The sequence below is a fragment of the Ictalurus punctatus genome, chromosome 28 (assembly GCF_001660625.3).
Source record: "Ictalurus punctatus breed USDA103 chromosome 28, Coco_2.0, whole genome shotgun sequence".
In the NCBI taxonomy this organism is placed as follows: Eukaryota; Metazoa; Chordata; class Actinopteri; order Siluriformes; family Ictaluridae; genus Ictalurus; species Ictalurus punctatus.
This window is the reverse complement of record NC_030443.2, coordinates 13,439,105-13,583,283: the sequence shown is the minus strand read 5'-3', so window position 1 is coordinate 13,583,283 and position 144,179 is coordinate 13,439,105. Positions and strand designations below refer to the sequence as shown.

At 40.5% G+C, this 144,179-nt stretch overlaps 5 protein-coding genes, 1 long non-coding RNA gene and 3 pseudogenes across 10 annotated transcripts; 6 read left to right on the top strand and 3 right to left on the bottom strand.

Annotated features, from left to right (window-relative positions):
* The first annotated feature begins 1,236 nt into the window (after positions 1-1,236).
* Positions 1,237-4,285, top strand: LOC128629314 (dynein axonemal heavy chain 3-like; annotated as a pseudogene).
* A 2,013-nt stretch (positions 4,286-6,298) lies between these two features.
* hspb1 (heat shock protein, alpha-crystallin-related, 1) lies at positions 6,299-12,074 on the top strand. The gene is made up of 3 exons (XM_017460709.2): positions 6,299-6,873; positions 8,741-8,804; positions 11,343-12,074. The coding sequence occupies exons 1-3, from the start codon at positions 6,468-6,470 to the stop codon at positions 11,506-11,508; spliced, it is 636 nt and encodes a 211-aa protein (XP_017316198.1). The 5' UTR covers positions 6,299-6,467; the 3' UTR covers positions 11,509-12,074.
* A 12,874-nt stretch (positions 12,075-24,948) lies between these two features.
* Positions 24,949-35,602, bottom strand: ywhag1 (3-monooxygenase/tryptophan 5-monooxygenase activation protein, gamma polypeptide 1). The gene is made up of 2 exons (NM_001200636.1): positions 35,379-35,602; positions 24,949-25,729 (listed from the first exon to the last, which is right to left on the bottom strand). The coding sequence occupies exons 1-2, from the start codon at positions 35,463-35,465 to the stop codon at positions 25,073-25,075; spliced, it is 744 nt and encodes a 247-aa protein (NP_001187565.1). The 5' UTR covers positions 35,466-35,602; the 3' UTR covers positions 24,949-25,072.
* A 1,508-nt stretch (positions 35,603-37,110) lies between these two features.
* On the bottom strand, positions 37,111-70,406 carry LOC108260064 (scavenger receptor cysteine-rich domain-containing group B protein). Its single transcript, XM_053677056.1, has 12 exons — positions 70,099-70,406; positions 48,996-49,143; positions 48,281-48,310; positions 46,929-46,964; positions 44,850-45,152; positions 44,594-44,665; positions 43,848-44,162; positions 43,427-43,504; positions 42,639-42,707; positions 42,073-42,387; positions 39,077-39,154; positions 37,111-38,585 (listed from the first exon to the last, which is right to left on the bottom strand). The coding sequence occupies exons 1-12, from the start codon at positions 70,156-70,158 to the stop codon at positions 38,269-38,271; spliced, it is 1,821 nt and encodes a 606-aa protein (XP_053533031.1). The 5' UTR covers positions 70,159-70,406; the 3' UTR covers positions 37,111-38,268.
* Positions 57,961-58,967, bottom strand: LOC128629309 (ankyrin repeat domain-containing protein 9-like; annotated as a pseudogene).
* LOC108260065 (GTPase IMAP family member 7) lies at positions 69,769-103,086 on the top strand. 4 transcript variants are annotated; one of them, XM_053677049.1, is made up of 8 exons: positions 69,769-70,001; positions 97,161-97,706; positions 99,052-99,098; positions 100,902-100,960; positions 101,066-101,115; positions 101,210-101,592; positions 102,301-102,438; positions 103,007-103,086. In XM_053677049.1, the coding sequence occupies exons 1-8, from the start codon at positions 69,974-69,976 to the stop codon at positions 103,046-103,048; spliced, it is 1,293 nt and encodes a 430-aa protein (XP_053533024.1). In that variant the 5' UTR covers positions 69,769-69,973; the 3' UTR covers positions 103,049-103,086. The 4 variants fall into 4 exon arrangements, with proteins under 4 accessions (XP_053533024.1, XP_053533027.1, XP_053533025.1 ...); XM_053677052.1 differs by lacking the exon at positions 69,769-70,001 and adding an exon at positions 73,979-74,293; XM_053677050.1 differs by lacking the exon at positions 69,769-70,001 and adding an exon at positions 94,869-94,894.
* On the top strand, positions 78,381-81,132 carry LOC108260067 (ankyrin repeat domain-containing protein 9-like; annotated as a pseudogene).
* Positions 103,087-111,397: 8,311 nt separating the features above from the next.
* LOC108260068 (GTPase IMAP family member 7) lies at positions 111,398-117,688 on the top strand. 2 transcript variants are annotated; one of them, XM_053677054.1, is made up of 6 exons: positions 111,398-111,471; positions 113,738-114,343; positions 115,717-115,763; positions 116,406-116,464; positions 116,685-117,037; positions 117,609-117,688. In XM_053677054.1, the coding sequence occupies exons 1-5, from the start codon at positions 111,456-111,458 to the stop codon at positions 116,731-116,733; spliced, it is 777 nt and encodes a 258-aa protein (XP_053533029.1). In that variant the 5' UTR covers positions 111,398-111,455; the 3' UTR covers positions 116,734-117,037; positions 117,609-117,688. The 2 variants fall into 2 exon arrangements, with proteins under 2 accessions (XP_053533029.1, XP_053533030.1); XM_053677055.1 differs by lacking the exon at positions 111,398-111,471 and adding an exon at positions 111,855-112,040.
* Positions 117,689-121,309: 3,621 nt separating this feature from the next.
* On the top strand, positions 121,310-132,204 carry LOC108260069 (uncharacterized). Its single transcript, XR_001811065.3, has 5 exons — positions 121,310-121,468; positions 121,646-121,775; positions 129,339-129,426; positions 130,673-130,735; positions 131,495-132,204. It is a non-coding gene; the product is annotated as an uncharacterized LOC108260069 (long non-coding RNA).
* The last annotated feature ends 11,975 nt before the right edge of the window (positions 132,205-144,179 follow it).

Genomic DNA, 144,179 nt, shown 5'->3' with positions numbered 1-144,179 from the left:
ATCATAGTGCAGTTTTCACATTAGACCACAGGGTGTGCCCGTGTACATTGTGAGTGTTATTTTGGTTTCTCTCGTGGGTATGACATTTGAGTAGTTTCCAGAATATTCCACAGCCTTCAGGCTCAACACCATTTAAAAGTACCCTGTATGACTACTTTCAACCTGACAGCATAGCCTATATATTGCAGATTATATTCAGTTTGCTTCTTAAACTTAGAAACACATTGTGTTTTCTTCAGTTCTACAGAATAAATGTTTTTTGTTTGTTTGCTTGCTTGCTTTTTCTGGTTATTTCTGAAGGTAACTAGTGTTCAGCTCTCATCGGTACTACCTGAGGCACTAATTTTGAATTCCTAAAAATGTAACCAGTTTGACTGTAATTTTAATTAAATTAGTTTTACAAATGAAAGATCTTAATGTAAAGTGTTTTTCCTAAATTTCCTTAAATTTGAATGGTCCTAGGTTTTAGACTTTTTAGGTGACTCCTACACTGTCTTCACAGAAGCAAACAAAGTAACAGTGATATGCACAAATGATACTAAAAAGTAGGCTAAACAATCCAGCTACTATTATTTATCAGAAACAAAACAGGCCACCCCACAAACAACAACAAAGAATGAGATAAACACAAGAGACAAACTTGAGGTAATATAGGGTTCATGTTACTTCCTAGTGTAAACACAGAGCTACTTTAATTAGTAATTTGCTAGCAGAGATAGAGTCATTTCGATATGATGAAATGTAAACATAATCAAAAGTGACTGAAGAATAGCAAATAAACTATTGCAAATGAATAACTACTCAAAATAAATAACTATATGTCAACATAAATAGTTAACTATTAAGAAATAAATAACTACATATTAAAATACATTTTCCATTTTCTATATATATTAAAGAACAAAACACATAAAAACAAATAAGATGAAGGTTGAGATGTTTGTGGAGGATGTGAACATGCTTCTAAACACTGGAGACGTGCCCAATATGTTCGCACAGGATGAGCGTGCTGAAATCGTGGAGAAGATGCAGAGCATTGCCAAGAACGAGGGGAGAAAAATCTACGCCACACCACTCTCTATGTACAACTTCTTCATTGACAGGGTCAAAGAGAACCTGCATATCATCCTGGTCATGAGCCGCGATACATTTCAGAACCGTCTACGCATGTTTCCATCTCTGATTAACTGCTGCACGATTGACTGGTTCTAGGCGTGGCCTACAGATGCACTTGAGATGGTCCTTGCACAAGCAGTGCCAGCACTGGAAGCAGCTCTTTTGGCTCTCAACACGCTGAAACCTGCTGACATCACAGTGGTAAAGTCCATGCAGAACCCTCCTGGTCCTATTAAACTCATCATGGAGTCCATCTGTGTAATGAAGGGTATCAAACCTGATAGGAAACCTGATCCTCGAAGTTCTGGTAAGATGATCGAGGATTATTGGGGTCCATCCAAGAAGCTGCTGTTCCTAAAGTTCCTAAAGCTAAAGTTCCTGGAAAACCCCAAAGCCTTTGACAAAGACAACATCCCTGCCACCAACATCAAGAAGATCCGTGAGAAGTTTATTGGCAATCCTGATTTTCAACCTGCGCTGATCAAAAACGTCTCGTCTGCCTGTGAGGGTTTGTGCAAGTGGGTCTAGGCTATGGAGGTGAACGTGTTGCCAAAGTAGTGGCCCCAAAGAAAGGGAGGCTCTGCAAGGCAGAGGAAGAGCTGGCAGTTCAAATGAAGACTCTTGCAGTGAAGCATGGCGAGTTGAAAGCTGTGTAGGACTGACGGACTGACTGTGCTCTCTGAATGACACGTTTGCTGCAATGATGCAGAAGAAAAAGGAACTGGAAGATAACATCGAGCTGTCTTCACAGAAACTGATCTGGGCTGAGAAGCTGATTGGTGGACTGGGAGGAGAAAAAGACAGGTGGACAGAAGCAGCACAACTCTTGGGAATCAAATACACAAACCCGACCGGGGATGTGCTTCTTTCTTCAGCCACAGTGTCATACCTGCGGGCTTTCACAGTGGAGTACCGGGTGGAATGTCATAAGATTTGCATGAAAAGGAAAGGACCATGTTCTGAAGACTTCACACTTAGCAACACCCTTGGCAATCAAGTGCTGATCCAGGCATGGTGGATCGCTGGGTTACCCATAGACTCTTTCTCCACAGACAATGGCATCATTGTGTCAAATTCATGCCGCTGGCCACTCATGATAGACCCTCAGGCCAACAAGTGGATCAAGAACACGGAGAAGGCCAACAAGCTGGCCATCATCAAGCTCTCTGACAGCAGCTATGTGCAAACCTTAGAAAACACCATCCAGTTTGCAACCCCTGTCCTCCTGGAGAATCTGGGTGAGGAGCTGGATGCTATTCCAGAGCCAGTTCACCTGAAGCAGACATTCAAGCAGCAAGGTGTAGAATACCTGAAGTTGGGCAAGAACATCATTGAATATTCTCAAGACTTCCAGTTCTACCTGACCACTGGGCTGAGGAACCCACACTACCTGCCTGAAGTGGCCGTGAAGGTGTGTTTGCTGAATTTTATGATCACACCTCTCAGGCTGCAAGACCAGCTTCTCGACATTGTTGCTGCTAAAGAGAAACCAGAACTGGAGGAAAAGAAAAACCAACTCATCCTCGAGAGTGCAGCCAACAGCAAGCAGCTTAAAGACATAGAGGACAAGATACTGGAAGTTCTCTCCTCATTCCAAGGGAACATCCTGGAAGATGAGATGGCTATCAAGGTGCTGCCATCCTCTAAGATCCTGTCTGAGGAGATCTTGGAGATTCAGAAGATTGTGAGTGAAACGGAGCAGGAGATTGACAGGACGATGATGGGATATCGCCTCGTGGCCGAGCATTCATCCATCCTGTTCTTGTGCATCTCTGAGCTGGCCAACATTGAGCCAATGTACCAGTACTCACTCACATGGTTTATCAGTCTCTATCTTCACTCCATTGCTCAAAGTGCACCAAGCGAAGACTTAAGTACTCGAATTGCTAGCATCCTTGAGCACTTCACTGTCAGCATTTACAACAGTGTGTGCTGCTCGCTCTTTGAGAAGGACACAAGGAGTGCTTCCCAGGCAAATGGAACACCCTGGTGGGCATATAGGATGAACCTACATCGAACCACCGACTTTTGACCTTGCAAAAAGCTACAGTGACTCCAACTGCTGTTCACCGCTAATCTTTATACTCTCACCAGAATCGGATCTCACCGCAGTGTTGTTGAAATGTTCAGAAGATGTGAATATGGGGGCAGTAAGACCCAGGCTGTGTCACTTGGTCAGGGACAGGGCCCTGTCGCTGCTAGCATCATCAACTCTGCGCTTAGCAATGGAACGTGGGTTGTCCTATAAAACTGTCATCTACCATTGGATACTAATGCTGGAGATGATCAAGAGGAACTGATCACGCCTGAGAAAACACGCCCTGATTTTAGGCTGTGGTTGACCAGGTACCCTGACTAATGAGATGACTAATGAGCCTCCTAAACATTTAAGAGCCAATCTGCTGCGCTCCTATTGCACTGACCCACTGTGTGACCCCGCCTTCTTTGACAGCTCCACCCAACCTCACGCCTGGAGGAAGCTGCTCTTTGGCCTCTGCTTTTTCATGGACCCCACCAGAGTTGCGTCGACTACATCCGCAGCCTGCCAATCACAGCCGAGCCTGGGGTCTTCGGTCTGCACAGAAACGCTGACATCACCAAGGACAACCAGGAGACCAATCAGCTTTTAAATGGAGTGTTACTCACACTGCCCAGGCAGACAGTGCGCGGAGCCAAATTGCCTCAGGAAGTGGTGGATGAGTTGGCAGAGGACATCATGTCAAAGTTGCCACCAGGTTTCAACACTGAGAAGGTGATGTCTAAGTATCCAGTGATGTACGAGGAGTCCATGAACAACGTACTGCGGCAGGAAATCATCCTCTTTAACAGGTTGACAGAGGTGGTTTGCAGCAGCCTGGTCAATATCCGGAAGGCTCTAAAGGGGCAAGTGGTGATGTCCTCAGAGCTGGAGAACATTTTTAACAGCATGCTAGTGGGGAAAGTTGCAGCCATGCGGGCTGCTAAATCTTATCCTTCACTCAAACCTCTCAGCCGCTACATCTCTGACCTGCTGTCCAGACTGCATTTCTTACAGGAGTGGATAGATAATGGACCTCCAGATGTGTTCTGGCTCTCTAGGTTCTACTTCACACAGTCCTTCCTCACTGGAGTGTCTCAGAATTCAGATTCAGATTCTCCATCGACTACATCGGCTTTGAGTATGAGGTGATGAATCAGGAGAATGTGCTGGAGGTAAAGCCTGTGGACGGTGTGTACATTCGTGGTTTATTCCTGGAGGGAGCTCGGGGGGATCGGGAGTGTACGGTCATCGGAGAATCACTTCCCAAAATTCTCTTCGACTCGCTGCCAATTATCTGGCTGAAGCCTGGAGAGAGCAGCAGATTCCTGCATGAGCGCATGTATGTGAGTCCTGTGTACAAAACGAGTGCGAGGAGAGGCACACTGTCCACCACCAGACACTCCACCAACTACGTCCTGTCCATCGAGCTGCCCTCGGACCATCCACAGAAACACTGGATCAACCATAGGGTGGCTGCTCTCTGCCAGCTGGATGACTGAGTACGCCAGGGATAATAAACATGTATATAAAGTCACCAACTCAAGTCAAGTCATAATTTATTTCTAGAGCACTTTTAAAAGTGCACCAAAGTGTACCAAAGTGCTGAACAATAAAACGTTGAGCATATAAAAGTAAAGCATTAAAAGAAAACATGCAGCATGCAAAATATAAACACATTAAAAAGAATACAGTCAGAAAACTTCAACATAAAACCCGTAAACTATTCTTAATGAAAAGTCAGAGAGAACAAATGAGATTTAAGAGCCAATTTAAAACTGGGTAGTGATGGAGCAGACCTCACATTTAAGGGCAGACTGTTCCAAAGTTTAGGTGCTGCAACAGAGAAGGCCCGACTACCTTTATATTTACAGCGACAACGTGGGACAGTTAAGAGAAGCTGATTACATGACCTAAGAGCTCTTTGGGGAGAGTAAGGAATCAGAAGGTCACTAATCTATTTTGGTGCAACAAAAGATAAAGACTACACAAGCAAATCATTTTAAAATCAATTCGAAAATTTACAGGAAGACAGTGTAAAGTGGCTAGAATGAAGTCTCTCTGCCGCATTTTGGATAATTTGCATGTGATAGACAGCAGTTTGAGGCAGGCCACATATAGGGAATTACAGTAGTCCAGACATGATGTTATGAGAGTGTGGATTACAGTGTCCAAATCTTTCGGGGCCAGAAATTGTTTTAATATCGCAACTGATCTCAGATGAAAGAAACTGTCCTTTACCACTGTACTGATTTGTTTCTCAAAATTTAGTGATGAATCAAATGTAAGTTTGAGTCGAGACCAAGACCTTAACCACTCGAGTCCGAGTCCAAAAGGGGCCAAGTCGGACTTGAGTCCGAGTCCTTAATGGCAGAATCCGAGTCGAATCCTGCCAACTCCAGAAAGTAAACAAATTGAAAAAAGATTTTAAATTGCAGTTGTAAACTTGAGCTGTTGAATTAATATTTAAACCTTCACAAACCAATGTCAACATAAATGTAACAAAAAATACCACTATTACATCTTGCCATTACCATGTCACTATTGCAAATGTGCTTTTAATTTTCATATAAAGTGCTATTAAAAAGGTATTTAAAAAACTCATTACATTTAATACATCTTTTACAAATATTGATTTACTGACTAATTATTGATGTATAAAAGTTTCTCAGGAAAAAAAACAGCTTTATAAAACCTTTTTAAGACCTCTAAGAATATAATTTTTAAAAATGTTTTAATGTCATACTTTAACAAAGTTCACCAGAAATGTGGATATCTATGAGTTTTTAACACTGTCTGCTTGTGGGGTCATTGTTGTGTTTAGACTTTGTTTTATGTGTGTTTTCTTCAGCTGTCTGTACATCCACCTGTCTTTCTATGTGACACTGTCGGGTACTACTCTTTTTAGAAAAAATCCTCATGGATTCCTGTGTTATTTTCATAGATTCTTGTATGACTCTGTAATGCAGGAGAGGAGGGATTATGTGTGGTGTGTGTGTGTGAGTGTATGTCATTACACTCATGAAAAGGTTAAACGATCCCTAGTCAGCTGTACAGCCGACAGGCTTTGCCTCAGATTCCATTCTCCTGCTACGTCTGCCGTGAATAGACCTTCTAGTCAGTTCTATAATTATTTGGGTCGGGGGTGGGGGACATGGCCGGTGCGAGAAAGTTTTAGAGAGTGTGAGAAAGAAATGGGGCGTTCCAACGAGGGTGGGCAGTAACCAGCTTATTATAAAAGCCTGCAGCTCTAAGCCGACAGCACCTTCTGGAAAAGGTTTCTGATAAAAAGCTTTAATCGTCCAGAGAGAGAAGTCCAACTTATTCTTCAGCCATGACTGAGAGGCGCATCCCTTTCACTTTCCTCCGCACTCCATCCTGGGACCCATTCCGTGACTGGTACCAAGGCAGCAGGATCTTTGACCAGGCATTTGGGATGCCAGCAGTACCAGAGGAGATGCATGTCTTTCCCAGCACCCACTGGCCTGGCTATATGCGCCCTTCCATTGGTGCTGATATGGCCTCCCTGATGCACAGTGCTCAGGTACCCCCACTTACCATGCCCACTCCGATAGTGCCTCATCCAGCAGCCTATGCCCGTGCCTTGTCACGCCAACTCAGCACCGGGTTGTCTGAGATCAAGCAGACACAGGATGGCTGGAAGGTAAGCTTGGACGTCAACCATTTTGCTCCTGAGGAGCTCACAGTGAAGACCAAGGATGGTGTGGTGGAGATCACTGGTAAGTTTGAGTGTCATTATATCAATCTGTCAAACAAGCATGAAAAATTGCATTTTGATTGAATTGAGAGATTGCTTTTTTCTATTTAGATGAGATCACTCGTGAGATTTTTTTTTTAAATGTTAAGATTTTTCCACCTGTTGATAGCATTTCTGCTGGATCATGTAGGACTTTGTTAAAATGTCATCCAAACATACTATTAGCTTTTGGCTGATGAGTTGTTTTTCCATTTCGCTGCACGCATTTTGCTGTCCACCAGCAGATGAAGATGTTTAGTGACACATACAAGGGATAGTTTACATCATTTATAAAACTCAAAGTGTAAATGAATAAAAGATACATATTACTCTTTTTTTGAATTCAGGATGAATTAAAGAAGACAGTCCTTGTTAAAGTTTCCTTGCAGGCCAGATGGTGATTTACATCCTGATTGAAACAAACAGACAAGAGAAGGAATTGAGCTGTGGACAAATAACAAGCTGAAACATCTCTAGAGAAAAAAAAAAAAAAACAGACTCTAATGTCAGTCAGAGATGAAGTGTTTTTCAGTTTTGCCAATTTGCATTTATATAGCTCAGGTATTGTGCTATTTATAATAACCCAGAAATCAATCAGCATATCATTTGCAGCCTTTGGGAAGTAAACTGGAATTGGTATAGATCAATCTGGTAAAGATAGAAAGATAATAAAGTCATAAATCGGCTCCCCTTGTGCTATAACTACATTCACTGGGATTAAGGGACATTTCTCACTGACCACTCTCTGTGTCCTTCATGATCGGACGAACTAGAGAGCAGTTAAGAGTTAACACAACAGACTTAGTGCTTCAGGATGTGATCCGCCCAAATGTAGCCTTTGGGAGAGCTGTTTGGAACACAGCCCAGAGCAGGACTCGCACCACTGTAGGATAATTTGTGCTCGAACACTCTGAGGTCATGGAAGTGGTTAGACTTTCCTCTCATTGCTCATTGTTTACAGCATGCCTTACTTGTAGAGCACAGGAACGGTTTTATTTTCAAAAGCCCATACCGATTATGATTGATTTCACGAGAAAGGAAGGAGTGAAGAAATTCTCAACTGCATAGTTTTAAGACATAACTGGGAGTTAACTTAATATATAAGCATAATTTAATATCACATGATTAAACTTAAAATTTTTACTATTAGTTTCAATCAAACTTTTATTTGTGAAAGTGATGATCTGAAAGCCATTTATTCTTGCAGAAAACATGGATAATATTTATTAAGGTTTTTTATGGTTCCTCATATGTTTGCATAATTTTTAATGGTACACATTTTTTTATTAGTTACAGTGATGTTGCACCAATCCAGTAACTGATACACACTTCTGGAAATTTATGGTATTGATTATACAGATGTTGATTAATTCATGGCTTTTATAAGAAGATTTTATGATTAAACACCATAAAGAGTCTGATATACTGTATTCACACCAGCAGTTACTAATGCTGGCTTTTATACAAAGGCTGAAGTAGCTTTCAGGCCTATCAGGACCACGTTGGAGCTTATGTCTTCCTTCTATTATTGGAGTCGTTGTCAAAACAGGCAGGCACGTTGCCACAGCACAGGAACACCAGCTTGTTTTAATGAAGAAAGTCCTAGAAGACTAGTAGACATGTAAAAAGCTGAGACCTTTTATGTATGTCCTGAATGTAAATTAATTAGACTTAAGTAGACAGGAGATGCCTGTAAGTGTTAGGTAAAACCCTTTTAGGAATGCAAGCACACTGAAATGGTATGATCCAGGAAAGATGTACTGCTTGTAGCATTGTGCTCGTATCCAAAAGCAAAGTGAAAGCATATGAAGATTTGGCAAAAAAAAAATAAATGTGCTTTATCTTTACAGGAAAACACGAGGAAAGAAAGGACGAGCATGGTGTCATTTCTAGATCCTTCACTAGGAAGTACACGTGAGTATAGGAACTCATTACTGTCCTTGTATACAACATAATGAGTGTCAAAACAAGGAGTGCCTAATATAAAAGAATATCAGAGTATAGTATGCTTTAAGAACTCTTAGATAAGGCCACTTACTAGTCATGAATATTCAATTATAACACTGAATATTATTATTAGCTTGAATATTACTATTCATACTTAGTTCTGAAATATGTCTGGCATGAATGATGCAGCAAATAAGAAAAAAAACGGGAGCAAAATATTCACTTTTGAGGTTGCAAAAAGCTGTAAAATGGTGAATTCATATTACTGACATATTTATAGCTGTCATTACGTTTTCTGCCATGGGAAAGCCCGAATCAAATTCCAGTTTCTTGGTAACATCGATATGTCAAGGTGCAAGAGGAATATAAGAGAAATATAAGAGAAATAACACACTTTGTGACATGCTGTTATTGGAAAATAATCAGCTTCAAGGTGGTAACAGTAACTCTGCTTTGCATCAGGCTGCATTACACAACCCTGGTGCTGATTATTTTCCTACAATAGCACGCCCTGTTTTATTTTAATAATTACTTACCACTGGTTACATCGAATTTTGCCTTTGGGGAACTCATGGCATAAATGCAATGCACATTTCTCCAGGCAGTTTTCAGTTATCGTTTGCAGTTAGTGTTAAGTGTGCTAACATGTTTACTAGAAAGGTGTGAGTATGTCCACATTTGCATATGAGCATACTTAGTACATCAGCTCTTATCACATATAGTGAAATACAGGGGATATAGCAAATGAAAACTGGTTTTGGGACATAACCTGTGTCTTGCTTGCACCATGGGCTATTCACAGTGAGTTGTTCAAATACATCATTCACATAGTAGTAGTAGATAGATAAATTATTTTGAACAGTGTGGTACAATAGAGTTGAACTGAACATGCATGCTTGTTGCAACAAGGGTATCTTTAAAAAAAAAAAAAAAAAAAAAAAAAAAAAAAACCAACAAATTATAGGGTCTTATTGCAAATTTATTTGAATTTCTATGCGTTCAAAGGGTAATATCAGAACTGGGGTGGAGTTAGTGTTAGCATAGCACATAACACATAGCACTATTTCTCTGTCTTATCTTCATTTGTTTATTTGGTATGTCTTGTTTCCCTAATATGGGACTAAATCCGGCCACTAAGCCTTTATTCAGTACAGAACATTCCAGAAGCTTCCCCATCTGTTCTCCACTGCATACCACAGCTCTGTTTCCCCTTATCTCAGTCTCATGAAATGGATAAATAGAGCAGCTCACAGGCAAGCAAGACAAGTCTATACACTCTATAACAGCTATAGTAGCGTCTCCTGCTTACTGATTATAGCCATTCTGTGCCTCAGCTATTCTCTTTGTCTTGCACCCTGGGTCTTTGTCTTTCCCTCATTCTCTCCCTCACACACACACATACACACACACTGTATGCAGCTTTGTCGCCACCAAGAGGAAGCCTCTGTCTGCCTCTTTTTCAAAGATTTGTCACTGCACTGATGCATTGAAATGGATGCAAAAAAGACATCAGTGGCATTAGATAAGGACATAGTGGTCATTATTATTTTAAGTCGTCTCCAGTGACTGCACAAAGCTATTTCTACTACTTTAAGCGTAATGAGACTCTAGCAGTGTTGATGAAACACCATTCTAAATCAGCATTAGAAAAAAGAGATCGATCTTATCTGCTGGAGTACATTATTACCACATTCAGCATCCTTCCGTCTTCACTCTGGAGACTTAATGCTTCACTAGCTCCTTATTCACTACTAATGCACTCAGACTACAAATTTTAGTTGGCATTTGACCATGACCAAACAAAGCCCTATGTATATGTTTTGTACACTGGAGGTTTGTTGTCGATCTAACCTATCAGCATTGGTTGCTAGCAAACTAGCTAACTTGCAAACCATTAACAGTAAGGGGGAAAAAAACATAACACACAGATGTAAGAAGAAGGAAAAAAAACTGGACATACTGCAAAAAATTACATCTTAGCAAGTGAAAATATCTTGAATATAGTCCAATTTATTTAATATTTCCTGTTATAAGACTACAGCAAAGCTAAATATAAGATTATTAACACTATTTCTACAATTTCTGCTAATTTCAAGCATTCGATTGTGTTATTCTTTTGAAAATAAATGCTTAAAACAAGCAAAATTATCTGTCAATAGAACAAGACTATTTCAAGGTTGAAATTAGTACAAATAAAAATGACTAGATATAGGTTTGCTAATATTATATTTGGCTTGTTATAGTTTAATAACAGGAAATACTCTTTTTTTTGTAGGCATTATCAAGTTTTCAGATATTTCTACACCAAACCTTTAGTAAATCAGGGCCTAAGTGTTTGCTGCTTCACGTGCCATCACACCTTATTTTAACAACATATAAGGAAAATCCTGTGGTCGTGGTTCACTAGCTTCTGATTCAGCTCACGAAGTACACAAATACAGCACCATTCCTTTACACTGACTTCATGTCTTGTAGAAACTCTGTTTGTCCTCTTGTTTTCTCCAGACTGCCCCCTGGTGCCGATGCAGAAAAAATCACATCCTCACTTTCCCCTGAGGGTTTCCTGACTGTGGAGGCACCTCTCCCCAAACCCGCCATCCAGTCCTCTGAGATCACCATCCCTGTCAACACGAGCAGCAGCGTCGTGCAAAAGCAGGATGGAGCAAAGTGATGAAGAGGAGAAGAAATGTTTACAAGCATGACGTTTAAGATAGACAAGACACAAAAGACACTATTTTACATGCTGCATGCTCTAGTCTCAGCCTTTTCAATGCACGCTTTAGTGTAAGACTTGGGGTTGATGCATTTCTTTTTTCCTCTTTGTCTTTCTTTTTTTTGTGTTTGTGTGTCAACATAACCATGTGCACTGCAACTATATGTTAGTTCTACTGTAATTACACACTTCCTTTGAATAATGGACACACACACACACACACCGTTTGCTGGCGAGAACTGAAAGCAGTTTGCACACTTACTAATAGAGGGGTGTTGTTTTCTTTGTCACACAAACACACAAGTAGGCCTACACAGAGGGAGACAGTCTTGACACAACTCACACACCTCTGAGCCCCAACAAAGCAGTTCTTTCCCTCCTTCTGGCACAAGAGAGCAAACAGTATGAAAAGGCTCTACGGAGTGTTAAGGCTGTGTAATGTTCTTATAATGATTTCTATGATCATATGATCATTTAGCAGAACACAGTGCTATGAACTATTCAATAAACCTTTGAACTTTAAATTTCGGTATGTTCTGAGTTGTTGTGATATTCCACACAATACTTTACACTGTTGCATTGCATGAATAAAAAAAAAAAAAACTACACTAACTACATAAAATGGAAATCACAAAGTATATTCTCCTGCAACGTGAAGTGTTTATAAGTGAAACAGGATCTTGAAATATTTTGCCTGATAATAGCTGGGGTTGGGGAAGGGGAGTGGTAAAACAAGACATGATACAGTATATTGGGTTTATATCATTTATTACTATTTAAGGGCAAAAGTCATTGCATTTTGATGGAACAGAAAAAAAAAAAACCCCACAGATTTCTTCTTTTAAATGATTGACACAATGATCCATGAATATAATTTTTTAAAAAACAAAAAAACAAAACAAAAAGCATGATCCAACAAGAAAAAAATGGTCAGTTTTGATTTCAAGCTGTGTTTGAAGAAATGATTTAGGGTTTTTTAAACCTAATCTCTATCCACCACCTTATGACCAAAAGGAAGTTACCATAAACAAGAATTTCTTTTGTCCCATCCAGTGTGCATTCCTGCTCACACCCAGTGTAAAAGGGTAAAAGGGCAGTCCAAATGCAATATTAAGAAACAAGGCAAGAGTCATAGAATTAACAAGGCAGTTAGGAATACTAATGCTCATATGTTACACAATACAGGAGGATTGGAAAGACTTCACTACTGCTGAGTAGAAAACATGAGTTTATATACACATAAAGCAGGTAATAAAATGGTAGAAATTGGAAGAGGAGACTGCATCCTCTGCTGGGATGGAGGGATAGTGTTCAGAGTTGCTATGACAATAAGCCATCTATACTAACACAGCATTGCAGGTTCTGTGGTGTGATCCTGAGCTCGGCTTACTACAGTTTTACAGGTTCTCACCATGTCCAAGTGGATTTCCAAGGTTCTACAGGTTACTTACACCTCCCAAAAACACACTAGTGTGTGGATTGGCTACTCTAGGGTGTGAATGTATGTAAACGGCCAGGCTTCACATCCAGGGTGTATTCCTGTCCCACACACAGAGTTCCTGGTTGAGGCACCGGAACCACCCTGACCAAGACAAATTGGTTAATAAAGATGAAGAAACAAGCACGTATACTACAGCAAGTTTTCCCTGAACACTGGAGCAATACACTATGAAGTACTTGTGGTATACTTTCCGGTATATTTTGTGGTATCCATATGCAGCAACGCCCACATGACACATTATCACAAATAATACAAAATCTGAAATATACAGATTTAGAGTACCATGTACAAATACAAAATTAGCATGCATGTCACCTTCTTTGTTGCCTACTAATGAGGTGTAAAACAATGTATATGAAGGTTAATGCATACAGGATGAACCATGATTGTCACTGAATTATACAAATAAAATAATACAAGTTCACCACACACACACACACACACACACACACACACACACACACACACACACACACACACACACACACACACACACACACACACACACACACACACACACACACACACACACACACACACACACACACACACACACACACACACGTCTAAATAATATTTTACCAAGGGCAAAGTAGTTAGCACGGTTGCCTCACGCCTGCAAGATTGGGGGTTCGAATCCCTGTGTGTGCTAAGTTTGCATGTTCTCCTTGTGCTTTGGTGGTTTCCTCTGGATACTGTGGTTTGCTCCCCTTTAAGCTTATGATCAGATGCAGAAAAGTATCAATGTAATGTATGAAAGAAAACAAGGCTTCTGTTAGAGCACAATCTTTTTAGAGGCTACATCCATTAGCTGTGTTTTATGCCTAGGGGCACATTGAAGGCAACTGCAGCATCTGTGTGCATACATGTGTGTGTGTGTGTGTGTGTGTGTGTTTTTTACTCACTCAGCTACAGCCACAGCACTGATGTATACTCATTCTCTATCTGTCTCTGGCTGCATAATCCTGCTATTTATAGAAAGGGATACGATGTCCTGCATTTCCGGCATGTTCCATGGCAGTAGTGGAAATCTGATGAGCACTCTGAGTGTGTGTGTGTGTGTGTGTGTGTGTGTGTGTGTGTGTGTGTGTGTGTGTGTGCGCGCATATGTTACAGAAGGACAAAGTAATATTCCATTGAAATCTAAATTTTATTGATGCCGGAATCATAAATGTGTTGTGTCAAACCCTTTGTCTGATTTCGTATTATAACGCAGTGTTGAGCAGGTAGTGGCTGAAATATTATATTAAATATTTATAATATCCCTGAATAATTCTCCACTTTGAGCGGTTTGTCACTATGTATCAGAACATCAGAAAAAAATTAAGTTTTCAGGAAAATATGTGGAAATACTTGTGTCTTATTGGCTGACAGGTCTCAACGCTAGCTCAACAAGTTAGTTATTGTGAGGGAAAAATGGATATTTCAGTAAAGGAGTTGAAACTGGAACTCTAACATCCTCTCATGCTGAGCAGGTAAACAAGGTGTGTAACTGTCTATATGCAATACATGAACATGATATGAGCAGAGCATAAGGACAGATAACGTACTCTGCATGGCACTGTAGCAGCTAAACCAATACAATGATCGCTTAGTTGTTTCTCCCCCTCTCTAGAGACACCAAACCAGCCTAGTCTCGTATTAGATTGCCAGAAAGTTTTATATTTTATAGGTCATGGTGGATCTAGAGTCTATCCCGGGTGCAAGGTGGCGATACATTGGGGGTGCAAGGTGGCTTAGTGGTTAGCATGTTTGCCTCACACTTCCAGGGTTGGGGGTTTGAGTGCTGCTGGGGCCGTGTGTGGAGTTTGCATGTTCTCCCTGTGCTGTGAGGGTTTCCTCCCCCAGTCCAAAGACATGCATGGTAGGCTGATTGGCATAATATGGTGGATGTCAGAAAATGGCTTAAAGAGTTTAAATTTGAAGAGTCACATTTCCAAATGAAATATAGACAGTTAAGAAGCAGTATTTTTTACTATGTCAAGTTTGGATTCTGATTTGTGTGCCACTTCCTGAAACCCTAATGCCCCCTATGACATGTGTTCTAGATAGAGAAGGAAATTAGCATAGAACCTGCTGTCAGGTCTCTATAAATAAACATTAAAGGTAAAAAACGAACCTAATACACTCATCATTTGGTGCTGTGTTTTAATACCATTCACAGTGCTATAAACTGCTAAAAGTATTTTTTAGTTTTAGCATTAATTTTTTTGTTGGATAACTTCCTGTTTAGTCTCATTATCTGCAAGATAGAGGTAGTGCAGTCTGAGCACTCCAAGTCCTCCGAGTCCTCCAGGGCCAGAAATCCATAAATCACCATTCACATTTCCCCACTTCTAATGCTTATTTAAATTATTCATCTACACAGGCCTTATTTCACTCATCCATCCATCGCGTCTTTGCCTATTTCACCGGCTGACCAGTGCTGAGCCCTGAACACACTCACCCAGCTGTCAGGCACAAAGTAGGGCAGCTCTGAGAAGGCTCACAGTTGCATGTAAAAAGTGAATTATGGCTCTTATTTCTCTCTCTCACTCCAGCCACAGAATTCAACATAGAGACTTGATAAAATAATAGCTGCATGAAGAACTGTTATGATGTGTTGAAATAAGGATGTCCACATTCTCTCAGTGAAAGACAGGTCACTATACATACAGCAGTAGAGATGATTCCAGTACACATATACTCTAATTAATAGTAATTAATTTCCCTAATCCTTGGCATAGGCTTGTAGGTTATTAGGCTCCAAAACGACAAGCTAACTACACATTTAGGACAACTACTAAAGAAAGGAGTAAAACAGCACCGTAGCTAATGTTTTAGCATGCTGTACTCTAAAATGCTGCATTAAATCTGGCCTACTGCTGGAAAGATAAATTATCAGTATTCAAAATCAAGTAAAGAAAAAAAAAGCATACATTAAATTGCTTTCTGGTTAGCAGTTTCTACAGCCATCATTTATTTAATTGATCTCTGTCACTTCCCACTGTTCTGTTTCCTCCTTTCCTCCTTTTCTCATTCTCATTTCTGTAAGTCTGAGAGTTAATTTCCAAATTTTTGCTGTACATTGCCCATTGGATGTTTCAGGAGGTTCCTACATTTTGACTTCAATATTTAATGTGATTAGAATTTGAAGGGTGATGGGGCAGACCTTATCTGTCCTGCAGCTATGCTTCTGTACAGCAAACACTGGTGATCTTGAACATGACATTATGATTCATGAGATCATTTTTATAACCTTTATTGTAACAGTCATTGAGAGCTGATTGATGAAGTATATACCTGTCATATGGCCATGATAATGATCATCTTTCTAGAACGGGGAAACATTGTGGGAATGTTCCAGGTACTTTTGGTTATTGTTCAAAAGTCAGTAAGGAATAAAACATGACAGGACGTGCTACTGTATTATAGGAACATAATCAATGACGGGGTTGTGTGATGTGGCCCAAATATGATTAACATCCTGAAGTGTTTATTCCTCTTATAATACAGCAATTTTCCAACCATTATAATTTCTAATTTATTAAAGAATGATAAGTCATATTTTTAATTCTTTATAATTGCATATAATGTTGTAGTACATTCTTGATACAAGTTAGTTCCTGTTATCACTTACTGTACGTTTGCCAGCCTCCATATTCTCCAGTTATAAGACAAAAGAGATAAAGAATTAAAAATAATAATACAATGCAGATTGTCATGTTAAAGCATAGGGAGTCCTCTGGCCTGAAAATGATAATGGAGATTCCTTCCATAAATATTAAATAACCATCACCTTAGAGAAAGCTTCAACATATCAACAATTACATATCTTTGTTACACACCATCACTTTTTAGAATCCATTTATTATTTGAATTAGATTATGTAAAGTGTCCTCCAGGGGCATTAGCCAAATTGTTAATCATTCGGGGCTGAGCTCAGATTCTTCTCCATAAAAAAAAAAAAAAAAAGTGTTTAGCTGCTACATTGCCATGCAAAGTACATTATGCTCTGCTCATACTCACAAACTCATATACATTTACACACCTTGTTTTCCTGCTCAGCATGAGAGGATGTTACTGTTTCAGTTTCCACCCCTGTACTGGTTTAAAAAAAAAAGGGATATATCCATTTTTCCTCACACTGACTGTGTGAGCTAGTGTTTGGCAGAGTTGAGAGCTGTCAGCCAATAAGACTTGAGTGTTTCCATGTATTTTCCTGTAAACCCTGTCTGATTTGTCTCAACTCCGTTCCCTAAAGATATAAAATTACAGGCTTTCTTCTTTAACTGATGTGTAGTTACGTAGTGACAAACCGCTCCAAGTGGAGAATTATTCGGGGCTAAAGAAAAAATCTTCGGGCTAAAGCGCCGAATGCCCAGGCCAGGTTACGCCCCAGGTGTCCTCCATATGAATCTCAGTGAATGAATTGCTACTATACAACGATATGACATCAATATAAACCTGTAATATGAGTTATTACCGACATTATTTTCAGAGCTACTGTTAACACCTTAAGTACCAATCAGATTTAAGAATCATTGCAGTATCCATCCATCCATCCATTTTCGGTAATGCTTATCCTTCACAGGGTCACAGGGGAGCCTGGAACCTATCCCAGTTAATTCGGGCACAAGGCGGGGGACATCCTGGATGGGGTGCCAACCCATTACAGGGCACAATTGCACACACATTCACACACTACGGACAATTTGGAAATGCCAATCCGCTTACACAACACATGTCTTTGGACTGGGGAAAGAAAGGTGGGATTCAACCCCCAACCTTGGAGGTGCAAGGCAAACTTGCTAACCACTAAGCCACCATGCTTTAAGACACCGTGCCGTAAGACTTAAATAATAGGGGCAGCTCTGTTTAATTTTTGACTAGTACTTGCATCAGCAGCACTTATTTTTTCAGTGTGTTGTTTAAAGCAACGACAACAAAAAAGAATAAATATTTTCTTATTGAAGTTTACAAAAATCATCCGTCCTTGTCACCATATTGTTGAATACAAGAACAGAGCATGTACTTGTGCATGAATTAAGCTGTGAGTGGTGAGAGAATCCAACTAGTCAGCCTTTGAGCTTGAGTTGTGGCATATGTAGAGCATCTGGTCATGGTACTGGCAGTCAATGTGTGTGTGTGTGTGTGTGGCCCATTGAACAGCTTCTGCATCTCTCCATTGAAGATTTTCAATTCATGCATCACAGAAGCATGACACACTGTACATACACTCAGCTGTCAGTTTTAAAGGTATACCTATCATGTATCTAGCTCAATGATAGTTTTATCAGGTACACCAGCACAGCTATACATTTACAGATAGTTCTCCACATGGTGTTGTGCACATTCCAGCCTCTCATCCATCAGTGGAAAGGGACGAGCAAGGGCCACCATTAATCAGATATTATTTGGATGGTGGACCATTCACAGCACAGCAGTATCACTGCTTTAAATAAATACATGTAAATAAATAAATTCATCCATTCATCTTCAGTAACAGCTTTATCCTGGTCAGGGCCATGGGGTATTTTGGCTAGCCAGTCCATTGCAGGGCACCAGGCACCCGCATATATTAATACATATTATAAAAATGTTTCATTTAATGTTCCTTATTTATTTATTTATTTATTTTCACTGTCTCCTAAAAATATTTTATTTTTCGTGTGAAACAACAGACTCGTTATGTAACGGTTCGTCTGGCTTTCTTCCTCTCTACATATGCATATGTCTCTTGCATCTACCTGAGCACAAGCCCACTGAGTAATGATAAGATATTGAGCATATTAAATCTTCCCCGCAGCCCTAGATACAGAGATTGTATTGGATGGAGCTGCTGCACGTGCGCTGTTCCTATTGGTCAACGCGATTAGACAGAAGCGAACCGGATGGACTTACAAACGGAGTGCTGTGGCACACGGTCTGAAACAGATTTTCTGTTCACGTTGGTGTACGACACACACACACACACACACACGCACACGCACACACACACACACACACACACACACACACATTTGTGGCAGGTAAATGATTCTCCCTAGAGTTCTGGAACAACATTATATTATTTGTGTGGTAATGTTATTTAAGAAATATATTTAGCTATTATATAATGCATGATATAATACAGTACTACTCTAACTTTTTAGAACACGTTATCACCAAAACTCAGTTGTGGATAATAAATGTGATTCAGATATACAATTAAAGGTTTAACGAAACTAATTAAATACCAGACTCACTATATTTATTATCATTATGCAAATGAGGAATTAGCCAGTGTAAATACAAAATATTGTAGCCTTACTGAGCAAAGATTTAAAAAAATTATTTGGCAAAAACTGTGCTAGTCCAGGCTCACATTGTTGTTTTTTTTCTGTGTGCCAGGCTTAACCAAATCTCACTGTTTTTTTGTCCCCTGGCTTGATCTGATTTTCAAGATAGTTGAACACTAGCAATGCAGCTGCAACTATCAACGATATTGTTCATTCATTCATTCATATTCAGTAAACACTTTATACTGGTCAGGGTTATGGTGTATCCTGTCACTATCCCAGGTACATTGATTGCGTGGCAGGAATTAATCCTGGATGGGATCCCAGCCCAATTCAGGGCACCATGCACACAGACATTCACACCAAGGGTGATTTAATTTAGGCAGTCCACTCTCTGGCATGTTTTGGATGGTGGAAGGAAACCAGATAACTCCAATGAGGACATGCAAAGAAACGCCATACAGACAGTAACCTGAGCTCAGGATTGAATGGGGACCGTGAAGCTGTGACAAATCTACACAACCCACTGTGCCATCATGACCCCCCCCCCCCCCCCCACACACACACACACACAGTTCATAAAACTAACAAAATGTCTGAGTACTTAAAATTTTGATTATCACCCAACCAGATTATAAACATAATCTTCACATTTAGTTGCTTGTATAAAACATAACTTTGGGAGGTTTGGCTGTCTAAAATTGTTTTCTAGTCCATCATTGGGTGCATTGGTTTCCTTGCTTAATCTAGGATTTTCTAATACACACATCTCCTTGACTGGTTTAAAATCTGCTACTGCTGTAAGAAAAACCTAATTTACTTACACCTGCCCTACTGACTCGCTTCCTCTTAGGGAAACTGCATGTTTGGCTTCAAATAGCTGTGTACTGGAAGATTCTGCCATTTTTCAAGCCCCGAGGGAACACTTCAGCCTGTGAATCAGCATGATGTTATGGTTTGATCAGTTTTCTTTTTCTTTAAATGAACACCACCCATTGCAACAAGGATAGTCTAAATATCATTGGTGCTTGTTTGTTAATGTACTATAGAAACCAATCACATCTCATCAATCAAGATGGACAATGAAACAGTCATCTGTTTGATTGATGCTTTCCTATGTCACACCTACAAGATAAACATTTAGTGTTGCTATCAAAGTTATTATGAACTGCATAATATTTACCATCTGTCACCAATGTTATCTCATATCAGCTAAGCAAGTGGGACGATAAAAATACATTTCACTGAAGCTTCACTATGTGTAAATGAATATTATTTCTGGTTCAACACTTTGAATTGAAGTTTTAATGACTTACATACCTTAAGCATATTTAGTAATATTCAATTTTTCAATCTTTTAGTCTTTTTAATGAGAACACTACATGATATCTTGGTAAACATGATGGCAGATGGGAAACCTGGCCCCTGAAGCTAAAAAGCAACAAGAACTGCTAGCTTTGTATGAATATTTTTAAGTGTTGGGATGTTAAGTACCTGTGAAGCAATTATGTTTTACTGACACTGAAACACCACAGCCATATTCAGCATGCCTTTAGACTTTTACAAACTCATTCTAATAAGTTATCAGTTATCATTTTTATAGTAGTAGGCCATTCACAGGGACATGTATGGCTGACAATAATCCTAATCTAAGTAGAATAATAATACCTATTTGTAACAGTAGGTTTTTAGCCATGGAAAAATCTTCAGGACAGAAGAGAAATGCATTCTAGGTTCTCTGTGACATGACACACTGTGTTTGTTTAATGTTGCAGAAGATCTTAAAATTAATAAGTCAAAAAAAAAACAAACAAACAAAAAAACAAACAAACCTGCAGCTTGTCTACATCCTCCTCTGTTCTGAAGACTTTCTCATACTGGAAACTCTTTTAAAGCTCTGACACTGGAGACTCCTTCTATAATTGTATAAACAATAAATAAATAAACATCTCACAGGAAACTTATTTGAATTACAGATGGAACGACTGAGAGCTGCTTTTAGAGAAAATTAAATCCGTTGTGGTATAATATGAACTAACTTATTGTGTGTAAGTTTCACACATTAAATCAACTTTAAATGGCTAAAAAAAGGTAGGTACAGTATAGATTTGAATTGTTGGAAATTGCTGAAGTATAAGAGGAATAAAATACTTTGGGATGTGCTGTTATAGGAAAATAGTCCAGTTTGGGATGCTAACTTCACGCTGGGCTGCATCACACCTCCCCATCCTTGATTATTTTCCTGTAACACTACACCCTTAGACTTTTTTTTTCTTCTCCCTTATATATGCAGTTAAAATGATAACATATAATACACTATATGGCCAAAAGGTTGTGGACAGATGACCATCACATCTATATGTGGTTCTTTCTCGAACTGTTGTAAGCACACACTTATATAATAGAATATAGTATAGAATGTCTTTGTATGCTGTAACATTACAATTTTCCTTCACTGGAACTAAGAGGCCCAAACCTTTTCCAGCATGACAATGCCCCCGTGCACAAAGCACGCTCCATGAAGACATGGTTTGCCACGGTTGGAGTGGGAGAACTTAAGTGTCCTGCACAGAGCCCTGAACTCAACCCCATTGAACACCTTTGGAATGAACTGGTACGCTGACTGCACCCCAGGTCTCCTCGTCCAACATCGGCACCTGACCTGACCTCGCTGATATGCTTGTGGCTGAATGAGCAAAAATTCCCACAGCCATGGTCCAAAATCTAATGGAAAGACTCCCCAGAAGAGTGGAGGTTTTTCTAACAGTAAAGGGGGACTAAATCTGGAATGGGATGTTCAACAAGCACATATGGGTTTGATGGTCAGGTGTCAAACTCTTAGCCATATAGTGTACAAGAATGATGTGAATTAAGTAAGTATACATGCACTGAAGAGACATAAGAGTCAGTTTTGACACCTGTAATAGTTTGGTAATTAATTGGTAATCCGTGCTATGGTGTGCATGTATGGATATATGTAACAGGAGGTTTTGATGCTAGACCAGGACGGCCCTTAACTATGATCCTTGACTTGTTTAGCTGTTTTCTAGTTAAATATTCTTAAAATGTTTATCTAATATACTATTTTGTGCAAAAGCATCGAGTGCCCTCTAAAGCAAACCGCAAACCAAAACTATTGGCCAAAACTAAGAGCCAGATGGTAGCATTACATTCAGCTTCAGCAAACGAGGTTCTTAGCAGCCTGGAAGATGGCACAGGATGGCACAGAATGAGACACTGGGAATTGAACAGTGTGCCTCTGTCCAAGTAATTAATTACAGCTGGCCAGCCTGAACACATCTCAAGTTTTCTGTTCATTAGTGGCTTTTATGCCATCTATACTATACTATACTATACATTCATTACATAATATACTATATTATACTATACATTCATTAGTACATTTTCATTTTATCATTTTATCAGTTCATAGCAATTTTTAACATTGTGCCACCATTTTGTAGATTTTTTTTTTTCCAACCTGAAACAGTTATGAATTTTCACAATGCAGCAACACATTCATAGACATGTTCCCATTAATGATCATATGGATGTGACTCGTGTACAATACAACAACTGCAGCCGCACTGAAATGTGGTTAGAAGAATGTTGTGATGTTTTAATTCATTTTTATTATCATCATTATTATTATTGTTATTTTTCTCGTGTGCATCCGCTACATGACTCACATTTACGATATCAGGAGAGACAGCTAAAGTAAAAAAAAAAAAAAAAAAAAAAAGACAGAAAGAGGAAATTATGGTCCGTGAGTGAATTCCTTAAGAAATGCAGTTTTCAGAAGAACTGAGAAACACTGTGGTTTTTTTTTTTTTTTTTAACATCTCACTGTATAATGTGACAGAAAAAGCACAAAAGGAAAGGCCATTGTAAGAACAACAAATAGATTTACAATGTGATCTTTGATTTTTTTTTGCCACGACAAAACACCGGACAGAGAGTGTTAAGCTAACAGTGGTGTTTCTGTCCTTTCTGTATTTCTGTTGAATAAAACCCAAATACAAGAATTGCATGTCACTATAGCATCAGTTTATGGTTCACCATTTTGGCATCGCATACTTCAGCAAGGAAAAAAACAAATATAGATGAAAAAAAAAATCATAATCAATTTAAACAATCCAATATAAAGTAATAAATAGAAAATAATAATCAGATTGAATTCTAATTATTTCTTGTTCCTATGAATACATAACATCTACAGGTTTTTTTTTTAAGTTAATAAAGTCAAGCTACGGTATATAAATACATCACCAGCATGCACAATATTGTATTATCGAGAATATTGGAGCAGTAATCATCTTACACTGAGAAACAGTATAATAGGCAAGTGCATTTTTTTAATTAAAAAAAGTAAACAAACAAACAAAAAAATAAGTAAAGAATACCACAAACCTCAAAGCTGCTTTAAGATCATCTCCCGTTTTTGACATTGCCAGTGCTCTGTCTCTAATTGTACTTTCAGTCCATGGACAAAGGAAAAACAGCCAATGGTTCCAGTTGATTCCATTCAGTGTATCGCGACAGGGATCCAAGTGATTAAGGATTGCTTTAGAGAGTTAAAATCTTCAGGATTAAACCGCAGGGATTCTTTTTTAATTTTTTTTTTTTTTTTTTTTTTTTACTTTTTCTATATTACTTTTCTAGGACAGATTGCATTTTAGGGTAATATCACTACAAGTTAGATTATATATAGTGTATGTTGTGGTTTATGGTACTATATTGTAATGATATTGAATAAAGACCTATGTTTTTATAGTGTGGGTCACCCTTGACACCCTAAATGTCCAAACCATATCAATAATAATAATAATGATAATAAGAACAGTTTTCACTGAAAGGACAACAATTTGTTTTAGCCATCAATGGAAATAGCATTGTATTTAATGGGTGGAAAACTGAACTTGGCTACTGTATACCTAAACTACTGTTTCTTGATCATAGACCTGCAGCATGGAACCACAGTGATGTTTCGATTATTGTGGAGCATTTTGAATCGCTATGTCGGCTGTAAAGAAATGGCTGACTGACTGTTGAGCACACATCAGTATCCACAAATATGTTTAACAGAGACAAAATAACATCCTTTCACACTCTCTGGAGCCTGTTTGCAAACTCTTATTTTTGCGAGGCTATGACATTCAAGTTTTTTACTCCATGTATTATTTTTTGTCTTTTTATGTTTTTTTTCTTGCTCAAGCTTTAACATGTCTTCCCCTGACAGTTCCTACACCCTTACTCCACGCTTACAAGCAAATAAGCAGCTTGACGTCATGTTTCACTACAAGAACAGTACCTACGCCAGTGTTTGGGGTGTATTTCAACCCTAGTCATCTTGTACTTACTGACTTACTGACTTCCTCAAAGTATTGTTTTGGCAAATGTTGCCGAGGCAACTGAAGAAGAAGGGTTTTTTTTTTTACCTTGTGATGATTTTAATCGAAACCACATTTTTAATTGGAGGCATACCTCTTGTTAAACTTAAGGTTTATATTTATCCAATTCATTTTCAGAAAATCAAAGAGAACTGCAGTTGCGGTTGTACCATCAGTGAACATGGCTGCCAGCATTCCACCAGGCCCCCCTTTTCGTAAAATGTTTTCACTTACGCTTTTATTTTTCTTTTTATTTTTCATATTATTTTGTGAGCACGCATGTTTTCTTGTGTGTTACGGCTAGGAAACGGGTAATTCTTGAGGGTCTTCTCCTCTTCTGCCTCTCCATCTCTCTCCCTCTCTCTCTGTTTTTAATTGTTGCCCTCGCCGCCTTCGTCGTCCTGCTGGTCGCTTGTCCAGAGTGTCAAGTTGTCTCGCAGCAGCTGCATGATGAGGGTTGAGTCTTTGTAGGAGTCCTCGTTGAGCGTGTCCAGCTCGGCGATGGCGTCGTCGAAAGCCGTCTTGGCCAGATGGCATGCCTGCTCGGGTGCGTTCTGGATCTCATAGTAGAACACGGAGTAGTTGAGCGCCAGGCCGAGACGGATGGGGTGTGTGGGCTGCATGTGCTCCTTGCTGATCTCATGTGCCTCGCTGTAGGCTTTCTCGGAGGACTCGACCACAGCGGCACGCTTCTCACCGGTAGCTACTTCAGCCAGGTAGCGGTAATAGTCACCCTTCATCTTCAGATAGAAGACCTTACTCTCGTGCTGTGCCTCGCTACAGTTCTTGATCAAGAAGTTGTCGAGCAGGTTGAGCACGTCTTGGCAAACGGCTTCCAGCTCCTTCTCGATCTTCTCACGATAGGCACGCACCATCTCAATTTTCTTCTCGTTGCCATCGGCTGAAGTCTTCTGCTCAATGCTGGAGACGACACGCCATGATGAGCGCCGTGCACCCACCACGTTCTTGTAGGCCACCGAGAGCAGGTTGCGTTCTTCATTGGACAGTGCCTCATTCAGCTCCGTCACCTGTAGAACAGAAGGACGAGAGACAGTGTGTTTCAGATAGCCTATAGATCATCCTAAAACACATGTTTTACACATTTTATGTTTGATATCTATCATTGTTTCTCCAATGATTTTAATAAGAACAGTTTTCATTTCTACCGCCTATTCAACATCAGGTAATTATAACCAATAGTTTTTTAATTACTTCTTAACGGTAATGTTAGAATGTTCCAGAGAACAGAATTCATATGTTTTAATCACCACTAGCAAAGAACTCGAGTAAATAAAAATTTGCATAAATATACAAAAATATGCACAATTTTATATTATATGCAGTGGTTTTTTTCTGCTTTCAGAAATTTTTTTAACCCTCCTTTGACTTTGTCTTCAGTAAACCATTAGGTTAGCCAGCCCTAAATTACATGTATTATTTGCAGCATTAGCATTAAGTATTTCTTTAAACTGATATTCACTGCAAAAAAGAACACACTGCATTTGTTTTTCCTCTAACCCGATATTATTTGCTGAGAGAAATATTTTTTTTCTGTACAGAAATCTTATCTTTAAAGTTACCCTGACTACCCCATGATGCAGTGTCTGAGCTGTGCAGGCAATGCTGAAGCATTAGGGTCATCTCCTGCGTAATCTCCTGTGCCTTTACTCTGACGATTAATGAAAAAACAGTTGCCTGACCTCATACGCTGACCTGAGAACAATTCTGTCCTGACTTGTGTGATGCAAAGTACAAGAATTAAACATAGTGCACAGTGTTCCTGGATCAGAATAAAATCACATGAATGAAGCGAGGGGAAGTAAGGGATAAACTGACTCACTGTGAATGAAGCTGCTGTTTTTTTGTTTTGTTTTTTTCGGGGGAGGGGGGGGGGGGTGGTTAGGGATGAATGCTACTAATAACTTTTGCTGCAAGGATTTGTCCAGTGGATATTTATAGACACAATGGCTTTGTGTTGTTAATACTGCTGGAAACTTGTTCCATGGTTAGGTCACATCTGACTTACTATACTTTCCAAATAGTGTGAATAGTATCCTGTATTAAGATATTGTAGATTAAATACACATTTGATACATGTAATTGCAAATATTAAAAACTACATTTTGACCATATTAGAATAGTAAAGTAGTTTCTATCTAGCTGTTTCCAGAAGGCAAGCTGATAATTTTTTTAAAAATTTGATATATACAACAATAAACTGAGCTAAATGATTATGCCTCTTATTTATCTTAGAAACCCAAATAAATCTCATTATCATTTTTTACTTTCCTACTTAGCCGAAAGGTTCTTCTTATTATTTGTCCATTTAATATAATCTAGTCCATTTATTTTGGGACAAATATTGTTTTATTGGTTTATTCTGGTTGGTTTCTGAAATTAAAGTTGTTGCTGTATGACTAATGACCCCATGACCATCGTTTCAATGTCTGCTTCTGAAATGGCGAGGATAAGGAACTATGTACATGTGAACACTTCATTTAATTTATAACAAAGAATTGGGAAAGACTCAAAAGTGATGCTTGCACACTGGTCAGATTAACTACCACTAGTGTGCCAGTGTGCTGTATTTCAAGCAGGAGGATCAGTCGCTGTGAATATGACCATCCCCTGTCCTGCATTTAGGAAAAGCTTGACAGCTCGATATATGTTATTTCCAAAACTAATATGCAGAATGGCAGGTGATAAGCACTCATCACCAAAAAGAGACAAACGACTTGCTGCTCTTTGCCTTTTAACTGTTTTGTCCTTCTCTCGATGATTATCCACAGCAAGAGAATAACATCTTCAGCTCAATGTTATGGTCTTGAAACTTTCGTCTGTGCTGCACAGACGACATCATAAAAAAGTCAGTCAGAAGACACTAATCAGTATTTTTGCTTTTACCAGAGCCGATAAAGTACAATTAACTCCAGAACTACTCACACTTCATGAATATGAGCAACAAGTAATATATTAAATAAGTGTTGATATTCTGATCTTCAACATATGTGGGGTCATTTGTATTTAAAATATTCTTTAGTGGTGCTAATAATATTATATGCATATGTTTATTGAGAAAATTCTGCTAAGTAAAGACAAATTATTTTAGGTAGAAAATGTCAATTGTTTGAATAGAAAATTTGATTCATTGTGTACAGTGTTTATGCAATCATTTTGCCCATTTTAAGGGTGCCAATAATTCTGGAGTTCACTTCACACCTGCAGTATGTCACACTTCAGAGTATGACATACTGATTGACTATGGTCTGACCTACCAATGGCGGGGGGGGGGGGGGGGGGGGGGGCTGACTCGTAATTCGTTAACGAAGATACATTACAACAATTTTGCTTGTATTTCCTCATTTCTAAGTCGCTTTGGATAAAAGTATCTGCTAAATGGATCAATTTAAATGTACAACAGAGTGAGAAATTTACCAGGAAATGGAACAAATTCTCTAGCAGGACAAAACAAATCTACAAATTGACATGACCTAAGGACAAAGGCCCACAGTGACACGCTGAAGGTCGTTAGTCTGAGATTTAGTCTATTTAGTCTACAATTTACCACAATTACCAATCATGAACACAGTGTCTTAGCAAAACAGGAGGCACACTACGTCACCCTTTGCCGATTCCTTAGACTCACATATGTCTCCTTTCTGATTCAGACTGCAAATGTAAGCATAGAGCACTATATCACACACAATCTTCAGTTTCCATAGAAACAAGGTGATCGTCTTTGTTTGGCTGCAGAGGACTCTCTCTGCTGCAGCCCTGGATACACTGACAGTGCATTTGCAGTGATGCACACTGTATGTGTGGGTGACGGTATATGCATTTGTGTGTGTAACAGTAGTGAAGTGTGTGTGTGTGTGTGTCCATACAATGCATACAGAGTAATAGCAGCAATTATGTGTGGGTATGTGTTAAAATGAGATATGTGCATATGTGATTGTGTGTGTGTGTGTGTGTGTGTGTGTGTGTGTGTGTGTGTGTGTGTGTGTGTGTGTATGAGAGTACAGGGCACAAGTGCAGTAGTGAGTGTGTGGGTGTACAGTGTGGGGGTTGGGCACGAAGCCGAGGCTGCAGCTAGCCTGCTTGCTCACAGCAGCAGCTGTGAGTGTTGGAGATTATCCTTTACTCCATCAACCAGTCTGCACCAGCTATAGCTGCATGACATTTGCTCTACCTCAGCCCTTCCTATATTTTAAACGAATAATTTACTGAAGATCAATCAGCTTTTCCTCGTAGAAACCTCATATTTAGTCTATCAGCCAAGACATGTTTGATGTGAAGTGTCTGTACTGGAGCTCTGAGCATAACATGAGCTAATCTCCCCCCCAAAAAATAATATACTTGCTCCCAGCCTTGCCATCATGGTAGGACATGAGGGGCATTTGATTTCGTCCGCAAGACTATTTGCCCAAATTTTGTGCATAGGACAAATAGGCCGCCCTATCATGTAACAGCATTTAACTACAAAGTTTTGTTTATTTTTATAGGTTACAGTATGTCTTACTGTGCCCTTAACCGAATTGCAGGTCGGTGTGACAAGTGAAGAATGGATGTTGTTATCTAAGGATGTGTTTGGGTAAGAAAGACTAGATTACTTTTATAGCTGGTGCAAAACTAAGAAGCTAAAATCGGACACCAGTCATTCTCATCTGTTTGACTACATCATGTTACTTGATTTAATCACTGAATATTTCTGCTTATTACCCGTTAAATTCATTGCTTCGAATGCAAGAAGCCATGGCGTGTCTTTGGCTTTACTGTGTTTTTAAGATAAATATACCTTATTAATTTTAGCCTATAACCAATCTCTTATTTCATTTAACATATTAAGCAATATCTTGAGAAAGGGACTTTAATATCAAGTAAAGAACCTGGATATTTCAGGTTCTAACCTATTTCAGCATTTCGGCTACAACTGCAAACTGCATCTATGGAGTCCCGACATGTTTGAAGAAAAACATAATTTACCACAATGCTTTTAATCTGCACAGTATCTCACCCCCCAAAAAAAACAGCCTAACATGCTTTGGTCCTCATGTGACCTTTTCAAACCTAAGCCATAAAATGGCTGCAAGTGCACTCTTTTAAAGAAAGGCATAAATGTTGAATTTGAATCGAAACTGGAGGCACAGACTCACATAGTCAGCAGTGTTTCACAACCAGTGTTGCAACATACTGCATGGATAAAGCAGTGCACTGTCTATGAGCTCTTTTGAAGTTGTTCTAAGAATTTTTTGCGCCTAATCTCTAGCCCGTTAAAATGCGCAAGCTTTGGACTTTGGACCTTGATTCTATGTTTTGACATGCTGAGTGGTTGTAAAAGCAACAAGGTGAGAAAGAAGGAAATAGCTGGAGATAAGGGAAGAAACGAGAGTAAAGTATAAAGAATTGTATTGTATATGTGGCACCTTCTTCAGTTGACTTTTTTGTCTGTGCCTCCACCTCTAAGAAAATATCCACCATTCTTCCAAGAACTCAAAGATGGGCTGATCAGTTTAATCCTGCCCAGGGAGATCACTGTGATTTTAGAAGCAGATAATGTCCTTTGTGTTAGAAAATTATTGCTACTAAAAGCACATTAAATTATCTTGGTACGGGTATCCAGAGACATTTTAAACACTTCAGGCAATCATGGAATGATAGATGATTTGGAAGATTATAAAATTCTTGCTATGGGTGCTATCTCTTTGTCTCTATACTATCTTCACTGGAAGCCCATGAGCAAGAAAAAAAAAGAAAGTCAATAAGAAATGCAATCCCACAAGCCATTTAAACTGGCTTTTTAATATCAGCGTTAGGAAGTATCTATAATTCTGCCCAAATATGGCTAGATTGGCACTAAAAACTTCCTTCAGTACTGATTAGCATTAATTAACCCTTACCTATCATCCACTGTCTATAATATGTCTTCATTTTAAAACTGATTCAGTGAGTGTCAGGGCAATAACTCCTGAATGAGGCAAGAGGGCAATTTGGTGCTATTTTTGATCTGTGATTGTTGTTTCACACAGATAACAGAATTAATAAAGTGTTGTTCATAAAGTTCTAACAGTAACGGTAGCATGTATAGTGATGTGATTAGATATTTAGTTAGATTAGGAGTGCAGAAACGTTCACAAGAAAATCATTTTGCCAAAGTCTTAGAGTGGAAATGAATAGGTAGTGGTAGATATATGGGTTTGAAGACAGAATGGACACAGTTAATTCCGATCCTATGAAGCATATGAGTAATACTGCATTTACACCTCGCATTAACATGCATTCTGTATCTGGATATTAAGATTTGACTAGTCATCAATTTGGTGTATATACTGCATATGTCTGTATTTTGTATGCATTGTGGTTGTTTCTTATGTCTTCTGGTAATATACAAATATACTAGCTAGATATGTAGAGTGTGTACAGTCAGTATGACAGAAGCAGGATGAAAGGGATCATCATCAACAGGTACCTGATAGAAGGCAGCACTTTGCAGAAAAAGTGAATTTTACAGGATTGTTTTTGCTATGGCTGTTTCGAATAATTTGATGTTGTATTTTTTTTTTAAAAACCCAAAAACAAAACAAGGACTGCTAGGCTGATGCAGTTACACTGTACAAATTGCATTTACACTGCCAATGTGGTTTTTATCACATTCTGATCACAGTGCATGCTGTGTGAGTGTAAACATATTTTACCCCCGAATGTGATCAAATTATATTTGATTGTGATCTGATAACCCAATACACAGTTGTAAATGGGTACTGTCTGCCTATATATTGATTTATCTGTCTCAATGTCTATATTTGGTCCTTCTCTCTGTGTTCTAATGATCTCTCTCTCGCTCTGTTCTTGAAGGATTCAGCCATCTTTTCTCTAGGGCAGTAGAGGCACAGTGCTATCGTGTTATATACTACGTGCTGTCATATTTTGACAGTGGATGGTGCACAATATGTGACAAGAGAATGGATGGACAAATGAAGGAAAGGAAAATAAATGATTCTTGTATGAAGTAGTATGAAGTGTTATATAACCATAAAGTGACCGTTACAGCAAAAATCAATGCGTAAAGGTGGATAAGATTTGCACTACTCTGCAGTTGTAACGGTAAGAAAACACTTTAGGTACACAGTTTGAATCCCATTGCAGTACTTTTACAATTTGTTATGTAGAATGTAGAATTGCAATATAGAATCATTTTTTTCCAATGGAATCAAAACAAGGTGGTGGGTTGCTATGGGCAACATGACATCATGACAATGAGTCGCCCTGTTGATGGGTCACTGAATGTTGTGAGTGTCGAGATGGTAACTATTCTTTATAAAATTTAGGTTGATTTAGATTGATTGATGGATTGGATCAGTGCAATTTATTTATTTGTACTTTACAGTAAACATAAAGGCGTATCTACATTTCTTAAAAGAACAAATATTCTAAAATAACTGTGTATGAAATAAGCCTTGAGATTTGATTACATTCATAATTTCAATTCAAAACCGTGTCCCTATGCTCGGGAAAGGCAATAAAATCTGTCAGTCTGAAGACACCGGGAAATTTCCAGATTCATTATTCACTATTCATTTCATGCCTAGGAAGTAGGGTCTGCAATTTCCTGTAATCATTAATGCGTTGATTTGTGAGAGAGATAACATTTTTCATTTGCTGGATAAATATAATTGACCTCTAGGTCCACAAAAATAAACTGGTCTGCTACCACAACAAGATGAACATAAGATTCTGTCATCCCTAGACAAATAAAAGTATAAAAACCTGATTTGATCCATTTCATGCTACAGCAATATGATTCATATTCAAAATACTTACACTGAAAATAGATGCAGAAGCATACACTCTCCTGTAACAGTAGTAGTAATTTTGGTCATTACTTGTCATTTTTAAAGCCTGTTCCATCACTCTGATTAATTTATTAAATCGGTGAGATTAGGATTGTGCCGTTTTACTGAGTCACCATGGGAGCAGATTATGAAATGAGGGATTCTCGATGGAAAAGCGGGTGTGGTTTCAGACAAATCCTACTTGCTTGCTGTCACTGATGAACCCTTTTGACGGATCTAAGATTGAAACTCCCACTGAAACCTATATTCTGTATCAAGAGGACATCAGACATCCCCCTCTGTTCAAACAGACATTCTGCTTTTATTGGGTGTTTGAATCTTGAGTCTGGGAAATGTGATATACTCTGAAACAGCTCTGAAAAATGGTGGTACTGACAGCAGGTGAATATCTTAAAACACAGCGTAATACTTATGTGATCAATCATCCAATCTGTAAACCTTCAAAAGGTTAAAATAGGTGGCATGAATCTGTATCTAAATGATCTAATCACATCCCAACATATCAGATGATGCCCCAGAGAGCAGCAAGATTCGTCATGTTCCCTTAGTTCCCTTAGTCATAACCCAAAGATAAGACACACTGGGCAATGCCTCCCGCCCTCCCCTAAGTAAAGACTCAATCGAACCATGACAGAGCATTTTTCATCAGCGGATGGCTTCCTGTCCTATTCGCTTCCTAATGGACCAATGCTCCTTCCGCTCAAGAGCGCCGGCGGTGAGAGATTCATCAGCCTGAGGCAAGACCTCAACATTCTCTGATATAGCCCATAATGTATCGTAAATAGCTGCAATAATCAGGACCTATAGCAGTGTTTCATTAACAAAAGATTTGGGATTTGTATTTATGAAAGGTACAAGTGAAATCTGAAAACAGAATGTTTTTCACTATGCTAAATATTACATTTTTCCCCAACAGAATGTCATTATAATGACAAAAAAATATTGCTAAGACTATTTCTAACATCATGATGTCCAAGTTCTTGCCTTTGGCTAATAGTTAAATATAAGGTTGGCTCTAAAAACCATATACTCCGGTTTTTTTGTTTTTTTTTTAGAGATGAGGCAGCAAAAAAACAGGCGCAAGACCACATTTAGAGGTACCACCTAATTATGCATTTTCAGAATATCTGATTTGTTGCTTGGTGCAAAATAAATGACGACATAATCTGAACTGATCCACTGATAGATTACTGCACTAAATAATAATAGCACATTCTATTGCTGTCCTACGGCTTACTGATTACAGTAAAACTCTACAATTTACTATTATTATTTAAATCGACAAGACCTCCATATAGTTCATTAAGTCTGCACAAGCGCATATGACTAACTGACCTCTCAGAGACGTGATCTGAGATCAGAATTATTGTGGCTTCCACCCTGTGCCACCATTGTGGCCAGCCGGCCCTAGTTCTTATGGGGTGGGTGGTGACATTATAAGGGTGTAGCCTCTAACATGCATAAGTAAATATAACAAATAATAACAATAAATATCAAACGAAATATGTTTTAAATACAACGTATCGTTGTAATGTCTGATCAGACAGTAAAAACGTAGGCATGTTAAGGTATTGCCTCAGTTTGGGGTGGTGGCATTATGAGGACTTCTACATAAATATGGCAAAATCTTATGCACATTTAAAATGTTACATATTTGTGTCCAGCTTGGTTGTAGCCGTTTCCGGGTGAGGGTTGATGGATTACACGAAATGGTGCAGTACGGACTCTGCACCTTGGCACGCGCTGCGACACGCCTAGTGGGAGAAAACCTGCACACGCCTTTTTTTTTTTTTTTTAGATGGGTGGGGGGCTGGTTTCGACATACCGGACTGTGGGGTCGAGTTAATCGTTTTAACCGTTACAACGAGATAATTGTACAATTCAGATCACCCACAGAGATTTATGAATCAGTCATGAAAACGCCTCGCGCGCTGTCTCGTTATGCGCCTTCAGACAGACACAAAGCGAGGCGACGTGGGGCAACGCTGCATCCTTCACTACAATGAATTTGGCTTATAATACGGTTGATAACGGATTCTCCCTGCTGTCACAGAGCAACACCAGAACCGGGACACCCCAGTCTGTCACTGCCTTTCCATTTTGGCACGTGCGTAATCCGGTTTGTCTGAAATAACCCACTAAAAGTGAACGAATTCACACGTTTCTTTGTGCGTCGTTTTCTTCTCGGGTTAGATATATATTTTTTATCTTAGATTATAATAGAGGCACGTTATACGTTAGACGCATGTTATAGAAGCGTTATAGCAGGCTTTCATTTGTGCTATATGGTTTCTGAAGCTCGGTCCTTCTATGGCCATGGTCCGTTGTGCACAGGGATGTGGCAAAAGGCACCGCCCCAAAATCAAACACACCGCACTCGATCACGACAGTCTCATCGCCCCAATCATTCCGTATCGATAAAATGCAGATATTTTATGTCAAGCATAAATCCAGTGTGGAAGACCTTCGGGAAGAGGCAGAGTCGGGTGTTTTTTGTTTTTTTTTAAATTAAAAAAGGCGACGCGACTGCATGTGTGTCATATTCGGACCGGTCATTTTAACTAACTTCAGTCAAAGGGCTAGAAATAAAATAAAATAAAATAAAACAATAATCTACAAATGATTCATGAAATGATGTATCAATAGTGTGGCATTATTGCATATATTGGTTTGGAGAAATCAGCTGCATGCTCAGACACACAGGCGTCTGTTACCCGTCAGTGATTAACCATCAAGACCAAGCGGAATATGATCTCGTGCGTAAAACGCATTGCTCTCGGTCATGTGTCAGTCAAAATGATCAAAGCATTTCGGTTCTCCAACTTACCGATTTCATGGCAGCTGCCATATCGTCATATCTCTCAGCCTGTTCGGCCAACCTGGCTTTTTGAACCAGCTGCTCGCGGTCCACCATTTTGGCTAGAAATGAATGTCTCAGTTAGAAGACGTGACTTGAAGGGTGTCTTTTTGCTTCTTTTTTTTTTAAAGAGTGAATATGATGCGGTTAGGGAAAGCGCCGCGTTCCTTCTCGCCGCTGCAGCTGCTCCGTGCTTTCTGCGCGTGCCGACAGGACGCCCCTCCCCCTCCTTACACTTTCTCCCGATTGCGTCATCATAGAACAAATGGGGCGTGGTCCTGCTTGGTGAGGTAACAATCCTTATATGGGCAAGTGGGCGTGCGCGGTATGGGCATTTGGCGAATCGATGTTAAGTTTAAAATTAGGAGCTGGGAATATAGGGAAATGTAGTTTGAAGCTTTTGACAGTGCTTTAAAACGTACGTGCCTTAAAAACAGCTGAACTCTTGACTGAAGGCAACGTTTAAACATTATAGATGATGGTGTATAAGGTACAGTCTATGGACATGTGCACTGAGTCCTGTTCACCTATTTCCTACAAACTGCAAGGGTACATTCTGGGTGCTTTTCATCCCCTAGGCTACAGCACGTGGACATCACCTAATGCAGGGCATTGTGGGATTTCGGCACAGACTATTCAACACTATGTGTTCAGACATGGTTTATGGAACAGCCAAACTCCCTAGCTAGTGCAGTATATAGGCTAGTACATAGGGTGTGGTTATGGACATACAGATGCTGTCTGCACATGTAAAGGAAATGTCAAGAGCATTCTTTTCTGAATGAAAGTGATGTTGAGTAAACTAGCAAACTAACCTGCTGTCCATTTTGGTTTATTGCATTGCAGTGTGAATGCTGGGAGATCCGGTCTCTCTGCTATCTCCTTCCCTGCCTCTTTCTGTCTAGTCCACACCCTTCTCTCTCTCTCTCTCTCTCTCTCTCTCTCTCTCTCTCTCTCTCTCTCTCTCTCTCTCTCTCCTCTCTGCCCCCCCTCTCTCACAATGCCTCTCACTCCATCTGTCTGTCTCTCCCACACCATCTCTTTGTCCCATCTCACCATACCCTGATGCATCAGTGAGCAGCTGTTTTAGAGGATGAGGTGCTTCATTTTTTGCTGTATTGAAGGGAAAAAAAAGCCAAATGGCTGCAGAATCTCAGTGATCTAGAAGAATCTGGTCTCAGCAGCCTAATGCTTAGCAAGAGTAGGGACTGGGCCAAGAATCGAACAGACCACCAGACACGCACACACACTTGGTTTTGCTACCCTTGCAAGTAGATATGCATTTTCACGTGAAATACAACACATTAATTACAAATCTTTATCCTAACCGCATCTTGTCTTCATCCACTTTTTTCCATTTTTATTACAGTATCAATAATAGAGCTCTGAGTTTTGGCCAATACCCAATATTTATCCACTACTGACATTCTCTTATTAACCAAGCTGACTCTTTGCACCTTTGTTCATGCAACATCACACATTTTGTTCGCATACATCAGTGGATTATTTTAGAGAATACGTCAAATCTAATCCAAAAGCAGCACAGAATTTCATTCCCATATCCACCAACACCAATAATCAGTGTCAATAATGAGGACCACCGTCTTCTTAACCTGACAAAATCATTATTGCCATGAACCTAATGACAGGAAGGAAGGAAGGAAGGACAGGAAACACACACACACAAAGTTAGTGCCGAAAAAGTGATGAAATGTTTAATATTTTTAAGCACCAAGTTTGTAGAATAAACATCTAAAGTCTTATTGTATGTTTTATCAAAAAACTATTTTAGAGATGTCAAGAGATTCTTTATTCCCCCACATTTTGTAAAAAACTGTGCAACAACAAAATGTCCAGTTGCACACATCATATTTCCCATGTTGTTTGAAAACGGTCCAGACACAGGGGTCAAATGTTAAATTAGAATCATTACATCCGGCAATGAATGTGATCACTTCTAAAAACAAAGAAAAACGCCCACACACGCTTTACAGAATAATTTATGCTTCCAGAACAAGTCTTAAGACATTAGCACATTGCAATGTTTATTTTAGACATTTGCACAAAATGTACGTCCTGTCCCACACAAAATCCTGATCAGTCAATATAAACTACTCTCGCAGTTTTGAGTGGCGTTAGGTAATGATAAAGAATGTTCCTGTGAAAACCGAAGCTCTCACTTTGGGAGATCGTGTTTACCTAATGTAATTAGAGATCTTTAAACCTGAGAATATCTTTTTTTTTTATATTCTAGATATCTATAGACATATGTTTTCAGGTTATCTTTTTCTAGATGACCTTGGTGTAATATTTATAGCTTTTTATTTAATAGAATATTAAAAAAAAAAAAACCCTTTCTAATTACCAATTTATTGTTATTTTGAGTATTTTAGGCTTTAGCCAAAACTTTTATAGTGATGTGAATAATGAATGTCCCAGCAGCTCCACAATGCAATGGCAAGCATGCCTAGCATAACATACTTGCATACTAAATATCTTAATATTGTACGTAGGAAAAAAAAATAGGGGATAACAGTTTGTATTTCCACTGTGTATCAATTACTTTTACATAACAAATGTGGAAAAATTAGGTGTGTCATATTTATACATACAGTTTATATGTATTTGGTATTCATACATTCATAAAGTGCATAAATAAAATAAAATCGACCAATTTCTGTATGTAAGCATAATTTGTCATTTCGTTTGGTTTCAGATCATCCAGTAGCTTTTTATATCTTCAGCGTATCAATGGAGTGGATATTTACAAAATGTACATGTCCTGTTGTCTACATACTCCATTCCCTGCCGCTCTATAGACCACGGGGGGAAGGGGAGTGGCTTCTGTGGATGGGCAGAGTCATGTGAGTGAGCACCTCACACCAGCATCTTCTGAGTGGTCACAGTTGTGCACGTCCCATGGTATGTGGGAGCACTGCTGGAGTGACAGCTCTGTGCCTGTGCACTTCACATTGTCCAGGAGAATAGTGCCAACACCTGGTCCAAAGAAGGACTCCACCTGTGCGGCTATCGCATCACCGCAGCCCAGCAGCCTGCACACTACTTGCGCATCAGGGAGGTCCCAGGCATCGTCACACACAGTGCCCCATGCACCGCTTTGATAGAGCTCTACTCGGCCCTCACAGCGGTTTAGACCACCTGATAGCCTCATCGCACCTACAGAGAGAGAGAGAGAGAGAGAGAGAGAGAGGTTGTGGTATAAGCACTAAGTACATGAATTGTATAATGCAAAAATATGAAGAAAAAAAAAAACAGGGGGGAAAATAGTGTACATTAGTGAACTCGAGAGGTATTAGGGCTTAATTTAGAAAGGGTTTTTATTAAAGAACAGGGAAATAACTAATGATCAGGTAATCAGTAAAAGATTTAAAGATTAACTTAAGAGACTCCAGTCCCAGAACGCAACAGGATGAAAGCCTACATCAAAACATCAAATCACTGAGAGAGAAAGGGAGGAGGAAATATAGGAGGCAATGAGTCACATATTAAACTCCAGGTTCTGATTTATGCTTCTCAGTCTTTCTGGGTAACTACACACCTTTCCTACTGGTTTCATTAGTGTTGCTAAATAATTCCTTGTAGTTACTGAACAACATGCTCAAAGATGAATAATTGCCCTAATGTGCATAATGCGTTTCCATCCTTACCCTCTACTGGTGGGGGAGTGGTGATGATCCTATCAGTCACCCCAAAGCTTCTCGATGTTCCCGCCCAGACCGGGGAAGCTGAAATGACAAAATGAAAAGGTTACACTACAATCTTGTGTGCTTTTAGTTTGGTCTGGTTTGAGTGCATGTTTATAGTGCATTCACTAAATGAAATCTGATTTTCCATCTCCAGAACTGAGATAACGTTAGAGTACATTAGCAGGTACATTAGCATAAGTGCACCGTCAGAGTCCCATCAGCGGAAAAAGAAAAAGTAGATTTTAGAAAGAATATTTTACAAATATTTTATAAAAAATATATTTTTTATGTTGTGCCACCTGCCTGTGGGTAGTGCTAAGTAGACTAGGGTTGTATAATACAGACTCCATTAACTAGCCTCAATCTAGTGGAATAAAAAAATTAAATCTCATGGATACCTAAATATATACACTGATCAGACATAACATTGAAACCACCTGCCTAATATCGTGTAGGTCCCCATTATGCTGCCAAAACAGCTCTGACCCATCGATGCATGGACTCATTAAGACCTCTGAAGGTGTGCTGTGGTATCTGGCACCAAGACATTAGCAGCAGATCATTTAAGTCCTGTTAGTTGTGAGGTGGAGCCTCCATGTATCGGATTTGTTTGTCCAGCACGTCCCACAGGTGCTCGATCGGATTGAGATCTGGGGAATTTGGAGTAAACACTCTGTCATGTTCCTCAAGCCATTCCTGAACAATTTTTGCAGTGTGGCAGGATGCATTATCCTGCTCAAAGAGGCCACTGCAATTGAATACCATCAAAGTATCATCCACATGAATGCCAGGACGGAAGGTGTCCCAGCAGAACATTGCTCAGAGCATCACACTGCCTCCACTGGCTTGCCTTTTTCCCATAGTGCATCCTGGTATCATCTCTTCCCCAGGTAAGCGACGCACACTCACCTGTCTGATTCATTAGACCAGACCACTTTCTTCCATTGCTTAATGGCCCGGTTCTGATGCTCACGTGTCCATTGTAGACACTTTCCGTGGCAGACAGGGGTCAGCATGGGCACTCTGACTGGTCCGTGCGACGCAGCCCCATATTCAGCAAGCTGTGATGCACTGTGTTCTGACACCTTTCTATCATAGCCAGCATGAACTTTTTCAGCAATTTGTGCTACAGTAGCTCTTCTGTTGGATTGGACAGGCTAGCTTTCTCTCCCTATGCACATTAATGAGCCTTGGGCACCCATGACCCTATTACTGGCTCACTGGTTGTCCTTCCTTGGACTGCTTTTGGTAGGTGCTATCCGCTGCATACCGGGAACACCCCACAAGACCTGCCATTTTAGAGATGCTCTGACCCAAGATAATAACAAGATAATCAGTGTTATTCTAATGAGATAACTAACAAGATAATCAGTGTTATTCACTTCACCTGTCAGTGGTTTTAATGTTATGGATGATCAGTGTATATCAGTTACATGTAGTTAGAACTGTAAAACTGACTCTAGAACTTTGTAACATGAGTTCAGTGTTTCACTTTTCCATCTAATCCCACGTGGGCTGTGTAAAACTTTATTCTGCTATGCATTTTTTCTTCCTCATCCTTATTTAGCTTGGTTGACTTGCATGTGTGTATATTAAGCACATGCGTGCATATATTTTTGGGGTTTTGCAGCTGCACGTGGCTAAACTGGCTGGAGATTTTTCCGCTGTGGGCCTTAGTTGATGCTAATGTTCCCTGACTGGCTTCTGTAGTTTGCATGTGCTGGAACACTACTTCATTAGTCATCGATTGCAGAAGTGAGACATGTTTCTAATGCTGTTCTGAGTTGTAGGATTAAAATAGAGAATATGTGTCTGTTTGTTTCTGGGTGTATGTACAGTGTATTTGCTTCTTCTTTGCTTCATCAGATTGTATAAAAGAGTAAACCTGCAAGGACGAATGTATGGGTATGTTTATGTTTTGAAAAGAGGAATGGAGAAAGAGTGGAAGGGATCATGAAAGAATCATGAAATTGGCAGAGATTGCAGTGGGGGTGTTCTGTGACAGTACATTAGTCTGAAAATGAAACCGAAACTTAATGGTAAAAGAAAAGTGTGTGTGTGTGTGTGTGTGTGTGTGTGTGTGTGTGTGTGTGTCACTAGTGAATAGTGAGTGAATGACATCCTTCCAGATACAGGAAAATAGCTTCAGTTCACATCAAACAGAATGGAGAACAAAATGTGATCTCGGTGACTTTGACTGTGGCATGGTTGTTTGTGCCAGACAGGCCAGATTGAATATTTCAGAAACTGCTGATCTCCTGGGATTTGCATGTACAGCAGTCTCTATAGTTTACACAAAATGGTGTAGGAAAAAAAAACACATCCACTGAGTGCAGTTCTGCAGGTGGATACATCTTGCTGATGACAGAGGTCAGATGAGAATGGCCAGACTGTTTCAAGTAACTCAAATAACCACTTTTTACAACCATGGTTAGCAGAAAAGCTCACAACATCTTAGAATGCCCAACATATTGAACCTTGAGGTGGAAGGGCTACAACATCAGAGAGTCACATTGGGTTCCAATCCTGTCATCCAAAAACAGGAATCTGTTGCTACAGTGAGCACAGACTCACTGAAACTGGGTATTTAAAGATTTCAAAAACAGTTGAAAAACAAAATGGACAGGGTGCCAATCCATCGCAGGGCACAATCACATACACATTCAGACACCCATTCATACACTACGGACACTTTAGACATGCCAATAAGCCTACCATGCATGTCTGTGGACTGGAGGAGGAAACCGGAGTACCCGGAGGAAACCCCCGCAGCACGGGGAGAACATGCAAATTCCACACACACAGGACCACGGTGGGAATCGAACCCCCGACCCTGGAGGTGTCCTCAATATTTATATTAACCCTTAAATTCAAGTTTGAACTCATAGTCTTGTTTCCTTTCAGATCTTCGTGTTCAATTAGTTATAAGATGCACCTATGTTTAGTCTCTCACTTACTTGAGCAGATGACTCCAGCGTCTTCATGATGTCCACAGTTGTGCTGTCCCCAGCCCAAGTTGAAGCAGTCAACCAGAAGCCTCTCATTGCCGTCACAGTCCACGTTGTCGAGTAGGATTGGACCAGAGCCGTAGCCAAAGTAAGCCAGTGGAATGGCTGCCATGGCAGGTCCACACCCCAGCTGCCTGCACACCACCTGAGCATTGTCCATGTCCCACTCATCATCACACACTGTGCCCCAGATATTTTCGTAGAAGACTTCCACGCGCCCCTGACAGCTGCTGTTCCCATTCACCACACGGACGGTGTGCTGCTCTGGATGCAGGAGTGGAGAGATGTCAAGAGAGAATTTTATTGTTTCTTTTACATAGAAGATACCTCATCTTTATAGTAATAAATGTGTAATGTTTTGGTGATACATCTCAGCAAAACTCAGCATGGAAACGAAATCCGAATGTTGAGTCATTGCTGAAGATGGCCATTTTGATCAGGCCGGACCACTGCTACTCGGTAGCCTTAAAATGAAATATAGAGGACTCTGATATTGTGACAGTGCATTTTGTTACCTCTTGTGGTAAAGGATGTGGTTGGATTAGCTGGTGTTGTCTCTGTAACTGGAACAGTCATTCCTGTCTCTGAAGAAAGAAGATGAAAAAAAGCATATTCCAAAGATAGAAAGCAAAAAAGGCCACAAAGTGGTGTATTAATCACAGTCTCATATCTATTCTGCAAAATATCGCCCACTTGTGAGCTGAGAGGTACTGCAAAAGGGTACTCCCCTTGTTGACTCCTACTAGTGTGTGAATGCATTGTGTACGTGTCTCTGAGCCTTGTACATATTTGTGTGTGTGCGTGTGTGTGTGTGTGTGTGTGTGTGTGTGTGTGTGTGCTAGCAGATGAGTTATTTAATTCAATTCACTGAAAATGCAAGCCGCTTCAGTCACGGTTCTGGCTCTCTGTACACTGATATATGTGCAGTGAAATGTCTTCAAAATATATATATGACATTATAGGAATAGTTATAGGAATAGTTAAATGAATTTCAGAATTTCTTAGGATTTGGTACGTCACCATTTTGCTTTAATGGAGTAAGTTTGTGTAAAACCTGGCAATCAAGTTAGATCAAATCCATCAGAGTGTCATCTAAACATGTGCTTCAGTTGAAGAGGTAAGACTATAGGAAAAGTGATGAAGAATTTTGAATAATGTATATTATGTATATCGAACATTTCCTTTCTTTTTTCTTTCCATTTTTCAAAATCCTAAAACCTTCCCAAATTTTCAGTATGATCTCAGACTTCTGGACCCCACTGTATGCCAGCAGGTAATGATAACACCTCAATGCAATTTATACCTGCTGGGATTTCAGTATGGAAGAATGCATTGTCTATGGTCCCTGTGTTCACAGGAGGAGCAGTGGTGGTGGTCAGTCCTGCAGAGAGAGACAGAGAGAGAGAGAGAGAGAGAGAGAGAGAGAGAGAGAGAGAGAGAGAGAGAGAGAGAGAGAGAGAGAGGAGAAAAATAAGGAGATAGACATAGTGGCAGAAGTTCTGAAGTCACCAGCTGATGCTACAAGAGACTTTTGTGTTTCATTATTACAACTTTTGCATAACTCTTTTGCTATACACTTGTAAAAATCCCCAAACTTTAAGGGTTTGAATATGTGTGCCTCCAGCTTCGCAACTTTCCGTAATAATTCAATCACATTTGCTTTCTATCTAAAGTATGGGAATTTTAGTTAGCCCAGCCCTTGCGGACTGTATACTTAAACCTACTTGTGCAGATGACTCCAGCGTCCTCGTGATGGCCGCAGTTATGAATCCCCCATCCAAGGCTGTAGCATGCGGCCAGTTGGCTCTCTGAGCCACTGCAGTGTACATTGTCCAACAGGATAAGACCTTTACCATAGCCAAAGTAAGCGTTGGTGGTGTAGGTGACGACAGGGCCACATCCAACCTGCTGGCATACCACAGCCGCGTCTCGCATGCCCCAGTCATCGTCACATACTGTTCCCCAGCTGCCCCGGTAGTAGATTTCCACCCGGCCCTGGCAGTGGTCCAAGCCGCCCACCAGCCGGATTGAACCGTCCCCTGCTGTCAGAAAAAGGGTTTGCTATCCAGTGGTTCATTTCTAAAACTTGGTGAGTGTTAAATAGCAGTAATTCAAGGCAATGTGCAAATGTATAGTATAATCTTAAAGACTGGTGGAATGACTTCAATACTTGGCCCTAGAACAGATAATGGATACACTGAATAAGAACAAGAATCATTTTAGTACCAGAATCTCTGAAGTAGCAAACTGGTCAAAGCTTTGTGGTCGAATGCCTTTTCCATTTTTTTTCCATATAAATATTGCAATCTTGCATATAAGACTAATTCTGTATATTGCATTGCCTCAGCAGTTGGACTGCCTTTTGATTCTAGACTGCACAATGCCAGCACAAGAAAATATATGTTCATTCTCATCCTTTCTGGAGCTTTAACATCACAACATGAAGATTCTTTGAGTATCAATGACTTACATAAACCCGAGTTCCTGCGAGCTGGAGTGCTGGGCTCCTCAGACAGTTCTTGAGGCCCTAACACAGTGTTACCTGTAGTGATACATAGATAGATAGATAACACCTTTCACATTTCACATCATGTGACCAACAAAAAGAATACATTGCAAGTCTTTTGTTAGCAAGATAGACAATATTTCACTAGACAGACAATATTTTTTGTTATTTTTTCGATTTGAAATGTAGAAAAGTAAGAGTTCCACTGATTTGGCTTTACCTTTGCAGGTGACAGCCACATCCTCATAATGGTAGCAGTTATGGATGCCCCAGCCTTGATTGCCACACAGGCTCAGGTCCATCTCTCCCCCTTTGCAGTCAACGTTATCAAGCAGGATGGGCCCGGAGCCCTGTCCAAAGCGAGAGCTTGTGCCCACTGCCACAGCCAGACCGCACTCCAGCTGTCGGCACACCACGTTGGCATCCACCATGTCCCAGTCATCATCACACACCGTGCCCCATGTACCATTGTACTGCACCTCGACACGACCCTCACACCGGCTCCTGCCATTTACCAGCCGCACTAAAGGAGCAGGAGGATGGGGAGAATGAAGTGGTGAGCGGTAAGGACAGGTGGGATAAACAATGTGTGCTGAAATATTTTTCTTGAAAGGAAAAGGATAATTTGGGGATTTGAGGAGGAGATGGTCGTGTTTTCTTTTTTAAAGCATTCTTTAGAAAAGAATCACCTTTAGCGACAGAAACATTGTCAGTGTGTTTTGATTTATTATGAAAGTGAAACGTAAAGTACTTGTACTTTCTCCCCAAAAGGTATGGGGCTTTCCTTAACAATTTTCTTTCCCCTGACCAATGGTCATTGCCATTATGCCATTATGTTTGAGTTTTGAGTATTTTTGCTTTACTTTTTAGCAGGTCCTAGTCGGTCATTTGTAGAGGAATGGTGAATGATTTTTTTTTTGTAAGCCACTTTGTCCATTTTGCTTTAATCGCAGCACATCTCATTCATGTTTACATTCTACGCTACAGAAACAAAATCCTTAGTTTCATTACTTAGTGACTTATTGAATCTGTTTAATCAGACTGGAAGGCCTATTCATCCATCCATTTTTTATACTGCTTATCCTACACAGAGTTGCGGGGGAGCCTGGAGCCTATTGGAGGGAATTTGGGGCACAATGCAGGGGACACCCTGGACAGGGTGCCAACCCATCACTGGGCACAATGGCACACACATTCACACAACTCAGGAAGGTGAAGGCTAACATGTACTTCTTCTGAGACATATGAAGCTAGCCAATAGCATCTTTTCAAACTGCTGTTCATGCAGCATCACACACTAAGAGGAAAACCCAGAGAGCACGTTTTGAAGTTTTGCTCTTTTGGACTCCTGGCCATGGATGGCCATGACATTGTTGGGATTTGAACTAGCAATCTTGAGTTCTTCTAGACAGTAGTGCTAATTCCTTTCTGTTGCACTGCTTGAGAGCCTAGAACTTTTTGTCTTATTAATTTAGCTTCAGTCAAGACATTTGTCACTCACATAACTACATATTTGTCATATTTTGTTTCATAGTACTAACTGAATAACACATTCTAAGCTGAATAACTGAATAATAATCAGTGACTTCAACAGGTTAGTCCAGGAGGATATTAGGTTTAAAAAAAAAAAAGAGATACGAAAAAAATTGTTATATTCTGCCAACTTGTTAATCAATAAATTATAACCAGATACAGAATAACTAGTATATTGGTCATATTCCTCTCCAACTCCCACCAGTGCCTGCCTTGACCTGCTTGTATCTATTCCTCTCACTGCCAACCTGGCAGAACCTTGGGATAAACTGCTCAGACTGCTCATCAATCATATAATCCTGGTTGTGTCTTCCATCCATCTGTGTATGAATTCCACCTGCTATAGGCATGAACGCTCTAGTGCCTTACTGTCTGCTACTAATAACACAAGAGGAAAGCTATATATAATAATATAATGATAGTTCATCACAAGAATGCTTCTAATCCTCATTGATTTAAGGCACAAAATAAGTCTAAATATGAAATACGACTCCCAGAAATGAATAAGATGGAAAAGAGAGAGAGAGAGAGAGAGAGAGAGAGAGAGAGAGAGAGGTGGCACAGTGATGGAAAAGAGGATTATGTAAATTGAGAACACGGGGAAGTGACCTGTTTTTTTGTGCCTTGGATCTTTATGTGATCCTTCCTCCCTATCTTTCTCTGCCTCCCTTTCATTTTCGTGTGTGTGTCTTTGTTTTTTAAAAGATGTATCCTTTGTCTGAAGTGTGTTAGAGGAGAGGAAATTAAGGCGTGAGAATAGGCTCACATAGACCCTGGGTGTCGACTGTCCTGTTGTTATTGCCTGAGAGAGAGAGAGAGAGAGAGAGAGAGAGAGAGAGAGAGAGAGAGAGAGAGAGAGAGAGAGAGAGAGAGAGAGAGAGAGAGAGAGAGAGAGAGAGATTTTAGTCAAATTATTTGTTGAAAGGAGGTTCTTGGCCCTCCATAGTTACAGTACTCCCTATCTACTATATCTATTTTCCTGTAATTTTAAACCCAATGAAACAGGAAGCCAATTTAGCTCAGTCTGTGTTAGTAGCTAGACTCAGTACAGAGCATACATAAACATAGCAATGCACATCATGACATCAGCAAAATATGATTATAAAATATACATCTGTAAAGTACATTTAAGAGAAAAACTATTACAAGGACCACAGAACTGCAGATCTACATCAAAACATCAAAATTAGTACTGATTTGTCCCCCACCAATTTTTCTAAATACTTTACCAGATGTATGCATGTATAGTATGTACCTATTAACTACTCTGTGCTTACATGACTGCAAGTCAAGTCTCTGTTCTATGGCCTTTTTATTTATTTATTTATTTATTTATTTATTTATTATAATTGTTGCTGTGTTACAAAGCCAGGTGTTACACCAGGTATGAAGGAAGTAATGCCAAGGAGTCCATAATTTTTTGCATCACATTACAGTGATGGACATCAAAAACGAAAGTTATTATTAGGGTATTATGGTTCTAAGTTATAAGCCAAATCAAGCCACTTATATTGAATAGGTTTAAATCAAATGTCTGTAATTTAAGTATCAATAACATCAAAAATCTAACTGCAGTTTTAATAAAACTAGGAAAAGTGCTTGTCTATATGATATGAAGACATTTCAGATCTTTACATTCAATGTAACTGGTCTGGGTTGTGTGGGTGTAAAGCTTAAATGGTTTATATTAGTTTATATTCATACTATATTCTGTGCTGCAATCATAAAAATCTCTGGCTTTGCCTCAGCTCCCTATATGACCAATTTCTGTTAACACTGGTTGGCTATAATTAAGACTATGTTTTCATGATGTCATGCAAGGACAAGACCTTCACATCTCCCCATACAGATACCCTGTGCACAGTAATTAAATTCCGTGCCATACAACGGCACCATCAGAAAGCTTTTACGTCACAGCCTTAGGCCATTTAGGTCAGTTTATTGGTCAGTTTTACTATTATTCATTCAAATGAAATCCCTTCTGTACAAAGCTATGTATACTGTATGTAGGGAGATTAAACCTAGGTTACTATGAATGAGAATCAATTTCATTAACGATGTGAAATACAAGTTAAGAATTTTTATGTGAATTGAATAGTAATAAGATGGTTTGCTTACTAAGAACTGATCGTCTCATCACTTTGTGATCTGCAAGAGAGAGAAAAAATGCAAGGCAAACTGAGACCCATTATTCACAGCCCATAAACTGTAGAAAGTGTAGAAACTCAAATATACTTTCAAGATCAACATTTGAATTCACACACACACACACACACACACACACACACACACACACACACACACACACACACACACACACACACATACTCTCGAGAGGTCTATTTTCTCAACTTTCCCTTCTGCAAGCATCTAGCACTTTATTTGTGTTCCATCTCATTTGAAGAAAATGCTATGAAAGATATGATACGATCATGATAATGATACGAAAGTACATACACCGACTGTTTTAACTACATCTACTTTTACAGTATTTTACAGCGAGATATACTTGGAGTAGCATCAACATTGAAGATGAAGATGAAGATGACTAAATGTTTAATCTCTTCAGGGTCCACAATGGAAGATATATCTGTGAAAGATACTGAGGTTATCTCCACTCTTCAAGAATCTCCACCTTCAGCCTGCTTCAGGTCAGATTAATGCTGAGCCTTTTTCTGCCTTGATGTTTTTAAAGACTTAATTGTGATGAAATGATCGAGTCCCTTCTCAGTTCTGTTTTGTTAAGGATGACGCAGGTTGCTTTTCGGCTCACATGCAAGCCACACACACACACACACAAACACACATACACACACACATCCTGTGTATTCACCAAGTGGTAGGCGCATATTAAAGGCCAGCAGCAGTAGTGAGGCTAGTAGAGAGATGAGGAGACATGTGGAGGCTTTCCAACGCCTGTACACACTACTGAACACACCCTGGCCTCGCATGGCAGTCTGAGGAAGGAGCCACCCGGATACCTACACACACACACACACACACACACACACACACACATATGTACATACTGTGTATATGTATATCCTGTATACATATGCACTATACATATATGTATAGTACATATGTATTAAATATATACATACACTATATGTATACACCTTATGCATATATACTATATACTGTATATGTATATACTGTGTGTATGGACAGTACCACTTTATCTTTTCATATCTTTTAACATAGATAATTTTTTTGTGTGAACACTCTTTCATATAATGTTCAGTCAGATTTCAAAAGATATAAGTGTTCCTCCAGTGTCTGGAATACTGGTCCTCAGCACTGCTCTCTCTGCTCTGATTGGACAGCTATTATGTCCATAGGGCTATGTGGCTTGAAGTAAATAGATTTTTGTTTTAACAATAACAACTGCAGTCAATACACAGTGCTGTTTAAGCAAAACAATATTGTGAATCCACAAACACATTCGCTGACAGGCAAAACTCCACACAGACAGTAACCCGAGCTATAGGATGGCAACACTACACATTGCACCACCATGCTGTCATCTTAAATGTATGAAAACTAAAAAAGTGATACATTTTAAAGAAGTATTCATATCTCCACATCTAGGGATATTAAATCCTAAGAGCTGTACTGGAGAAACTAAGCTTCTAAGTGGTAATATTGATATATTTGCAACCTGAAAACTCATACACACATAGACAACTGTGTGCACAACTGTTTATTGTATACTTGCCCAAAACACTGGAAATTTTACTATAAAGCATACATTTCTGGAAGCAACTTGACAGTGAAAGCTCTTGCAAGGAACATCTTCTAACCCTGCTCTTACACAACTCATATATGTCTATCGGTCATGCTGAAGATGAGTCCATGTGACCTTTTTTTTTCTTTTCATTTTTCCGTTTTGTTTTTCCCAAATCCCTCCTGACCTTCCATTGGAATGTGAGCAAACAGCAAGCTGGTGCACAGGATCCCAGGACGAGCAGAGAATTTGATATTGGGCCTAGGCAGATAGTGGACATTCCGGGGCCGAGGGCACAAAAAGCTGTTTCTGCTGCCTGTTTCTGGGACCTAAGGGCTGCTTCCTGCGAATCTTTCACTGGGGCTCTCCAGAATGCTTAGGCAGCCGATGACACCAGCCGGGCGCCTCTCGTCTCCCTCTGTCCAGTGATGGAGGTAATCGAGGGGGGAATAATATGGGGGGGGGGGGGGGGGGGGGGGGGGCGGCTCAAAGAAACCAGAAAAGGCTGCACAAGAGTCGGTGTGGGTAAATACACAAATACTGTTCTCTGTACATGCATGCACACTGGAACTCACTACACCTCAGTTGTGTAGTGTTTACAATAATTACTTTAACACTGTTTCGTGATTAATGAATTTGTTTTTATGCTACAGAGGTGCCAAGCCTGCTCTTTTAAGTACCAGGATTCAATAATGCTGGTCCACAGCTGGTTTGTAGATGTTGCTTTTAGACTTTCACTCCAGGACAGTAATCAAAATAATGTTAATAATAATTATAATCATTATTAGACAGAGTTCAAGGCACACAAAGGCTATTTTGCAGTGCAACAAGCGTAAGGTAGCATAACTGATATCTAACCCCCAAAGTACTTCACTCAAATAATCCATGAAAAAAAAACATGGTAGTAAAGCTGCTACTCACTCACCACACTGTTTACATGCTACTGTATATTAAAAGGAATTGGTGGCATGATGGTGCAGCACGTGACTCCAGGGACCCCACTTCGTTTCTGATCTTGGGTTACTGTGTGTGTGGAGCTTTGTGTGTTCTCCCTTAGGTTTCTCTGGGTTCTCTGGTTTCCTTCCACCTCCCAAAAACATTATTTTGGATAGGCGTATTGGTGTCCCTAAATTGTCCCTATTTGTGAATGAATGTGTGAATGGACAGGTATCCTCTCCAGGGTGTATTCCTGCCTCATGCCCAGTGTTCCTGGAGCAGGCTCCGGATCCACCAATACCCAGATACTAAAGATGAATAAATGATTAAAAGGATCAGCAAAGGCTGATCAATTCCGAAACCAACACAGCACAAAAATAATAACACTACCGGAGTTATGAATTTCATTGTGTTTAAATGACATTATTTCACGAGAAAATGTAGTTTTGTGAAATAGCATTCTACTAATTCTGCTTAACCCACAACTGAAGTTTAAATTCACTAATGTTTCTCCTTAGCTACATTTTTTCTCTGACAAGTCCTGTGATTTGAACACTCAACATTTAAGTCATTACCATTAGCTACTGATTGACCAGCCCATGAAGCACTAGATGATTAGCTGACTCAGGTGCCTTCAAAGAGTTCAACAGAAATGTAAAATCCGGATGACCACAATATCAGAAACAGGTAATGATACCGTACTTTTAGTGTTAAGGTGCATGCATCTCTCATTGAAACCCAAATCCCTCTCTTTTCTGCATCGCTACTCGGCTGTGGACATTTTAAGCAGTTCGTAAAATCCCATCACATGGCTTCTTTTCTCTGCAATTAGGGCCCGCTGATTTTTTAACACAGCCATGCACTAATTTTCCCCATTTTTTAAACGCTGCTCTCGCAGAGCACTCTAAGCCAGCAGACAAACACTCTAGTTATGAAGCATGAAAAATAATCTAGTCTCCAGTGTTATGTTTTTCAATACGCCATTCATGGATTCACAGGGGAATAATGTTGCCTTTTGTGTTGCTCATGCTTCCCCTCCCTTTCCTTTCCTCTTCTTCCCAACTCTGAGCTGAAAGATCTCAGGTTCACACAAACATTGCCTATTAAAACAAGTCACAAATAAAATACTGGAAAAAGAGCAATTCTTTGTTTGTGCTTGCTCTTGCTCTTGGTCTCTGTCTCTCTGTCAAGATTTTGTCATTTATAAATGCCTTCCACTTCCTTGCATCTGTCAGCATCAGTCCATTATAATAAAGATTTAATCATTTTAATATGCTATCAATTAAACCCAGACAACAAATAGGATGGCTTATATATTTATATATTTATCCAAAGTGTATGAATACTAGGATAATGCGCAAAAAAAAAAAAAAAAAAAAAAAAAGGTTCCCACAGAACACACAACTTTGCATCTTTTCAAATTTAAAAGTCCACATCAGCCGTGGTTTTAATCAAAAATCGCACATCAGTTTGTTAAATGTCCATTTTTGGTTCATCTCAATAGCTGCTTGCACTTCCCTACAAACATGTAAGGAAAACTTCTAAAAAATAACAATATCTAGGGCGAGATCATTAAGATGAGAAACATACCTTAGATAATTGCAGGCTTTTTCTTGCCCTCACAAGACAAATAATATAATCCCCACAAAATATGAGTTTTATCACCAAAAAGGCAGTAGATTTTGTCCTGTGATTTCAGATAGCTGGTACCTCACGGGACAGTTTTCCACCTGTTGGAGTTACACATAAGAACCTCGTGCAAGAGAAGGAGGGGGGATAAACAGCGTCCGGCTGCAAAGATACAGGGTCGTTCATCTCCAAGGCTATAAGTATTTGGCTTTTCTCCTACAGTTCATATAAGACCTGAGAAAGGCATGACTACTGTATATTAATGTATGCCCTGACACCTGGTCCCTGCCGCTATCAGCACAAAGAATGAAGAGGAGCAAGGAAGCGAGAAAAAGGAGAAAGAGGGAGAGCTGAAAGCCAACCCTTCACTGGTACCTGAGCATCTCTAGTTTCAAGTTCGGCTCTCAGAAAGTGCTGTTCTGTTTATGTGTAAGATGATAAAGGCACATATGTGTACGAATGTGTGAATGGATGGTAAGAAAAAATAGACGGATGTTGAACTTTGTGTCATTTGATATGATATATAATATGTATAATGGATGTAAATAGTCTACACACCCCTGTTAAAATGGCAGGTTTTTGTGAAGTAAAACAATGACACTAAGATAAATCATGTCAGATCTTTTCTGACCTTTAATGTACACTTGCAAAGTATACAAATAAAGTGAAATACAGTCAGCAACTTTTTTTTATGGAAAAAGAAAAAACTTGAAAAACAATATCCTAGTTGCATAAGTGTGCACACCCCTAAATGAATGCTTTGTGAAGCACCCTTTGATTTTATTACACCACTCAGTCTTTTTCTGTAACGATCAACTTGTGAGGACATCTCCTGTGCACAGCCAGCTTCAGGTCCCCCCACTGATTTTTACTTGGGTTCAGGTCTGGGTGCTTGATAGGCCATTCAAAAGCATTGATCTTCTTTTAGTTAAGCCGTTCCTTTGTGGATTTTGATGTATGCTTTGGGTCATTGTCGTACTGAAATTTGAAATTCCTTTTCATCAGGTCTTGCACTAAAAATCAGCTGGTATTTATAGCTATCCATGATTCTCTCCATCTTGATAAAAGCCCCAGTTCTGGCTGAAGAAAAGCAGCCCTAAAGCATGACGCTGCCACCACCACTCACTGTGGGTATGGTGTTCTTTGGGGTGTGTGTGGGTGTGTGTGTGTGTGTGTGTGTGTGTGTGTGTGTGTGTTTGTTGTTTTTACAGCAGACATATCTTTTGGAATTATGGAATTGTTATACTTTTTGGACTTGGTCTCATCAGACCATAACACATTTTGCCATATGATCTGGGGTGTTTTAGTTTGGTTTGGATGCTTTTTTTGTGTGTGAGAAAGGGTTTCCATCTAGCCTCCCTATCCCACTGCCCAGACATATTAAGAATACGAGAGATTGTTTTCACATACAGAGAGTAATCAGTATTTGTCAGATATTCCTGCAACTCATTTAATTTTGCAATTGGTCTCTTGGCAGTCTCTCTGGTAAGTTTTTGTTTGTCCTTTTGTAATTTATGGAGGGACATGCTGTTCGTGCTGATACCACTGTGGTGCTCCATTTTCTCCACTTGCTGTTTGATGGCCTTCATGGTGTTCCATGGTACATTTAATATTTTGGAAATTTTTTTTGTAACCCTTTCCTGATCGATTACTTCCGAAAGTGAGACCCTGTACAGGCTTTTTCAGTTCTTTGCAGACCATGGCTTCAGCAGTCAGATGAAACCAAGAAGATGTCAAGAACATCCTACAGAAACATCTGGTCTTTATTTGGGGTTAGTCTGAATAATTTAATTGATGGTAATTTCACAGATGTGTGATAATGACTTGTCATGCAACAGAGTTGGAGATGGATGCAATTGCAGTTTAGAATTTGTTTTCAAAAACTGGCAGACAAATCCAAAATGAAAAAAAACGGAACAGGCACAAGGTCAGGCGATCAGCAAACAGTAATTCAGAGACATAATCCAAAATACGCAAACCAGGATTCCGCAGTGTGTTCTGGGAAATGGAGTTCTTGGTGGATTCTGGTGTGGGTGTGATACTTTTGAACATGAGATTGAATGTGATTGGTCCACTCTGAGCACACTCACATCCCTGATTATAAAAGGGTGTCCACACTAATGCAACAAGGTTATTATAACTTTTTTCCCTAAAATGTTTCTGATTTTTTTCACTTAATTTGTTAAAATGCATTGTAATTCCACATTGATGGTGGGAAGAGTTCTGACATGACTTATAGTAGTTTAATTTTTCATCACAAAAACTTTGTAGTGTACATTTAAAAACTCACTTATGGACAGACCCTTCATCCATTGGAATGGACATCTCATGGTTTTTGGTTTAAAACTATAAAACTGTACACTTTTGTACACTTGGTCCCTGATCCATCAATCACAATGAAGACATGACTCCTTTAATCTGAGAGAGCTTCAGGCATCACATCAGGCATGGCTCACTGACAGGAGTAAGCACCTTTTTTTACCTGTTTAACCTCATCAACATGCACCTATTATAATCTTAATAGTATCAGGTGATAATATTTAAAGTTAAGTTGAAGATCTTTCAGTGTTGTAGAGCGCAGGGTTGTTTAAAACCTTCCTAAACATTGTACACCCCTTCATATCAACAGTAATCCCTAAAGGCAGTGGATTCTTTCAGTAGGATAATGTGCCCTGCCACAGTGCAATAATTGTTCAGGAATGGTTTGAGAAACATACAGAACTTACAGGACTTAAAGGATCTGCTACTAACATCTTGGTGCCACATACCACAGCACACCTTCAGAGGTCTTGTGGAGATCATGCCTAGACGGGTCAGAGCTGTTTTGGTGTCACAAGGGGGACCTACACAATATTAGGCAGGTGGTTATAATGTTATGGCTGATCAGTGTATGCTGTTTTTTAAAATCTTTAAGACTAATTGACATACAGTATGTGTTTAAACTCTAGTTTACAAGTACAGTATGGTTAAAATATGAGGATTTCTCTCAAAGGTTTCTCGAAATTTTATGTTCCTCCAGTCGTGGCATCCATTTACATTTACATTTACATTTATTCATTTAGCAGACGCTTTTATCCAAAGCGAATTAAAATGAAAAAGCAATATATCAAGCAGAGAACAATACAAGTAGTATATATATATATATATATATATATATATATATATATATATATATATATATATATATATATATATATATATATAATTTATCCATTTTAGCTACTGCCATCTCATGTAAGAACATTTACAAGTGCACAACCACAAGCAACAAGGGTAGCAGTCTCCAAACACCCACGAGAGACAAACCACAAAGCCTTTTAGGACACATTTTCAGGCCTAATTTTCATGGCGCTCAAGGTAGACAGGACAAGTCTCAGCTGATGTGAAACATGTGTTATAGTAAGCGTGCCTAATGATCTCTCCCTCTCTTTACCTCCCTCTCCCTCTCTCCTTGTGTCGAGCCACACATGATTTTATGGAGGTTCCAGTGATCCTGACCCTTTCTGCTCTCCGGACGTACTTGATCCATCCTGATGCCCTACCTCTGGATGGAGCTCTCATCAACTGGAGGCTACAGCCTGGAGATTGCTTAGGATGGTACCGCTTGAAGTACCATGAAATGGTTTTGGACCTCAATTCCACACTGACATTCTCGCTATGGTTGCTGGGACTATGGTTGCTACTATGGCCTTGGGAGTGCATTTACCACATATGATTTTGCACTCAGGTCTCCTATAGTGAACAGTGGACTAGTTCAACAAACAGACTTTATATAAAAACCATAATGAACTTTCCTTTACTTTCACACTATCCGTTGTTACCCAGATGAGGACGGGTTCCCTTCTGAGTCTGGTTCCTCTCAAGGTTTCTTCCTCATATCATCTCAGGGAGATTTTCCTCACCGCTGTCGCCATCGGCTCGCACAATAGGGATAAATTCACACACTTCAAATCTGTAACCTGTCCAACGACATATATGTTTCTATAAAACTGCTTTGAGACAATGTTCACACAATGATTCACACCTCTACCTTTGGTTTCCGTTGCCTGTATCGAGTAAACAATTTGTTTTGTTTATTCCAGTGTCCAGTAAACAATTTTGCCAGTGTCAAGGAAATAATTTTTTTCTGTTATTACCATAAAATTATTCTTTGGTAATCAGTAACGCTACAATACGTAGAGAATAGTTTGATACTCCTTTGAGACCAGATCAGTATCTTAATCTAAACTCTCAGTTATTGTACAACACGACACTGATTAGCATACAGTATATGTGTATGGTAGGCCTGGACAATAATTCAATATCAATATATATCGCAATATAATTTTTTTCAATAACGGTGATATGATTTTTAAACACATTTCCGATATTTCGATATACATTAAAACATTTGTCACTGACTGACGTTCAGGGCGCAGGAGTCAGTTTGTTGTATTCAAGCCGAAGAGAATGAGCAGAACACAATTAGCTACGTGCGTGATGACGTAAACCACAGGCACGCAGCCAGTGCTCGGCAGTGTTAAGCTAAGCTCCAACACGGCAAGTTTTCGCTATATGAGTACCCCTGACCGTGATACAAATGCGATTGAGCGAGCTTCCACAAGTGAAGAGAAAGCAGACGAAGTAGTCGATAAGAGAGGAAAGACTAATTCTGTGGTATGGAAGTGGTTGGGCTATCTAAGCTCTGATAAACTTCAGGTTTCAGTGCGCTGCAAAATGTGTCGGAGAGCGGTGCCGACTAGCAGCGGGAACACGTCAAATCTGTTCCACCATCTGAAGCAGTTCCACCCGAAAGAATATTCTGAGAGTCAGAAGATGAGGCATCATAAAGGTTTACGCCAACCTTTTGTTTATTTGACGGTGATTTCACATTTCTTGTTTGTATGAAAGTTAAATTCAAATAAAAGGTGAACGTTCATTTATTTATGCCATTTTCATTTCTAAATTATTATATAGTTTTATAGGAGAAGAAGTTTACAGAAGTTTGAAGGTACAGACATCTGTTGTGGGCATCCTTGGCAGTTTTTCTGAGGATTTATATTGTTCATATCGATATCGGAATTATATCGTATCGACTGAAATTAAGAAATATATCATGATATACATTTTGGCCATATCGTCCAGCCCTAGTGTATGGATATGCACGTTAGTGTCTTTTAGCCATATTCAAGTCATTTCCAATTATTATTATATATCCACCATCCTTGACAGAATAATATATGGAATAATACAGTGATGCCAAAAGCTGTGGCCTCGAAAAATGTAATTCACACATTTATTGATTCCTTTATTTACTCTTTCAATCTCTCAAGCACTCTCTGTCAACTCTGCAAGCTTACAGACATACTGAGAAGCAAAGAACACTACAGATAACAGATCGAGAAATGGAGATACACACTGACTTCTTTTCGGATGCCTAAAAGATATATTGATATAAATTAGAAACAAAACAAAACGGACTCCAAGCAGTTTCCCGGTATGTTTCAGTGGGACTGTCAGGCCACTGTTAGGACTGCATTAAGGGCTGAGTTAGGGGTTTCACAGAAGCCGGAATGGGTAGTTTGTCCAGACTTTTGGAAAATCTTCTGGTGGCAGCTGAGACAGGATTCTTTGCTATGAGAAAGAGCGTTCCTGGAATCCTCCCGACGAGGTAGTTAAACTGTTCCTCTCCCAGAATTTTAGACCAGCACTGCGGATCCTTTTCTAGTGAGCTCTTCGTTTTGAACCGCACCTCAGGCATGAACATGAGCAGGTTCTCAAGGCACAGCTTCCTGGCACCTGTGTTCACTTTGGAGGTCCAAAGCTGCTCAAGGATGAGATCCAGCGGTGTCATACCCTTGTGGTCCTCAGCTTGCGGTGAAGCCCCATTTCCCAATAACATCATGACGGCGTCTGAGCGTGATAGCTCACATGCTAGATGAAGTGGAGTTTTGCAGTCCTCCATTTGGCCACATCCACCTCGGTTCATGTATGAGCACAGAGTGGGCATTCTATGTGCCACCTGAAGAATGAGAGTCATGATGTCCATCCTGTCATAGCGGACAGCCATGGCCAGGTGTGGAGCAGTTGATGAAGAGCAGCAGAAATACTCCCCTGGCCTGGCTAGAGCGCTGTCTGGGAATTGATTCAGCAGATATCGTGCATAAGCTCTGTGGTCGTGCTCCATGGCATACAGAAGTGCTTCGGAAGGACAGTATGTCCGTAGCTGGGTGTCTTCTTCCCAGTGAAATATCTCCATTTTGCGGATGTCCTCCAACATACACACAGGTTTATGGTCCCGCACAGCTTGGTAAAAAAAAGATAAGAGAGGAGTTTGCCCTCCTTGCACGGGTCATCCATCTCTCCAGCCTGCAGCACGTATTATATGAGAATTTAGAACACGTTCAGTCGTCACACAAACACATGTCATTAATACCTAAAGTTTACATAATGCCTAATGACCGGGTTCTCCTGCTGTAAAACCACTTCATCGTGAACTTTGCGTTCTCGGTATTCAGGAGCAGATATAACGGTCAGATATAACGGTCAGATATAACGGTCAGTGCGCATGCGCAGAGGCGACGCTGGCGCGAGAGCGTTGCGTGTTGCCATGGCGATGCAATGCGCCACATTTCGCCTACTGGCCTGAAACATCAAAATATTCCTTTTATACATCATGTTTTATTTTGTGTACCAGCCATCTAAACTCATCAAGCCCATAGCTTTTTCAAATACCAGCCATCTAAACTCATCAAGCCCATAGCTTTCTCAAATACCAGCCATCTAAACTCATCAAGCCCATAGCTTTCTCAAATACCAGCCATCTAAACTCATCAAGCCCATAGCTTTCTCAAATACCAGCCATCTAAACTCATCAAGCCCATAGCTTTCTCAAATACCAGCCATCTAAACTCATCAAGGCCATAGCTTTCTCTGTCACGGAACGGGACTGGAGGCGGATGCAGGTGCAGGTCACACTCTATTATTTAAACAAGAAACAAATGAACAGATAAACAAACACAGGGAGTGCGGTCTCTACTGACTATACACACTCTGGTCTCCTAGCTACGACCGCTAGCATGCTACACCTTAGCATATACCGTTACACTTCCTTGACGAACCAAACCAACTATAATACTGCGCGATGTGCGCAGTCACACGGGGGGTTTAAATAACAAACCTAATTAAACTAAAACATTAACACCTGGGGGAAGTGAACGAAAACAAGAGTCACGTGACCAGTCAGAGGCCGTACCGCAGTGCCCTCTGCTGGCCGTGGCGTAACAGAACCCCCCTCCAAAGGGTGCTCCTCCCGGAGCACCAAGAACCCCCCTCCAACGGGGGTCCCGGGCCCTTGTGCGAACTGTCTTTCGCTGCGACAGAAAGCGAAGCAGCCTCCGTCGGGCAGCAGAGGAGCAGAGCAGCATCCCCACCGGGATTGAAAGTCAGAGCACCGCCCCTGGCGGCGCTGGAATGCAGGACACCGCCCCTGGGATGCTGGGCACCACCCCCGGCAACTCTGGAACTCTGGGTGCCACCCTCGGCGGCACTGGAGGGCTGGGCAGCCTCCTCGGCCGGGCGGGGCAGCGGGACGGTCTCCTTGGCCGTGCAGGGCAGCCGGACGGCCTCCTCGGCCGGGCTGGACATCGGGACGGCTTCCTCGGCCGTGCAGGGCAGCGGGACGGCCTCCTCAGCTGGACTGGGCAGCAGGACGGCCTCCTCAGCTGGACTGGGCAGCAGGACAGCCTCCTCGGCCGTGCAGGGTAGCGGGACGGCCTCCTCAGCTGGGCTGGACAGCAGGACAGCTTCCTCGGCCGTGCAGGGTAGGAAAACGGCCTCCTCAGCTGGGCTGGACAGCAGGACAGCTTCCTCGGCCGTGCAGGGTAGGAAGACAGCCTCCTCAGCTGGGCTGGGCGGCAGGGTGGCCTCCTCGGCTGTGCAGGGCAGCGGGACGGCCTCCTCGGCTGTGCAGGGCGGCGGGACGGCCTCCTCGGCCGGGCTGGACAGCGGGGCTGCGTCCTCGGCTGTGCAGGGCAGCGGGACAGCCTCCTCAGCCTGTCCCTCTGAGGTCGCCATGCTGACCTCAGGTGAGAGCTCCACAGCTGAGACCTCCCCGTAGGCCTCAGGCTGGAGCTCTGCTGTCCTCATTGCCCCCCCAAAAAAATTTCTGGGCCAGCCTTCACGTCTGGACTGCGCAGCAAGGTGTACCTCCCCTGCAGTGGAAAGCCCCAGATGCTCAGGCTACTTTGCTGGCTGTGCTGCAAGGCGTCGCTCCTTGGCGGCAGGGACGGGGTATATGGCGCGAGGGACGACGCGGCGCGCAGCTCGGCTTTGCACTGAGAAATGTCCTTCGCGAGCTGTTTGCTCAACTCGAGGGACGAACAGAGAAGCGCCCAAATCCTGGCCTCTTCAGCGGCGCTCATAGCGACCTGCTGCTTCCGCATTTTTGGCGCAGTATTCTGTCACGGAACGGGACTGGAGGCGGATGCAGGTGCAGGTCACACTCTTTATTATTTAAACAAGAAACAAATAAACAGATAAACAGATAAACAAACACAGGGAGTGCGGTCTCTACTGACTATACACACTCTGGTCTCCTAGCTACGACTGCTAGCATGCTACACCTTAGCATATACCGTTACACTTCCTTGACGAACCAAACCAACTATAATACTGCGCGATGTGCGCAGTCACACGGGGGGGGGGGGGGGGGGGGGGGGGGGTTAAATAACAAACCTAATTAAACTAAAACATTAACACCTGGGGCAAATCAGAGACATGCTCAAACTTAACTCAGTGTCCAAGTGGGAAGTGAACGAAAACAAAAGAGTCACGTGACTAGTCAGCGGCCGTACCGCAGTGCCCTCTGCTGGCCGTGGCGTAACATTCTCAAATAAGTGCACTTTTTTTTTGGTAATCTCGCGATGTTTATATTTGTTTATTTAATTTTTAAAAAGTGTGACGTGCTGAGCTGCAGTCGATGTGACGTTCGATATTCGCGGAAATTAATGGACCGTCTGTAAAGTTACACACGACATTGTTAAACACGGTTCTAACTTCAACAGCATTTGAAGGGAATGACTTACAGTCACACAACCAAGTGTACAGTGTTCATCTAGATGTCAACTATAACGCACACCTCTTAGATTTCTGATATTTAACCTTACAATGCATGAACCAAAAAAACCCTTCACGAATGCATAAAGGGGGTCAAAATGACCCGTACTGGATTGAATGTTTTGTTTTTTTAAATAGATGTCCTATTAATGAAATTATATATATATATATATATATATATATATATATATATATATATATATATATATATATATATATATACACACACACACACATATATACAGTATCTCACCAAAGTGAGTGCACCCCTCACATTTTAGTAAATATCTGATGATATCTTTTCCTGTCACGACACTGAAGAAATGACACTTTGCTACAGTGTAAAGTAGAGAGTGTACAGCTTGTGTAACAGTGTACATTTGCCGTCCGCTCAAAATAACTCAACACACAGCCATTAATCTCTAAACCGCTGGAAACAAAAGTGAGTACACCCCTAAGTGAAAATGTCCAAATTGGGCCCAATTAGCCAGAGGTTGAAGGGGTGGGGGTCAGCCTGTCAGTCCTCAGACCATACGCCGCACACTGCATCAAACTGGTCTGCATGGCTGTCGTCCCAGAAGGAAGCCTCTTCTAAAGATGATGCACAAGAAAGCCCACAAACAGTTTGCTGAAGACAAGCAGACTAATGACATGGATTACTGGAACCATGTCCTGTGGTCTGAGGAGACCAAGTTAAACTTATTTGGTTCAGATGATGTCAAGCGTGTGTGGCGGCAACCAGGTGAGGAGTACAAAGACGAGTGTGTCTTGCCTACAGTCAAGCATGGTGGTGGTAGTGTCATGGTCTGGGGCTGCATGAATGCTGACGGCACTGGGGAGCTACAGTTCATTGAGGGAACCATGAATGCCAACATGTACTGTGACATACTGAAGCAGAGCATGTTTTTTTGCCAGCACTTTTGTTGCCAGCGGTTTAGACATTAATGTCTGTGTGTTGAGTTATTTTGAGGGGAAGGCAAATTTACACCGTTACACAAGCTGTACACTCACTACTTTACATTGTAGCACAGTGTCATTTCTTCAGTGTGTCACAGGAAAAGATCTCATCACATATTTACACACAAGGTTTCTTCCTCATATCATCTTAGGGAGTTTTTCCTCACCACCGTCGCAACCGGCTCGCTCATTAGGGATAAATTCACACACTTAAAATCTGCATCTGGTGCTTATATATTTCTGTAAAGCTGCTATGAGACAATGTCCATTGTTAAAACTGCTATACAAATAAATAAAATTGAATTGAATTGAATGTGAAACACACTGTTCTTCCCTAGAAATTCATCCCTGCAAGACCTTTTTTAATTGCTAACCAGACTAAGACATGTAGCTTTCTTCTTTACAGCACCAAAGAGGAATTTGGTCTTTTCTCTGGAGGCCACTCAGGGACTTGCCCGTGTCATCTTAAGATTAGACTACTGCAACTCTCCCTTGGCTTCACATGCAAGCCATCAAACACTGAAATAGCTACACACCTTTCTTGAGTCTCTCAATGTTGAACTGAAGCCAAAGCCATGTTTATGAATAACTGTACCTAGAGCATATAAGAAAAGAAAAACCAGTGGCCCTAGAACAAAGCCTTGACCAGAGCCAGGAAAGAACCATTATTTTAAGCCCAACAAAAAAAATGTCTGTTTAAATGATTATTGAAGCAGCACTAAGCCCAAGTAATACAAACAAGTAGACACGACCCTGATCAGAGGCCAGTAATAGGCGATTTACTACCTTAACCAGTACACATTCCGTATCGACTGAAAGTTTTCATGCATATGCTTCCTATGCATGTATCAGCTTAGCTGTTGAGGTACAACATTTTTTAGAATCTTAAAGACTATGAGGAACTTAGATAACGGCATATGGTTTGACAGCTGACAAAGTCAAGATCAGCTCTCCTACATTTGACTGTTATTATAACAACCACAACTGCAAAGTAGATGTCTACTTTTGTGATCAAAAAATTTTACAATTTCTGGATCATCCATGTGCATGCTACAAATTGTGGCACCTTTCTGTCCATCCATCTCAGCCCTTTTCTCCCATAATTCCAGCAGTCTGGAGAGAGAAGGATGACTGGAGCTTTTTCTTTCTCTGTTCCGCTTTCTCTTCTTGCTTCTTTCTCACACTCACTGTTTGTTAGAGGTTCTAGTTGGCTGAAAGTGAGTTACATAAAAAGGACTGATCCAAGAAATGATAGAACGAACAAAAAGAATGAGAAAATTGACATCACATCTAATTGTGTGGTGACACAGAAATTAGGAAGATGATACAGTGCTTTGTCCTGAATAAGAAAGAAAATCATTTTTGGTTGAGATTAGACATACGTTTAGGCACAAACACTTACTGAAGGACAGGGTTTGTTAGGAATGTAGGTTGAGGGACTGGAGAGGACAGGTGCAGTTGCTAAGGACTGGACCAACAGGAAGAAAATCTACTGCCCGTACATAGTATGTACTTTAGCCTGGCAGTCACAGTCTGACCCCACATCATCAGTGTGAGTGAAATCTAACTTAGTAGTCCATTCCGTATCTAGGAGCCCTTGCAGAATTAAGTCTTTGGGTCAAATTTGCCACAGAGAAAGTTAATATATAAATCTTGTATGTTGTTGATATCAGTGTTCCTGTTATTGAAGTATCGAAGTAAGGAAGGAGCATTCATCATATGCTTAGAGTAACATGAGCACTGACAGAAACCCTTTTAAACCCCTGGGCTTCGTAGAATAATTGCTAGCAAAAGGAGGTCATCAGGAACCAGGAAGGAGCAAGAGGGAGCCAGGAAGAAAGAATGGCATATTGATTACCAAGGCAATTTGCAACTCCTATTCACATTAAAAGGCAACACGCTGCCTCTAGTTTATCTTTTGTGAACGTGCACTACGCAGTCTGTACAGGATTTCACTGAGTTTTTTTGTGATTGTTGCAGCCAAAAAACGCTCGATTTCGCTACGTCTTTTTGAAAAATTTGCAGTGCACCTTGCGGCGTTTTGGTGCTTTGCTGCGGAAAACTACTTGAACTGCCGAAATTGCAGGTGCATGAAATTGTTTTGCACGATCTTTCGCAATGAAGTTTGTCGGTAAATGAGACTTTTTGAATGTATTTATGTTTGACACACGTGAATTGAAGAGGGCTTTGGCTGAATGCGCGTTGTGATGATGTCACATGACGTGTCCTGGCCCAAATCTGCAGAAAATCTGCGGTAATTTAGAAAAATCGCAAGTTCCTCTGAATAGTGCGGAATTTGCTTGATTTCGCGTTAATTTCTGCCATCACAAAATCGCATAATCCTGGAGGGACTGAATAGGAGGTGCTAGTCGCCAAATGCACCAGGTACTGCACTATTTATAATTTACTGTTACTTTCGTTTAAAGTCCATCTTCATGTGGTTCCTATTCCCGTTCCTGTGGGCTAAATTCTTTAAAATCTGGATCCAAAAAATCAAATCCAGAATTATTTGTATCCTTCAAGAGAAATTTCCACAAATCTGGGATATACTAACCTTTCCTCTAACAATGTTTGCTGACTTATAAAGGTGTTTTGTTCATTGTAATAAAGAAGTCTAGTAGCTATACAAAGAAATGTGATTCATTACAATTCAGTATTTTAATTATGTGACACACCTACCATCACTATAAAACTAGAAGAGATTCGCTATCATTAAACCTCTATATGTAAGGTACAATTGTTATATACAGTTCTTAAACACACCAGTGTAGTTCAGTTGTACAAAGTAAACAATATGAACTATAAAGAACTATCATGTATTTTCTAGTAACCTCATAGACACTAAGTATTACTCATACTGGTGTCTTCGCTGTTCCTATGTTCTGACCCTCAACCCTGAAACACTCTGTCCTCCTCTGTGTGACAGCAGATGGTGTAATACAGTCAGTGATAACTAATGAGGTAATTACATCATTAGGAACAGAGCACTGAATTGCCCACTGTACTCGAGGGAGTAAATCAGTATGATGGCCTTACAAGTTTTAAACGTCCTACCTCAATCTTTCCAAGACTTCACCCTCATCTCCTTCAAACATGAAAGCTTTCCTCTTCCTTCAAAACTTTCACTCCCCTTCTTATATTCTACTACTGATACTTATAGTAGTTAAGTTCAGCACTAAATGCAGAGTGTTTGCACGCTAGCAGATGACAAAATGGTCGAGGCTTTATGTAACATGCTCTCAGAGAGATCAATATAGCAGTCACCATTGTCCCTGTCCGATATCTATCTCTCCAGAGACACTCTCCTCTACGTCTCTATCAGAAGTGGGTTATGACTTGATTAAATGGGTTTTGGTGGCATCTGCTTGAAAGTGACACAGTTTTTGTTTGTAAAATCCTGCTTTTTTTTTTTTTTAAATAAACTTTTCTGACAGTCCCTTTTTACTCTGAGAGAAAGCCATTCTGCACTGACAAGCGATGCATTTATGTCCAGTTATAAATTACGGAGCTGACCAAAAACAGAATTAGAGACAAAGGTATCTCCATTAAAAACATCTCCCTAGTCAGGATACAGAAGGTGATCCATAGAACTCCTTTTTATGCATAACACAGAAAATACAATATGTTTTAGTTTTACTTTTTCAATATACTTTTATTTTTTATTTCAGACGCAGTACCAGTATATATACCAGACAAACATTCCATCCAGAGGACACCTTTTTTTAATTAGTTAAGATTTAAAAAGGTAAAATTGATAAACGCACCATTGTAGTTCAGTTTAACACAATAAACAATATGAACTATAACGAACGATCCTGTATTTCCTGGTAATCTCATATTTTTACTCGAATTATTTGTTAACAGGAATGTTAAACATTTTTGCTTTTCTTACAAAGACTGTGTTGGGACACCTTTGGGTAACTGCAATCTTTTTCTGAATAAAGGCAGACAAAACACATAATTATATTGTATACTGTAAGTAAGGAATACAATTTTTACCACAGCTATTTACCAACAATTACAATTATTATTTATTATTACAGAACATGTATTAAAATGTACTTTACACTTCATGATTACATTTAAAGTTGCTGAACGTCCATGAAACATGTTAGTTCCTGTTATTTCTTACATGGTAGTAGCTCCAGTCTCTCTTCTTCTCTCTGTCTCAAAGTTAATTTAAAGAATACAGTTTGTTATTAAAAAACCAAAAAAAAACAAAAAAACAGAATAAAGGGCAAGGGACACCCTGGACGGTGTGCCAACCCATCGCAGGGCACAATCACACACTACAGACCATTTGGAAATGCCGATCAACCTACAACGCATGTCTTTGGACAGAAGGAGGAAACCAGAGTACCTGGAGGAAACCCCTGAAGCACAGGGAGTGCATGCAGGCTCCGCACACACAGGGCAGAGGCGGGATTCAAGCCCCCATCCCCGAATGAGTGAGGCAAACATGCTAACCACTTCATTATTAGGCTTAGATTATGTGGAGCATTCACCATACAAGTCTCTATATAGAATGTTGGTTGTTCTTTGCAAAGTTATTCTATTACATTTCGTGTAATGCCAAGCATTAAGTTGAAGTAGGATTTATTATCAGATATTTCTACTTTAATTCATTTATCTTTCTTTTTTTTTTCTTTCATAAGTATTGATTCAAAACTGCACTTTGTGGTACTGCAGCAAGATATAGTGTGAAGTAAATGCATTATAAAACCTGTGAGAAAACATAAATGGGCTGTTGTTTTGCTTTTTCATACATAGATTAATGAATAAACTTTGTTAGAATAAAAAATGTTAGAAGCCCCTGGGTTTTATCTTCTCTCTCTTCCAGGTACAAAAGGTTCCATTTGTTGATGGAATGATCCTATAGACATGGTTACGTTTGGTTAAACCCAAGAAGAAGAAAATATCAGACAACTTTAAACTACTTTTACGTTTGTATTTTTCTTATTAATTACAATGCTTGTATCTTTCTCATTTGTAAGTCGCTTTGGATAAAAGCGTCTGCTAAGTGAATAAATGTAAATGTAAATGTAATGTAGAATGGATCAAAATGGGCAAGCTGCCAGTCTGAATCATTCAGTCAGAAGAATTCTCTCATTCTAAGCATCCTATTATTATGTACATTTCTTCTTCTAGCTTAGCTCAGAATAGGTGCCACATTCTTGAAGCCAGTGTAAATGAAACACCTCAGTCAACTGATTTATGTCTCTCTATGTCTCTTGACAAATCCATCCCAGGAGAATCTGGGGCACTTATGACGCAAAAAGTTTTCCTCATGTGAGACTAGTGTTCCCTACTGAATTCAGTAATATGTGTATTGCCGAGAGGGCAGTTGTATGTAGGACATAATCCACAATGGAGTGCAAAAATGGAATTGCAACATTCAGTTAAAAAGGTCATTGTAGAAAACAGTGAAAATAGTTTGGAAGTAACACTTCAGACATGATTCTTGTGTACTTTTATCCATTTATGTATATAAACAAGGTGTTACTCATCTGTATATATTCATATTTGTATTAATCTGTACATACATTGAGATGTTCATAGTGTACATATGACCATTATTATTATATTTTACTACTATTATTCTTATTTTTCTATTCCTATTGTAAATATATTTTTTAGACATTTTTTTCAATTCTATTCCTATTTAATGTGTATTGTTTCCTAGCTGTTTCTTGTGTAATTGAGCTGCTGTAACGAGGGAATTTCCCCAGTGTGGGATCAATAAAGTTTATCTTATCTTATCTTATAATTTTTTTGCCATCCGTATAGCCTGGGCTATAAGTTATGAAGAAAGAGTGCATTTAAAGTTTATACATTCCTTTATTATTAAACATTCCTTATTCAAACTAATTTAATAGCTGAGAATTCTGTTTTCACACTTACATGCTAAAAGGATTTCACTAGAATTAAGAGTGAAATGATTGTATTCCGAACTCTTCTCAAAGACTGAACTATGAAGTTTAACATTTGACTTGTATCATGTGACATCATGTCATAAATGTGTCATGAGTTACCCTGACTTTTCAAGCTCATGATATGTCATGATTCCATTACCAATAACTGTTGCCATCATAATGTTTGATGTCATGACAGTCACATGGTAATTTTTGATAGCTACAGAAAATAATATATTTGCTTTCGTACTCACTTACTATTTCACCACTAGTTTGTATTTCACCACTAGTTTGTATTTCACCGCTAGTTTGTCAACAATATTGCAGCTCTGCATGTGCTCCGAGAATATGTTTCCTAGTATAATAAACTTACACACGGGATTGCTCATAAAATACGTATGACGTGGTTATGACAGTCTTATGATGACAGATTCAAGCTAAAGTTGTAGGGCATTTCCATTTCAAGCAAGTTAATGAAGTGACTATTACTTAAAATCTCTGTGGTTTGAAACCACAATCTCATTTATTTGTTTGTTTGTTTGATTGTTGCTAGCATAATTAAGTACCTACTTACTTACTTATTTAGCTATCTACGTATTTGCTTACTTATCTACCTAATTACAGTGCTGTGAAAACGTATTTGCCTGATTTCTTTTGTTTTTGTGTATATCTCATAGTATATAGTTTTAGATCTAAAAACGGCAACCTGAGTAAACACACAATACAGTATTAACTTATTTTTTTATTTTATTGAAGCAAAAAAAGTTATCCAACACCTATCAGTGTGTGAAAAATTCAGATGAGCCTTAATGTCGTTCTGGGTTAGCAGCGGTTTTCACCTCACCACTCTTCCATGGATGCCATTTTTGCCCAGTGTCTTTCTGATAGTGGAGTCGAGCAGTCCTTTAATGATGCAAGAGAGGCCTGTAGGGTATTTGCTGTTGTAAACACTTTTTCACAGCACTGTACCTACTCATTTACTTAACTATTTATGTACTTACTTACTTGCTTGCTTACCTTTTTACTTATTTTTCTATCTATCCACCTACTTACCCAACTGCTTACTTACTCAGTTACTTGCCCACCTACTTACTTACCCATTTAATTAGTTACTTACCTACCTACTTATTTACTAATTTACTTACCTACATATAATACCACTTTTGTGAAGTGCTCCCAGAGTCTATTCACTATTTACACAACATATCGCTCTAAAATAAAACTGCTCCCGGATAAATTAATGAAATAATAATGCGGCGCGTGGCTATGCAGTACCTGGCTATCACCACTAGAGGTCACTGTAGTCTCATTAATGCCCCTCTGCTCTCCTCTGCTCGGTAACGAGCCGCTTTCAGGTTGAGGGTTTTTCAGGAGCCGGACGTTTGGCTTGAGCTGGAAGCAACTGGTGCTCTAGTGGATTCAGTCCGGGATTGTGCAAGGAAAACAAAATACACACAAACATGACGCTGCTTCGTCTCTGTACGTCTTATCCGGGTTTGTGTGCATTGATATAAACCCTTAATCTGCGGCCAGTTAAACCCCGGGGAATAATTTATGGAGCTGCTGGACTTTTGTGTCAGAGGTAAGCGTTTGTTCGGTGCTCATCTTTTAGCTGGAAATGCATTAAAACTCAACAAACACCACCTGCGAAAACTACTAACTAAAAAGAAGGCATGTACCTGAATGCTGATAGCTACTAAACTGTACACAGGCTGCGTCTGAACTCTGGCGTTGTACATTTAAAGAGTCGTGGAAACCTCAACGTTGTTTTTGTCCTACCCGTATTCCGACTATATCCTGACAATTCCAACAAATCCCGCTTCGGGTGTAGGTTTGACTCCGAGTTCATCCTCCCAAACAGATCGTCTATTGGACAGTGTGTTAATTCTAGCCAATCATCAAATAGGAGGCGGGGCTTGTATGAATACGGGTAGGAGAAATAAACGTTCGATCTGCCGTATAACGGGCTGAATAGCAGATTAGAGGGAATGACAGAGGCAACTGAATATGAGTTGTTTGCATCTGAAAAGTTCTGCTTTTTATGACTAATTTAATGAAATCTACTTCAGTGATAAGGATCAAGTTCAAATATGATGTAAAATTCACATTTTGGTGATAGAATAGAATAATAATAATGAAAGACACATTTTAAAAGTTTTAACTCATCTCGGATGTATAGTTTCATGTTTTGGTCCAATTTGTTATCACAGAACAAAAATCATTCATATACATAGGTCCTGATGTTATTAATGAGGGTAAAAGTTGTAGTTTAGTAGTTTTGTGGACATTAAAATAACAAGTAATCATTTGAATAAACATTTGAATTCCATGTTCAGGGATGCTGTAAAACGCAGTGATTTGTTGGATAGTTTGTCAGTTTAATAAAAGTACTGATAATCACTGCATGCTGGGTGTTGGTCCCAGTTACAGAGTCTAACTGAGACCATTAGTGTGAACATTACTGCTTGCTAAAGCAGAAAGAATGGAAACAGCTTCCTGGCCTCTTTTCAGTAATGACTTTTTCAGTTACAGGAAGTGTGGTTAGTCACTTTTACTCACTGAGAATACTCTGGCATTCTCTGCATAATAATGATTATGACCCATTAAAGTCAGTGCCTTTGCATCAACACTAGTAATCTGATTATTATTTGTTTTGGGCCATATAATGGGATAAAGTAATATAAAGCAACTGAATTCTACCACAATATTCAGGCTATTCATTGCACATGAAGAAATATCACAGGAGTTTTTTTAAAAAAAAACAAAAAAACCTGAAGCAGTTCACACCACAAAACACACTACAGACTAATGAGGGGCTTTTTAAGCAATTTTGTAGTCAAATAAACAAAAACACATTAAAACGAGTAATTGGGTACTTAGTATATTGAGTTGACTAATGTTAATCAGTACATTAATGTGCATAGTTATTTTTGCTTTACTTAACATAATTAGTTTAATAACAGAAACATCACAGTATTTTTTATTATGCAACATTAAACATCTTCATAATTGTAAAAATCAGTGTATAAACCATGGGAAGTAAAAAATTATATTTTAAAAAGTCTCTTACAAGCAGAAAATCACAAGGAGGCAAAAATCCTCATTTTAAATGATTCACGTTCATTTGTTATTTGTCCTGATCTCTTCAGATTAGGCAACGACCTCATTGACTTCCATATATTTAATATATATGCTCACTTCTACATATGGTATAACTTAAGTGTTGTTGTAGAGTCTATATTCATAGTACACTACAGTATATTCTCAATACGGTATTTTTCAGCCACAGAAAGAAGTGACTGCTTGTATTTTTTGTGTGTGTGTTTTAACATGATCTGAAATACACCGTCTCCGTTTTCACGAAGATGAAAGTATTGGCACCCTTGGATTTACTTGGATATACTGCTACAATGCCGGAAGTGACAGCAGCATGGATTCACAATATAACATAAAATTTGTGTCAGGCTAAAGATGATCAGTTTAAGGCTGGGCGATTTGGTATGATTTGATTTGAAATGTCTGAGTTTTGTTGTAGTATGTTACTAATTTATTACCTAGTTTAAAATATGACTGCTTGATTAATCCATTACTCAAGTTCATATATGAAATATGATTTTTGAGGGTGAACCAGTAATCTCTTATTATTATATTACTGATGGTCATGTAGCAGTAGTCAGTGTATTATTTGTGTGTGTGTGTGTGTGTTAGGTGGCATCTGGTATAGCTGTCAGAATGGGTAATGGAGGCGTCATAGACTTGTGCCGCAGCTGTCCTGTCAGATGGATTTGTCACGTTTGTGTTTTTAAGTTAAGACTTCATTTTTTACACACCTTCAGTGAATGAAGGACGGCTCCAGCTTTTAGTTTATGTGCATGCATCTTTTCACACGGTTTTTAAAATATGTGAACGTTCAGTGATGAAAGTTCTTGTGATGTGCTTGGATGTGGAGCTTGGTGTGGATTGAGTATTAATGTGTTCTCTTTAATCTTGACTGAAATGTGGCCTGCTGCTGAGCTGCGATGTTAAAATGCACCATTCTGATGCTACGATCTCAGGAGGAGATGAAAATACAGTGTGGTATTTTGCCCGTGTTCGAGAAAGAAAGTGAAAAGAAGGAAGAAAGAGCGATCAGTGTTTCAGTTTAGAAAGCCGAAGTGCACAGTTTAGCCCTCATTAGCTCTATTTGAATGTGATTCATTTTACATGGGAATCTGGGCTAATTTAATTTCTTACCGGGGCTACCTGGTCATTTGACATTGTTCTATAAAATCAATAGTTCTGTAGGAGTGTAAAAAATGTAGTTGTTGTTTTAATGGGCTTTACTGGAAGCACATTAGAAGGAACAAGAAAATAAAGGTAATCAGAAGAAAGTACGCAATCCCTCGTGCTGATTAAATCAGCCATCCTAGTAATAGCTACAGAAATTAATATGGAGCCATTTCACATATACTTTAGTTATATGACCCCCCCCCCCCCCCCCCCCCCCAGTTGTGATTGGCTGTGACGCAGAGCCTGCCTGCTTGCAATTGGTGAGCTGAATGCAGCCATCCCACCCCCATTCTCCCTCTTTATCATATAGATACACAAACACACACTGGCATTTTCAGCCAGGTTTCAGCCGAGCTTTCTTCCTCTCGTGATCCTCTCGGATATAATGTAGTCTCGGAGAGCACGGATTAGGCAGCAGTGAAGCAGCAGAGGACTGCTCCGTCTTATTCTCCATTCTTCCTGATGTGGCATGATTCCAGAAGAGGAGCATTTAAGAGAGATAGAGAGAGAGAGAGGAGGAGAGGAAGGATACATAATGTACAAACGTACATGAATATAGAGAAGCTTATTTAGAAAGCATTTGTTTAAATAGGCATTCTGCATGTTTTGACAGATTCTGTGAAGATCCTGTGAAGCAGCAGGGACCATCATCTAATGGGAGCGCACAGAGATGTCGTGGTGTTTCAGACAGCTTTAGAACTGCATCCTTAGGACCGAATTTTTTTTCAGTAACGCACACGTATCCTGACTTGGACTAAATTGTCTCACGCGGACATAAACCCCAGTAAGCAACGTAACACCACCTGAGTTTTTATGTTTCTGAAGGACATTCTGCACAGTTGACTGCTAAGCCCTGTACATTTTACCATTACAGTGTAAGAGAAGAGCTATTGCACTCCAACGTGATACAGTTCTTGCTTTTCTATGAATAAGCACCAGCTTGAGCGCTCGCATACTGTGACTGTGCATTTTTGCTTTTCTACGTGACTCCTGGAGGTTAGTCTTTAACTAATAAGTTGTGCATGTGCATCGCGTACGAGCTGATCCTTTTACGTCAAACTCCAGTCAGCCTATGTTGGATCACTCGTTTTTTTAAAAAGAACCCCTATTGCTTTTCACGTCGTTCTGTTCTGTGTCGTCGACTTACGTTGGAGGCTTAAAATGAGAACGGGTTGACGCTTCTTAAGTCTGTATCTCAGCATCGACCGTCGTAATCATCTCAGCCTTGAATGAAACTCCGACACTGCATTCCTGTTGCCTTGCTGGTTAATGTGCTCCTTCTGTGGCAGTATTGACCCCCCTGCTTTACTCAGCGTGCAGTGAAAGGGAGCGATGCATGACCTATGCACCAGACCGGAACCCCCTGAACCCTTGCAGCACTTCTCCCCTATAACTGCCTCCAGTGTGGGTGAACCTGAACCTCCAGCTGGACCAGAACATCCCGAGCAAGAGAAGCCTGAAAAGGAGAAGGGAACGTCAGACACTGTGAACATGGCAAACCTGGGCCGCAGTACCATAACCAACGGGAATGCCAGCATGCTCGGAAAACGTCACCATTCTCTGTATGGGGATTTTAACAACCATGAGGCGCAAGGGTTCAGAAAGGTAAGCCGATTGCTGAGAAATGAATACTGAACATCTGTACGATGCAACATCAAAATAAAAACAACGGGGGCAGTCTGGCATAATGTGACTCAACACCAGTAACACTCTGAGTAAACTATAGCTGTGTTTCTGCTCTTATACTTATGTAGTTTTCTAGACAATTTTGTGTCTTGTTTACGTCAGAGCAACTTGTACTAATTTTCTAGAATAAGTAAGGAATAACACATAATAGGGCGTGCTGTTGTAGGAAAATAGTCAAAGACTAAAGCCTGATACAAAGCGAACAACAACAGCGGGTCTTGTTGTGTTTTATTCCACTTAAACCACAGCAACTTGCCAGGGATTACACTGTTTATTAATTTACGAATAACACATTGCACATTTATTTTCCTGTTTAATGCTGTCGGGTGTCTGCGAGACGAGGTAGTTCTTGTAAACGCTCATTCTCACACCGCGTCTCTTTTGTTCTCTCACTTGAAGCTTGGCATGTAATGGGAAAAAGAAAATCCCTTCATCCAAAGATGTTTCAGCATCGAAAAACTTGACCTCTGACTGTTACAAATCACTGACACTGGAGACTCCTTCCAAAACCGTTAACTAAACATCACCTTATGTGTTCATTTGCCATACGAATTCTTGTGTAAGTTTTTACTATAGAAACAATAACGCATTCGAACGAGCGCGTTAATATAAATCGTGAAAATTAAGCAACACCTTCATTACGTCACGTTCAGTTACGGAATGTAAAGAGAAGCAGAGTGTGTCCATGTCTGTAGAAGACATCTCCGTGCTGCTCGACAGCGACAAATACGTGTCCTAGAATAGTTTACGTGAAGTCGCTAACATCTTACGTGTTGGCATGGAAACCCGCCAGCCAAAGATGTTATGTTTTGGTTCTGACCTGACTTGTAGTGGACAGAGCATTTAATTTTGTACACACGGACATGTACTTAAATATAACACAGCACTAACTTGCCATGTGGTTCGTCTGTTATGCATTGGAGGTTTTTCCTTGTGTTTTTGGCCCCTGTTTTGGCCATGTTAACACACACATATGTGCAGTCTGAAATAGTGCTGACCAGCCTGTCTGTCTCATAGACGCGCCGAATGTGGGCCAGTTAGCGGTAGCACAGGGGTAATGCATTTAGCAGGAGCTATATTCGGACACAGTGGGTGACCTCAACCCATTTTTTACCGCTTCAGAAAAGAAAAGGGACAGTGGAGGATTCACATCATTCTGTGTCCTTCTAAATCAGTATGGCACTTCAATGATTTCCTGTGACATATATATGAGCATGCTGGAAGTTAGGAGATTTGGCGAGATGTACATGCACACACACACCACACAACACGTGCAACACACCATAAGATATGCATGCTGTGGTCTGATATCAACCCTTTTTAAAGTCTATTACTTGTATCTTGCCATGTTTTAAATTTCCTGTGTGAATTGGAAACACACAAATGAATTAGAAACCATCATCCATAAAGGAGAATTTGCATCCTGATTGATTTGAGCTGTTGTACTCTAGGGTATTGGAGAGTTCAGTGGTAGATTCTAGCATGAGATCATTTATTTATCATTTACCACTGATTAGATAGCATACATCACGTTTGCTTCACACCTCCAGGGTTGGGGGTTCGATTCCCACCATGGCCTTGTGTGTGGAGCTTGCATGTTCTCCCCGTGTTGCAGGGGTTTCCTCCGGGTACTCCGGTTTCCTCCCCCAGTCCAAAGACATGCATGGTAGGCTGATTGGCATGTCCACAGTGTCCGTAGTGTATGAATGTGTGTGTGAATGTGTACGTGATTGTGCCCTGAGATGGATTGGCACCCTGTCCAGGGTGTACCCTGCCTTGTGCCCGATGCTCCCTGGGATAGTCTCCAGGTTTCTCCGTGACCCTGAAAAGGATAAACAGTATAGAAGATGGATGGATAGATAGCGTACATACAAATTGGACATTGGATTGTGAGAATTTAAGGATCTGGGTTTGAGGCTTGGAGGTTGAATAAAGAAGGAAGAGAGAAAAGAAGCAGAACAGAATAGACTTCCCCAGGCACCCATCCTCTGAAAAAGTCTGTGCATGCCGCCCACGTTCTCATGTTTTACTGCCCTTCTTCTAACCGCCTGCATTAAGAATACTCAGCGCAAAGACGTCGTGTGCGAGAGTTCCGCGAAGACGAAACCACTTTCACTTTCAAGCTTATAATTTCTTCACATATAGTTTCGCATTGGCTGTCACAAACGAGTGCTCCTGTACTGCAGGTGGTCCTGTTTAAAATTCATGACTATTTCCATGACTGCAGTAAAAAGGCTGTGTTCGACTCACAAGCTTTACCTCAGTGTGTTGGACCTACAAACACCATTTTTGTGGACAATCCAGCAAGCTAACTGTGATGAGTGATGTGTATTTACCTCCTCAAAACAGCGAACTGTATAGTCAGTGTTAAAGGTTTTATAAGCTAATATATCAGTTGAAGAAAAGAAGAAGAAGCCTTTATTTGTCGCATATACATTAAAGTACAGTTGAATTCTTTTTTCGCATATCCCAGCTTATTAGGAAGTTGGCGTCAGAGCGCAGGGTCAGCCATGATACGGCGTCCCTGGAGCAGACAGGGTGAAGAGCCTTGCTGAAGGGCCCAGCAGTGGCAGTTTGGCGGTGCTGGGGCTTGAACCCCTGACTTTCAGCTCAGCAGCCCAGAGCCTTAACCTTTGAGAACCTTTCCCGACTTTCTGAGTTGATTAATCAAAAAGCAAATGCTAGTATATTATATAGCATTTCAAAGTAAGAAATGCTACTTTGTTTACAGTTGATGCTTTGAGCAGCCATGTTGATTTGACGTCACATGCTGAACTCAGGGCTGAGGAGACCTTCCCGACTTCCTGAGTAGGAATCCCGAGTAGTTGGTGAGTTCCGAGTTGCCAATTTTACTGCTAATTGCATAAACTATGGCAATGCAGGAGCTGAGGATATTATAAGACAAATTAGACACGGATGGTATGGGAGACCATTAAATAAATCCAGGGTTAAGGATGATGAGTTTATGAGTTCATTTATAAGACCGATCAAAGGGTTTGTCACAAAGCATAGGGTTCACCTATCTATCACCTATCTACTATGTGCTCGACAATCCACTCGCTCCGCAATTATTTATCATATTTTCTGTCTAAGCCAGTTGAATGGTGTCTCCCCCTGAAGTACTGTGAGACTTTTAGGCTACTCCAGATTCATGTGACAATCTGAACTCTTCAACTTGGGGCAGCATTATGATTCAACACTGCATTAAGTATTCCGAGACATCCTTTATCCAATTGGTCATATTATAGAGAAGATCTAACCATTGACTATGGTTTACTCTGCTCAAGAACATTGGACCCCATTAATGATTTGATCCACAGACTAGACAGCAACACTAGTTGTTTATTGGGTTATTTATTTGTCTTGTTGTCTTGTTGATGCTAATTTCAATAGCTTGCTCATTCGTGCATTGCTTGGGCTACTCACACTTCCGCTTAGAGGTTAATCATTAGTAGATATTGTTTGACAATATACTCAAGAAACAAGGTCTTAGTGCATGTTAATGACGTAACCCTTTCTCTAACTAAAAAGAAATCAGTGTTAGTTCAAGCATATTAAGGCAGTGAAAGAGGAGCTTTAAATGATGCATTAGGGATTATCATATAGAGCCATGGGTCTCATCAGGAAGCAGAGAGTGTGTGTGTGTGTGTGTGTGTGTGTGTGTGTGTGTGTGTGTGTGTGTGTGTGTGTGTGTGTGTGTGTGTGTGTGCATACCCTCCAAGGAGTAATAAGGAATAATGAGTTTTCGTGAAAATGGAAGCAAAGCACATCCTAATAGAACTGGCATGTGTGTGGTTTTATATGGTTGAGGTTGTTGGGGGTGTTGAGATTTGGGGCTGGGAATGTTATATTTATGGTTGTGGGAGCAGTAATGAGTAGGGTGGCACAATAGAGTAGTTGTTTTTATAGCATGAATACTGTAGATAAATAAACATGAATAACTCATAATGCATCTTACAAGGTTAGGGGGATTGTCAGGGTGCCAATATTATTTCATCTAATGATAAATTGAGGAAATAGTGGTCCTCATTTCATCATTTCCTCAACTCATCAGGGAAGATCACACATTAATGGCATGTTGGCATGATACTGAACCAGTGCCAATATCAGTCCAGTACTGGTGTGCTATAACAGATTGTTGGAGTTTCTATTGACATGTCTATGTGAATGTGTGCTTAAAGGAAAACTTCACCCTGAAACACATTACATATGTTGGTATTAAAGTATTTAGTGCTAATGTGTTGGTTAGTTTCTGTAAAAAAAAAAAAAAAAAAAAGGATCATTGATGTCTTGCTCTCTGACCTCACATTGGGACATTGATAGCTCAGGCACAGAAAAAAAAAAATCAACAATTCCAAACATAAGGCATAACATTCAGGATTTGAAGCAAGAGCTTCTTTTCTCATTCACCATTTTTCAGCTACGTTCAGTGTCATATTAATGAGAAATCCAACGTAGAAGACAAGAAATGGAGACAGCAAAGGTTGGGCTCAAAGTTCCAGAATGCAATGCAGCTCACACACACGCATGCACACCCCTGCCTGTACTATTACTCCAAGACCCCTGTCCTAGAACCGTAAACCTTTTTATATGAAGGAAATCCATTGTGCTTAGATTTAAGCACACATAAAAGATCAATCATTCAAAATAGATATCAGAAAAAAGATAGAGGTAAATGTAAAAGTCTGAAGTTAAATCTTACTAAAGTTTAGGGACATCTGAAGCCGTCTGTTCCAGTTGTGGGTAGCATAGCATCCAGTATCCGAAAATAGTAGCCACACCATAAATTGGGACATTACCAGCTGAACATTCCCTGATCTCAAAAACCAGTAACTAACTGGAAACCAGTGTAAGGATCTAAATTAACTTGTTCTAACGGAGCTGCAGCTTTCTAATAATACGGTAGCTTGGTGATTTTTAAGTTCTCGGTTACACCGTGTCATGGTTTCCCCTTTAAGCAGCACGCTTAAGCAGCACGACCCCCCGTGTGACTGCGCACATCGCGCAGTATTATAGTTGGTTTGGTTCATCAAGGAAGTGTAACGGTATATGCTAAGGTGTAGCATGCTAGCGATCATAGCTAGGAGACCAGAGTGTGTATAGTCAGTAGAGACCGCGCTCCCTGTGTTTGTTTATCTGTTTATTTGTTTCTTGTTTAAATAATAAAGAGTGTGACCTGCACCTGCATCCGCCTCCAGTCCCGTTCCGTGACAGAGAAAGCTATGGGCTTGATGAGTTTAGATGGCTGGTACACAAAATAAAACATGATGTATAAAAGGAATATTTTGATGTTTCAGGCCAGTAGGCGAAATGTGGCGCATTGCATCGCCATGGCAACACGCAACGCTCTCGCGCCAGCGTCGCCTCTGTGCATGCGCACTGACCGTTATATCTGACCCTTATATCTGCTCCTGAATACCGAGAACGCAGAGTTCACGATGAAGTGGTATTACAGCAGGAGAACCCGGTCATTAGGCATTATGTAAACTTTAGGTATTAATGACATGTGTTTGTGTGACGACTGAACGTGTTCTAAATTCTCATATAATACGCGCTGCAGGCTGGAGAGATGGATGACCCGTGCAAGGAGGGCAAACTCCTCTCTTATCTTTTTTACCAAGCTGTGCGGGACCATAAACCTGTGTGTATGTTGGAGGACATCCGCAAAATGAGATATTTCACTGTGAAGAAGACACCCGGCTACGGACATACTGTCCTTCCGAAGCACTTCTGTATGCCATCGAGCACGACCACAGAGCTTATGCACGATATCTGCTGAATCAGTTCCCAGACAGCGCTCTAGCCAGGCCAGGGGAGTATTTCTGCTGCTCTTCATCAACTGCTCCACACCTGGCCATGGCTGTCCGCTATGACAGGATGGACATCATGGCTCTCATTCTTCAGGTGGCACATAGAATGCCCACTCTGCGCTCGTACATGAACCGAGGTGGATGTGGCCAAATGGAGGACTGCAAAACTCCACTTCATCTAGCATGTGAGCTATCACGCTCAGACGCCATCATGATGTTATTGGGAAATGGGGCTTCACCGCAAGCTGAGGACCACAAGGGTATGACACCTCTGGATCTCATCCTTGAGCAGCTTTGGACCTCCAAAGTGAACACAGGTGCCAGGAAGCTGTGCCTTGAGAACCTGCTCATGTTCATGCCTGAGGTGCGGTTCAAAATGAAGAGCTCACTAGAAAAGGATCCGCAGTGCTGGTCTAAAATTCTGGGAGAGGAACAGTTTAACTACCTCGTCGGGAGGATTCCAGGAAGGCTCTTTCTCATAGCAAAGAATCCTGTCTCAGCTGCCACCAGAAAAATTTCCAAAAAGTCTGGACAAACTACCCATTCCGGCTTCTCTGAAACCCCTAACTCAGCCCTTAGTGCAGTCCTAACAGTGGCCGGACAGTCCCACTGAAACATACCGGGAAACTGCTTGGAGTCCGTTTTGTTTTGTTTCTAATTTATATCAATATATCTTTTAGGCATCCGAAAAGAAGTCAGTGTGTATCTCCATTTCTCGATCTGTTATCTGTAGTGTTCTTTGCTTCTCAGTATGTCTGTAAGCTTGCAGAGTTGACAGAGAGTGCTTGAGAGATTGAAAGAGTAAATAAAGGAATCAATAAATGTGTGAATTTGTTACGCCACGGCCAGCAGAGGGCACTGCGGTACGGCCGCTGTCTGGTCACGTGTCTCTTTTGTTTTCGTTCACTTCCCGCTTGGACACTGAATTAAGTTTGAGCATGTCTCTGATTTGCCCCAGGTGCCCATGTTTTGAGTTAATTAGGTTTGTTATTTGATCAAATAAACAAAAGGTTGGCTTAAACCTTTATGATGCCTCATCTTCTGCCTCTCAGAATATTCTATCGGGTGGAACTGCTTCAGATGGTGGAACAGATTTGACGTGTTCCCGCTGCTAGTCGGCACCGCTCTCCGACACATTTTGCAGCGCACTGAAACCTGAAGTTTATCAGAGCTTAGATAGCCCAACCACTTCCATACCACAGAATTAGTCTTTCCTCTCTTATCCACTATTTCGTCTGCTTTCTCTTCACTTGTGGAAGCTCGCTCAATCGCATTTGTATCACGGTCAGGGGTACTCATATAGCGAAAACTTGCCGTGTTGGAGCTTAGCTTAACACTGCCGAGCACTGGCTGCGTGCCTGTGGTTTACGTCATCACGCACGTAGCTAATTGTGTTCTGCTCATTCTCCTCGGCTTGAATACAACAAACTGACTCCTGCGCCCTGAACGTCAGTCAGTGACAAATGTTTTAATGTATATCGAAATATCGGAAATGTGTTTAAAAATCATATCACCGTTATTGAAAAAAATTATATTGCGATATATATTGAATTATTGTCCAGGCCTACCATACACATATACTGTATGCTAATCAGTGTCGTGTTGTACAATAACTGAGAGTTTAGATTAAGATACTGATCTGGTCTCAAAGGAGTATCAAACTATTCTCTACGTATTGTAGCGTTACTGATTACCAAAAATAATAATTTTATGGTAATAACAGAAAAAAAAATTATTTCCTGGCGAAATAATTCACTTAAAACAAATAATTCACATAAGACACTGGCGAAATTGTTTACTGGACACTGGCATAAACAAAACAAATTGTTTACTCGATACAGGCAACGGAAACCAAAGGTAGAGGTGAATCATTGTGTGAACATTGTCTCAAAGCAGTTTTATAGAAACATATATGTCGTTGGACAGGTTACAGATTTGAAGTGTGTGAATTTATCCCTATTGTGCGAGCCGATGGCGACGGCGGTGAGAGAAATCTCCCTGAGATGATATGAGGTAGAAACCTTGAGAGGAACCAGACTCAGAAGGGAATCCGTCCTCATCTGGGTAACAACGGATAGTGTGAAAGTAAAGGAAAGCACATATTGTTGCTAATGACAGATTTTTTCTTTTCCTCTAGAGGCATCGCTGCAAACCTTTCACATTTATAAATAAAGTGATTTTGTTGACAGCACACACAATCTATTTGTCTTTTGGTTTGAGTGGCAGGAGAGTTGGTTGTAGAACTTCCTGATGCACTTGAGTCCTTTGAAGTGAAGCTTGATCTTTGAAACACCTTTGTTGGCATTGCTAGAGTGCTGGCTTTGAGACGCTTCTGTTCCTTTCCATTTTTCTCATCTGCTTGTTTTAATGCAAAAAGAGAAGAAACTGGATTGCAAGCAACACGTGCCTCTTTGGCTACAAAGTCTGAGAACTGAGTTTTTGTAACAACTTTTGATTTTCTTGACAATCATCTAAAACCTTTAGACCATGAACGTAAGGTATTGCATTCTTGCAGGAGATGAGGAAATCACTAAATTCCCTTAATTTCAGCGATTCCTTTGGTCCAATCTTGGGCCAGCTACTCAGCTTCCCCCTGAATGCTCTTTGAACTATGAAGGGGTGACCATAACGTTTGTTAAGGGCATCCCAAGCCTGTGTGTAGGCTTCCTCATCACTTCTATAAAATGTTCCTTCTAACACAGAAAGTGCTACTCAACTGATGTATTTTTTCAAGTAATATAGCCTATGAGCTGGGTTTGTGCAACTTGTTTCGATTAAGGCCTTGAAGCAGGTACGCCATTCAGTGAATTTAAGTGGATCTCCTGTAAACATGAACGGCTCTGGTGCAGGAAGTCTAGTCAGTGCCAGGGATTCTTTTAATGCTTGAACTAGCGAGGCTTCATTTGATTTTGGTTCTATTTTGCTTTCAGAACAAAAAGGGATTGAAAGGTCTTTTGGATTCTGGGTGCATGGAGTGCTGTTATGCTGCACTGGAAGCTGACTTGGAGACAAAGTGAAGATTTCTCTAGTTTCTCCTATTTCAGCATTCAACTTTAATTCCTCTTCAGCATATACATTGTATTCAGCTTCCATAGCTTCAAGATTCCTTTGTTCTTCCATCAGTTTTAACTTCTCTTGCTGAGATAGCACCTCTTTTCTTTGTGCAGATATTTCCCTTTCCCTGTTAAGTTCAGCACGTTTCAATGCCAAGCGTGCCGCTGCCTCTGCTTTCTTTACTGACACTTGACTATCTTGCATACTACCCACTCCAGCTCTTGACACAGTTGACCCATAAATTGACCTTGCGTCTTCTCTCTGGAGTAATTTTGAAAGAGTTTCCTTAACAGCTTCTGCATTAAACTCTTTATCAGCATCTGCGTAACGCACTTTCAGAAGTCACTGATGTGCAGATATCCATTCTCCTTCGTATATATCTTGGGCTGGTGTGGTCAGTGCACGTAAGCTCTTATATTCCTGCTTTAATTCTGACTCATACTTTTCCAAGGTTCTTATCATTTCGCCTAAGTCTGATTTACAACATTCTTCCTTTAGTTTAGTTCTAATATACTGAACCTCAGCTTTGAAGGTTACATATGTTAACATGAACTTTCTTTCCTTTTTTGTGCTCTCCTGTTTAATGAGCTCAAGCATCTTTTGTGTTGGGTGTTTTTCTCTTTCTGACCGCCTCACTGCTTGTTCAGTGCCAGGTGTTGGCTCATGGAGCCCTATCCTATGTATTTGGAGATCTTTATTAATTTCAGCCAACCGTTCTTCAATTCTTTGTTTCTCTGAGGTTTCAAGTTCAGTTTCTAATTCCTTCTCTAATTCTGTTTTCTCGTTTTCTATAGCCTGTAGTACTCCTTCTAGTACACAAACATCTGGTGTGCTTTGATCCATTTTAGTAAACTATTTTGAAACAACACTACTGAAATATTAAATGATGAAATCTAGGAGTTGCTGTAACGCTTTACTGTTTAATTATTCTCTTCTTTAGCACCTAACTCTTTGTACAGCGTAGCACCAAAAAACTGCATGCACATTTTTGCACTGCTATTAGTTAGGCTAATCACATGACCACATTAACTTAACTTAAATGCAGCTCACTAGTTTAACCTGTAGGTGTCACTATTTCTGCAACCCTTGTAAAACAAAACTCACAGGCAAATTACTATTAATATTTACATTGCATTATTGTAATAACAACATAACAAATAAATACTTTAAAGGCTTAAAGAAAGATTTATATTAACCATATTCTGAATAAACAATAAATCCTATAATTTTCCTATACATTTAGAAACAAATTTTTGACACTTGGTTTTGAACAGCTTAGTCTGAAAGTTTAATATTTCCTGTTTAATGTTTTAGGATACTAGTCTATGAATTCTGCTCCACTAGCACCACTAATTTTTGAACTGGACGCTCAAGTAAAGAAAGTTGCATTATGCGCTCACCCTTCTTTCCTAAATTACTTTGTCCTATTTGAATTTTGACCTTTCGCACAAGACCATCACCATCTGCCCTTGCCTCAACAACTCTGGCTAGCTTCCACTCATTTCTGGGAATATTGTCATCCTTGACAATAACGACATCCCCAACTTGCACATTTCTTCTGGGCACATGCCACTGTTGTCTGAGGCTTATGCTGGCCAGGTATTCCTTGCGCCACCTGCTCCAGAATTGTTCCGATAAGTACTGCACTCTACGCCACCTCTTTTTGGCATACAAATCTTCCCGGACAAATTTGCCTGGAGGCGCGAGGGGCACAGTGGACTTCATTGTGAGCAAATGTTAGGTGTCAAAGGTTCAACACCTTTAGGATCATTGATTGTGTTTGTTGTGAGTGGACGACTGTTAACAATTGACATGGCTTCATGGAAGAATATCCTCAAAGAGGTGTCATCCAGTCTCCCTTTAGCCTGTGCCAGAACAGAACTCATCACGCTCCTAACCGTCCATATTTGGCGTTCCCAAATGCCTCCCATGTGGCTTGCTTCAGGCACATTCATCAGGAAGTCACATTGCTTTCTTGCAAGGTAAGTTGAAATCCTTTCCTTGTCAAGTTCCATTAGACCTCTCTCCAACTCATTCTTTTAGTAATTAGTACCTTGGTCAGATCGGATTTGTCTTACCGCTCCTCTAATTGCTATGAAGCATCTCAAAGCGTTCAAAAATGCGTCCGTTGTGAGATCCTCCAACATTTCTAAGTGGATGGCCCTGCAGCTTAGACATGTGAACAACAGACCATACCGCTTGAATTCCTTTCGACATTGTTTCGTGTTGAATGGCCCGAAACAGTCAATTCCGGTGTACAAGAATGGAGGAGATGGATCTACTCGGTCAACAGGTAAGTCTGCCATTCGCTGTTCTTCAGTCCGTCCACGCACCTTTCTGCAAGTGACACAACTCTTGATGTGCTTGGCCACTACCTTGCTTGCACCTATTATCCAATATCCGCTGGCTCTGAGCAAATTCAAGGTTTGACCTCGGCCTTGGTGCTGAGTCCTTTTGTGACAATGGTCAAGTATAAGCTGTGTGACAATGCCTTCCTTAGGAAGGATCACTGGATGTTTCAACTCAACTGATGCGGAGGACATTCTCAACCTGCCACCAACCCTGAGCAATCCATTCTGAAAGATAGGGTCAAGTTGATACATCTTGTGAGTTTTTGGTAGCTTTGTGGATTCCTGACTAAACAATTTCAGCTCCTTTTCAAAGGCTTCTCTTTGTGCTGCTCTGATGAGCACAAGAGCGGCTTCTCTTCTTTCCTCTACACTAATGGGTCCAGACCTGTCTTTGTGTGCCAGTCTCTGAATCCGAGCAATAATGTTGAAGGTTGTATTCCAATCTGAGAGTCTTGACAGCCTATGGAGGAAGCTGTCTCTTTCAACAGCATCTGTTTTCAGGACTTTGACCTCTGGGTCACCTACAAGAAGCTCTGGGGATCTTTGGCTGAAAACAATTTCTTGTTCCCATAAGAACTTTGGTCCTCTGAGCCAATTTGATTCTATTAGGTCTGCCACCTTGAGACCCCTAGATGCGTGGTCGGCTGGATTCTGGCTTGTTTCGACGTAGAACCACTGACTAGGATCAGTAGTGTCTCTTATTTTCTGGACGCGATTTGCTACAAAAACATGAAAGCGTCGGGCGTCATTCTTGATGTACCCGAGCACCACCTGTGAATCAGTCCAGAAAAACTCCTGGTCTATTTTCAGCTCCTCTCTAAGGACACTACTCACAGCAGCAGAGACTGTAGCTGCAGTGAGCTCAAGGCGTGGAATGCTGACCACCCTTGTGGGTGCCAGTCTGGCCTTACCCATGACTAATGCACAATGTACTTGTTCATTAGCAACAATCCTGATATAAGAACATTGCCCATAGCCATTGTTGCTGGCATCTGAAAAATGATGCAGCTCAATTTTTTGTATTGTGCTGAGCTGATCAGGAATGAAGCATCTTGGTATTTGAATTTTCTCAAGATTTTTCAGGTCATGGAGCCATGTTTCCCACTTTGGCTTTAGTTCAATGGGAACATGTTCATCCCATCCTACACCTCGCTTGCACATCTCTTGCAGCACTCTTTTCCCAGTCAAGATGTAGGGAGAGAGAAATCCTAATGGGTCGTACACACTAGCTACCGTTGATAGGATTCCTCGCCGGGTGGCTGCCTTTTCATTGAGGACGACATTGAATGAGAACGCATCCGTCTCTATGCTCCATTTCACTCCCAGCAGACTCTGCATTGGAAGCTTGCTGTAGTTCAGGTCCACATCCTTCACTGCACTTGCCCGTTCACTCTCTGGAATTGCATCCAAAACCTTTCTGTTGTTAGAGACAAATGTGTGTAAGGGCAGCTGTCCTTTACTAAAGACTTCCCGTGCTTCATTCAGAAGCTGGTTGGCTCTTTGAACTGAATCGACACTGATAAGCCCATCATCCACATAGAAATTTTTCCGGATGAAGACTGCAGCCAATGGGTAATCATTCTCATATTTGCTGGCGAGGTATTTCATGCCATAGTTAGCACATCCAGGCGATGATGATGCTCCAAATATGTGAACTTGCATCCGGTATTCTTTGGGCTCTCTTGCTGTGTTCCCATTTTCCCACCACAGGAACCTCAAGAAATCCCGATCTTCTGGGGTTACGTGGAAGCGGTGAAACATTTTCTCAACATCGCAATTAATCGCGATCTGATGCTGGCGAAATCTACACAGCACTCCAGTCAGATTATTTGTTAGATCAGGTCCTGTGAGGAGGTGGTCATTCAGAGAGGTGCCTTCACATTTGGCAGAGCAGACAAATACGACCCTAATCTTCTCAGGCTTCCTAGGATGATACACCCCATGGTGCGGAATGTACCATGTGTTGCCTTCCTTTGGGGTGGCATTTGTTTCTTCTGCATCACCATCTCTAAAGACATTGTCCATGAATTTGATATAATCTTCCTTGTACTTTTGACTCTTTTCCATTTTTCCTTTTAAGTGTTTCAATCTGACTGTAGCCAGCTGCTTGTTTTTTGGAAGCTGAGGACGCTTTCTAAATGGTAGAGGCATCTCCATATGTCCCTCTTCGTTATGTTGAATTTTCCCATTCAAGAAATTCAGAAATTGAATGTCATCTTGGGATATTGTCTTTTCTCTTGGATTTGTGTCAATTGAGTTTGTGAACATTCATTACATCTGGATTCCAGGTCAGACTGTACATTTACATTTCTCAGTTTTGTTTAAATTGTTATTTATTGCAATTCCAATTTATTATTTGAAACAAAGGAAAAATCAGAACTGCATCTGAATAGTTTTGTAAGTTGAATAGCAGTGTGTGTATATAACGTACTTGTTTGATCATTTGAAAGTGTGTATTTTCCTGGTCATTCTAGTATTAATCATATTTCGTAATATTTTAGGTCAGAAACATTTCATAGTACTATATTATGTGTAAATAAGTGAAAAATATCATACTGGAGTAGGTCGGGCCATTGATTATATGAGTTTGTTAGAAAAAACACTTTCCTTTGCTCCTAGCCCTTCTGAAACGCTGTATAGCGTTTTGAGCGAATAAAGAGCACAAGTGTGCATGGGGACAGAGGATAATTGGGAACTAGTTTTGTTACTGTACTTTTGATGAAAGTGACATTCTAGACATAAAATGTCACTTTTATCACCTTATCCCACTTTAACATCAACTTTTACATCTTAATGTAAACAATCATATTTTAGTAATATTTTAGGTCAGAAACATTTCATAGTACTATATTATGTGTAAATAAGTGAAAAATATCATATTGGAGTAGGTCAGGCCATTGATTATATGAGTTTGTTAGAAAAAACACTTTCCTTTGCTCCTAGCCCTTCTGAAACGCTGTATAGCGTTTTGAGCGAATAAAGAGCACAAGTGTGCATGGGAACACAGGATTAATGGGAACTAGTTTTGTTATTGTACTTTTGATGAAAAGTGACTTTCTAGACATAAAATGTCACCTTCATCACCTTATCGCACTTTAACATCACCTTTTACATTTTAATGTAAACAATCATGTTTCGTAATATTTTAGGTCAGAAACCTATTGTAAGGACTCTAAACTAATCTACTATATAACTCAATATTCCGCCTTGTGTGCTGGGAGGCACGCGATATACATGCGGACATAATCAACATTGTAATGGCTGACGGCTGAGGGCATTTCAGACACACATGAAACAACAACCAATGACAGAACGGGGAGGAGACATAACAAAAACTTAAACAAATGCACGTGTCGAAATGTCACGATTGTCAACAAGGGAAAAGTGCACGTGCGCTCACATGCTCCACAGCGCACTGCTTAAAGGGGAACTCGTGACACATACCTGTCTGGAGCGTCAAGGGAGCCTGAGTCTGTTGTGTCTTTTTTCAGATAGACTAGTTACACAGCAATGAGCATTTTACATTTATAATATGTTTCACCAAACCTTTTAGATTCAACATTTAAGAGTTTCAATTAAGTTTCATTTTTGCATTTATTGATTCATATATTGCAAAAAATGAACACATTTGCAGGGATCTTTCATGTTACCTGAGAAACAGAGATTTACAACTAGACAGTTGAAGACCATGTAACTGTCCAGTTCAGGTGAGCCTGTGCCCACTGTATCCTCAGAGGGCTGTTCTTGGCTGATAGGAGTAGAAAATATATACATATGCACTGTTGTTTAAAAGAATGGTTATTTGAGCTACCATAGCTTTCTTGCCAACTCCACCTGCAGAACAGACGCTACCAGTGAAATTTGTTTTTCAGGCACCATTATGTGCAAACTCTAATGACTGTTTTGCATGACAATCCCAGGATGTCAGCAACCACGCCACGGTCAAAGACACTGAGATCACACTTTTCCCCATTCTGATGTATGAACCGTAACAGCTCTTGACTTCTCTCAGCAGGATGTTATGTATTTCCTCGCTGCACAGCACATGATGAGAAAGTGTACAGGTGTTCCTATTAAAGTGGTCAGTGAGTGAATATACCAAGGGGAAAAGGGACAAGGCAAGCCCAAAAGGGATTATCAATGTATATCAATGGAGACCTATTTTCTGCTACATTCTAAGATGTTCACTCCCTTTAAAGCAGGGAACTCAAACTCAACTTACCTGGGGGAGTCTGTGTGAGGCTGGGCCGCATCAAGTATTCCACAAAAAGGGTTTCAAGTATTCCAAAAACAGTACAACTGATCCAATCTTCTTAATCTTTAGTAATGACAATTCAGAACATGCAGAACATGAACAGTTCTTCAGAACATAGGCTTCTCTTACTTCCTCCTACTCCTTGCTGCCAGAGACTTGGCAGCACTTCCTCTTACACAGCTCTCAAATGTCCGGCTCTCAAAAGTATCGGCGCCCTTAGCGTCCGGCTCTCGAAATTATTGTCGCCCTATGCATCCAGCTCTCCAAAGTATTGACGCCCTACTCGGTCGGCTCTAGGAGTATTGGCGCCCTACGTGTCCGGCACTCAAATGTATTGGCGCCCTATGCGGCCGGCACTCGAAAGAATTGGCACCCTTAGCGTCCAGCTCTCAAAAGTACTGGAGCACTACACGGCCAGCTCTAACTGTGCGGGCGCCCTATCTGTCCAGCTCTGGAAAGTATTGGCGCCCTTAACGTCCGGCTCTCGAAAGTATTGGCGCCCCGTCCGGGTTTCGCTGCGTCAGGCACCACTCATATTTTCTTCAGGAAATGTACCGGTCTAGTTATTATTCTTATTCTTCCACTTTTTTTTTGGCACCTAACTAGTCCCGCACTGTTTCTCCTATTAAGGTGGAGAGATAGACTTTTCTAGTATCGCTAAGAGATTTTCTATAGTTCAGTAGGCTCTCCTTCCATGCTGTTTGATATATTACCAATTTGGTTTGACGCCATTTATGTTCTAATTGTCGAGTGGTCTGTTTGAATTTTTTCTCTTTAATTCATTTTCTTTTGAGTAGAGACACTATCTAGCATGTAGCGGAGAGTTGACTCTAAGCATTCAGTCGCCTGATCGATTTCTATTGGATCAGACGTTGATTCAAATCTCATTGATCTCTCTGGAAGGTTATTGATGAAGCTCGGTGCAGTAGCTGATCTTAAAGTACGTTTTACGCAGTAGAGAGGCGAGGTGGAAATATTATGATCAATCCATATTATGAACGAGATAAGATAATGGTCTGAGACAACTTCAGACTGTGGAAAAATTACAATATGTTCTATATTTAATCCGTATGTTAGATGAGGTCAAGAGTGTGACCACCATTATGATTCGGCCCGATTACGCTCTGATTAACCCCTACTGAATCTAAGATGGACACAACCGCTGTTCTCAGAGGCGCTTCTGGGTTATCAAAATGAATATTAAAATCACCGACGATTAATGCTTTATCTACAGAAACAACCTGGTTTGAGATAAAGTCTGCAAATTCACTAAGAAATTCCGTATATGGCCCTGGGGGACTGTAAATAATAATTAGAGGAATTGACTAATTTTTTGTGGCTACATAAGTTATACTGGTATAAAGAATTTCAAAAGAATTAAATTTATAACTAGGTTTATGTGTGACGCCTAGATTTTGACTACGGATGAGACCAACACCTCCTCCTCTACCAGTTGAACGAGGCTGATGTAGATAACTGTATCCAGGAGGACTGGCTTCATTTAACGCTATGTACTCATTTGGTTTAATCTAAGTTTCCGTTAAACACATTAAATTACATTCCTGATCAGTAATGATTTTGTTACCAATAAGAGGCTTAGATGCAAGAGATCTAATGTGTAATAGTCCTAACTTCAGATTAAAGGTGCTGGATGTGTATTCAGTATGATCTAATTTTATGTTAATTATGTAGGTTACTAAAACAACCTTTCCGAACTTTTCTATGTATTTGTATAGCTCGGGGAACAGTCACAGTCTCTATAGTATGTACTACAGGTGTTGGACTATTAATTGAACACCGATTATAATGAACGTTATTGTACGTTAATGTTATTGTAGGAAGATGTACTTACGGTAGGTAGTCACTTGGTGTGTAGCATCTTGGAGATGTTGTCTGACAGCAGTTCCGCTCCGAGGCTGCTGAGGTGCAGGCCATCAGGACGAAACAACCCAGGACGCTCCCAGAACAGATTCCAGTTATTAACAAACACCAGATTCTGTTCATTACACCAAGAAACTAACCAGTCATTTAAAGCAAGAAGTCTACTGAACTTTTCAGCTCCACGTCTGTATGTGGGAAGAGGTCCAGAGACGATGATCTTCGTGGTGGGTGATCTGCCTTGTACCGTCTCGATCAGGCTGGCGAAGTCCTTCTTCAGAACCTCCGTCTGCCGCAGCCTGATGTTGTTCGCCCCCGCGTGCAGCACGACCGCTCCAATACGCTCGTCCTTCTACAGGATCCCGGACACCTGCGCAGCGACATCAAGGACCCGAGCACCAGAAAAACAATGTGTGTGCACCTTACCCTTTGGTGAAGTGATGCGGACATTTTGCACAACGGAGTCCCTGACGATCACAGCGTTTGTTCTGGTCTGATGGAGAGGGGCGAAGTGGTTCCTGGTTGGGATCTTGAACATCAGAGGCTCTCGCCTTTTGCTGCTGGTTCACCCAAGGTCCGTGATGACGGAGACCTGGGCTGAAAAAGTCTTGGGTGCACGGTCGCTGCACAGAGAAACACATGGCGTAGAGGGCCTGGGAGTGGTAATTCCAAGCTGCGTGCTTACCTTGGATCTGTAGACAGAAGCACAAGATGTTTCCAATGCGGTTCTTCGCTCCAGCAGCTGGGCCTGCTTGTCGAGTAGGTCATGGATCTGTTTCTCCACATCCTCCAGTTCCAGCAGCACCATGTGCAGCTCGAGCAAATCCTCATCTACACTCAAAAGTTGAGAAACAACAGAAGTAATGTAAAAAATAAAATAAAATTATATATATATGTGTGTGTGTATATATATATATATATATATATATATATATATATATATATATATATGTATATATATATATATATATAAAATTTTAAAGTAAAGAGATTAGAAGTATAGCTTCAGCTTGAGGGACACTGCTTCCTGTGACACTTCCTGCTTCCTCGGTTGCCAAATCATCAATGTCAAACTTTCTTTCATCAAGCAAATCATTAGACCCACATTAGACCATTAAACACAAACCAACAGTAGACCCACAGCATTAACATCGGAGTTAGGGAAAACCATGGAGAGGCAGTGTACAAGGCAGTGTATGTAGCCCGATACTGTTTAATATTATGATTAAAGACATATTTGATCAGGTTGGAGAAAATATAGGAAAGTCGCTTTATACGGATGATGGGGAACTCTGGGTTAGGGGTCGGAATATAGAATATTTAAGAAAGAAAATGCAACATGCAATAGGGAAAGTAGAACAGTGGGCAAATGAATGGGGATTTAAACTATCAATTTCAAAATCATAAGGTATATGTTTCTCTAAACGTCATAAAACAGTACCACTTAAATTATAGGGGATAGATCTTGAACAGGTCAAGGCTGTGAGATTTTTAGGAGTGATCTTTGATGAGAAGCTGACCTGGGGTCCTCACATTGATAAAATTAAAAACAAATGTAAAAAGATGAATAATGTTCTGAGATGTCTGTCAGGGCGAGACTGGGGAGCAAGTAGGGCATCGTTCATAAATATCTATCAAGCTCTTATGAGGGCCGCCTTTGATTATGGCTGCATGGCATACATGTCTTCATCACAATCAAATCTTAAAAAGCTCGATATGGAACAGACACAAGCACTCCGGATCTGTACTAGAGCATTTAAATCATCACCAGTGACTGCGTTACAGGTGGAGACAGGAGACAGCCGTGTATCAGGAGGGTTAAGATCATGCTGGCATATTGGGTAAATCTACAAGGGCTTAGCAGGGTGCACCCCACGAAAGCCATCTTACGAGAATGCTTAGAGTTTGATAGGGCTAACTTTAATAGCTTTGTATGGTTAGGAAATGCAAAGGCACAAAATGCAGGTCTCAGTCAGCTACAAGTAAACCCCATTGTGGCAATACCAACTGTACCACCCTGGAGATTCATAAAACCATCTGTAGATACAAGATTACAGCAAATATTAAAAGAGTATTCTAAAATAGCACCACAATGGATAATAACTCAAAACTATATGGACCAATATCAGGATAAATTACTCATATATACAGATGGGTCAAAACAGCCTGAGACAGGCCACACTGGTGCGACTTTTTTCATTCCCCGGTATGAAGTAGTAGTCAAAAAAAGGGCGACCGATCATCTATGAGTGTACACTGTAGAATTATTAGGAGTCCTATTGGTACTGCAGTGGCTGGGGAAAAAAACCCATCAGAGCCAAGATGTTGCTGTAGCTTCTGACAGTCTATCAGCACTATCAAGCATACAGTCTGAGAAAACATCATGCAGACAAGACAATGTTTACCAAATACTTTATCTGCTTCTCATACTTCATGCTAAGGGGCTGAGTGTTTCCTTCTTCTGGGTTCCTGCACATGTAGGGGTAGAAGGAAATGAAACTGTGGATGTACTGGCAAAAAGATCGATAAAGCATGAAACAGTTGATATACAAATACCATTAAGTAGAGCAGAGATCAAAACCATTACAAAGGGACACACACATGAAATATGGCAGGAACACTGGGACACCGCTGACACCGGACGACACATATATACCATACAAAAATAAGTAGGCATGAGTGTGAGGCAGGGCAGAAACCCAAAGGAAGAGATGATAATTACGCTTCTTAGAATAGGTCATGCTGGCTTAAATCTAACATTCAACAGAATAGGAAAACACCCGACTGGACTCTGCACACACTGCAGTACAAGAGACTGTAAAAGACATTCTGTTAGACTGCAAAAAAAGGTATGAGGAGGAAAGGACTGAGGATTTGGAAAACAAAACATGACACTAGAGAACTTGCTGGGGAAAACATTTGGGAAAATGCATGGCCCCCTAATATACTATCTGAAAAATACTGGGATAAGTGAGAGACTTTAGTACTCTAGTAGGAATATCTAGTATATAGTTATTTGTTTATCATTTATTTATTACTATTTTTTACCCCTGCCAATCTGCTGCCCACACTCCAGTCCAGTAGGTGGCGCTAATGCGCCATAAATTGGTTTGTCAACCGACGTTAAAACCAGAAGACCATTAGCAGCTACACGAAATGGCGTCGGTTGAAGGTAGGGATTAAATAAAAATAATTCAGTTTAAACTGATGTAAATGACTAAGCCCGGGTTAAACAATATTCATAAACAACATTCCGGGTTCAATTAAATGATATTTGCACTTCAATGTGTTAATGTGTGTGTAATATTAAAAATGCGACTCGAAGGCACAAGTTACAGCGTAAACAACGTCTTAATCCAGGAAGTGTTTTCCTGTTAATCTATTTATATTAGGGATACACCAAATGTTCGGCAACCGAAATTATTCGCCGAAAATAGCAGTAAATAAATAAATAAAAATACTTTGGGTGTTCGGCCGAATAAATTTGACCGAACACTGACGTGTGTGATGACGCGCCAAATAGCCTAGCAACCAGAGTGAGACGCGCGAATTTCATGACCTCCATTTCCGGCACGATGAGGGGGCGCGCGCATGCACGTGCTACGTGAACGACCGCATGCTCTTCGGATGTTGACAACTATTCTGCTATAACGTTGTTTACATTGTTTACTGTGGACACGTTATCCGTCACGTAGTATTCCGTCACGTCGCGAGACGTAAGGGAGTAGAGTATGGAAGCAGGTAAAGACATTTATTTAAGGGCAGGCAGACAAATCCTGTATCTACTATAATACTCGGTGAGGTGTACAGGGACGCGAGCGGTAAATATCCCCAATAGAATCTGCCGTATAGAACCATTTTCTGCACTCTTGTCAATGCACATTTTAATGCACTTTTAGTTGTAGTTTACAGAGTGTTAGGCTATTCAAGGGGCTCAAAGATGACCACATCAAAATATTTTTATTTTACTCATTTATTTATTTAAAGTTATATTGTGCCTTGTTGGTAGCCTATGCCTGCTGGAATGAAAAAAAAAAGTTCATTGTTAAATAAATATTTTGAAATTTTAGTTTTTGACAAAATAGTAAAAAGCACATTTTGACTATTTAATTCATGCAATGGTGTAAAAATGGTAAAATAAATGGGGAAAAACGTGTTCGGCCTTCGGCCAAGAATTTTCATTTCGGTGCATCCCTAGGTTATATTATAGTTTCATATCTTTACACGTGTTCAGTCTAATATGATGACTTCAGTCAATGGCTTGACTTATTTACTCGACTGAGTCCGTGTACGTTGCACTCATTCGCTTTTGGTTTAAAATTATAAAACAAAATACAAATAAAGACGCGTTCATTAATTTATTGTTTTAATATTGAAGATTATATTACTAATCAACTATGTTTAAAACCCCATTTTTGCTCAAAAATGCAAATCATTTAAAATGTGCCTCTTTTATAGTGTCTTGCATTCTTATTTTTTGAGCTGGAGATATTAGGGCCCGAGCACCGAAGGTGCCGCGCCTCCGGTGCAAACCCGAGGTGCAGGGCCCTATTGTTTTCGGCATGTTTGTTTGTTTATTTATTTATTATTCGTGTGATTTTAAGAGCATAAACATACCTGAAACGTCAGGAAACTTGGCAGACGCATCAGAACCGGGGAAAATTTAAGTTACGTAGGGCGTGGTCGAGTAGGTCCATAGCACCCCCGAATGCAGGCAATGGTCGGGATGAAGTTGCTACGATGTGCACGAGATTTACCACTGTTATTGCTCTCATGTCATGACTCCGACCAACCGGAATGTGTTTTTAAATGACTTTTGTATGTTAATAGTTATGTCATTTTAATTAGTTTATGGACAACATCGACATTTTAACTCAGTGGGTGGAATTACCAGACGGTCCCTAAGGCAACATTTGCAAACATTATGCAAGTATGCCATACATCGCTAATATCTCCAACTCAGTCTAAATGAGGTATATTTGAAATCTTTCGCATTTATGAGCAAAAATTGTGTTAATGCCCACTGGTGGTTCATGTTTACTGTTAGTTAATGCCCAGTGGTGGTTAATGCTTACTGTAAGTTAATGCCCACTGGTAGCTAATGTTTATGGTTAGTTAATGCCGACTGGTAGTTAATGCCCACTGGTGGTTAATGCCCACTGGTAGTTAATGCCCACTGGTGGTTCATGTTTACTGTTAGTTAATACCCACTGGTGGTTCATGTTTACTGTTAGTTAATACCCACTGGTGGTTCATGTTTACTGTTAGTTAATGCCCACTGGTGGTTAATGTTTACTGTTATTTACCGTTGTTTACAGTAATACCTGTGATCAGTGTTATACATCCTGCTCATTAAGGAAAATTCCTTGTGATGATATGACTCTGATCAGCTATTTGCTGGTAGATTAATTATTCTATTTCCTATTCTATTTTCACAGTGTCAGAGCTGAGGATTGTTATTTTGGGGAAAAGTTTTCCACAGACCTCCACTGTGGGAAACCTCATCCTGGGCAAATCAGTGTTTGAGACTGAAGATCCTCCCCATTCAGTAGAGTTTCACTGTGATATTGTCGGAGGTCATATGGAGGGAAGATACATCATCATCATCAACACACCTCATCTGTACGACCCTAAACTCTCTAATGAGGAGCTGAATCGTAAAATAAAAAAGTGTGTTTCACTTTCTAGACCTGGACCTCATGCATTTTTACTTGTGGTACAGCCTCATGACTTTACACAGAAAGACAGAAACCTACTGAGATACATCCTGAACTCCTTCGGCGATCAAGCCATAAACTACTCCATTGTGATAAACACAGACAGTGGGTTTAATACATCAGAAGATGAATCAAGATTCACTGCCATTCAGGAGTTAACAGAGGAATGTCATGGGAGGCATCACAGTTTTTCACAGTTACACGAATCGAGCAGGAGCTCAGTTTGTCAGCTGTTTGAGAAGATAGAGAAGTCGTTTAAACCTGATGGTGAGCCTGCTGCAGAACTACAGTTTTTCCTCAAGACACAATCAAGACAAACCAGTTAAATGTAACAGGAAGTGTTAAAAGGAATAGCAAGACACTCTCTGCGATGCACACACACTCAAATCTCCAAATCTCACAGCAACCTACATTACCCTTAATGCACTGCACCTGAATATTAACCATTTACTCCAATGTATTTTCATATCACCTACACAAATTCTGTTGAACTTCTTTTATCTAGATAATGAAAAAGCATGTGTGCGACCTGTGGCACACCTGAAATTATACGGAATCCTGCTTCAAAGGCTCTCCGAGCAGTGAATGGTGGCAGCATTGAAACAGAAAATATACAGCCACTAATTTTCATACTTTAATTAGGATGAATTTCCATTGATCCACAGTACATAATGACTTTATTATTTTATAATCATAGAATTATGGTGTGACACCCTGGTTTTATGAGGAATTGATTTGACAGGAGGTAGGAGTGAGGAGGAGCGGTGCTGTATCTGTTTGGCTTGTATCTCTGTACTCTCAGAACAATTCGGACATCAGTCAAAAACAAGAAAACATGCTCTCGTTCTCCCTGACTCCGCCCTCCATTCACAAACTAGCGTTTAACCATGCTTCTGACACAACAAACGACAAATCTTAATTTGACGCAAATCTTAACACACACATCTTAATTAGTAATCTTAAAAAATATATATTAAAATCCTCTACTGTGAGCACTTTATATACACTTAAATCAAAATTATTCACCAGCATTGCAAATCAAGTTTATTGACAGAATGTACAGACTTTCAGCTGTTTGCGATAAACAAATGCAATTGTAACAGTTCAACACAATGAATGCTTCAAGTGTTTTTTTGCCAAATTCAACTGAAGTGGAACTTATAATGACTTCTCCAGTCTGAACATTATTCACCAGCTGAATAGAATCCCTCACAACAGCACAAGTATGCAGAGCAGGTGTTGTCCCAAGCACACTTGATCAGGGGCTTCATTAACTGCACCAGGTGTGCTTGAGCTGGAACACGTGAAATACCTGAACTGGCTAGGGGTAGAAAATGAATGAAATACCTGGAACAGGACAGAAAAAGGAAGCTGTCAATGGCTGCAACTAGATTTCTGAGACGGCAGGGTGTGAGAAACCCTCGAGTGATTGCAAAAGACCTGCACTTACACTTAGCAGAATTTTAGATATTATAAATAAGCTACTAGTCAGTAACAGACCCTCCAAAAGGTTACATTCAGTACTTCAGTGGAATTTCTGTGAACCTCTGTCTAAAAAAAAAATCATAACATGTATTGTCTCCTAACTGCTGTTTTTACATTTTATTCACAGACTTGACCGCTCACCAGAAACAAGATGAGCAAGCAGTACAAGGACCGGTAAGCAGATTCTTATTCAGTCCTGGTCAGATATCAACTTTCTAGGGTTGAGCTGTACTAAAATTTCCATACCCGTATACTGACTGACATGGCATGTTCCAGAAAAAAAACTAGGACTTAGGCTTTTGCCCTCATGGAAATTTCAGATTCTATTAACAAGCAGTTGGTATACTTATGTACAACACACACACACACACACACACTGTGACATTCTGAAGCAGAGCATGATCAGTATGCAGTATTCCAGCATGATAATGACCCCAAACACACCTCCAAGATGACCACTGCCATGCTAAAGAAGCTGAGGGTGAAGGTGATGGACTAAACCCTATTGAGCATCTGTGGGGCATCCTCAAATGGAAAATGGAGGAGCACAAGGTCTCTTAACATCCACCAGCTCCGTGATGTCATCATGGAGGAGTGGAAGAGGACTCCAGTAGCAACCTGTGAAGCTCTGGTGAACCCTATGCCCAAGAGGGTTAAGGCAGTGCTGGAAAATAATGGTGGCCACACAAAATATTGACACTTTGGGCCCAATTTGGACATTTTCACTTAGGGGTGTACTCACTTTAGTTTCCAGATGTTTAGACATTAATGCAGGGGTCGGGAACCTTTTTGGCTGAGAGAGCCATGAACGCCACATATTTTAAAATTTAATTCCGTGAGAGCCATACAATAGGTTTAAAACTAAATACAAGTAAATGTGTGCATTTTATATAAGACCAACACTTTTAAAGTACAATAAGTCTCTGAATTATTTTTAATAACGTTATGCTGTTGCTAACCAATGATGAATAAAGTACTTCTTACCATTAATGCGACTTCTGGTGCTGCATGGTTTTGCTGATGGCTTTGTAGTCTGGTTGATACGTGGTGAGGTTAAGCTTCATGCAGGCGTTGAGACTTCCATCCGTTAAACGTGATCGTGGGTTGGTCTTAATGTTATTTATATGTGAGAAAGGCTGCCCACATGCATACGTAGAGCCAAACATTGTCAGTACAGCAATGCTCACATGCTGCAGTGTGTGCTATGTGACGGGAAGCGCCTTCCAAGTTTTGACAATCAGCTGGTTCTCGGGTTGAAGTTTTTTCATTTCTCCATACTTGTGTTTGCTCGCCAACTCTACTTGCTGTCGTGCAGGTCTTTCCAAATCTTCATTCAGTGACTTGAACTTATTCACCCACGTGTCTGAGGGCTTCAGGTCAGCAGCTTGCAGCTCAAAATCTCTGACGGAGACACCGGAGATGTAACTCAGGTCGGCGCTGTCCACTGCACACTCGTGTGGATGGGTGAGGAACTTAAAAAGACGAGTGTGCTCACGAAATTCTCCAAAGCGCGCTTTGAATGACTGCAGGAGATTAGATGTGAAGCCCGCGATGTAGTACGGCGTGTGTCGAAGTGCTACTTTATATTTGACCGTTTCATCGATGCAATTTTATCACTGCAGATGCAGCCATTAAAAGAGCCACATCTGGCTCGCGAGCCATAGGTGCCCGACCCCTGCATTAATGGCTGTGTGTGGAGTTATTTTGAGGGGACAGCAAATTTACACTGTTACACAAGTTTACACTGTTACACACACACACACACACACACACACACACACACACACACACACTGTTGGATATAATGACTAATCAAATAACATAAATAATATTTACAGACAGACTGAATGCTTTTCTGGTGATTTGCTCTTTTTAAATGACCGAAGCTGAAAGTCTGCCCTCTGGCTGATGTGTGCATGCGCGTTGTTGTTATTCTCTGTTGACTGCGTATTTCTCAATCTGATGTCACACACTTAGGGAGTGCGGCTCTTCTCTCAGTATCTTCATGTGGAAACCAGATCATCGACAACAATGAGGCGAGTAGGTTTTCTTACTCCTATCTGTGACTCTTTAACAATAATAATAATAGTAATAATAATAAAATTCAATGACTGTGTGGAATCTTCTCTCTGACTATTTAGTAAACAAGATAAAATTCAGAGGGACTTCCTTCTTCCGGATCTCAAAAAAGGTAAATGTTTATAAACATGTCTACGACTAAACTCTGATGTTAAATAATATAAATAAGCGTCGGTGTGGTTGTGATTAATTCTATGCTTGTTTAGATGGGGTGAAGCTTTATCTCCAGAAGATCAGAAAAGTTGCTTCAGATAACAGGGGGTCAGAGATTAAACTGAAAAAGGTAGAAGAATACCGTTTCAAGGTCGGAACTTTGGAAGAAACATCGTACAAAGATGAGCCCGACATGATCGATGAGTGGGAGCAGTTCTACCTCCCAGAACACATGTTCATGGAGGTGATTGGTGTTTTGGAGGAGTTCACCGATGATGATGATCTGGTGCTGATGGTGTGTGAGGACGAGAAGGTGTTTGCTTTTGAAGATGAGACGCTGCATCTCGTCTCAAACAACCTCGAAGAGCTGTTTAAGAACGGCCTCCAGTTTCCAGGAACCGAAATGTATTACCGTGGGCAAACCTTTGAGTACATGGTGAGGTCATCAGTGTTTCTCATTTAAATTCACACTAAATTAACTCTTTCATGTAAAGTGTCTACACTTATGGAGAATCAATTCGAGGCTGTTTTTAAGAAAAGATGCCAAGTGTAATTTAACATAAACCAGAGGCTGTTTGTCTTTCTGAACACCTCTGATAGATCTTTACAAACCTTTTACGCAATATCACAGATCAAATTCTCCAGTGAGCATCTTTGTTTACTATTTTATTTAATTTAACAGTTTTATGTTTAGCAATTACAGTGAATTGTAAATAATAACCTAATATAAAAATTATATAATTAAATATTATTTATTTAAAAAAACATCTCGGTGCAGACTCTTTAATTAATTCATTTTATGTTTGTTTTATTAAAGATAAGAGTTTAGTTTGTTTTTACCTCCTTAATCAGCTGCGTCATGCAACAGTCTCAGGACATATATATTTTTAACATCAACAATATCACCATGTTTTTTCTTAGACTAACTTTACAGGAAAATATCATTTCTGCAATTAAAACAAGTCAAATAAAGTGCATGAAAAGGTTAATGTAACTTCTCAGGAGCAGGTTATCCTGTACATTCTGAAATGGGGGTTAAATATTGGGATTAGTGGAAGATTACCATTATGTTTAATGTAAATGTACAAGGTTTAAGCGTGTGAAACTTTGCTGATAAATGCTGCTTTTTCGTGTCTGTCTGTAGACCGAAGAAGATTGGGACAGGGTGAGGGAATCAGACGGATTGAAGGAGAAGAGGAAGGAAGACCAGGAACTGCTGGAGAGTATGAAGGAGTCCTTTATCAACAACCTGAACATCATCATGGGGAGAAAGCGAGTCGTGGTGAGAAATACAGAGTGGTGTTTACTGAGCTGTCGCTATCGCTATCTGAGATATAAATAATTATAGGCCAGAGTACACCTAATAAATCTTTATTCAGCGTGTTTCATGTATATTTCACAACACAAAGTGCTTAACGACCGACCATGGAAATAACCATTTCAATTATTTCTTGCAAATTTATACATTTTTATAAATATTTTATTACTTATTTTATTGCTGTACATCGGTGAGCACTCTGAGTTGTACAATATAAATGTTTTTGTCTTTTAAAGTGTCAGGACCACTTTAAACTTTTAAAAGTGACTAATAGGCAGAAAATAAGTAAATAAATAAAAATGTAAAAACTAAATCAATTGTCACTGATGCACATATAAGGTGTGTGAGCCTTTTTATATTTAAGATAACAAAGTAATGCTTCACATGACCTATAAATTATATACATTTAATATAAATACAAGAAACAAATTGGAAGAAAAAATGGACAATTACCTTTATTGATGCAGTTTAACTGCCTGTGATGATGATGATGATGATGAGCTACTTTATATTTGTCTGTGTTTCTCTACAGCCAATCCCTGATCCTGAGGAAAAGCCATTAGTGTCTGTTTGAAACATGCAGTAAGATTAAAATCATCTGGGTTTGGATCACATGTGTCATTTATTTCCTGTGTCTCTGTAGAGTTTAGCTGAAGCCCTGAACCTCACTGTAAAATGTCACTGATGTCCCACATGTTTAAGTAAATAAAATCTGTATTAATCAGAGAATCTTGTTTGTTATTTGATTGCAGTTTAAAAGCGTGCGTGTGTGTGTGTGTGTGTGTGTGTGTATATATATATATATATATATATATATATATATATATATATATATATATATATATATATATATATATATATATATATATATATATATATATAATATGAGAGAGAGAGAGAGAGCTTTATCTTTAGAGGGCCAATACTTTTGAAACTCAATGCAAGTCTATGGGAGATTTTCCGACATTGAGCTTCCGTACCGGGAATGCCGACATTCTGATCGCTTCCAAAAGTCGTAGCACACCTCTCCTCAATAAGCCGATTATTTGACACCTCTCCCGTCTAGTTACGTGCCAAAAAAAGTGGAATAATAATTAATAATAATAAGTATGCCGAATAACAATAGTAGTAAGCATTGGCGCCCGACGCCAACGGCTCTTGAAATTTTGGTGCCGTATGAATCGGGCTCTCAAAAGTATTGGGGCCTTACACATCTGGCTCTCAAAAGTATTGGCGCCCTACGTGTCCGCCACTCAAAAGTATTGGCACCCTATGCGGTCGCCGCTCGAAAGTATTGGCGCCCTTAGCGTCCAGCTCTCAAAAGTATTGGAGCACTACACGGCCAGCTCTAACAGTGCTGGCGCCCTGTCTGTCCGGCTCTTGAAAGTATTGGAGCCCTACACATCCGGCTCTCAAAAGTATTGGCATTCTTAGAGTTGGGCTCTCAAAAGAATTGGTGCCCTACGCATCCGACTCTCAAAAGTATTGGCGCCCTACACGTCCGACACTCAAAAGTATTGGCGCCCTAGGCGTCCGGCCGTCAAAAGTATTGGCGCCCTACGTGTCCGGCACTCGAAAGTATTGATGTCCTACACCTCCGGCTCTCGAAAGTTTTGCTGCCCTATCCGAATTTTGCCACGCAAGCACCACTGACATTTTCTTCAGGAAATGTACCATTCTAGTTAGTGATGCTTGAAAAGCACTACTATTGCACTACTAAGCAATACTGTACTATAATTATAATTATAATAATTATTATTATTCCACTTTTTTCGGCGCGTAACTAGTCCTGCACCGTTTGTCGGAGATCGACGGTTGAGGTGTCAAATCGATCAGCTTATTGAGGAGAGGTGTGCTATGTATTAGGGATGCGGTCGGAAATCCGATTCCTGGTACGGAAGCTCAAATTCGGAAAATTTCCTATAGATTTGCATTGAGTTTCAAATGTATTGGCCCTTTCAAGAGAAAGCTGTAACAGAATTGCCGTGGGGGGCAAGAGTGAACAATTTGGTGATGAGCATATCCGGAATGATTGTCTTAAAATCCGAACTGTGATCCACAAAAAGCATCCGGACGTAGCTCTGTTGCTGCTCTAGATGTCTCAACACGGAGTGGACAGCTACGGTGATAGCATCCTCTGTGGATCTGTTTGCGCGATAAACAAACTGATAAGGATCGAAGTCTGGGGGTTAGGTAGTCGTTGATGTGCTGAAGAACCAATCTCTCAAAGCACTTCATGATAACTGGAGTGAGGGCCACAGGACGATAATCATTTAGGCTAGTGGTGGGAGACTTCTTTGGCACCGGAATGATTGTGGCTGATTTTAGGCAGGACGGGATGACTGCTTGTGCCAGGGAGAGATTGAAGATTCTGGGAAAGATGTGGGCAAGCTGGTGGGCACACGATCTGAGCACCTTACCAGGTACTCCGTCTGGGCCAGCAGCCTTCCTGGGGTTCACTGCCAGAAACATCCGTCTAACATCGTGTTCCCTAACAGTAAATAGAGTGGTGCAGGAACCAGGAGTGCATGGAGGCAGGGCTGGACTGGTGCGGGAGCCAGATGAGGGTGGAGGTAAGGCTGGAGCAGATGAGTGCTGTTGTTGTGATGTTTCAAAGTGAGCACAGAAGCAATTTAGCTCTTCTGCCAGCATCGCACTCAGGTCTCCTGTTGTCGCATCACGGCCTCTGTAGTTTGTGATGTCTTGTATGCCCTGCCACACCTCTCGTTTATTTTTACTGGACAGGTGGGACTCTATGCTCCTCTTATGGTCCGCCTTAGCTTCCTTAATACCTCCTTTCAGGTTGGCATGAGCGGTTCTATACAGAGCTCTATTACCAGATCTGAAGGCAGCGTCGTGGGCTCTGAGGAGTGTGCGGACCTGTTTGGTCATCCAAGGTTTCTGGTTTGGGAAAACCCGAATGTTTTTGTCCACAGTCACATTTCCGATACAGAACGTGGTATAGTCCAGTACCGTTCCAGTTAATGTTTCTAGCTCTTGATGTTCAAATAAATCCCAGTCTGTCTGTTCGAAGCAGTCCTGTAAATTGGAGAATGCATCGTCAGGCCAGGTGGTAACGGTCTGCTAGCTGCATGCTAGCATTGGGTATCCTCGGATGAAGCCAGGTTTCAGTAATAATCAAAACACAACAATCACGAACGTAGCGATTTCCAGCTAGTTGTAATTCCAAATTGTCCATTTTCTGCACTAGGGATCTGGCATTGGAGAGAACCAGGCTCGGTAAAGGTGGCTTGTGTGGTTATTTTCTTAGCCTTAACATAAAACCAGACCTGCATCCCCGCTTTTGCTTCCTCTCCCTCCTCCGTCTGCGCCGCCTTCTGAACCTGACAACAATCCACGGAGAGCCCGGCGATCTCGTTATGTCATCTGGGATGTTGTGTGTGTGATGAAAAACTCTCGAAATAGGTATTCGGTGTTGGTCCCAAATATCCATAAGGTTCTGGCTTGTATAGCGAATGTTCGCAGAACCGATAATACACAAACAAGTAATGAAGAAAAAAAGAGCACTGAAAAGGAGAGCGTATTGGCGCCGGACACTACGTGTTCTAAAACTATTTCCGCCCATTACAGACGGCTCTAAACAGTATTGGCGCCCTACGCGTCCGGCACTCGAAAGTATTGGCGCCCTACGCAGCTGGCTCTCAAAAGTATTGGCGCCCTTAGTGTCCGGCTCGCAAAAGTATTGGCGCCCTGCGAGTCCGGCTCTCAGAAGTATTGACACCGTATGCGTCTGGCACCCAAAAGTATTGGTACCCTACGCGTCCTGCTCTTGAAAGTATTGGCGTCCTACGCGTCCGGCACTCGAAAGCATCGGCGCCCTACGCGCCTGGCTCTTGAAAGTATTGGCGCCCTACGCAGCCGGCTCTCGGAAGTATTGGCACCCTTCGTGTCCAGCACTCAAAAGCATTGGCGTCCTTCGCCATCGACTTTCAAAAGTATTGGCACCCTTTCTGTCTGGCTCTTAAAAGTATTGGCACCCTATGCGTCTTGCTCTCAGAAGTATTGGCGCCCTTCGCCATCCGCTCTCAAAAGTATTGGCGCCCTTTCTGTCCGGCTCTCAAAAGTATTGTCGCCCTACGCCTTCGGCTCTCGAAAGTATTGGTGCCCTATGCGTCCGGCATTCAAAAGTATTGGTGCCCTTAGTGTCCAGCTCTCGAAAGTATTGGCACCCAACGCCTCTGGCTCTCGAAAGTATTGGCGGAATATGCATTTGGCTCTCGAAAGTATTGGCGGAATATGCATTTGGCTCTCGAAAGTATTGGCGCCCTACGCGGCCGCTGCTCAAAAGTATTGGCGCCCTTAGCGTCCAGCTCTCAAAAGTGTTGGAGCACTACACGGCCAGCTCCAACAGTGCTGACGCCCTATCTGTCCGGCTCTCAAAAGTATTGGCGCCCTACGTGTCCGGCACTCAAAAGTACTGGCGCCCTTCGCCATCGGCTCTCGAAAAGTATTGGCGCCCCGTCCCGGTTTCGCCATGTCAAGCACCACTCACATTTTCTTCAGGAAATGTACCAGTCTAGTTGTTTCTGTTATCTCCTATTAAGGTGGAGAGATAGACGTTTCTAGTATCGCTAAGAGATTTTCTATAGTTCAGTAGGCTCTCCTTCCATGCTGTTTGAAATATTACCAATTTGGTTTGACGCCATTTATGTTCTAATTGTCGAGTGGTCTGTTTTAAGGTACGCGTTTTATCGTTATACCAGGGTGCTAATTTTTTCTCTCTAATTCATTTTCTTTTGCGTAGAGACACTCTATCTAGCATGTAGCGGAGAGTTGACTCTAAGCATTCAGTCGCCTGATCGATTTCTATTGGATCAGACGGTGATCCAAATCTAATTGATCTCTCTGTAAGGTTATTGATGAAGCTCGGTGCAGTAGCTGATCTGAAAGTACGTTTTACGCAGTAGAGAGGCGAGGTGGAAATATTATGATCAATCCATATTATGAACGAGATAAGGTAATGGTCTGAGACAACTTCAGACTGTGGAAAAATTACAATATGTTCTATATTTAATCCGTATGTTAGATGAGGTCAAGAGTGTGACCACCATTATGATTCGGCCCGATTACGCTCTGATTAACCCCTACTGAATCTAAGATGGACACAACCGCTGTTCTCAGAGGGGCTTCTGGGTTATCAAAATGAATATTAAAATCACCGACGATTAATGCTTTATCTACAGAAACAACCAGGTTTGAGATAAAGTCTGCAAATTCACTAAGAAATTCAGTATATGGCCCTGGGGGTCTATAAATAATAATTAGAGGAATTGACTTTTTTTTGCGGCTACATAAGTTATACTGGTATAAAGAATTTCAAAAGAGTTAAATTTATAACTAGGTTTATGTGTGACGCCTAGATTTTTTCTACGGATGAGACCAACACCTCCTCCTCTACCAGTTGAACGAGGCTGATGTAGATAACTGTATCCAGGAGGACTGGATTCATTTAACGCTATGTACTCATTTGGTTTAATCTAAGTTTCCGTTAAACACATTAAATTACATTCCTGATCAGTAATGATTTCGTTACTAATAAGAGGCTTGAATGCAAGAGATCTAATGTTTAATAGTCCTAACTTCAGATTAAAGGTGCTGGATGTGTATTCAGTATGATCTAATTTTATGTTAATTATGTAGGTTACTAAAACAACCTTTCCGAACTTTTCTATGTATTTGTATAGCTCGGGGAACAGACACAGTCTCTATAGTATGTACTACAGGTGTTGGACTATTAATTGAACATCGATTATAATGAACGTTATTGTACGTTAATGTTATTGTAGAAAGATGTACTTACGGTAGGTAGTCACTTGGTGTGTAGCATCTTGGAGATGTTGTCTGACAGCAGTTCCGCTCCGAGGCTGCTGAGGTGCAGGGCATCAGGACGAAACAACCCAGGAGGCTCCCAGAACAGATTCCAGTTATTAACAAACACCAGATTCTGTTCATTACACCAAGAAACTAACCAGTCATTTAAAGCAAGAAGTCTACTGAACTTTTCAGCTCCACGTCTGTATGTGGGAAGAGGTCCAGAGACGATGATCTTCGTGGTGGGTGATCTGCCTCGTACCGTCTCGATCAGGCTGGCGAAGTCCTTCTTCAGAACCTCCGTCTGCCGCAGCCTGATGTTGTTCGCCCCCGCGTGCAGCACGACCGCTCCAATACGCTCGTCCTTCTACAGGATCCCGGACACCTGCGCAGCGACATCAAGGACCCGAGCACCAGAAAAACAATGTGTGTGCACCTTACCCTTTGGTGAAGTGATGCGGACATTTTGCACAACGGAGTCCCTGACGATCACAGCGTTTGTTCTGGTCTGATGGAGAGGGGCGAAGTGGTTCCTGGTTGGGATCTCGAACACCAGAGGCTCTCGCCTTTTGCTGCTGGTTCACCCAAGGTCCGTGATGACGGAGACCTGGGCTGAAAAAGTCTTGGGTGCACGGTCCCTGCACAGAGAAACACACGGCGTAGAGGGACTGGGAGTGGTAATTCCAAGCTGCGTGCTTACCTTGGATCTGTAGACAGAGGCACAAGATGTTTCCAATGCGGTTCTTCGCTCCAGCAGCTGGGCCTGCTTGTCGAGTAGGTCATGGATCTGTTTCTCCACATCCTCCAGTTCCAGCAGCACCATGTGCAGCTCGAGCAAATCCTCATCTACACTCAAAATTTGAGAAACAACAGAAGTAATGTAAAAAATAAAATAAAAAAATAAATATATATATATATATATATATATATATATATATATATATATATATATATAATTTTAAAGTATAGAGATTAGAAGTATAGCTTCAGCTTGAGGGACACTGCTTCCTGTGACACTTCCTGCTTCCTCGGTTGCCAAATCATCAATGTCAAACTTTCTTTCAACAAGCAAATCATTAGACCCACATTAGACCATTAGACACAAACCGACAATAGACCCACAGCATTAACATCGCAGTTAGGGAAAACCATGGAGAGGCAGTGTACAAGGCAGTGTATGTAGCCCGATACTGTTTAATATAATGATTAAAGAAATATTTGATCAGGTTGGAGAAAATATAGGAAAGTCGCTTTATGCGGATGATGGGGAACTCTGGGTTAGGGGTCGGAATATAGAATATTTAAGAAAGAAAATGCAACATGCAATAGGGAAAGTAGAACAGTGGGCAAATGAATGGGGATTTAAACTATCAATTTCAAAATCATAAGGTATATGTTTCTCTAAACGTCATAAAACAGTACCACTTAAATTATAGGGGATAGATCTTGAACAGGTCAAGGCTGTGAGATTTTTAGGAGTGATCTTTGATGAGAAGCTGACCTGGGGTCCTCACATTGATAAAATTAAAAACAAATGTAAAAAGATGAATAATGTTCTGAGATGTCTGTCAGGGCGAGACTGGGGAGCAAGTAGGGCATCGCTCATAAATATCTATCAAGCTCTTATGAGGGCCGCCTTTGATTATGGCTGCATGGCATACATGTCTTCATCACAATCAAATCTTAAAAAGCTCGATATGGAACAGACACAAGCACTATGGATCTGTACTAGAGCATTTAAATCATCACCGGTGACTGCGTTACAGGTGGAGACAGGAGACAACCGTGTATCAGGAGGGTTAAGATCATGCTGGCATATTGGGTAAATCTACAAGGGCTTAGCAGGGTGCACCCCACGAAAGCCATCTTACGAGAATGCTCAGAGTTTGATAGGGCTAACTTTAATAGCTTTGGATGGTTAGGAAATGCAAAGGCACAAAATGCAGGTCTCAGTCAGCTACAAGTAAACCCCATTGTGGCAATACCAACTGTACCACCCTGGAGATTCATAAAACCATCTGTAGATACAAGATTACAGCAAATATTAAAAGAGTATTCTAAAATAGCACCACAATGGATAATAACTCAAAACTATATGGACCAATATCAGGATAAATTACTCATATATACAGATGGGTCAAAACAGCCTGAGACAGGCCACACTGGTGCGACTTTTTTCATTCCCCGGTATAAAGTAGTAGTCAAAAAAAGGGCGACCGATCATCTATGAGTGTACACTGTAGAATTATTAGGAGTCCTATTGGTACTGCAGTGGCTGGGAAAAAAAACCCATCAGAGCCAAGATGTTGCTGTAGCTTCTGACAGTCTATCAGCACTATCAAGCATACAGTCTGAGAAAACATCATGCAGACAAGACATTGTTTACCAAATACTTTATCTGCTTCTCATACTTCATGCTAAGGGGCTGACTGTTTCCTTCTTCTGGGTTCCTGCACATGTAGGGGTAGAAGGAAATGAAACTGTGGATGTACTGGCAAAAAGATCGATAAAGCATGAAACAGTTGATATACAAATACCATTAAGTAGAGCAGAGATCAAAACCATTACAAAGGGACACACACATAAAATATGGCAGGAACACTGGGACACCGCTGACACCGGACGACACATATATACCATACAAAAATAAGTAGGCATGAATGTGAGGCAGGGCAGAAACCCAAAGGAAGAGATGATAATTACGCTTCTTAGAATAGGTCATGCTGGCTTAAATCTAGCATTCAGCAGAATAGGAAAACACCCCACTGGACTCTGCACACACTGCAGTACAAGAGACTGTAAAAGACATTCTGTTAGACTGCAAAAAAAAAGGTATGAGGAGGAAAGGACTGAGCTAGAGATGCAGATTGGAAAACAAAACATGACACTAGAGAACTTGCTGGGGAAAACATCTGGGAAAATGCATGGCCCCCTAATATACTATCTGAAAAATACTGGGATAATTGAGAGACTTTAGTACTCTAGTAGTAATATCTAGTATAAAGTTATCTGTTTATCATTTATTTATTACTATTTTTTACCCCTGCCAATCTGCTGCCCACACTCCAGTCCAGTAGGTGGCGCTAATGCGCCATAAATTAATTTGTCAACCGACGTAAAAACCAGAAGACCCTTAGCAGACACACGAAATGGCGTCGGTTGAAGGTAGGGATTAAATAAAAATAATTCAGTTTAAACTGATGTAAATGACTAAGCCCGGGTTAAACAATATTCATAAACAACATTCCGGGTTCAATTCAATGATATTTGCACTTCAATGTGTTAATGTGTGTGTAATATTAAAAATGCGACTCGAAGGCACAAGTCACAGCGTAAACAACGTCTTAATCCAGGAAGTGTTTTCCTGTTCATCTATTTATATTAGGGATACACCAAATGTTCGGCAACCGAAATTATTCGCCGAAAATAGCAGTAAATAAATAAATAAAAATACTTTGGGTGTTCGGCCGAATAAATTTGACCGAACACTGACGTGTGTGATGACGCGCCAAATAGCCTAGCAACCAGAGTGAGACGCGCGAATTTCATGACCTCCATTTCCGGCACGATGAGGGGGCGCGCGCATGCACGTGCTACGTGAACGACCGCATGCTCTTCGGATGTTGACAACTATTCTGCTATAACGTTGTTTACATTGTTTACTGTGGACACGTTATCCGTCACGTAGTATTCCGTCACGTCGCGAGACGTAAGGGAGTAGAGTATGGAAGCAGGTAAAGACATTTATTTAAGGGCAGGCAGACAAATCCTGTATCTACTATAATACTCGGTGAGGTGTACAGGGACGCGAGCGGTAAATATCCCCAATAGAATCTGCCGTATAGAACCATTTTCTGCACTCTTGTCAATGCACATTTTAATGCACTTTTAGTTGTAGTTTACAGAGTGTTAGGCTATTCAAGGGGCTCAAAGATGACCACATCAAAATATTTTTATTTTACTCATTTATTTATTTAAAGTTATATTGTGCCTTGTTGGTAGCCTATGCCTGCTGGAATGAAAAAAAAAAGTTCATTGTTAAATAAATATTTTGAAATTTTAGTTTTTGACAAAATAGTAAAAAGCACATTTTGACTATTTAATTCATGCAATGGTGTAAAAATGGTAAAATAAATGGGGAAAAACGTGTTCGGCCTTCGGCCAAGAATTTTCATTTCGGTGCATCCCTAGGTTATATTATAGTTTCATATCTTTACACGTGTTCAGTCTAATATGATGACTTCAGTCAATGGCTTGACTTATTTACTCGACTGAGTCCGTGTACGTTGCACTCATTCGCTTTTGGTTTAAAATTATAAAACAAAATACAAATAAAGACGCGTTCATTAATTTATTGTTTTAATATTGAAGATTATATTACTAATCAACTATGTTTAAAACCCCATTTTTGCTCAAAAATGCAAATCATTTAAAATGTGCCTCTTTTATAGTGTCTTGCATTCTTATTTTTTGAGCTGGAGATATTAGGGCCCGAGCACCGAAGGTGCCGCGCCTCCGGTGCAAACCCGAGGTGCAGGGCCCTATTGTTTTCGGCATGTTTGTTTGTTTATTTATTTATTATTCGTGTGATTTTAAGAGCATAAACATACCTGAAACGTCAGGAAACTTGGCAGACGCATCAGAACCGGGGAAAATTTAAGTTACGTAGGGCGTGGTCGAGTAGGTCCATAGCACCCCCGAATGCAGGCAATGGTCGGGATGAAGTTGCTACGATGTGCACGAGATTTACCACTGTTATTGCTCTCATGTCATGACTCCGACCAACCGGAATGTGTTTTTAAATGACTTTTGTATGTTAATAGTTATGTCATTTTAATTAGTTTATGGACAACATCGACATTTTAACTCAGTGGGTGGAATTACCAGACGGTCCCTAAGGCAACATTTGCAAACATTATGCAAGTATGCCATACATCGCTAATATCTCCAACTCAGTCTAAATGAGGTATATTTGAAATCTTTCGCATTTATGAGCAAAAATTGTGTTAATGCCCACTGGTGGTTCATGTTTACTGTTAGTTAATGCCCAGTGGTGGTTAATGCTTACTGTAAGTTAATGCCCACTGGTAGCTAATGTTTATGGTTAGTTAATGCCGACTGGTAGTTAATGCCCACTGGTGGTTAATGCCCACTGGTAGTTAATGCCCACTGGTGGTTCATGTTTACTGTTAGTTAATACCCACTGGTGGTTCATGTTTACTGTTAGTTAATACCCACTGGTGGTTCATGTTTACTGTTAGTTAATGCCCACTGGTGGTTAATGTTTACTGTTATTTACCGTTGTTTACAGTAATACCTGTGATCAGTGTTATACATCCTGCTCATTAAGGAAAATTCCCTGTGATGATATGACTCTGATCAGCTATTTGCAGGTAGATTAATTATTCTATTTCCTATTCTATTTTCACAGTGTCAGAGCTGAGGATTGTTATTTTGGGGAAAAGTTTTCCACAGACCTCCACTGTGGGAAACCTCATCCTGGGCAAATCAGTGTTTGAGACTGAAGATCCTCCCCATTCAGTAGAGTTTCACTGTGATATTGTCGGAGGTCATGTGGAGGGAAGAAACATCATCATCATCAACACACCTCATCTGTACGACCCTAAACTCTCTAATGAGGAGCTGAATCGTAAAATAAAAAAGTGTGTTTCACTTTCTAGACCTGGACCTCATGCATTTTTACTTGTGGTACAGCCTCATGACTTTACACAGAAAGACAGAAACCTACTGAGATACATCCTGAACTCCTTCGGCGATCAAGCCATAAACTACTCCATTGTGATAAACACAGACAGTGGGTTTAATACATCAGAAGATGAATCAAGATTCACTGCCATTCAGGAGTTAACAGAGGAATGTCATGGGAGGCATCACAGTTTTTCACAGTTACACGAATCGAGCAGGAGCTCAGTTTGTCAGCTGTTTGAGAAGATTGACCAAATGGTGAAGGATAATGGGGGAGAACATCTCGCATGTGAGAGTTTTGAAGATGAAGAGCAGTCGTTTAAACCTGATGGTGAGCCTGCTACAGAACTACAGGTTTTCCTCAAGACACAATCAAGACAAACCTGTTAAATGTAACAGGAAGTGTTAAAAGGAACAGGAGAGAGCTTGGTTAATCACACACACACACATATTGGGGGGGGTATAGGAAGACACACTCTGCGATGCACACACACTCACATCTCCAATTCTCACAGCAACCTACATTACCCTTAATGCACTGCACCTGAATATTAACCATTTACTCCAATGTATTTTCATATCACCTACACAAATTATGTTAAAATTCTTTAATCTAGATAATGAAAAAGCATGTGTGTGACCTGTGGCACACCTGAAATGATACGGAATCCTGCTTCAAAGGCTCTCCGAGCAGTGAATGGTGACAGCATTGAAACAGAAATAATTTCCATACTTTAATTAGAATGAATTTCCATTGATCCACAGTACATAATGACTTTATTATTTTATAATCATAGAATTATGGTGTGACACCCTGGTTTTATGAGGAATTGACAGGAGGTAGGAGTGAGGAGGAGCGGTGCTGTATCTGTTTGGCTTGTATCTCTGTACTCTCAGAACAATTCGGACATCAGTCAAAAACAAGAAAACATGCTCTCATTCTGCCTGACTCCGTCCTCCATTCACAAACTAGCGTTTAACCATGCTTCTGACACAACAAACGACAAATCTTAATTTGACGCAAATCTTAACACACACATCTTAATTAGTAATCTTAAAAAATATATATTAAAATCCTCTACTGTGAGCACTTTATATACACTTAAATCAAAATTATTCACCCCATTGTAAATCAAGTTTATTGACCGAATGTATAGACTTTCAGCTGTTTGCGATAAACAAATGCAATTGTAACAGTTCAACACAATGAATGCTTCAAGTGTTTTTTTGCCAAATTCAACTGAAGTGGAACTTATAATGACTTCTCCAGTCTGAACATTATTCACCAGCTGAATAGAATCCCTCACAACAGCACAAGTATGCAGAGCAGGTGTTGTCCCAAGCACACTTGATCAAGGGCTTCATTAACTGCACTAGGTGTGCTTGAGCTGGAACACGTGAAATACCTGAACTGGCTAGGGGTAGAAAATGAATGAAATACCTGGAACAGGACAGAAAAAGGAAGCTGTCAATGGCTGCAACTAGATTTCTGAGAAGGCAGGGTGTGAGAAACTGTCGAGTGATTGCAAAAGACCTGCACGTACACTTAGCAGAATTTTAGATATTATAAATAAGCTACTAGTCAGTAACAGACCCTCCAAAAGGTTACATTCAGTACTTCAGTGGAATTTCTGTGAACCCCTGTCTAAAAAAAATCATAACATGTATTGTCTCCTAACTGCTGTTTTTACATTTTATTCACAGACTTGACCGCTCACCAGAAACAAGATAAGCGAGCAGTACAAGGACAGGTAAACAGATTCTTATGCAGTCCTGATCAGATATCAACTTTCTAGGGTTGAGCTGTAGTAAAATTTCCATACCCGTGTACTGACTGACATGGCATGGACTAAACCCTATTGAGCTTCTGTGGGGCATCCTGAAATTGAAAATGGAGGAGCACAAGGTCTCTAACATCCACCAGCTCTGTGATGTCATCATGGAGGAGTGGAAGAGGACTCCAGTAGCAAGCTGTGAAGCTCTGGTGAACCCCATGCCCAAGAGGGTTAAGGCAGTGCTGGAAAATAATGGTGGCCACACAAAATATTGACACTTTGGGTCCAATTTGGACAGTTTCACTTAGGGGTGTACTCACATTAGTTTCCAGATGTTTAGACATTAATGGCTGTTGTGTTGAGTTATTTTGAGGGGACAGCAAATTTACACTGTTACACAAGTTTACACTGTTACACCCGCACACACACACACACATTGTTAGATATAATGACTAATCAAATAACATAAATAATATTTACAGACAGACTGAAGGCTTTTCTGGTGATTTGCTCTTTTTAAATGACCGAAGTTGAAAGTCCGCCCTCTGGCTGATGTGCGCATGCGCGTTATTATTCTCTATTGACTGCGTATTTCTCAATCTGATGTCATGCACTTAGGGAGTGCGGCTCTTCTCTCAGTATCTTCATGTGGAAACCAGATCATCAACAACAATGAGGCGAGTAGGTTTTCTTACTCCTATCTGTGACTCTTTAACAATAATAATAATAGTAATAATAATACAAATCAATGACTGTGTGGAATCTTCTCTCTGACTATTTAGTAAACAAGATAAAATTCAGAAGGACTTCCTTCTCCCGGATCTCAAAAAAAAAAAGTGATGTTAAATAATATAAATAAGCGTCGGTGTGGTTGTGATTAATTCTATGCTTGTTTAGATGGGGTGAAGCTTTATCTCCAGAAGATCAGAAAAGTTGCTTCAGATAACAGGTGGTCAGAGATTAAACTGAAAAAGGTAGAAGAGTACAGTTTCAAGGTCGGAACTTTGAAAGAAACATTGTACAAAGATGAGCCCGACATGATCGATGAGTGGGAGCAGTTCTACCTCCCAGAACACATGTTCATGGAGGTGATTGGTGTTTTTGAGGAGTTCCCCTGTTACTCCCCCAATGGTGAGCTGGAACAGACGAATTGAAGGAGAAGAGGAAGGAAACACCAGGAAATGCTGGAGAGTATGAAGGACTCCTTTCTCAACAACCTGAACATCATCATGGGGAGAAAGCGAGTCGTGGTGAGAAATACAGAGTGGTGTTTACTGAGCTATCGCTATCTGAGATATAAATGATTACAGGCCAGAGTACGCCTAATAAATCTTTATTCAGCGTGTTTCATGTATATTTCACAACACAAAGTGCTTAACGGCCGACCATGGAAATAACCATTTCAATTATTTCTTGCAAATTTATACATTTTTATAAATATTTTATTACTTATTTTATTGCTGTACATCGGTGAGCACTCTGAGTTGTACAATATAAATGTTTTTGTCTTTTAAAGTGTCAGGACCACTTTAAACTTTTAAAAGTGACTAATTGGCAGAAAATAAGTAAATAAATAAAAATGTAAAAACTAAATCAATTGTCACTGATGCACATATAAGGTGTGTGAGCCTTTTTATATTTAAGATAACAAAGTAATGCTTCACATGACCTATAAATTATATACATTTAACATAAATACAATAAACAAATTGGAAGAAAAAATGGACAATTACCTTTATTGATGCAGTTTAACTGCCTGTAATGATGATGATGATGATGATGAGCACTGTAACTATTTTATATTTGTCTGTTTCTCTACAGCCAATCCCTGATCCTGAGGAAAAGCCATTAGTGTCTGTTTGAAACATGCAGTAAGATTAAAATCATCTGGGTTTGGATCACATGTGTCATTTATTTCCTGTGTCTCTGTAGAGTTTAGCTGAAGCCCTGAACCTCACTGTAAAATGTCACTGATGTCCCACACGGTTGAAGTAAATAATAAAATCTGTATTAATCAGAGAATCTTGTTTGCTATTTGATGTGTTTCAGTTGCAGTTTAAAAGCAGGTGTGTGTATGTATGTATGTGTGTGTGTGTGTGTGTGTGTGTGTGTATATATATATAAATAATATATTATATATATATATATATAATATATTATACATATATATATATATATATATATATATATATATGAATATATATATATATATAAAATATTATATATATATATGAATATATATATATATATATATATATATATGAATATATATATATATATATATATATATATATATATATATATATATATATATATATATATATATATATATATAAAATTAATATTACTGTAAGTATGTAATAAGTCATGACCCATGGTTTTTAAAGAAATGTATAAATAACACTGCACAAATAAAATCCAGTAAAATAATAATTCATCAGTCATGAACGATTTACACCAAGTTACTAGCTTAATTTGTACATTTACTGGTGTACAAGGTGTTATGACCCAGTCTAGGGTGAGGCCACACAGTGTAAGATAAGGCAAGGGGTTAATGTGTGTAAGGTGGAGTGAAATGAGTATTGGGTGTGTTGTGGATAAAAAAATGTCATAAAATAAACATAAGGGAGAAGAAGGAAAAAAACGGGCACCTAGACACATAGAAGCGGGATTAGGCGGACATTGACAGATTGGAATTACGAGCACTTTAAGAGCAGTAATAGTCAAAAAAAAGTCAAAAAGAAGTGTACGAGCTGAGGAGTGCTAAAAACACACACACACACTCGTACAGTCAAGGGCGGGCAAGTAGACACAACATACACACACACTCTCTCTTCCTCATACACACACATGAATAACTTTAATAATATCTTATAGTAATAGAGAAACTCTAAAAAACAGAATAGTAGGATATGCAGGACAGTAGAACTGTAATGATATTAAGAAGTTGGAAGTACAGTAAACCGCTTTTCAAGTAGTATAAATATATATAAACTAAGAAATATAGTGCAAATATGAAAATAAATTATAAACGAGAAATACAGGGAAAAAAAGGAAAATATAACTTACTCATGATTCAGGTGGTGAAGATTGTCGTCTCGCAAGGAAAGCCGTAATTTTTAGAGAACCATGAAGAGAGCCAGTTATAAGGGTGGCTGGGTCAAACTGCCCCCCCCCCCCCCCCCCCCCCTCGAGATAACGATAAGACCAAGGTCCCTCCCGGTTGTTTAGTCGTCTTGTCTACGTCATTTTTTTTACCTAGGGAATTGAGAATCCTGGTTTCTGACCCCCTGGGTAAATGAGAATCCTGGTTTCTGACCACCTAGGTAACTAGAAACTCTGGGTTTCTGTTTCCTGGGTTGTTGGAAATGCCTGGGTTCTGATTTTCTGTGTAAATTAAAACCCCTGGTTTCAATTCTATGGGTAAGTGAAATAGGCCTTTTCTGGAAACCTATGGGTTATCTAGTGTGTAAATACAGTATAAATACTGGAGCTTAAGCTCAGGGTATGGGGGATCACTTCTGAGAATTCTCATCGGTGTGGATCTCGTGTGGTGGAATGGAACAATAAAGCTGGACCCTTGCTTCTTCTCACTCACGGCTGGTGTGTTTTTTCTATCTCCAACTGGGCTCAGAGGTAGATGTGAGTATTGGCTTCTAAGTTGAGTTTTAAATGTTTTTGGGTAATAGGCTAAATTTGAGCCAACAGGTGCAATAAGATTCTGTCAGGAATGAAGCACACAGACAAATTCCCCAAAAATACTTCCTTAATGTGAGCTTTCTATCTGGAAAAGAACATACTAGCTCCCTGTTATACAATATAAACCCTGTTCAAATCTACATCATAATGAGAAGCTTTGTGACTTACTCGGGTCGAGGTCCGAGCCTCCGGGACAGGAGCAGCCTTACGCCTCAGACTTACTCTTTGGTCCAAATAAAATAATGAAAATAATAAACTGTAGTCTAAGTCTGTCATCGAAAAAGAGGACTCTAGTCCAGGGATCTCAAACTCAACGTACCCGGGGGCCGGTGGAGGTAGAGTCTGGGTGAGGCTGGGGGCATCAAGAATTCCACAAAAAAAGGGTTTCAAGTATTCCAAGAACAGTACAACCGATCCAATATTCTTAATCTTTAGTAATAACAATTCAGAACATGCAGAACATGAACGGTTCTTCAGACCATAGGCTTCTCTGGGTGGGGGGCATCTTCCACATCGAAGGAGAAGGGGTCAGCAAAAATTTGAAACGTGGCTCTGTGTGTCTTGAAGTTTGCAAACCTGTGATCAAAGCTGGGCTTTCCATAACACAAGTTTTGTGGAGAATGCTCTGACATTGTTATATGCAGCAATGACAAGCTGGCCCTGGTCTTGTAACTTCTTGTTCAGTACAGTCAGTCAGTGAATGTGTCAGTGATGTCTGTGCTCTCATCAAGAGCGACTGAGTATGAATGGAAATGTTTAGCTTTCTCACGCAGTTGATCGTAAATGTTACCCGACAGGTCAGAAATGTGCTCTGCCACTGTGTTGGAACACGTTTCAAGTGACCAGCGTTGATAATTCATGTTGTTGTCACGAGCCTGAGCTATGGTAGCCCACAAGTGTTAAAAAATATAAAACGCCCAGGGCTCACGCAGAAAAAACGCACGGGCCGCACTAACACTAAGGTTTGATTTCAAGTAGGGGGCCACAAAATATCATTCTGCAGGCCGCAATTTGCCCCTGGGCCGCGAGTCTGAGACCCCTGCTCTAGTCACTTCTAAAGTTTTATTAAAGAATAGTTTCAAACAGGATAACAATTATCAATACGGTCATTAACAATAACTATGATGTAGATCTTCACCACGAAAATCTTGGCAAAGAACAAAAAATTTCACATGCAACATACTTAGTATCGCCCAGACACGTCGGATCCTTAATGTCAGAATCTTTGGTATCCTTGGCAACAAGTTAAACATTGACAGGTTATGGGCTGTCCAAAAGCACAGGATGTTGGCATAACCCAAAATATAATACTGAGTCCAGCTGTGGCTTCATAATGCCCCAGTGACCTTTAATCAGTCGTATGTCAGCTATAGCATGTAAGAAAACATGGCTTTTCAGCACTTTGTACCTTTCATATCTCTCATGTAAGCAAAGCAATCCAGCATCTTGGTTATTTTAACACTTTCTATTCATTCAGTTGACACGTACGCTAGATCTTGGCTTAGATCCTGTTTATGTGGGTCAGTAAGTGGTTTTTCAAGAAGTGGTTTATCATCAATATCCTCTACATACATTTTAGTTCTTAAAGTTTTTTGTATTCTTCTGACTTTTCTTATCTGTTTCTGGACATCTCCATGGCACTCTCAAAGTCGATCAGCCATTGCAGATAAAGCAACCTGTTTGGCATTCAGATATCAGAGAATACGGGATCATGTGGTAGCTCAGTGATCAGCACTTCCCACTGATTCTTTATTCTCTTCCTACACACACACGTAGCTCAGACCCACACAGGAACAGGCCACTCCTTTACGGTTTCACTTTCACAATAAACCGAGTTGCACTGCAGAGCTGTCGCTTATCTTCCTCCGAGATGGCTGCAGTAACACTGCATTTTCTCTTTCTTAGCCTTGCAATTTTGTAACGTGTGTTTTGTATTTCTTTTAATAGAGTGCTGAAAAAGAAAAGAAAACCAAAGATGAAAAGTGAGCTACTTTCACTTTCTTTAGTTTAAGAAATTAATTGATATTAAAAATGTAAAGACTGTGAGCTAGTGTTGATTTTGTGTTTCTCAGTGACTTCCTGTAAACCTGCTTTTACTGTTTTTGCATAGCTCTCATGTTTGAGCAGAAAACTTTCATTTCTCTGTGTACTTACAACAGGGAGCTTGGGTTTGAGAGCAAAACCTATTTTGTACACAACGCATTCATCCTCTTCAACAAAGCCACTGAAATAGTCTCTGAATGTTTTGGCGCTGACCCACCAATGGATGTGAAGCAGCTACTGGATCAGGTGAGTGGAACTGCTTTAACATACTGGTGTAATGGGGCTTTTAACCTCAGTGTTTAGTGTGATTAAGCTTTGAGAACTGGAAATAAACTAGAGCAGGAGTGTCCAATCTTATCTGGAAAGGGCCGGTGTGGTGTAGGTTTTCATTCTAACCAAGCAGAAGCCACACCTGATTCTATGGAAAACCAAGATCAACTGATTAAACAGGTGGAATCAGGTGTGGCTCCTGCTCAGTTGGAATGAAAACCTGCACTCACACCAGCCCTTTGCGGATAAGATTGGACACTCCTGGTCTAGAGTGGTAAACTGATAATATTATTATTCAGCTGTAATACTGACTACACTGTGAGGTGAAATAACCACTTACACAATTTACACTTTCATTATACCCATTTCATTTCCATTTCCAGCTGAAGAAGAGTTAGTGTAACTACCATGGAGTTTATTACCATCACAGCAATTTACAAACAGTTACATTTTTATTTATTAAGAACAACACATCACACTTTTGATCAGTGGCAGCTGGTTCTAAAAATTTTGGGGAGGGTGCAAACAAACAGAAAACAATACTCTTAGTAATGTGGGACTGAATGTAATTGTTAAATAGCCATTTACTGTGAACGTGTGTGTTATGGATCGGGACTGAAGGCGGATGCAGGTGCAGATCAAAGTCTTTATTATACACGTAACTCAATAACCAAAGAAAACGCAGTCCTCACAGGAAAACGAGAAACTGGAATCGAGAGCAGGAATCAAGGCATGGAAACAAACGATACAAACTATATCACCTATCTAACCTATAATACTGACTGAAGTGCTCAGTAACCATCCATCCATCCATCCATCTTCTACTGCTTACTCCTTCTTCAGGGTCGCGGGGAAACCTGGAGTCAATCCCAGGGAGCATCGGGCACAAGGCGGGGTACATCCTGGACAGGGTGCCAGTGTGCTCAGTAACCGAGGGGTTTAAATAGTGAACATAATCAAACCAAAACCATGGACACCTGGGGCAAATTAAAGACACTTAAACTAAACCAAATGCTCAAGCAGGAAGCGAGCGAACCAAAACAAAGTCACGTGACCAGTCAGGAGCTGTACCACAGTGCCATCTGCTGGCTGTGGTGTAACAGAAGCCCCCTCCAAAGGCGCCCCTCCCGGAGCGCCAAAAAACCCCCTCCAATGGGGGGCCCCTGTGCGAGCTGTCTCACGCTGCCACGGAAAATGAGGCAGCCTTTGTCGGGCAGCAGATGGGCGGAGCAACACCTCCACTGGGGTTGAAAGTCAGGACACCGCCCCCGGCGGCACTGGAACTCTGGGCACCGAGCAGGGCGGCACTGGGACGCAGGGCGCTGTCCTTGGCAGGGCTGGAGCTCAGGACAGCCGGGCAGCACAGCAGGGGGGCATCTCAGCTGGGTTGGACAGTGGGACAGCCTCCTCCGCTGGGCTGGACAGCAAGACAGCTTCCTCAGCTGTTCAGGGCAGCGGGACGACCTCCTCAGCTGGGCTGGACAGCAGGACGGCTTCCTCGGCTGTGCAGGGCAGTGGGATGACCTCCTCAGCTGGGCTGGAGAGCAGGATAGCTTCCTCGGCTATGCAGGGTGGCGGGACGACCACTCCGGCTGTGCAGGGCAGCGGGACGGCTTGTTCGGCCGGCAGGAGCTCCACCGCCGAGACCTCCCCGTAGGCCTCAAGCTGTAGCTCTGAGGTCCCTATATTGACCTCAGGCGGGAGCTCCACAGCTGAGACCTCTGCTGTTGTCGTTGCCCCCCCAAAAAAGTTCTGGGCCAGCCTTCACCTCTAGACTGGGCCCCGTGGTGCAATTTCCCTGCAGTGGGAAGCTCCAGCAGTTCGGGTAACTTTGCTGGCTGTATGGCGTCGTACAGTATAACTCCCCTACACTGGGAAGCCCCAGGAGTTTGGGTAGCTTTGATGGCTACATGACGTTGTATAACTCCCCTGCAGTGGGAAGGCCCAGGATTTCGAGTGGCTCTGCTGGCCGCGTTGCACGGCGTAGTTCTCTGGTCACGGGGACGGGGTAAATTGCACGTGGCGCATTGGCCGGCTTGCTGCAGCAGCTCTTGTTGCGTTATAAGGCGATCGAGCCGAGCAAGTTCCTCGTTGATCTGTTTGCTCTGTTCCCAGAACGAAATATTTCTACACGGGAATATACGGGAACATGCTATAGGGAGGATACAGTCTACCACTTCTTGTGCTCGTCTTGGACTTATCCAGTTCAAACTTTTAAACAGAGTCCATCTGTCCAAGTCGAGACTTTCTGTAATATATCCGGATATAGCGGACAGGTGTGATAATTGTCATGGCTCTCCCTTTCATCTTGGCCATATGTTTTTCTTCTGCCCTGATCTCCATGGTTTTTGGTCTGGTTTCTTTACCATCATGTCCACTATTCTCTGGGTAGATTTAAAACGTTGTCCATTGATTGCTGTATTTGGGATTCCTGATGTCTCAGTTCCATTGAGCTCAATAAAAAAGGATGTTATCGCTTTCACATTCCTTATAGCAACATGTTCCCTACTGTAGCAATGGAAGTCTGCTAAATATTCAACTATCTCCCAGTGGCTGAAGGACGTGATGTTTTTTTTTTTTTAAACTCGAGAAAATAAGCTGTACGATGAGGGGTTGTACTGACAAATTTTTTTTATAAATGGCAACCTTGTTATCGGGGTAAAAATGTTGATTTTGTATTGATATATTGTGTTGTATTCTGAAAAGTGTCTGAGAATCAATAAAAAATTTTGTTACAGCAAAAAAAGAAGCGGAAACTCCCCTGTTCTGAAGATGTTTTTGATCTTTACTTGTCTCATATAATAGTCTTTACTTTTTCCTCAAGATTCTGCACAGCATCCTATTCTTAGGAAGAATACATTCAAAGTACTGTGAAAAAGCCATCCTTAATCAAATAGAATTATTAGGCACAGTGAAGGACAATTTCCCAAATGTATTCATGAATTACAAAACCCACGTGGCTATCCGGACACCGTTCTCCTTCTTCCTGGAACTGGTTAGTGAAACATGATAAAATTATACTTTTATTTCCCTCAGTATTTCAGTGCAGTTTGTAATGTTTACTCTTTTCTACCAGCTCACAAAATGCTACGGCCATAAAGAAGAAGACAGAGTAAAGGAAAAGCTGTCAGAAATATTAAAAGGTTGCAAAAAATCTGGTAGACGTTACACTTTGATTTCCACCGTAATAGGAATCTGTGAGGTCAGTGGGTCCCGATATTATGGGGGGTCTCTCTCTTGTGGAAATCGTATTGCAAAAGAATTCATGACTGCTGTATCCTGTATGAGAGTTTGGCATCCGAAAGTTGCCTCGGCCGTGATGTCTATGTTTCCAGACAGCGCTGGAGAAATACATAGTATTAAACTTCCAGATACTGTAACGTGTAGAGCGTATGCAATGGAGGACCTGGAAAAGCTGAAACCACCTTGCAAGACTTGTAATCAGCTTTATTCTCTGCGTGATCACACAGAACATTCAAATAAACCTGGTAACTGTGCGGAGACTGAGGCTATCAGCAACCTACTGAAAGAAGAAGAGAGCGTGTCTGCTCAGACCACCATCTCTGGAGGAATCTATGATCAGAAGGAAAGAAGAAAAAAGATGGAAGACTATATTGAGAGCCATATCAAAAAACAGGGTACCCCCTGGACAGGGTACCAATTGTTTAATATTATATAATCTAGTCTTGGTATAATAATCTAGTCTTGGTTTCATGTCCTGTTTCAGTTCCTTCCTTAGCATCCAGTCTCGTGTTTAAGGAAAAGGATGGCATTTTTAAAACATATATCAATTTGTAGAACGTAATTTTATTATCTTGAAATCCTGTGGAACTTTCAGGAATGTTTTCAAACTTTTTTTTTTATATTTCTGAGAAACAGAAGCATTAGTACTGTTGATGGGGGAAAAAAAACCCCTTGTAATTTATCTGTTTATTGGAGCCCTCTGATAATTTTTTTTTTTGTAAATGTAAAGTTTTGTAATTTGTTCGTTTTAATTCTATTGAAAACATTGCAACATTACGACAGGGTTTCAAGGTTCACTGTGAGTTTAACTATAATTGTAGTCATTATCTAATTTAAAAACAAACAAAAGGAGATAATCACATTAAACGTTGTGAATGATTTGAGGAAAATAATACTCTTTTTATACCCAATTATGTTTCTGATCTGTTGCCAATTAACCTAATTAGTTGCAAAATGTTCCTCCAGCAACACTTTTCCAGGATTTTGTTGCCCCGTCCCAACTTTTCCCAACGTCCATTTCAGCCCGTCCAGGGTTCCCTGGGCCTGAGCAGACCAGACGAGGCGCCCTTAAGGCGGGATATCAGGGGCTGTGCGATCTTTCTAAAATCGCGGATGAACCACCGATAAAAGTAAGCCCAGGAAGCACTGCAGCTCCTTGACAGTTCGGGGTGTGGGCCACTCCACCACCGCCCTTACCTTGCTTTGGTCCATGGCGACCCCCTCCGGACTGATGATATACCCCAGGAACGCGATGGTGGCTCTAGGGCATAATCCACCATGCCGCGGGGGCCCTGGGCAATCGTGAGGAGCTCGTGCCCAGTCTCCCAGCCGTCTGGGGAATGATCGAATGCGCGTTGGAAGCGCGCGAGGAACTCCGTGAGCGAGGGTCTGACCACACATCGCACCCACTCTACCGTGATCCACTCCAGGGCGCGTCCGGAGAGTAGCTCGATGAAGTGTGCCAACCGGCGCGCCTCTGGCATCTCCGGATTGTTTTCAAAGAATAAATTGCACTGCAGCATGAAACCCTTACATCATTCGGGCTCGCCTGCTTAGCGCTCTGGTGTCGGCATGGGCGGGTAGTACACCACCAGTGGGGCTGGTGTGAGTGCTGCGTGTGCAGTTAGAGCATGCGTGCGGGGAGAAGTGGGAAGAAAGCCGGCAGCAGCGGGGGCCACGGGTTGCCCCTCGGAGATGCTCCAGTTGTTTCGTGAGGCGTTCAATCTGTTCGCGTTGCGCGCTTATCAATTGACCTAGTTCCTGACTAACGTGTGCCCAATCCAGGCCGCCCGCTGCCTCCATGATATGCGAAGTAAACTGTTACGTTACCAGGTGGGAGGCAAGTGCGGGCCGAGCACTGACAGACAGGTGAGCGAAGCGTGAAGGGCAAAGCGCACAATCTGATGCAAACAACGTAATCCAAATCGTTTTCCGTGAATCATAGTCGTCAACGAGGCTGAAGTTCTTAACCCTTGTAAATCCAACTAGAAGTAGTGAGCGTGGTAACTTGCAAGTGTTTGAGTAAACCTTAGTGTTACTTCACGCCACCTTGTTGTTACCAAGGTCTTATATAACCTTGGGCGGCGCACAGGTGTTTGCACTCAGTATTCCGGTGAACTTGAGCGCGGGTGTAGCTGGGATATGTAGTCCGCGCCGGCACGGTGGCTGCGAATTCGCCGTGGCGTAACAAATTTATGCAAAACTAAAGTCTGAAAAGATATGTCTTCAATTAAAATGCTAAATTTAGATAAAAATTCAATATGATGTTGTTTTAAAGAAAAGCAGAGTTGAGCGCTTACATTTACTACATAGCGTTTGTGAATGAGAGAACTAAGATGTTCTGTGTCATAACAGTATCCTGTCGTATAGGATTGACTGAGAAAAAACCCTGTGATTTTTGAAGATAGTTTACACGCTAAAGTAATACAGCTGCTTAGATCTACTTCTTGTGGGATGTTAAGATGAGCAGAAATGACTCCAGTGACAGAAATTACTAGGCTACAGAGAAAGCATGTAATAAGAAGCATGGCTTTTTCCAATAAAACTCCAACCAAATTACATCAAAATTTAAACATTCTAAGTTTAAAAACAAGTTAGCTTAGCTTACCTCTTCTCTCGTTCTCTTGAGAGAACGAGTGGTCTCAGTCATCTTTTTTTTGAGGTAGGCCGATGAATTTAGCAACTGACAAATAAATGTCTCTCATGGTCTCCAGTCAGTTTTCAGAAACCTGTGCCACTCTCCCTCTCTAGGAAATGGTGAGAAACAACACTGCTAGCATTCACCTCTTTGTATACTAATGGGTTTGCTTTGCAGCTAAATCAACTATGACAAAAGAATGAAGTTCTCTGATTTAATTCAGTATTTCATGGTATTTGCACATTAATAAGATTAAAATTGAATCCAAACAATTATCCAGTTAAACAATCCAAAATTAGCCAGTGATGGACTTTAACATGAAAATGATACAAAACAGCTGGATTTTACATGGGATGGGAGGAGATTGTCCTTCTTTTTATATAAAATACTAATCAGTAGATTTGCACTAATGTGTATGAAATTAATATTCAGTTTTCAGTCAAACCCACCCTTCCACACACTCACCGACTTCCAGTGAAGCCATGCATCAATTAATTCCTGTGAACAGGGCATTAAGCAAACTCCATTCAAAGGAGAAACTGTAAATGAAAAATTAAAATAGCAAAAAAAGCATTTTCGGTGTTCGGCCGAATAAGTGAAAAGGCTGAATAAATTTGAACGAACAATGACGTGTTTGATGACGCAACCAAATAGCCTAGCAACCAGAGTGAGCCGCGCGAAGCTTTAATTGCAGCCAATATGTCGGCAGTGTGGAAGCATTTTAAAGTGTCAGAGAAAGATGTAAGAAGGGCCGTTAAAGAAGTACGCATATGCCTAGGACAATTATTCAGTAGTTGTGGGTCCCTCCACGTTTTTACACTCTTGTCTGCACTTTTTTGTTGTAGGCTACAGAGTTCTAGGGCTGCACGATTATGGCTAAAATGATAAATCCCATTATTTTGATCAATATTGAGATCTCAATTATTTGTTGGTGTTGACCTGTTTTGACCTGGACCTGACACAATAAATACGATTGATAATGATATTGACCTTTGACCTGTACATAGAGAGTAATAATATGTATCTTTTTGACCTTTGACCAAGACCTGTCAAAAATAAGGTTACAATATATACCCACTATTCCTCTAGCTAATGTTTGATAATGAGCCCATAAGCTGGAACTGATATGTTAGGAGTAGCAAAAACCTGAAAGTCTACAGGATGGTTGGCTTCAAGGACTGGAGTTTAAAAAAAAACAAAACAAAACCTGGTCATAAGCACTCATTGGAAATGGACACCTTGTTAAATAGTAAAATCCGACAGCAGTTAAATTATAAAGATTTGCATCTCTTCACCATGGATAGCAGATTTGCACCAGAATCCCAGGAATGTAGCGATGTTGAAGAGAATGGTATGTTTTAACAATGATCAAACATGATCTCCAAAATTTTTTATGTAAAATCATCAAATGTATGATGACTGAGATCAGTGCAGTTATTGTTTCTTATGCTGTCTTACAATAATTAGACCTCAGCTGTATGGCTGGGCCCAATAATGCTGTACCTCCTGGTAGTGGAAAAGTGGAAATGATGCAGATGTTGACAGTGGTATGTTATGAACTGTAGTCGCAGTATGCCGTTTTAAACCTCTTATTTAACACAGTCCGGTAAAATGATTGTGTACCTTTGCAAATGATGAAATGTCTCTTTGTATTCCAGAAGCGCAGTTAGGGTCAAGTGTGCCAAAAAAAGCGAGGACCCCACCACCACTGTACTTCCCCTGTTCCAGATAATGAGTCAGATAACGGTATGTTGTAAAATAATTTTGTCTGTTTATTATTCATTAAAAGGGCCTGGAATAGTTTCTTATACATAGTCAGCTTATAATATACAATCATTGTCCACTTAAATAGGAACACCTGTTCACCTGCTCATGTATGCAGTTATCTAATCAGTGGCAGCAGCACAGTGCATAAAATTATGCAGATACAGGTCAAGAGTTACAGTTAATGTTCATCTCAAACACCAGAATGGAGAAAAGTCTGATTTCTGTGACTTTAACCATGGCATGTTTGTTGGTGCTGGTCTGGTTTGAGTTTTTCAGAAACTGCTGATCTCATGGGATTTTCACACACGGCAGTCTCTAGAGTTTACACAGAATGGTGCGAAAACTAAAAAACGTCCTGTCAGCAGAGGGCCTACACACTGAAACACCATGTTGATGAGAGAGATCAGAGGAGAATGAGCAGACTGGTTTGAGCTGACAGGAAATCTGTAGTAACTCAATGACACTTTACAACTGTCGGGAGCAGAAAAGCATCTCATAATGCACAACACATCAAACATTGAGGTGGATGAGCTACATCAGCAGTAGACTACATCAGGTTCCACACCTTTCAGACAAGAACAGGAGTCTGAGGCTGTCAGGGGCACAGACTCACCCAAACTGCACAGTTGAAGAAAGGAAAAATGACCAGTGATTTTTTTTCTCTAATCTTCAATTGTCCAGCTTGGGTGAGTATGTGCCGCTGATAGCCTCAGATTCCTGTTCTTGTCTGACAGGTGTGGAACCTGATGTAGTCTATTGTTGTTGTAGTTCATCCACCTCAATGTTTCAGGTTCTGGGCAAGCTGAGATGCTTTTCTGGTCATTTTCCTCTGACCTCTCTCATTAACATGGCGTTTCCACCAACAGAACTGTTGCTTAGTGTTGCTTAGTGTTGCTAGAAGTGTTTTTGTTTTCCACACCATTCTGTGTGAACTCTAGATTCTGAAATACTCAAATCAGACCATTTGGTACCAACAACCATGCTATGGTTAAAGTCACAGAGATGACGCTTTTTAACTCATTCTGGTGTTTGATGTGAACATTAACTGAAGCTCTTGAACTGTATCTGCATGATTTTATGCATTGTGCTGCTGCCACGTGATTAACAATTGGATAACCGTATAAATGTGAGGTGTACAGGTGTTCCTATTAAAGATATTTTTAGTTATTCTAATTCAGCAAACTGCTATTTTAAACTAGATTGTTTCTAATTCAATATTTTATAGATTACAGAGAAAAGGACAGAAGAACAAAAAAGAATACAGCTTCCCCAGAATCCACATTTAGGGGTATGTTTTAATGCTCTGATGTGCCCTTATGCTCTATGGGTCCTAAAACCTTTTTTCCCTGAAAATACTATTGGTTTGCATGAATAAAGTGGGATGTCTGTATGAGTATGCATGAAGTTAACGGTGTTCATTTTAGACCCCCCCCTCCCCCCCCAGGCCTGAACTCCACGGTAAACCATACTTTCTTAGCTCATAGCAGCACAGAACTAAAAGTTAATAGAAGTAATGGTAAAACAGGCTGGAAGGCATGACGGATGATCGGACAGGCACAATCTGATATTCCTGAGATACGTGGGAATCTAACACTTGACAAATCACAGATTTTTGCTTTCATTGTATTTTAGGGGAAAAATCCCAAATTTGATGGAAATGGGGTTATTACTTACAAAAGTCTTTGACCCATTCTTTGTATGTAGCGTAACAAATTCCAAGCAGGTTTGTATAACTGGATTGATTTATGCAAGATAACTGTGTGTACCTATATTGCCTGGAATGTATCATGACTTTAAACCATGAACAGCACTTCAGTCATTTGTTATTGACAATGGCACAAACACCTCTCTCTCTCTCTCTCTCTCTCTCTCTCAAGCTGTCTCTGTCTTTCTCACTATTATTATTTCTTTCTTTGTCTATCTCTCTTTGTCACTGTCTCATTCTTTGTCTCTGTCTCTCTTTTTGTCATCTTCATTTAGTGTCTCACGTGGACTTATCATGTCAGATGATTATTTACTTAAACAGTGGTATGCTTTATTTCTGCAGATCCAAATAATGATCCACCACAAAACAAGAAGAAAAAAAAACATGGAGTGAAGAAGAAAAAGAGGTGGTACTTGAGCAAGTACTTGACTCTCAGTAGGATACCAGTCAAAAAAGAGTGTGATCGATGTCTTGCATCTGAACCAAACCTAAAAAAAGATCATGGAAGGATGTAAAAACATTCATATCCAGTTCTATACAGACTAAGAAAAACAAAGTTCTCAGGCAGAGCAAATATTAGAACAATAGAGGTAAAATTAGCTCTTGTTCTGACATACTAAATGTTAATGTTCTGACAGCAAAAGTGCTAATGTTAAGAGCTAAAATGTACTGATAAATATTAAATTTTTTCTTTTAATTTTTGGTGCATATTCTCATAGTGGCCCTTTCAGTTTTTATGCAATGAAAAGTTGTCGTAATTTTAAAACTTTGCACCAAATGTGCTCATTTGCACTACAGAGATGGCATCATGGCCTTTTAAGTTCCTTTGTTACAGATATGCTAATATTTTTGTACTATGAGTTAAATTAGTGCCAAAGAGTTGGATCATGGTCATATTGTCTATTTGCCCTGAATTTCTTTGCAAAAAAATGCACAAATTTTACTCCTGTACTTTTCAGATTAAAATGGAACTGCCTAATTCTGTTCAATATGTTTAATTTGGTTTTACCCAAGTACATGTCTTAAAAAATTAAACTGCTGCTTTCCAACAACCACATCTGTAGTATGTATGATTACCATAGACAAGAATGTGTGATAAGGGAATTCAAAACTTTAGTCCAAACCTATAGACAATGGTAAGTCTAAAGGCAGCTATTGAACAGAAAAAAAAACTTGTTGGACTGCTGGATACACCCTCAAGAAAGTCAGCAAGACTATGATAGGTAAGAGTCTCATGAACAAAGACATTGAGGCAAGACAGAAGGCCAAACATTTCATCAGGTTACTTGACTCAGACTGGAACACATTTATCTCAAGGTTTGCCAGAACCAACTTTGAACAAAAGATAAACAATTTGTCTCAATTGTAAAAAATAAAAATAAAAACACCAAAAAAATAAATAAAAAACCCCCAATTGTTTTACACAAACATTTATTGTTTAGTTCAACAGCTGCTTTTAGACATGTGTTCATTTTTTGTGATTTGAAATATGCTGCTAAATAATGATTTACCATTTATTTTTATTTTCAATTTCTCAGCAATGGTTGCTACCTATAAACAACTAGGGGTGGCTATGTGGGTGTATAATCAATTGGTACTCACAAATGGTCCCCAAACATTTCCTGGACACAGACTACGTTTACATGGACAGCAGTAATCAAATTATCGACCTTATTCTGAATAAGATATATAATATTGTGATTAAGGTGTTTACATGAGTCACTTTTAGAATATTGCTCTCATGTTCCCGTTTTACATGTCATAGAACGTAGATAGATTAACAGCACACGTCATTACGTCCCCGCGCCACACCGTCTGACGTCCCTCCAGAATTTCACGTATCAACATACAGTTGGTCTTCGCTATGGTACCGTATACAGTTTTGGGTGTTTAGTTTTTAATAAAGTTTTTTAGTTCTTAGCTTCCTGTAAGAGTTCTACGTAGAAACTTAACATGTTCCTCCATAGACAAATGAGACACTTCTTAAATATTGAAGCACAAAGACATAAAATATGTTGTCATGTTTATTATTACAGCCTTGAACCGTAAACAAGAACACCTTAATTGAAAAAGAATCATATCATATACGCAATCACTTTGTCGGATTAATATTCTGACTGATATAACGTGATTAATGTTTAAATGTCATGAAATAGGAAAAAAAGAGAGAAAAGCTTAACAGTGTGTATGTGTGTGTGTGTGTGTGTGTGTGCATGTGTGCGTGTGTGTGTGCGTGTGTGTGTGTATATAGTGATTATTCTAAATATAATCTAATGAAAGTTTCCTAATATTTATCATTTCTGTTGTCACTAATACAGGCTGAACTTTATTTATGTTTAGAAGAGTAATCAATCAGATATATTCATCTAAACTGTCAATAGCCCGTTCTTTAGTGAACTTTCTCCATTCCCAGGGGATCTCACCATAACCCTGAAATGTTTTCTTATAATGCTTCTCCAGGTCTTTCTGGAATCTGCACACACACCATTTCCAGTATGCGAGCTGTGAATTATCAGGGGTGATGCTCCAGGTTGCATATTTTCCACCTGCTTCTCTGTATGATTTGTAAGGTACTGACTTATCTGGATTATGATGTGGGTGGAAAGACTGATTACTTTGCACAAGTGTTGTGCATAATCATAGGGGAAATTTGCTGTACCTCTGTAAGGAATTCCATTGATACCATCTACTCTGTGGAAGGGGACACTGATCTCCATCATGATCCTCTGTGTTGGTACAGATGGCTTTACAGAATGGACACTGAACCCAGCAGTATTGAGAGAGGTGTTCAATCATAATCTCATCTGGTTTCTTCCTGAACTTCTCCATTTCAATGTCTTTTACACTGTTAAAGCTTTTGTGGAGCTCTGACATCATTTCAGTGAGACCTTCACTAACAACCTGCTGTAGAAAACCACAGTCTGTAATTTCTTTGTGATCAGTGAAGGTTATTTCTTTTAAGCTCAGTTCATCTTTTAGGGAACTGGTAAAAATTATCAGCCACATGTCTGCATCACCACAACTGTTCTTCACCTTTTCAGCTGCAATATGAACAGCATTTAACACTCTGCTCTTTGTGTTTTGGATTTCCTTTAAAAAAGGTTCAGAACTGTGGTGTTATTTTCAGTAATGTACTTATTAACCTTCTCTGTAATGAAGTGCTCGAAGTGCTTTTGGGGATGATGAATGTACTCCATGTACTTCTCAAAGTTCTCCTCCTCTGCCAGACATTTCAGGATATGTTTATCAAGGTTTGTTCTGTTACCGTTAAACTCTAGCATGTCTGATCTCATCTGATCTGCCATATCTCTAGCACAGGGGTGCACAATACGTCGATCGCGATCTACCGGTCGATCGCAAAGGTAGTGTGGGTAGATCGCATGACGTTAAAAAAAATAGACGTCAGCCTATCATCCGTCCTCGCTATAAATTGTGTCACTTGATTGACATGCACATACAACGGCGCTAAGTGCTGCAAAAGTCTAGCAAGCTTGCGAGTTGCCCAGTTAGCCTCCAATTTATTTCTTTTGAACTTGAGAAAGGGTTTAAAAATGAGTAAAGAAGCTGGACCAAGTAAGAAGCCTAAAACTTACCATTTCCATATGGAGTGGGAGGAGGACTTTTTTTTTCACTATGTCATTTTATGTCAATGTGCGTTTGCCTCATCTGCCATCTACCATCGCTATACCTAAGAAAGGGAATGTGGAGCGCCATTTTCGGACCCTTCATAAAAACTAACACACCGACTCTCCTCCAAAAAGCGAGCTGAGAAGGAGAAAGGTGAAAGAACTAAAATCCCAGATGTTCGGACAGCAGTCATTTTTCTCACAGCTAACTACAAAAGCGAAGGCAGCCACCGAAGCGTCACCCGGGTGAGTCACCTCAACGTTAAGAACAAGAAGTCCTTCCGAGATGGAGAGATGGTGAAAGAGGCGTTTGTTGAAGCAGCTGACTCGCTGTTCTGAGACTTTAAAAACAAATCAGAAATACTGTTTTCGATCAAAGCTCTCCAGCTATCAAGAACCACAATTACGCGGCGCAGTGAAGCCATGGCCGAGGATTTGACCCAGCAACTTTGGAAGGACATCGCAGATTGCGAGTGTTTCTCACTGCAGTTGGACGAGTCTGCAGACGTGAGTGACACAGCCCAGATGTGCATTTTTTTTCAGATGGTGTTTACCGATATGACTGCAAAAGAGGAGCTGTTAACTGTACTGCCCAAGAGAGAACATACACGAGGAGAAGACATATTTCAGTCTTGCAAAAACTTTATCGAGAAAATCCAGCTCCCATTGTGCAAATTGGTGTCCATCACCACAGACGGAGCTCCCGCCATGGTTGGTCACTTGAATGGATTTATTGCCAAGTGCAGAGAGTATGATGATTTTCCGGACTTCCTCAATTACCACTGCATAATACACCAACAAGCGTTATGCTCAAAAGTGCTAAACATGAAAGAGATAATGGATGTGGCAACGAAGATCGCCTGTTCTATTCGCGCCAGATCTCTTCAAAGACGGTTATTCCGCGCGCATCTGGAGAAGGCTGACTGCGACCACTCTGACTTGTTATTACACATTGATGTGAGGTGGCTTAGTCGAGGTAAATTCCTGCAACTATTTCAAGAGCTCTGTCCAGAATAAAGGAGTTTTTCCATGTAGCTAAACATGCAGAGTACAACCAACTAAATGATGATCAGTGGCTGCTTTATTTGGCATTTTTATCCGATCTGACCAACATGTTGAATGACCTTAATCTAGAGCTGCAAGGAAAAGAAAATACCGTGATCAATATGATCAGCTCAATTAATGCATTCAAACGAAATATGCAACATCTCTCCTCAAAGCTGCAGGGCCATTCAATTCAATTCAATTCCATTTTATTTGTATAGCGCTTTTTACAATAGACATTGTCTCAAAGCAGCTTTACAGAAATATCAACATGGTATACAGATATTAAAGGTGTGAAGGGCCATTTGGGAAGATTTGGCAAACTTTGTCAGAGCTGGAGATGCAAGGGAAGTCATGTGTGCAGCTTGACAGTGCACGCTACATAGAGCAGATTGACATTTGTCTGTCAGAGTTTGACAAATGCTTTCAAGACTTTGCTTTAATCGAGCCAATCACTACATTCATGTGCGATCCATTTCAGGAAGATGCTGATGTTGTTTCACTCGCATCAAAAATTGCAACACTGTTTCACCTGAACTCTTCTGGAGTGGAGGATGAGATTTTGAAATTACAAGCTGACATTGAGCTGAAGTCCAGAGCTCATGGACAGTTCTGGAACTTACTCACAGAGGAGAAGTACCCCAATATGAGGAAATGTGCCACCTCCTTGACTGCATTATTCGGCTCCACTTATTTATGTGAGTCAGCTTTTTCACACATGAAGATCATTAAGTCCAAATACAGTTCCACCATGACTGATGATCATTTGGAAGTTTGCTTGAGGCTGGCTATCAGCAACTACTGTCTGGACTATGCATCCCTGACTGATTCCATTCAGTGCAAGTCATCAGAGTAAGGTAGGCTAATGACAAAAAATGTACACAGTTGTATTGTGCAATATGGGTTCATGCAGTTATTCAAGGTACACCAGCATACACTGTACACATAAAGAATTCTCAATGTATTTATAAATAAATATATGTCTTGCATTTTTATAGTAGGTAGATCAAATTGACTTAGTCATTAGATAAGTAGCTCGCCTGCTGAAAAAGTGTGTGCACCCCTGCTCTAGCAGTTTTAATGTACACTACTTGCAGGATGGGTTCTCTCAGGTTTCTGAAAATCACTTCACCAAACACTGTTGTTGTTGTTGTTGCTCCTCTGCAGTAGTTTGTAAAGACACTGTAATGTTGTGGTTTCTGCTTGGACAGATAAACTCTTGGATCATTTGCATTAGTGAACAATAATAAAGAAACAAGTTGTAGCGTGGTACCTTACTTATGGGGTTTGGGCACCAGACAGTTCAAATTAACCGTCACTTATAATTTATAATTTGGACATCACTCCGAACAAAAAAACAGCAGTATGCTATTCAATTCTTAAAAAATAAGGTTATTATTATTTATGCAATAAACGTAAGAAAATACAGATCGTTTCATTAATAGACGAACCCATAAGGAAACAAGCCTCTATTCATACAAGAAAATTTGCACACAGACAAAGCAGAAAAAAACACATTTAACCCCAAAATAATTCTTAACCAAAACAAAAAAGTTGTTCACTTTAAAAGCGGCACTTCAATGGCGGTGATATAGACATACGGGAGTTCGTGAACTCCCGTATGTCTATATCACCGCCATTGAAGTGCCGCTTTTAAAGCGTGAACTCCCGTATGCATGGGAAAGTGAAAGCATGGGAAACTGGCAGTCAGATTCCGCTTAACACTCTTGAGTTATTTACAGATAGTAACATCCCACAATTTAAGAATACTGGTTCTCCACAAATGTATTAAAGAAAGGATCTCAAACCCATGATGTGCCTCCGAACCCTCAAAGCTCTGCTCACTCGTTGATTCAAATTGGCAGGATATTCCCGAAGTGTTCGCCAGCCTCCGGAATCAATAACCACAAGATTATAATCCACAGTAAAGCATTAGCATGGTCCCGGGCAAACACACACCATCAGTTCCGCCATTCCCACCTGGCTCTCATTTCCGCCTCCTGCTCATCTCTCCTCCTTTAGTGACCTGTTCTTTTTATTGCTTCCGAAGACCACACCCTTCTCTTCATCTCTTCAAATGTGCCTCTCTTTTTTTTCTTCCATTAATTAAAACACGGAATGGAACGGACTCCGCCTCTGCATCACTGTGCAGGTATCCGTTACATCCCCCCCCCCCCCCCCCCCCCCCCCGCAAGTCAACCCTTGGTTGACATCGCCTTGGTAGCCAAGGAAATCGTCGTCATCTGAGGATTCTAAAAAATTTCCAGAATTTTTTGATTTTCTTTTCTGTCCATTTCTTCCGCTGTAGGGTAACAAGGTTTTAAACTGCACACATGAACGTTCCGAACATCTTCCCCAGTTCTTTCCATGACAACTTGATAGTTCACAGGTCCCAGTTTTCTTACTACTCTGTAAGGACCCTTCCATATTTTAGCCAGCTTTGCAGTAAAGTGATGTAATGCACTTGACTGTGGAAAACTTCTTACCCAGACTCGGTCTTGAAATTTGAAAGAAACTTCCCTTCAGTTCTTGTTGTAATTCCTGTTGCCAAAGACGTGCTTTCTTAGAACTGATTTCCGCATTGGCATGAAACTGTTTCAGTCGGTGGACAGTCTCATGAGGGAGAGCATCTGGAGACACTGGAATATCCGCTTGAAGGAGTTTGTCCATAGGACCCCAAACTTTCTTTCCCAAATGTAGTTCCGCAGGGGTCAGTCCGGTAGTTTCCTGTACAGCAGAGTTTAACGCAAACCTGAATTCTGGAAGATACATATCCCATTTTCGGTGATTATCCTCCACATAAGATGCAATCATACATTTTAGGGTACGACTAATGCGTTCGGTCATGTTGGTCTGAGGGTGGTATGCGGTGTTAAGCTTTGGTGAAACTGTCCATTGCTCACAGAGTTCCTGAAACACTGCGGAAACGAACTGAGAACCTCTATCTGAAAGGATGTATGTTGAAACACCCCATCTTGTAAAGATTTCTGATCTGAGTAGACGTGCAATAGTCAGAGCAGTTGCGTTTCAGATGGGGAAAATCTCTACCCATCGGTTATGGTAGTCCACAATCACCATCACATACTCATGTTGTTGAGAGTTACGAGGAAAGGGGCCCATGATGTCAACTCCTAACTAGGAGTCGGCCTTCAATACTTGGCATTTCTCACAACCTTTGATGAGCTTTTTGACATCTGACCACATCCCGGGCCAGAATGCAACATCATGAAGCCTTTTAAAGGTCTTGAAAATCCCTAGATGGCCACTGAGAGGACTCTGGTGATAAGCCTGGAACATCTGCGTCAGCTGGGTTGTTAGGTATAACTTATCTTCCAGAACCGTGTATTTCTCCATAGCCTCTTTATCTCCTTCTGCTACTGCATTAATCACTTTTTCAATCTCAGGGTCTTTGTGGTGTTCTTCTCAAATGAGATCAGCAGTGAACGGGAGGTCATCAATTTCCTTTTTGAAGAAACTAGAACACACCGAGCAGTGGTAGGAAAGCGAGAAAGAGCGTCCGGGACTACGTTAAGCTTACCCTTACGGTACTCTACTACGAAATCAAATTTTTGTAGTCTTAAGGCCCATCTTAAAAGACGACTAGTGCTTTTGGTGGAAGTCAAGACCCACTGTAAGGCTGAGTGATCAGTGACCACAGTGAACCGTTTTTGTTCCAGGTAATATTGCCATTTTTCTAGGGCCCATACAACAGCATTGCACTCCTTTTCTGTTGTAGAATAGGTCACTTCAGACTTATTTAGTGTTTGGCTCGCATAGGCTATTACCTGTTCAGAGTCTGGTCCCATTTTCTGTGCAAGAATAGCTCCAAGGCCAGTCTCACTCGCATCAGTGTAGACCGTGAATAGAAGATGTTGGTTGGGATGGCCTAGAACTGGAGGTGAAGTTAAACATGCTTTAAGCTGATCAAAAGCCTGCTGGCACTTAAGAGTCCAGAGGAAAGGACGGCCCTTCTTCTTCAAGTCATTCAAGGGTTCTGCAAAACGGACGTACCAGCCAGACAAGCCGAGGAATCTTTGCACTTCCCTGAGGTTTTTAGGGATTGGATAGGACTGTATGGATCGCACCTTTTCTGGATCAGCTGTAACCCCTTTGGTATTCACGATGTGTCCCAAAAACTTAATTTCCAGCAAGCAGACGTTACTTTTCTTCAAATTGATAGTGAGACCTGCTCGATACAGTTCATCAAATACCTTTTGAAGGTCCAAGACATGTTGAGACACTGATGATGAGTAGATGATAATATCATCAGACAGCACTTACCACGTAGACTTTCTAAGACCATCTCCATTTGCCTCTGGACTGTGGCTGGGGCATTTTAAGTCCAAATGGCATCACATTAAAATGGTGATAAAGGCAGTTTTGAGTTTGCTATCTGAAGACATTGCTACTTGCCAGTATCCACTGTTTAAGTCAATGGTAGAAAAAAATTACAGACCCAGCAAGGGACTCTAGAATCTCTGCAATGGAAGGGAGTGGACAGGCATCACTTTCTGTGAGTGAGTTAAGCTTCCACCAATTTTTTTTGGAAATAGTACTACCGGAGAAGACCAACCAGAACATGATGGTTCGATAATACCAAATGATAACATCTCCTCGAGGCTTTCCTTGACAATGGTCTGCTTCTCTGAAGACATTCGATAGGGTTTTTGTTTAATGGGAATGGTAGCTGTGGAATTTATGTGATGCTGTAGTACATTGGTTCTACTCGGTTTATGTGTACACACCTGAGGATTGGATTGAAGAATGTTCTTCAGTTGCTGCTTTTCAGCCTCATTCAGCTGAGCAGATGATACTGCCTGATCAATGTAATCTTCCACATTCAGTTGAATCACTTCTGAAGAACACATAGGTGGGGGAGTGGAGCTGAAGAGCCCAAGCTGATGTTTCTGTTCATACCTTCCTATGCTTTTCTTGGTTTCTGGACCTTTCCATCCAGACACGCGAGCATTGCCAGGGTGGAAAGAATATATAACAGAAGGTATAAGTTTAAACCCATATACCCGATGTGCTACATTTATTTGTAGTTGGCTGTCGTAAATGAAGTCCAGGCCAAGGACAATTCCATATGCAAGGGCTTTGGATGGAAGCACCGCTGCAGGGGTGAAGAAATCATAGTAATTTTTCTCTGAGGTTGCTTGGAGGTTACTGTTGATGCAGAAAAGTTGCTGTAGGGTCCACTGGTTTTTGAGTGATAAGGTTTTTGCTTATTTTGGGAAGGAAAATGAGAAGAGGATGTAGATGTATACTGAGGGCAGGATCCGGGGGAATGGGCACCTTTGCAGCGCCAACACAGAGGCAGTTTTTCTCCTTGTTGACTACCCGGATGCAATCCTTTCTTCATTTGGTTCACTTTTCTTCCCTGGAGGTTGCGTTCATATGCCAGCTCTTGGTCATGGTCTCTCTTAAATTGATATCCAAGCCGTACAAGATCGGCCACATTGAGAACTCTTCCACGGCGCTGACTGGTGTTGTGGATAAAAAATGTCATAAAATAAACATAAGGGAGAAGAAGGAAAAACGGGCACCTTGACACGTAGAAGCGGGATTAGGCGGACATTGACAGATTGGAATTACGAGCAATTTAAGAGCAGTAATAGTCAAAAAAAAAAAAAGTCAAAAAGAAGTGTACGAGCTGAGGAGTGCTAAAACACACACACACACACACACACTCGTGCAGTCAAGGGCGGGCAAGTAGACACAACATACATAAACACACATGAATAACTTTAATAATATCTTATAGTGATAGAGAAACTCTATAAAAAACAGAATAGTAGCATATGCAGGACAGTAGAACTGTAATGATATTAAGAAGTTGGAAGTACAGTAAACCGCTTTTCAAGTAGTATAAATATATATAAACTAAGAAATATAGTGCAAATATGAAAATAAATTATAAACGAGAAATACAGGAAAAAAACAGGAAAATATAACTTATTCGTGATTCAGATGGTGAGGATTCTCGTCTCGCAAGGAAAGCCTTAATTTTTAGAGAACCATGAAGAAAGCCAGTTATAAGGGTGGCTGCCCCCCCCTCGAGATAACGATAAGACCAAGGTCCCTCCCGGTTGTTTAGTCGTCTTGCTTACGTCATTTTTTTTACCTAGGGAAATGGGAAGCTTGGTTTTTGAAAACCTAGGTAAAAGAGAACCCTGGTTTTTGAAAACCTAGGTAAAAGAGAACCCTGGTTTTTGAAAACCTAGGTAAATAGAAACACTGGGTTTTTGTTTCCTGGGTTGTTGGAAATGCCTGGGTTCTGATTTTATGTGTAAAGTAAAACCCCTGGTTTCAATTCTATGGGTAAGTGAAATAGGCCTTTTCTGGAAACCTATGGGTTATCTAGTGTGTAAATACAGTATAAATACTGGAGCTTAAGCTCAGGGTATGGGGGATCACTTCTGAGAATTCTCATCGGTGTGGATCTCGTGTGGTGGAATGGAACAATAAAGCTGGACCCTTGCTTCTTCTCACTCACGGCTGGTGTGTTTTTTCTATCTCCAACTGGGCTCAGAGGTAGATGTGAGTATTGGCTTCTAAGTTGAGTTTTAAATGTTTTTGGGTAATAGGCTAAATTCGAGCCAACATTTGGCACCCCAGATGGGACTGGGCTAAGATCTATATGTCTGGAATCTCTCCCGTGGGACTTCGCTCTCTAAGCAACAGACAGGCCGTATAGGAAAAGGCATTGCAGACGCCTGTTATTTCAAAGCTCTGTTTTAGTGGTCTGTTGTTACGATTGAGAAGCCCCGGGGTGGGAAGAAAGACTAAGTGGGTCTCCAAAAGAACCTGGAGTGAGTGAGAAGAGGTAAGAGAGAAGTATAGATTGTAGAATGTACTTTTTATAATTATAATAAAGAAATGGTATATGTGTTGTGTGAGTGAAAGTCCTGCAATACCGCTGGAGGAAGGGAAAAAAGGTAGAAAAAAGAGAAATAGAGAAATACTCCAGGGCGGGGATAGAAAGCAGGTGGAAAATGAGGCCTCAGACCCCAGATACCGGCTACTAGACTTGACTAGCAGTCTAGTGGTGGCTGCATTGGTGGGGACCCCTAATACCGCTGGAAAAGGATTAGATAAAAGATAGATAGATTAGATTCCAGGGCTGGATAGAGAGGGGAATAAATCCTGGGCCCAGGTCCGGGTCGTGCAATACAGCATGCCCGGTGTATGAATGGAATATGTACTAACAAATGTGTGTGCTTAAAATATATGTGCTTATAATATGTATAATATGAGTGTGGTGTGAGAGCGTGTAAGTTTTGGAGACAGGGAAAAAGTATTTATTAGTGCTCTGAACAAGAGAGCTCCATACATTTGACGCTTGATAAGATTTAGGGAAAAAGAAAAAAGGGGGAAAAAAAAAGGGAGCATAATAATAATAATTTTTTTTTTTTTTTGAAAAAGTTGTATTTAATTTATGTGACTATAAGCTTCATACATGCGAGCTGGTGTGAAGGCGTTTTATATTCTGAGACCACAATGGTGTGTATGTAATAACTAAATATGTGTAAGAGAGTGTGTGACACAATGTGTATATGAGTGTGCCGACGTTGTTGATAGAAAGGGGTGTATGTGTGTGTTCCTATCTGTTCTTATCTGCACAAGCAGGCCTGTCTTCTGTGTGGAAAGGAAAAAAGGAAAAGAAGAAAAATGTGTGTGTGTGCGCACTTCAGATTGAGCTGACTAATATAGAACAGTGTGAGATTTTTGTTTTTAAATTTGTTTTAATGTTTTGAATCTGATATGGACTTTCTGTGAGTCGAGTGTGACTGTGTGTATTATAACTTTATTGGTATCAATAACTGCTGTTTTAAAAACTGGAGGAGCATGCAAGAATTGTAAACAAACAAACAAAAAAAAACATTTATTTTTTTTTGTTTTTTAATATTTTAGGCATCTGTCAGACTGCCCATTGGGTGAATAAGAACTTCCAGACCAGTAATATATAACAAAATTGTTGAGAAATCAGGGAGTCAGTCCATTGGGACCTTTTCATTTATATTCCATAAATTATGAAGGTGTTGTTCAGTTAAATGACAAATAATAATACAATTTAATTTTTGTTTAATTACCCAAAATTGGATAATGTTGAATAGGTAAATATTATGTCTAAGAATATTGTAAACATGTAAGAATTGTCTGTTGTGTGAGGCTGTGTGAATTACCTAAAGTTAAACTTAAAACTTATAAGAGTAATTGAATCATTTAACTTAATTAATTAATCATCATAAGTAAATTGAGTGTATGTACTTTGAGTGTATGTGAGTCCCTAGGGAGGCTGGCTGGGCCAAGTACCGACGGAAGGGAAAAGCGGGCATAAATCGGTACGAGATAGG

Excerpts from the sequence above, each read along its gene's own strand:
- hspb1 (XM_017460709.2), top strand. The coding sequence starts at position 6,468 with ATGACTGAGAGGCGCATCCCTTTCACTTTCCTCCGCACTCCATCCTGG. Across the intron at positions 6,874-8,740 it reads TGGTGTGGTGGAGATCACTG|GAAAACACGAGGAAAGAAAG; the intron begins GTAAGTTTGAGT and ends TTATCTTTACAG. Across the intron at positions 8,805-11,342 it reads TCCTTCACTAGGAAGTACAC|ACTGCCCCCTGGTGCCGATG; the intron begins GTGAGTATAGGA and ends TGTTTTCTCCAG.
- ywhag1 (NM_001200636.1), bottom strand. The coding sequence starts at position 35,465 with ATGGTGGACCGCGAGCAGCTGGTTCAAAAAGCCAGGTTGGCCGAACAG. Across the intron at positions 25,730-35,378 it reads TGGCAGCTGCCATGAAATCG|GTGACGGAGCTGAATGAGGC; the intron begins GTAAGTTGGAGA and ends TCTGTTCTACAG.
- LOC108260065 (XM_053677049.1), top strand. The coding sequence starts at position 69,974 with ATGGAGCTGCTGGACTTTTGTGTCAGAG. Across the intron at positions 70,002-97,160 it reads GCTGGACTTTTGTGTCAGAG|TGTCAGAGCTGAGGATTGTT; the intron begins GTAAGCGTTTGT and ends CTATTTTCACAG. Across the intron at positions 100,961-101,065 it reads AGATCATCGACAACAATGAG|TAAACAAGATAAAATTCAGA; the intron begins GCGAGTAGGTTT and ends CTGACTATTTAG.
- LOC108260064 (XM_053677056.1), bottom strand. The coding sequence starts at position 70,158 with ATGTACAACGCCAGAGTTCAGACGCAGCCTGTGTACAGTTTAGTAGCT. Across the intron at positions 42,388-42,638 it reads CACATCCTTTACCACAAGAG|AGCAGCACACCGTCCGTGTG; the intron begins GTAACAAAATGC and ends TCCTGCATCCAG. Across the intron at positions 39,155-42,072 it reads CGCTGGAGTCATCTGCTCAA|CTTCCCCGGTCTGGGCGGGA; the intron begins GTAAGTGAGAGA and ends TTGTCATTTCAG.
- LOC108260068 (XM_053677054.1), top strand. Across the intron at positions 114,344-115,716 it reads GCAGTCGTTTAAACCTGATG|ACTTGACCGCTCACCAGAAA; the intron begins GTGAGCCTGCTA and ends TTTTATTCACAG. Across the intron at positions 115,764-116,405 it reads AGCGAGCAGTACAAGGACAG|GGAGTGCGGCTCTTCTCTCA; the intron begins GTAAACAGATTC and ends TCATGCACTTAG.